This window comes from Amblyraja radiata, chromosome 9 (assembly GCF_010909765.2).
Source record: "Amblyraja radiata isolate CabotCenter1 chromosome 9, sAmbRad1.1.pri, whole genome shotgun sequence".
NCBI lineage: Eukaryota > Metazoa > Chordata > Chondrichthyes > Rajiformes > Rajidae > Amblyraja > Amblyraja radiata.
The window spans coordinates 52,088,279-52,232,457 of NC_045964.1; the positions used below are offsets into that span (position 1 = coordinate 52,088,279).

The following is a 144,179-nucleotide window of genomic DNA, read 5'->3' on the forward strand; positions in this document are numbered from 1 at the left end:
AATAAGCCTTACACATTAGTTGAATACTGAAAGACATCAAATTAGATTTTTTTTTAACAGACTACCCCAACATAAATGTTGCACAGCACAGAGAAAAAAAATGAAATAATAAAAGCCCAAATAAAATGAGATCTACACTTACCTATGTTAATGTGATTTGCCATATTAGTATGCATATTGTGGAAAAAAACTGCAATCTAAACAGAAAATCAAATAGTTTTGCTCCATTGTTTTACATATTTTGGTTTTGCGCAATCATGATTTAGTTTATTTGGAGCAACAAATAATCTCTTGTGTTTTTTTTGGTTGTGGTTGCATCTCGTTGGTCTGTTAAGCTACAGGCAGTAAAATTTTCATTGTTCAAAATCATATCCAGTGCATAGGACAAATAAGCACACTTGACTTGAAAGTCCTCAATAACTCAATTGATGCGAATAATATGCCATTGGTCTGTATAAAGAAACATAGCTGGAAATCAGTAATATACAACTTAATTTCAGCCTTCAATTGCTTTGATCTAAGTTATAGCAGAACAAAGATTCCTGCTGTAAAGTATGTTGATATGCACATTAGATGGTGACATGATTAGTCTTTCCTGTGATGTTAATTAACACATAGAGTGGACTGATGGTCTCAAGAACAATCAATGATTCTTTGAGGGAACCACATGGTCTTGTTATACATGGTATTAATCAAAATCCCGAGAGGATCCACAGTGGGAACATAGTTAAATTTCCACCTCCTTTAGGGTGGGAAAAGATGTTTGGAGGACAAATAAGTATAAAATAAAGAATTGAAGCATTAAAAAATACAATTAAGAATTTAAATACAAAGCTGCAGGCAACAAAGTTCCAATGAAGAACAATTTAATATGGTGAGTGCACAGAGGTAAACACAAGAGGGAGAACATGGGAACACAGAGAAAACGAGTGTGGTACATTTGGCAGGCCCCACAATTTGAAATTTAAATATGCCACTGCCTTCAGTAGTTCAATGGTTCCTTTATTATCACATGCACCAAGGTACAGTGAAATTATTTTTCGCATACAGATCAGAAGATGATTGCCAGAGAAAAGTACAAAAAGTATATAATACGTAGAAACAGCCCACTGAGACTATATGCAATAGTTGTCCATTTTGCACCATTTCACAGACCAAACAGGGTCTGATTAGGAACAGTCAACATGGATTTGTGCCTGGAAGGTCATGTTTGACTAATCTTCTTGAATTTTTTGAAGAGGTTACTCGGGAAATTGATGAGGGTAAAGCAGTGGATGTTGTATATATGGACTTCAGTAAGGCCTTTGACAAGGTTCCTCATGGAAGGTTGGTTAAGAAGGTTCAATTGTTGGGTATTAATGGTGGAGTAGCAAGATGGATTCAACAGTGGCTGAATGGGAGATGCCAGAGAATAATGGCGGATGGCTGTTTGTCAGGTTGGAGGCCAGTGACTAGTGGGGTGCCACAGGGATCTGTGTTAGGTCCACTGTTGTTTGTCATGTACATCAATGATCTGGATGATGGTGTGATGATTGGATTAGTAAGTATGCAGATGATACTAAGATAGGTGGGGTTGTGGATAATGAAGTAGATTTTTCAAAGTCCACAGAGAGATTTAGGCCAGTTGGAAGAGTGGGCTGAAAGATGGCAGATGGAGTTTAATGCTGATAAGTGTGAGGTGCTACATCTTGGCAGGACAAATCAAAATAGGACGTACATGGTAAATGGTAGTGAATTGAGGAATGCAGTTGAACAGAGGGATCTGGGAATAACTGTGCACAGTTCCCTGAAGATGGAATCTCATGTAGATAGGGTGGTAAAGAAAGCTTTTGGTGTGCTGGCCTTTATAAATCAGAGCATTGAGTATAGAAATTGGGATGTAATGTTACAAGGCATTGGTAAGGCCAATTCTGGAGTATGGTGTACAATTTCGGTCGCCTATTTGGAGCGCAGAAGTTTAAGGGGGGACTTGATAGAGGTCTTTAAAATGATGAGAGGGATAGACAGAGTTGACGTGGATAAGCTTTTCCCACTGAGAGTAGGGAAGATTCAAACAAGAGGACATGACTTGAGAATTAAGGGACAGAAGTTTAGGGGAAACATGAGGGGGAACTTCTTTACTCAGAGAGTGGTAGCTGTGTGGAATGAGCTTCCAGTGGAGGTGGTGGAGGCAGGTTCGATTTTATCATTTAAAAATAAATTGGATAGTTATATGGACGGGAAAGGAATGGAGGGTTATGGTCTGAGTGCAGGTAGATGGGACTAGGGGAGGATAAGTGTTCGGCACGGACTAGAAGGGCCGAGATGGCCTGTTTCCGTGCTGTAATTGTTATATGGTTATATGGTTATATGGATAATAAGGGCTTGTTTCAGCTGCCGCCTCCATCCGGTTGTCCTGTGAACCGTTCACCCTCTCCTTGCTGTGCCACCTTCAACCCTCGTGCCCCAGAGGCGCATCCCAAAGCTGACCTGGGGGTGCGGAAGGTAAGATCCTGGATCTTCTTACCTGTCCTTTGTCCAGCATCTGCCTCTGTCGCCGATGTCCTCCACCTCCTCTCCGGTTCATGGTCTTCATGGACAAACAGGGGCCGGGCTCGGAGGCTTCCCTCCTCTGGTTCCGCGGCGTGCGAGCCAAGCCTGCTGCGGGGAATGGCCACAGCTCGCCAGGACCTTTGCCGCTTCTGCCTATATTCCCATATTGATATTCTTTCAAAATGCTCGCTCTAAAATTTATATACATTGTCAATCTAAACCATCTCCTTTGCACAGTCCATTCTGGGCATTCACTGCATCTTGTGTGAGACAATTACATTATATTTTTATGCCCCTGTCCCACTTAGGAAACCTGAACGGAAACCTCTGGAGACTTTGCACCCCACCCATGGTTTCCGTGTGGTTCCCGGAGGTTGCAGGTGGTTGCAGGTAGTGGAAGCAGGTAGGGAGACTGACAAAAACCTCCGGGAGCCTCCTGGAACCGCACGGAAACCTTGGGTGGGGCGCAAAGTCTCCAGAGGTTTCCGTTCAGGTTTCCTAAGTGGGATAGGGGCATTAAGATTCAAATTGTCAAGATTTTATTGTCATATATCCCAGAGAGAACAATGAAGTTCTGACTTGCAGCAGCACAGAGTATGTAAACATAGTAGACTGTAAACAATATAATAAAAGAGAGAAATTGTATCCCAATATTAAATATCCTAATATTACGATACAATTCGATACGATGAAATATGATAAAATTTTATTCATCCCCGGAGGGAAATTGGAATGCCGACAGTCACAACACACAAGGTACACAAAGACTAGAAATTAAAAGTGAAAACAAAAAGAAAAAGACAAACGACTGTTGGCTGGCTGCCGTGTACACAGCGCCTTCACCGGAACTTATCCCCTGGGCAGAGGATTCTAAATTAGAGTGCCCCCACCCCCTCCTGCACCCCGGGACCCCCTTTGTTCTCCCACCATCACTCACGGCGGTCCCCCCATGCCGGGTCCTCATTGTTGTCCCCTCCCCCCTCATGCTCATCGACCGCGAGGCCCCACCCATATTAAATGATATATAAGGGAACCAACATATTAAATTAGAAAAAATTATAATAGGAGTTTGATCTTCGATTAACATTTATTTTACCTTTAACACGGGAATGAAGTGATGATAGGATTGCAGGAGTGAGATATTCTTTGTCCCAGGCTAAAAACAAAAAGATTTGCACCTTTCTTATAAAAATGAACAACATCATGTTAATTTAAAAAAACAATAATCAACAACCTATTGCTTATGAACTCTTCTGTGATATATTGTGCACACAGGGTCTAATTGCTAATTGGCTTAGGTTGATTAATACTGTTGTACTTGCGAAACTGGGTAGACTTAAGGGGGACTGCTGGTGTGTTGGGTATGTCTGAAGGTAAAGGAGAAAGCTTGTTACTTGGATGAAGAGTTTTGCATCCGTGTGTGTCCATTTGTATTGCGATCCTCCATTGTTACTTTGTTGACTGAGGGCGTGTCTTTTTAGAGTCCTAGGCAACTTTATTAATTAAATGTTGCTCACTGTAATGTGGAATAAATAACTACTCTGTGTTTTAGGGTAGGATATAATTTGATTAACATTTCATTGCAATACTGAAAGGATGCTAGATAGATGATCATCACATCTTCTTGTTTAAGAAGGAACTGCAGATGCTGGAAAAATCGGGTAGATACAAAATGCTGGTGAACCTCAGTTTCTCCAGCATTTTAATCCCATTTTCTTGATGATTTATCTGCCACAGAAGGTAGTTGAGGCCAGTTCATTGCCTATATTTAAGAGGGAGTTAGATGTGGCCCTTGTGGCTAAAGGGATCAGGGGGTATGGAGGGAAGGCAGGTACAGGATACTGAGTTGGATGATCAGCCATGATCATATTGAATGGCGGTGCAGGCTCGAAGGGCCGAATGGCCTACCCCTGCACCTATTTTCTATGTTTCTATGTTTCTATGATTTATTAAGGTATCCATAGAAAATGCTTTAGTTTATTTAAGAAAAGATGAGAGTTCTCTAAGTGTCCAGGCGGGAATACATCTCTCTTTCAACAGCATCACGCAGATCAACAAGTTATTCACCTCAATGCCATTTGTGGCACTTTGTTACTTGCATATTGCTTTTGGCCATAAAGAGCCAGTGAGCATCTGAGTGTGGCTTTTGAAACAATTGAGCAGGTAGTAAGACATGCTGGATAGAGCTACAGCAAAGCAGGCCAGGCAGGTTGTGACACATTTTCCAGTTAACCTGCAGAAGCCATGGGCAGTCAACCAGACCAAAACATACACATGGGCAGCTGGCCAATGAGATATTTGGGTATGTGCAGTAAATCATGTAGTGTTGGCAGAGGTGAAGGCACCAAGTTATTTATTTTACTATCTTTTGTTTTTCCAGGTATGAATCTGAATGGTTGAAGACTGGCTTTGTTGACAGATGTACAAGCAAAAGCATTTTGGTAGTTAATGCTATTGTCATCATAATCAGGAGCAATGGTACTATATTAATGTTGCATTTTGGTATTGTGACAGTCCGTGAATCTCAAACTTCTGTCTCTTTTTTTAAATGTCAGACATGGCTCCAGTGCCAACTTTAAATTCGTTGTGGATACAACTGTCTTTGGACGAATAACAAGTAATGATGAGTCAGTGCACAGAAGGGAGATTGATAATTTGCTTCAGTGGTGCCAGGACAAGCAAAACAATCTTGCTTTCACAGTTAGCAAGACCAAAGAGATGATTGTTGACCCCAGGAAGGGAAAGCCATGGGACCATTCACTTGTCCTCATCGGCGGGATGGAGGTGGTGATAGTCAATCACTTCAGGTTCCTGGGCAAACACATCTCTAATGGTCTGTTCTGGGCACAGCAAAATGATACAATTGCAACATAAAACTCACCAGTACCAATACTTCCTCAGAGATTTTGAGGAGATTCAGTGTGCCAACGAATACTTCTGCAAGTATCTGGTGGAGTGCATAGTAACTAGTCGAATCCGTGCTTGTTTTTCGTAATTCAAACACTCCAGAATGAAGGAAGCTGGAGAACATGGTGGACATTGCATGGTCCATCATGGCTATTGACTTCCCCCACCATTGAAAAAAGGTAGGAAGTGTTATAGGAAGTGTTGCCTCAAGGAGACAGATAATATCAACAAAGACCCGAGGGCAGCCCGGTAGTGCAGCAGTATTGCCTTACAGTGCCAGAGACTTAGGTTCAATCCTGACTACGGGTACTGTCTGTACAGAATTTTACGTTCTAACTGTGACCTGTGAGGTTTCTCCGGGGGCTCCAGTTTCCTCCCACACTCCAAAGACAGACAAGTTTCTAGGTTGATTGGTTTTGGTAAAGATTGTAAATCGTACCTAATGTGTAGGATTGTGATAGTGTATGGGGATCGCTGGTTGACGCAGACTCGATGTGCCGAAGGGCTAAATTAAACCAAACTAAACTAAACCCACACCACCCTGGCCACGTTTTCTTTCACTGCTACCATCAGGAAGTAGGTACAGAAACATGAGAACCACCACCAAGTTCAATCAGTCATCAAGCTCTTGAACCATTCTGCACAACTCTACCTTGGCACCAAACCACTTGCACTACCAGATTGCTGAACATACTTGGTTTTTCCACTATCGTGGTCTAGTTTATTTAGCATTGCTGTTAATTTTTTGTATGTTTATTGTTGTTGATGTTGCATCTAATGTTCATGTATAATTGGATCAAGTAGGAATTCCATTGTTCCGGTTCACATCTAGTATATTTAACCATTAAACACTTTCAATTTCGACCTACAGTTTCTAAATACTTCACTTGAGGTATATGTTCTTCTGAGAATATGTTATACTCAGCACAAGCAGATAAAAATATGCAGTCAGCCCATTCGTCTGTTGCTTCTTAGTGATTGCAACAAAGGACAAATATTGTGTAAAGACACTTGATAGTTACACCTCAATCAAAATGTTGAATACATGTGCAATCACCTGTTTATAATCTTCAACTGGTTAAAGGTGTTGTGTGAATGAATCGCTTGCAGAATATTATATATGTTTTAAATACAAAATATTTTGGAAATTTGAAGAAATAGTTTGGCTATTTGTCAAAGTGGGTCTGAGGAGAGAGGTACTTTGCTCACTAAAGAAGCACCAGTCACTATTGGGAAAACCAATGTCCTCCACTATGACAACCAAGTTGATTTTCCATCTTTCCAAATTCTTGCTTCATATCTGTTTAGCAGGATTTCCTGTTGGTTATTGGGAGGCCTATAATATAATCCCATTAGAATGATTGCACCTTTCGTATTTCGAGTTTTGTCCAAATTGCCTGTGGATAAACCCTCCAGTATGTCATAGAAACATAGAGAATAGGTGCAGGAGTAGGCCATTCGGCCCTTCGAGCCTGCACCGCCATTCAATATGATCATGGCTGATCATCCAACTCAGTAACCTGTACCTGCCTTCTCTCCATACCCCCTGATCCCTTTAGCCACAAGGGCCACATCTAACTCCTTCTTAAATATAGCTAATGAACTGGCCTCAACTACCTTCTGTGGCAGAGAATTCCAGAGATTCACCACTCTCTGTCCTCTCCAAGTGTCACTGTGGCATTCTCCCTGACAAATGATGCAACTCATCCACCTATTTTACCTCCCTCTCTATCATATCTGAAACATTGAAACCCTTATTATGTTGAGCTGCTGGTCCTGTCCCTCCCACAACCTCTGTAATGGCCACAATATCATAATTCCAAGCACTGATCGTGGCCCTAATTTCAACTGCTCAAACCACAATACTCCTTTCATTAAACTTCATACTTCAGCCTATCAGTCTCTCCATGTAAATTAACCTTTCCTTGTCTGCTCTTCCTTTCAGACTTATTTGACATAATCTCTACCTTACCTTCAATCCCTCCACTTGCTGACCTGCTGCTCTGGGTCCCACCTCCCTGTTACTCATCTATATCCTCCCAAGTAGTACAAACGAATCTCCCTACAAGGATATTCATTCTACTCCAGTTCAGGTGCAACCTGTCCCTTGTTTACAGATCCCACCTGCCCTGGAAAAAGGCCCAATGATCCATTTAGCTGAAGCCCTCCCTCCTGCTCTAGTTACATAAGCCACTTATTGAACCACACTAACTTTCTATTCCTTGTCTCACTCACACATGGCACAGGTAGTGATCCTGAGTTTACAACCCTGAAGATCGTGTTTTTTAACCTTTCACCTGTCTCCCGAAATCCCCTTTGCAGGACCTCATCTCATGTGTCATTAATATCATTGATACCAATATGAATCACATCTCTGTCTGTTTACCCTCTCCTCTCAGAATGGCCTGTGCTTGCTCCAAGACATCATTGATCCTTGACCAGGTAACACACCTTCCTGATGGCCACAGTAATGCCTATCTGTACCCCTGACTATAGGGTCCTCTATCATTGCTCACTTTGATTTAGCTCTACCCTGCTCTTCAACAAAGTTAGACGTGGCGCTACAGTTCTCTTTGCTGCTGTTATTTGCCCCAGAGAGTACATCTCCCTACTATAGCTTTCAAAACTGTGAACTTGGTTGAGAAGAAGAGAGCCAAATTACACTCCTGCACTCTGTCATGTCATAAGGAATAGGAGAATTAGGCCATTCAGCCCATCAAGTCTACTCCGTCATTCAATCATGGCTGATCTATCTCTTCCTCCTAACCCCATTCTCCTGCCTTCTCCCCATAACTTCTGACACCCATACAAATCATGAGTCTATCTATCTCTGCCTTAAAAATATCCACTATCTTGGCATCCACATCCTTCTGTGACAAATAATTCCACAGATTCGCTACCCTCTGACAAAATAAATTTCTCCTCATCTCCTTCCTAAAATAACGTCCTTTAATTCTAAGACTGACCTCTGGTCCTAGACTCTCCCACTCGTAGAACCATCCTCTCCACACCCAGTCTATCCAAGCCTTTCACTATTCTGTATGTTTCAATGAAGTCCCCCTCAATGCAAGAATCTGTCTGCCCTTCCTGGTGGTTACCCATCAAACTGGCTGGACCTACGCTGTACCGCCTCTCTGAAACTACTATCTATAACCTTCTTGGCCTCCTGTTTGCTCCTCAGTGCATCTAACCGCTGCTCTTGTCAATCCCTGCAGTCTGAGAGGAGCCACAGCAGGATACATTTCCTGCACACATCGTCGTCACGTATGCCTGACAGGTCCCTGATTTCCCACATCTGACAGGAGCATACCATTCCACTGACTGCCACAACTACCCCCTTAATACGAGCTAAAAATAAATTTAGTAGACTCAGGGAGAAGTTAACCTTAAAGATCTTAACCAATACAACGGCACCATGTCTGGCTCTCTTCACCAGTATTCATCAAAGATTAAAAAAATAAATATAAAGTGCTGGCGTTACTTAGCCTGATTGCAGACTGATTGCAGCCCCCCCCCCCCCCCCCCCCCCCAAGGCAGGACAAAGCCTAGCAGGTAATAGGTGAACACAGGTGGGGGGTGGGTATTATGGTAGGTAGTAGGTCGGAGATGAAAAAAGAGAAGGTATGAGACAAAAGGATTAAGGAGGTGTAATCTGCGAAGCTAGAGGAAGGAATGTATGTGGAAGGGGAGAGGAGAAATAAGCCTGAATTCAGGTGGGGCACAGGGGAAAAGGGAGGAAGAAAGGGAGATGTTGGGAAGAAAGGGGTATGGGAGGGAGGTTGTTAGAGCACCTAAAATTTGACCCAATAGTCCCCCAAAACATAACCCATTCCTTCTCTCCAGAAATGCTGCCTGTCTGCTGAGTTACTCCAGCATTTTGTGTCTATCTTCAGTATTCATACAGTTGGGTTGTAAACGACACAAGCAGAATATGAGATGCTGTTCCTCCATTTTGCATGTGCCCTTATCCTGGCAATGGAGGAGGCCCAGAATAGCATGGTCAGGATGGGAATGGGAAGAGGAGTTAGAATGGTTAGCTACTGGGTTGTCCGGATGGCAGCATTTTCATCTCTGGCCTTTGTCCAACCATCTGAAACTGCCTATCAGAAACCTGGCATGCCTGTGTTCACCTATTACCTACCATGCTTTATCCTTCCCCTCCTCTCTTCCAGTTTTTATTCCACTCCCCAACAATCAATCTGAAGAACAGTTTTGACCCATATTATCACTTATCTATGCTCTCCAGAAATGCTGCCTGATCTGCTGAGTTACTCAAGCATTTGGTGTCTTTTTTTTGCATTTTTTGCATCATAGATAGGGTGAATCTTTTTACCTTGGCGTATAGAAGGCGGAGGGGTGACTTGAAAGAGCTATATAAAATTAAGAGGGGCAAAGTAATATGACTAGCCACACGCTTTCCATAGGAAGGGGACTCAAAAAACAGACAGAATAGGTTTGAGGTGAGAGGAGAAAGATTTAAAGGGCAACTTTTTCACAGCGAGGGTGGTGCATACATGGAACAAGCTGCCAGAGGAAGTGGCAGAAGTGGGTATAATTACGACATTTAAAAGGCACTTAGACAGGTACAAAGATAGGAAAGGTTTGGATGGATATGTCCCAAGCACTGGCAAGTGGGATTGGCACAGTTAGGCAATTTGGTCAGCATGAACAATATGTGTCAAATGGCCTGTTCCTATGCTGTATTTTTCTATGATGAGTTGGGCCAAAGGACCTACTTCCATGCTGCACAGCTCCATGGCTCTATAAATCTAAATGCTATGTTAAAATATCTCTGATGATCTTTCTCAGTCTGTGTTTATAAATGTTCATTAACAAGTTAAGATGGACTAATGCATGGATTTTGAAATAGACAATTCTGAAACAATATGTTTCTCCCGGTGGTCACTCGAAACAAGTATGACTGTCCTCTCAAGGAGGACGCCTGTGCATGACTGTTTAACATGAGGAGACTGGTGCACAGACAGCTACCACACGGTTCTTGACAGATCTGGCTCAGGATCCAGTGGCATGGAGTCCAAGACGACTGGTGACCCTTTTCTGCTGCAGACTTCATCCGCCTTCCCAGCCGTTGTGACGCTCCACTAAGGTCAGCCATCATCCTCCACCTGTTCCACCGTTGAGGTCTTGGTTGGATTGCTCTTTGTCAGACACCTCCCCCTCGACCTTACCACCATGGGTGGCCCTACCAGGAGCGTAGCTCCAGACGGCATCGCTCTCAGGATCTCAGGTCCACACAAGCTTCTCCACCACGACAAGGTGACAATCCAAGGAGAAGTCTAGATGAGACCCCTTCACATTGCTGCATAATGACAAAGCCATCAACTGCATACCCCCATAATAAATGCTTTGAATTTTATAATACATCTAATACTTGCTTTTTGCAGGGATTTCATCCACTTCTCCATTTTGTCACTTCAGCTTTATGCAGATTGTATTACACAGCTAAATGTTTCAATTATTAAATATAGGAGGAAGGCCAGTTCACTGTAAATGGATCGGTTGTAATCATATACATTTCCTCTGATTAGTTAGCACGCCACAAAAGCTTTTCACTGTACCTCGGTACACATGACAATTAACTAAACTAAACTAAACTCAGATATGCCCTCTGGATCAACTCAATCAGCGTAGGTTCACGAGATTGATCCCTGGGATGGCGGGACTGTCATATGAGGAAAGATTGAAAAGACTAGGCTTGTATTCACTGGAGTTTAGAAGGATGAGGGGGAATCTTATAGAAACATATAAAATTATAAAAGGACTGGACAAGCTAGATGCAGGAAAAATGTTCCCAATGTTGGGCGAGTCCTGAACCGGGGGCCACAGTCTTAGAATAAAGGGGAGGTCATTTAAGACTGAGGTGAGAAAAAATGTTTTCACCCAGAGAGCTGTGAATTTATGGAATTCCCTGCCACAGAGGGCAGTGGAGGCCAAGTCACTGGATGGATTTAAGAGAGAGTTAGATAGAGCTCTAGGGGCTAGTGGAGTCAAGGGATATGGGGAGAAGGCAGGTACGGGTTATTGATAGGGGACGACCAGCCATGATCACAATGAATGGCGGTGCTGACTCGAAGGGCCGAATAGCCTCCTCCTGCACCTAATTTCTATGTTTTATGTTCTATGTTCTAATAATGGACTTTCAGTACTGAAGTTGAGACTAAGGATGAGGCATTGACTCTTAACTTGAGGCTTTGTTTATTTAAATACTTCCCGCCACCTATGATGCTGTTATCAGCTCTGCTAGCTGCTTCACTGCTGAACTTGAAGAAAAAGAGGTACTTGGCTGAAGAATGTTAAGATGCAGAGCCCTCCCAATGTCTGCACTGAAATAGACTGACTTGAATGTCACCTCACATTACCAAATGTGTAAATGTGCAAATGTGCAAATCCATTCTGTAGATGGATGTCAGATCAATTGACTGTCCAAATGGTGTCAATATTGGTGGCTCAATTTTCCTGCTCACCATTCATTCAAAACCCCCTAAAGAATAAATGGTGGTCTTATTACCTTTTCACCTTTCAGTTTCTTTGTGAATCAAAATAAAATAATCAGCTTTTATTTAAACATTACCTAATTTGATTTTACTATTCAAGAAAGTAAATAGTCAATTTGTTTAAAATGCAAATATGAAGGAGCAGTGTGTATGTATAATCAACATAGTTCACATTCAAGGAAATCAAAAAGGATTTGTCTGTTCTTTTTACACACACACACACACACACACCAACACACAACACATATACACACACACAGAACACACATACACGCAACACATTTCCCTCTCACACACATACATAATACATAAACAAACATGCAAAGCACACAGACAACACTCGCATACAACACACAGACATACACACATGCACAAGATAGACACAAAATGCTGGAGTAACTAAATGGGACAGGCAACATCTCTGGAGAGAAGGAATGGGTGACGTTTTGGTCACACACTTCTTCAGACTGAGAGTCAGGGGAGAGGGAGTCGAGAGAATGTGTGCAAATTACAGTTGAACATCTCAGCTGAGTCCGCCCAGGCCAACACGTCTCCTGGTGGCCAAACACCTCAATTCCCCCTCCCATTCTCATACCGACCCTTCTGTCCTGGGCCCCTCCACTGTCAGAGTTAGGACCGGCGCAAATTGGAGGCACCTTGCTTGGGCAGCATACAACCCAGCGGTATGGACAGTGATCTTTCCAACCTCAAACCACTCACACACACACAAGCACTAATACAGAAATAGTCACAAAAATAGGCAGATGGAAGACCTCTAGTCATGGAAGGCCCTTTAACCCATGTGGACATGATTGATACATAAGAAGTTAATACTTGGAAAAGATTCTAAATAATATCATGAATTATTTTCTCTGACTCCTAACTCAGGTTATCTCCAGGTGAAACACAATCTAAGCGAGACTCTCAATGCAGCCACATGGAATTGATCACTGTTAGTGTTGCATTGCCTCTTATAATATTGCCCTTGTTAAAATTTTAGTTTATCCTTGATATCTCCTCAGACACAGTGGTTTCTCTAAATGGACTGAAGGTCTTATGCCAAAGGGAAATTACTCACAATATCCTGCATTTATAGCTCAGTGATATTATCCTGGGATGCAACTGTGACTGAGGCCAAAATTATCATGCTTTTTTAACTGCATTCATCTTTGATAATCAATAGGTGGAATGAACAAATAGTCTTAGATGAATTGCTTTATTTCTCAGCAAATGAGCATACCATTATGCTTAGGTTTATTTGATACTAGACTAAGGGGACCCATTGGGTCCCATGTTCACATGGGAGGGCTGGTCCTCCAATGCAATATTCCACCTCTCCACCAATTCCAATATTGGTGGCCAGTGGATGGGCTTTCTGCAGCGCTAGAATGGGTGTGGGCCGATGGGACTGGTTTCTAGAGGGCTAGTATGGACATTGTGGGCCGAATGGATTCTTGGGCTGGCAGCTCAGTCACAGGCCTGGTGGGCTAGCAGCTCAGTCACTCAGGCCTGGTGGGCTAGCAGCTCAGTCACTCAGGCCTGGTGGGCTGGCAGCTCAGTCACTCAGGCCTGGTGGGCTGGCAGCTCAGTCACTCAGGTCTTGTGGGCTGGCAGCTCAGTCACTCAGGCCTCGTGGGCTGGCAGCTCAGTCACTCAAGGCTGGTGGGCTGGCAGCTCACTCACTCAGGGCTGGTGGGCTGGCAGTTCAGTCACTCAGGGCTGGTGGGCTGGCAGTTGACTCACTCACAGCTGGTGGACTGGCACTTGACTGACACGGCTGTTGGGCTGGCAGTTGACTCATGGCTAGTGGGCTGGCAGTTGATTGACTCATGGCTGGTGGGCTGGCAGTTGATTGACTCACGGCTGGTGGGCTGGCAGTTCACTCACGGCTATTCCTTGAAATTCAATTTCAAGCATAGTGCAGGCCACCAAATTCAAATGCAATTTCATACCATTTCTAGCCGAGTGCAGGCAACCAAATTCAAATGCAATTTCATACAATTTCAAGCAGAGTGCAGGCCACCAAATTCAAATGCAATTTCATACCATTTCAAGCAGAGTGCAGGCCACCAAATTCAAACACAATTTCATACCATTTCAAGTAGAGTGCAGGCCACCAAATTCAAATGCAATTTCATACCATTTGGGCTTTATACTCCTGGCCCCCCAGAAGGGCCGTTACTTTCATCATGGTGATTGACAGGCGAGAAGAACAATCAGCTGATCTCAAGAATTTTTCATAACGTTTTTATTTTTAATCGATCGGAAAAATCCTCGGGGCTGCCTCAGTGGAGGAGGACTGTGAGTAAGATGGCCAAAAATCATAGCGATATATGGTAGTGTTTTTTCTAAAATCAATATACAGCACAGACAGGAAGTGGTCAAGATGAGACTTTTAGTTATATAGATAAATGGTACAAGTTATGTTTGTGTAGTGACAGAAAAATAACAAACACAAATTTTCCTGCACCACTCAAACTAATCTATTCCATTAAGTACCTTTTGGTGCCTGTCTGTCCCACAGCCTTCTCTTTCCAACAACATGTCTCCTGTTCACAATGGATAGGATTGGTGACTTTGCAATGCAATAAGTATGTAATCTTTCACAATTGATGTAAAACATCTAACATGTTTTTTGTAGATCATGAAATGATTTCAAAACCACCTCAATCTCATTTTTGTACTTGTATTATGCATTTCATTAAAAAAATAATCCTGTGGAAAGTTCATTGTCAAAACCTGAAATGTAATTTGGTACGTCTGGTGTATTGATGTTTTGTCCCAGGCAGGCTAAACTACAGGTGGTGGAGAGAGTTTGGAGCTTCAAATTGCTGGGTGTTTACATCTTGGATGACCTGTCCTGCGCACAGCATATAGATGTAATCATGAGGAAGGTGCACCAGTGCTTCTCCTTTCTTAGAAGTTTAAAGAGATTTGGCAAGTCACTGCAGGTATACTGTAGAAAGTATGCTGATTAGTTGCATCATAGCTTGGTATGGCAATTCTAATGTACAGGAATATAAGAGTCCTCAGAGATGGATAAACTCAGCCCAGTCCATCATCGGCACCGCCCACCCTCCATCAAATGCATCTAGATCAAGGAACTCAACCATGCCCTCTCTTGCTGCTACAATTAGGCAGGAGATGCAGAAGACTGAATTCACACACTATGAGGTTTAGCAACAGCTACTTTCCTACAACTAAAAGGTATTTGAACCAATCCACACAATCCTCAGCTCACCTCAACAACAGAACATTGAGTACCTGTGTGGGTGTGCGGTACGATGGCACAACGGTAGAGATGCTGCCTTACAGTGCCAGAAACACGGGTTCAATCCTGACTACAGGTGTTGTCTGTATGGAGTTTGTACGTTCTCCCCGTGACCTGCATAATTTTCTCCGGTGCTTTGGTTTCCTCCCATAAAGACATACAGGTTTATAAGTTAGCGTATTTGGTAAAATTGTAAATTGTCCCCAGTGTGTGGAGGATAGTGTTAGTGTGCAGGGATTGCTGGTTGGTATCAACTTGGTGGGTCGAAGCGCCTGTTTCCATTCTGTATTTCTAAACTAAACTAAACTAAACTAAACAAACTCTTACACTACCATGGACTTGTTTAGTTTTCCTAATTGTGTTTACTACTATTGTCTTCTTTGTTGCGCAGATCTTTTTTGTTGCTTTTTCAACTGTCATAGAATTTATGTAAAATGTATGTATATATTTCTTTGTGTTTTGTCTGTTTAAGTGTCTGGGAAGCTGTTGTATTGTACCTGTACCTGATTGTACCTGTTCCTCTGACAAATAAACCTCATTTTATGTACTCTCTGCTACCGGTTGGCGCCCGTTATGGCCGCCTCGCCAGCAGTCTGTCTCGTCCCTTCTCTATTTATATTATTTTAAGTATGTCTTGAATGTTTGTTTTAATATCTATTAGCATGTTTTATGTGGGGGGTATGGGGGGGTGAGGGGAAAGTTTTTCCAGTCACTTACCTTGACGGAGATGTGATTTTTCTCCATGTCGCATCTCCGTCCCCCCCCCTGCGGTCCACAACGTGGAGTGAGGGGCCTTTCCTGGAGACCGGCCCGGAGCTTCAAGCCGCGGGAGCGGCACAAACTTACCATCGTGGAGCCTGGGATCTTTTGCCGAGGATCGCCAGTGTAGGAGCTCCGACCGCGGGGCCTGTGAATTTTAACACCGTGAAGCAGCGGTCTCCGGTAAGAAGCGGCCAACTCGGAAGCTCCATGCTGCGGAGGGTTCTGATCCGTCCCAACGTCGGAGTTTCGATCATCACTATGAGAGGGCTTGAACAGCGGACCGTCCGCAAAGCCAAGTGCGGAGGGTTCAGCCCCGTCCACGAGTGAACACTCATGACTTTACAAGATGACTGAACTTTATTCCCTTCCATCACAGTGAGGAATGTTAAATGTGGTTTATTTTATGTGGTTGAATTGTGTATTGTTGCTTTTCTCACTTAATATGACTGTATGGTAACTCAAATTTCACTGTACCTTAATTGGTACATGTGACAATTAAATTGAATCTTAAATCTACTTTCTTAAACGTGATTTTGTCTTGCCACAGATTTTCCCTGTCATCTTACTAGGCTATCTGTAGCGATGTTACAAAACGTACCTTCAGTGGTGTTGCAGTTCTGCCACTGGCCGTGTGCGCGACTTTGGTGCCTTTGAGGGGGGGGGGGGGGGGGGCGGGAGTAAAATGCCGTTTTCTCCTGCCTGTCGGAGGCGGACTTCCTTGGGCTGCTAGCTGCTAAAGAAAAGTCGAGCCTACTTCCGCTCCCGATTTAAAAAAAAAATTAATCGCGAGACAATTTAATCATTTGATTAAAATAAAAAGCTACTTCTAAAGCCCTCAACGCCTACAGCGTGACGGATCGTATGAATGGGACAAAGCAACGGGTAAGTCGTCTATTTTACATATAAACTTGCTTCTTGGGATGGCTTTAATCAAATTTTACGTTGCGAAAATGTGATTCGGGCCCCATACGAACCGGCAGTGTTTTTCCTGCCGATATGGGGTTCAAATTCATCCCAAATGCAACGTTCCAATCGATCGCATTCCAGAAAAACCCACGCAAGATGATTTAAATGCTCTTTTTTTTGGACAATCATGTCATAAAAGCATTTAAATCGTCTATATTTTGTGTTATTGTCTGCCCATAGTCAATATTTTTATACTAAATATCAGTTTTAGTCCCATGTATTGTGCAAAAAAATAAAAATTTTGATTATATCGAGTGGATGTTTCTAGATTAATTTCTGGGAATTAAACATCAAATTCCTTCCATCTGGCATATGAATTCATGACAGTGAGATTTAAAAATCATGTTATATTGTGAATTCTTGTGGGATTAGTTTGTTATTTGGATACTTAGGCTATTAAAAAAATAATAATTTTCTTAAGAAATGGAATCTACAGGACATTCTTAATGGGAAAGTAGTGGGCAGAAAGGCATGTCATGCGCAGTTTGAAAAGCAAAAGCCTGTAGTTCACAATGCCAACATTGAAAAGTTGAGGATAAACAAGGTGTACAGAGTTGCTTATTGGTTACAATCCGAGGAGTATGATGATGCTACTGATTATGATATGCCAATGTACCAGCTAGCAACTGATCTTCTCCATAAAGACTTGGTCTATTGCTAGAAATTGTAATTTATTTACCTATCTGTTACAGACTTACGGCATATAATACAATAATATTAAAGTTCTGATCTTGAGAATATCACATTTTTGAATTTTCAAGGCAGTCTGGATGTTTATTACTATTTCCATCACAACCGTCAATTTTGTAATTGACTACAATCAGGTAATTAACTAATTATCTGCTTTAATTTCAGGCCATCCAAGTAAGATGTGTTATATTTGTTTCAGAATGCTTCAATCTATAATAACTGAAAATTTCATTCAGTTCTCTTAATTTTTAAGAAAGTTATGGGCTTTTGACTGTCCTCGATCACAGCTTTTGTGTTAAGTCAATGCAAAAGCAATAGGGACCAAGATGCTAATTTCAGAGTATGAAAATGGCCATGACTTATTTAATACTGAAGATATGAAAGTGAATTAGGTGTCAAATTAAACTTCTTTTTAGGCTTTATCTGATGAGATAAATTGCAGACTTGATTTTTAAAATCTCAAATTTTTGTAACATTGCTACTATCTGCAATTTATAAAACATTTATAACTCTAACCCAACAAAACCCATGCAACTGTATGTAATTAATGCATATTTTGTTTCATTCACACATTTTCACCCTCTACAATACAAAAAAATATATATACATTTTACATTCTTCAGTTTTTCTTTCTTCTCCTAATTGTTATAAACAACTGAATAGATGTGTTATAAAGTGAGAGAGAAGAACTTTCCGTTACTTTGCAAACAGATTGCAATTGGAAACCAGAAATACACTGATGCTCATTGTAAGATCTGCTTTGAACCAACTTTAAACAAAAAGATGAAGTTCAAATTGAGAATTTAAGAGCATTATGAACTTCAAATAAAAACTTTAATGAACATATTAAGGGATACCCAAAGATATTTGTTTGGTAACTTTATTTATATTTTGTAAATATGCCAACTAGTTTCCCCCCATTGACTTCATCTACATTGTCTCGGGAAAGCAGTCAACATAATCAAGGACCTCTCACATCCATGTAGCGATGTTACAATACTCACCTTCAGCGGCACTGCAGTTCTGCCACTGGCCGGGGGGCGGGATTAAAATGCCGTTTTCTCCTGCTTGCGGAGTCGAACTTTCTCAGGCTGTTCAGCTGCTGCAGAAAAATCGTTCCGACTGCCGTTCTTGGTAAAAAAAAATTAAATCGTGGGACAATTTAATCCCTGGAGTAAAATAAAAAGCTACTTCTAACGCCGTCAACGCCTACAACGGGACGGATCTCATGTAGGGGTCAAAACATAAGGTAAGTCGTTTATTTTACATATAAACTTGCTTCTTAGGATAACTTTAATCCAAATTTCATTGGCGAAAAAATGTTATTTTGGTCCCATACGAACCGGCAGTGTTTTTCTTGCCAATATGGGGTTCAAATTTACTGCAACCGCAACGTTCCAATCGATCGCGTTCGCGTCTTTAGTGGAGCTGAGGATGGCTGGCGGAGGTTTCCAACCGGACTTTCGGAGGGACCCAAAGCAGCCCAGCCTCAAGCAGCGCAGCCCCGCCCCACCACAAGTAGCCCAGCCCCAAGCAGCCCCGCCCCAAGCAGCCCCGCCCTAAGCAGCAGCCCAGCCCCAAGCAGCCCCGCCCCAAGCAGCCCCGCCCCAAGCAGCCCCGCCCCAAGCAGCAGCCCAGCATCAGAGACCCGACCCAGCCCAGCTCAGCATGGGAGACCAACCTGGAGTCAAACGGAAAGCGGAGACTCTTATCCCGGCAGAGGAGAACGACCAGCGCCTGCTGTGAGTCCCCATCGCACCGCCAATTCCAACCACTGGTCCCCCTCGCTGGCTCCTCCACCCCTCCCCCGTGATGCCTCCCCCTCTTCCCCCATCTTTTCTCCAAGCTTACTTCCCCCCCGCCCGCACACCACTCTCCCCCACCCCGCACACAACCCCCCGCCCACACACCCCTCCCCCCACAAGCCCCTCTTCCCACACACCCCTCCGCCCGCACACAATCTCTCTGCCCCCACACACACACCCCCCGCCCACACACACCCTCCGCCCACCCACCCCCACCACTCTCCCACTACCCCCCCCCGCACACCCCTCCGCCCACACACCCCGCCGCCCACAACCCCCCTCCCCCATAGCCCCCCCCAAACCCCCCCTCACCTCCCCACAACCCCATCCGCACCCTAATCCCGCCCACCCCCACAGCCCCATCCAAACCCACAAGCCCTCCAGCACCCATAATCCCCCCCAACCCCCCAATCCCACAGCCCCCCCAACCCCACAACCCCTTCCCGCCCTCACAACCCCACCCTGTCCGCCGCAACCCCCACAATCCCACCTTGCCCCCACATAGTTTGATTGGAGTGTGTTTTAAAAGGGGAAAGATAAAATGATAGAACTTTTTGGGGGCAAATACCAAAGCTTGAAACTAGTAAAATGAATGCATTAATGGCATGGTGAAGTCATCAGAGGAATACTAGAAGGTTGTGGAACCAGTGGGGGTTGCAAAGAATGGGGCAACAAGAGTATGAAAAGATTTGAAAACAAGGATGACATTTCTATAATGAAATTTTGTCAAAGGCAGTAGGTGAACAATGAGTAATGGCAAGAGAACTTGCAGTGAGTTAGATTACAGGCAATATATTCTGGTTCAGGGGAAGATGAGATTATTTTCATTGCCTTAATATAGGTAAAGTGGAAATTTAATAGACATTCTTCACTTCAAAGTGCTTTGGTAACCATTAAATGACATATTAACACGAGGGTATGTAACTAAAGACTACAAATGCAATGTTATTGCTAAAAGACAATTTATTTACACAGCAAGGCAAGTTCTTATAATCTTGAAATGTGGCTGAAGGACTGGTGAAGGTGTAATATACGAGCAGAGTATCGCGAGTGGAACAATTAACCACGGTATGATTCCAGTATTGGATTCACTTCGAATGAAATGGCAATGATTTTCTTCTTGGAAACATAGAAACATCGAAATTAGGTGCAGGAGTAGGCCATTCGGCCCTTCGAGCCTGCACCGCCATTCAATATGATCATGGCTGATCATCCAACTCAGTATCCTGTTCCTGCCTTCTCCCCATACCCCCTGATCCCTTTAGCCACAAGGGCCACATTTAACTCCCTCTTAAATATAGCCAATGAACTGGCCTCAACTACATTCTGTGGCAGAGAATTCCAGAGATTCACCACTCTCTGTGTGAAAAATGTTTTTCTCATCTCAGTCCTAAACGACTTCCCCTTTATCCTTAAACTGTGACCTGGACTTCCCCAACATCGGGAACAATCTTCCTGCATCTAGCCTGTCCAACCTTTAAGAATTTTGTAAGTTTCTATAAGATCCCCCATCAATCTTCCAAATTCTAGTGGGTACAAGCCGAGTCTATCCAGTCTTTCTTCATATGAAAGTCCTGACATCCCAGGAATCAGTCTGGTGAACCTTCTCTGTACTCCCTCTATGGCAAGAATGTCCTTCCTCAGATTAGGAGACCAAAACTGTATGCAATACTCCAGGTGTGGGAAAAATTGATATTATTTTCAATTGCTCCATCAACTGACTTCAGTTGAAATTAATTAATGCGGATATTCATTTTAATGTTTGGAGGCAGTTTCCCAGTAAAATGCTGATAAAGTCAAGGTTGAGAAGGTATATTGTTGACCTATAATTTCAGCATATGTATACAGTTAATACCATATGAAAAATGCAGGTGCATAATATGGAAATAAATAATTCAACATATAACTATCGTAATGGAAATTAAAAAAAAAGTAGATAAGTCAAGCAAATTTTACAATGAGAACAAAATGTAGTCCGAATCAATCCTCGTTCAAGTGGACCTCTTAATCCTTCCATTGTAATAAAATCGATTATAAATTGAACAGCTGCGCCTCACGTGCAAATGTTAGAAAGTAGATTTGAATTGGTTTAATTGAGCATTCAAAACGCCTTGTGGTGCTGGATAATTCTCTCTGTATACAGACAAGGACGCATTCAACAAGATGTTTGTATTTGTTCAGGTGGTGGCGATTGCAAAGTTAGATAAACATGGGCTGAAACAATGGCACGCATATTTAAATTGTATTGGGGAATGGACAAATACAAAATAGTCACGCGTTTATTTTCATCAGGTAATTGTAAACTATATTATCAGCAAACACACGAGACTGCGAGCCAGCAAACATCAGACAATTTGGTGTTCTTCAATCATCCCTCCGCTGTCGCCGGGCCCTTTGTGAAGTGCTGAGAGTTGCAGTCGGAGGCGTTTTGTTGCTGCGCCGTTTCTAAGGGACTGGGAAGGATGGATGATCAGGGCTGTCCTAGGTGTAAAACCACGAAATATCGCAACCCTTCTCTCAAACTGATGGTGAATGTGTGCGGACACACGCTGTGAGTCAAGTATTACAACCGCACGCAATCATATCATGCAAAGGGTGTTTTTAAAACGCGATTTTGAGCTTTTTCTGAGCAGGTTTGGGTGAATGACCTGCCGACGAATTAAGTCTCAGGCTCAATGAGTTTGGTTTATACAGGTGGATTGTAGTTGATTTTTGTAGAAGTTATTCACTTGGGGCTGCATTAAATGTTAAAAAACAATGAAAATAACCAAGTTATGGCGATGAAGTTCTTCAAGGTCTTCAACTTGAAACGTTAACTCCACAGTTTTCTTTCCACAGATGCTGCCTGACCTGTTGACCGTTTCCAGTATTTTCTGTTTTGTTTCAGATTTGTAGCTTTTGCAGTTTTTTTTCTTATTGTCGTGACTAATCTTGAAACAAGTTAACATGGATCATCTTAATTAATATTTGTAGAATACGCGAACTTCCTGTCTACAGTTGATGGCAAACACAGTTCATGCAGGAAATTCATTTACCGGGCCACATTGAATATCTATAAGTGGTGAATGATAGTTTAAGCATTTGCCTCTGTGAAACATAGAAGATTGAACTCTTCCCTATTTGGTTTGTGCTATAGTCTGTTACACTATGGCCTCAAGTGCTTTATGTAATCAATGCATGAGTAGTTCTTTAAAAAATGGAAAAAAATGTTTGGTAACTTACAAATGGATGATCAAAGTTATACATTTGAACTTTGGATAATTTGTAATTGTATGGGTCAATGATCAAGATATTTTGTATTTTTTAGTTTCACTAATTTTGGAATACACATTAAGTACATGTTAAGATTCAGTTTAGTTCTAATGACAACTATTTTCTGAGTCTTTCATGAGATCGTTCTATTACTCCATCATTTGACATTCAGGACTACTTTATTATAATTGCTTGCTTAATTTTTCTTGAGCAATGTATTGTTGATGCACTGCAGGCAGATGTTTTATCACTAAATTCCTCTGCATTTTTTTGGGCATATGTTCATAATGATAGTGGACAAGCTAACAGGAGGGGGGCAATTCCACTATAGTGGGGTGAACTCCAGTGATTGGAAGAGAAGAGACAGAAATGGAGAACACGTTTGGCTGGAATTATCCAGCACCATTAACTTTACCATTGTTTGACTTTTTTTGGGGCACTTCTATAATATCGAATGGCTGGTGTAATGGAGATAGCAAATGAGTTCTGACATCTATCTCTGCACAATGCTAAAGCCATGTTCGTTTCCGGGAAACGGCAGCGCCGGCTGCCTCTAGTCACCGTGGTGACGGGCACGATCCATTGACTGTATGTCTGGGACCGATGCTCGGGGCGGGGCAGAGATCAGCGTTTTGCCCCCCTTTGAACTCGCGTTTGCTTTCGCGGATCATTGGTTCACCCGTCAGCAGCACCAGCTGGTGGCCATTTTGGAGTATACAACGGATGTCTGGCACATTGCCGGGAAATGCAACCTCGTGGCGGATACTTTGTCCCGTCCGGCAATTGCAGCTGTGCTTAACCCGGCCTCGGGAATAGATTACTCCGCCTTGGCGGCGGCCCAGCTGGCGGAAGATAAGATGCCGGCGTACCGCACCGCGATCTCTGGCTTGGTGCTTGAGGACGTGCCATTGGATCCCTCGGGTTCCATCCTCTGTGACATATCTACGGGCCAGCCGAGGCCTATCGTTCCGGCGGCCTGGTGCCGTCGCGTCTTTGAGGTGATCCCTGGGCTGGCCCACCTATCCATTCGGGTCAAGGTCGCTATGGTGGCCGCAAAGTTTATGTGGCACGGACTTCGGAAGCATGTCGCTCGCTGGGCCCGGGCGTGCATCCCGTGCCAGACATCAAAGGTGCATCCACACGTCCGGGTGCCCGTTCAAGACTTCGCAGTGCCACGCCAGCGGTTCGATCACGTACACGTGGACATCATGGGGCCACTGCCTCCGTCGCAGGGTGTTTCATACCCGCCTACGGTGGTCGACCGTTTTACGCGGTGGCCGGAGGCCATCCCGCTCATGGACACTTCAACTCCGTCGTGCCCTCGTGGTAAATTAGATTGCCCGCTTTGGGGTTCCACTTCACATCACGTCTGACCGGGGCACCTAGTTCACGTCTGAACTGTGGTCCGCCATGGCCCGTCTGTTGGGGATGCAGATCCACCACGCGACAGCGTACCATCCCCAGTCAAATGTTTCCACCGCTGTCTGAAGGGCGCCCTGAAGGCTCGTCTCACAGGCCCTGGGTGGATGGACGAGTTGCCATGGGTCGTGTTGGGGATTCGGACGGCTCCCCCCAAGGAGGATCTGTCATCGTCCTCCGTGGAGTTTGTATATGGTGGACCGCTCACCGTCCCCGGCGAGTTTGTCCCTGCCACTGATGGGTCCCAGGAACCCCCGTCATCGGTGCTGATCTGCTTGCGGGAGAGAGTTGGCACCCAGTCTCTCATCCCAACGTCGCGCCATGAAGTAGCCCCTTCCCATGTGCCACTGCCGCTGATGGGCTTCCCCTACGTTTTCTCCGCCGTGACTCCCACAGGTCGCCCTTGCAGCACCTGTATGAAGGTCCCTTTCGCCTGCTGCGACAATGGCCTACTACATTTGATTTAGACAAGGGAGGGTGGCGTGAAACTGTGTCTGTGGCTCGTTTGAAGCCAGCCTACTTGGACCTGAGCGAGCCTGTCCATGTGGTTGAACTGGCCCATCGCAAGCTCCCGGAAATTCTTCTGAACCGAGCAAGCCCCCGGGGCGTGGGATTGTATCTACGCGTTTGGGCCGCATCGTGCAGCGTCCCGTCCGGTTTGGTGCCTCTGGTTCTGGGGGGTTCATGTGGCGGCACCTAGTGGCAATCCATGGGCACAACGAACCATCGGCTCTAGAGGGCAGCGTCTTAGTGTGGGAGGTGCTAGTCACGGGGTCGGTACCCGAGTTGGTATTTAAGGCCGAGCAACGCCCGTGTCCGAGGAGGAAACATAGAAAATAGGTGCAGGAGGAGGCCATTCGGCCCTTCGAGCCAGCACCGTCATTCATTGCGATCATGGCTGATCGTCCCCAATCAATAACCCTTGCCTGCCTTCTCCCCATATCCCTTGATTCCACTAGCCCCTAGAGCTCTATCAAACTCTCTCTTAAATCCATCCAGTGATTTGGCCTCCACTGCCCTCTGTAGCAGGGCATTCCACAAATTCACAACTCTCTGGGTGAAAAACTTTTTTCTCACCTCAGTCTTTTTCTATGACTGTGGCCCCTGGTTTTGGACTCGCTCAACATTGGGAACATTTTTCCTGCATCTAGTTTGTCCAGTCCTTTTATAATTTTATATGTTTCTATAAGAATCCCCCTCATCCTTCTAAACTCCAGTGAATACAAGCCTAGTCTTTTCAATCTTTCCTCATATGACAGCCCCGCCATCCCAGGGATCAATCTCGTGTACCTATGCTGCACTGCCTCAATCACAAGGATGTCCTTCCTCAAATTAGGAGACAAACTGTATGCAATACTCCAGATGTGGTCTTACCAGAGCCCTATATAACTGCAGAAGAACCTCTCTATTCCTATACTGAAATCCTCTTGTTATGAAGGCCAACATTCCATTAGCTTTCTTCACTGCCTGCTGTACCTGCGCACCAACGTTCAGTGACTGGTGTACAAGGACACCCAGGTCTCGCTGCAACCCCCCCCCCCCCCTTACCTAACCTAACCCCATTGAGATAATAATCTGCCCCCTTGTTTTTGCCACCAAAGTGGATAACCTCACATTTATCAATATTATACTGCATCTGCCCACTCGCTCAACCTGCCCAGGTCACCCTGCAACCTCCTAACATCCTCTTCACAGTTCACACTGCCACCCAGCTTTGTGTCATCCGCAAACTTGCTAGTGTTGCTCCTAATTCCCTCTTCCAAATCATTAATATACATGGTAAACAGTTGCGGGCCCCAACACCAAGCCTTGCGGCACTCCACTCGCCACTGCCTGCCATTCTGAAAAGGACCCATTCACTCCTTCTCTTTGCTTCCTGTCTGCCAACCAATTTTCTATCCACGGCAACACCCTACCCCCAATACCATGCGCTCTCATTTTAGTCACCAGACTCCCGTGCGGGACCTTATCAAAGGCTTTCTGAAAGTTTAGATACACTACATCCACTGGCTCCCCTTCATCCATTTTACTTGTCACATCCTCAAAAAATTCCAGAAGATTAGTCAAGCATGATTTCCCTTTCATAAATCCATGCTGACTTGGATTAATCCTTTTACTGCTATCCAAATGCCCCATTATTACCTCTTTAATAATTGACTCCAGCATCTTTTCCACCACCGAAGTCAGGCTAACTGGTCTGTAATTCCCTGTTTTTTCTCTCGCACCTTTCTTGAAAAGTAGGATAACATTAGCTATCCTCCAATCCACAGGAACTGATCCTGAATCTATTGAGCATTGGAAAATGATCACCAATGCGTCCACTATTCCTAGAGCCACCTCCCTGAGGACCCTGGGATGCAGACCATCAGGTCCAGGGGATTTATCATCCTTCAGTCCCATTAGCCTACGCAATACTATTTTTCGCCTAATGAAAATTTATTTCAGTTCCTCGACCCCCTTAGATCCTCTGTCCTCCAGTACATCTGGGAGATTGTTTGTGTCTTCCTTAGTGAAGACAGATCCGAAATACCTGTTCAACTCTTCTGCCATTTCCTTGTTCCCCATAATAATTTCACCCGTGTCTGCCTTCAAGGGACCCACATTTGACTTTGCTACTCTTTTTCCCTTAACATATCTAAAGAAGCTTTTACTGTCCTTCTTTATATTCCTGGCCAGCTTCCCTTCGTACTTCATCTTTTCAGCCCGTATTGCCCGTTTTGTTTCCTTTTGTTGTCCTATGAAAGTTTCCCAATCCTCTAGCTTCCGGCTACTTTTTGGTGTGTTATACATCTTTTTTTCTTGTTATATTCTATCCCTAACTTCTCTTGTCAGCCACAGTTGCCTCCTACTCCCCTTAGAATCTTTCTTCCTTTTTGGAATGAAATGATCCTGTGTCTTCTGGATTATGCCCAGAAATTCCTGCCATTGCTGTTCCACCGTCATTCCTGCTGGTATCCCTTTCCAGTCTACCTTGGCCAGCTCCTCTCTCATGCCTTCATAATCCCCTTTGTTCAGCTGCATCACTGTCACTTCCGATTTAACCTTCTCCTTCTCAAATTGCAAATTAAAACTAATCATATTATGATCACTACCTCCAAGCGGTTCCTTTACCTCGAGTTCTCTTATCAAATTTGGTTCATTAGACAACACTAAATCCAGAATTGCCTTTCTCTGGTCGGCTCCATTATAAGCTGCTCTAAGAATCCATCTCGGAGGCACTCTACAAACTCTTTCTTGGGGTCCTGAACCAACCTGATTGATGAGAATCTTATAACTATTTCCCCCAACATCACCTTTTCTGGTAATAACAGCGTAAAAAAAGTTGGAAAACTCAATGCCAGGCACCATTTGTGGAAGGAGAAACAGTTAAAAGTCCAGGCCCTTTCTGAGAACTGAGAAAGATAGGTTAGTAATAGGTAATAGGTTAGTTGAGATAACAGGTGAAGGTGGAACAAACATAATTTCCCTGATAGTGTAAAATAATGTGCCATTAAGCAGCAGTTAAAATCAGATTAAGCTGCTTTATCCATGTAATGTGTTGCTTAAGTTGTATAGTATGGCCAACTCGAACATACCAGCAGGCTAAACCATACAAAAAAAAGAAAAAGTATATCTTCAATCTCTCACCACTATGGTCCAAGGTCCCTACCTGCTTTATAAGGACACCCATAATAGCAGTGCCAAGATGAGCAATGTGACATGCCTTTAAAATCACTGACCAGTGGCACTAATGTCCATTGTGATGAGTGCTTTGAGAGGTTGATTGTTAACTCCTGCCTTTGTAATGACCGTGCCAATTTTATTTCACCTACTGCCACAACTGTTTGACAGCAGATGCAACCACCTTGAATTTGGTGGTACATGCTTTCAAGCTTTTGTATCTTCTGCCTAATGGAAGGGGGAGAAGAGGTGATGGCCAGGTGTGAGAGATCCTAGATTATGTTGTCTGCTTTCCAGAAGCAGTGTGAAGTGTGGTTAGAGTTATTGAAGAGAAGGGGGAGGCTGATTTAAGTGATGTGCTGGGCTGTTAGGATGTGTTCCATGTTGCATCTATGTGTGTCATTGGAGGCATTCCAAATTTTCTTGGTCTTCTGAGGAAGTCGAGGTGTTGGTGTGTTTTCTTGGCTATCACATTATTGTGTTTGAACCAGGACAAATTGTTGGTGATATTTACACCTAGGAACTTGAGCTCTTAACTATCTCCATTTCTGCACCTTTGATGTAGACTGGCATGTACTCCACCCACTTCCTGAGGTGGATAACGAGCTATTTTGTGTGGATGACATTGAAGAGCTATTGTCTTGACATCTGTAAGCTCTCTATCTCCTTTGTGTTCTTTGTCTCATCATTGTTCGAAATCTGGCCCACGATGGTGGTGTTATAAGCAAATTTGTAAATCGATCTGAAGCAGAATTTTGCTGCACAGTTGTGAGTGTATAGGGGGTATAGTAAGAGGCTGAGAATGCAGCCTTGCAAGAATTGCTGTTGAGAACATGTTGTCGCCTGTCCTTGATCATTTCCGTCTGCATGTATGGAATTCAGTTGCGAAGGGGTGGGGGTGCATGGTCAGTGCCGAGTGAGTTGGAGTTTGATTTGTATCGTGCAGAGGGATGCGGTTATGACTGCTGGAAATAAATCCAGGGACATTGCTGCATGAGTTCCTTGGGTTAGTGTCCCAGGCACAACCATTTTCAGTTGCTTTGTCAGTGAGTTTCTTTTCATCTTAAATGCAGAACTGAGATGTTTGCCGATAACTGCACAATGTTAAATTTCATTTGTAACGTGTTGCAGTTAAGAAGGATAGGGGCAACCGCCACATGGGACTACCACCACCGGACATTCTCATCACACTTGCACACTACCCTTACTTGGAAATGCATCGCTTTCCCTTATCACTGAATCTTGCCACTGAAATGTAATGCACAACAATTTTGTAGTAACAGATTCACTGCATGGTGCAGTGGTTCAAGAAGGTATAGAAGTTGGGAGGTTATGCTACAGTTGTATAAGACATTGGTGAGACTATTTTTGGAGTTTTGTGTTCAGTTTTGATCCCTATATTATTGGAAAGATGTTATCAACCTGGAAGGACTGCAGCAAAGATTTATCAAGATGTTGCCAGGACTCGAGGGCCTGAGGTGTAGGGAGAGGTTAAGCAGGTTAGGGCTTTATTCCTCGGGAGTGCAGGAGGATGAGGGGTATACGATCATGAGAGAAATAGATTGGGTAACTGCACAGAACCTTTTGCCCAGAGTGGGGTAATTGAGAACCAGAAGACATAGGTTTAAGGTGAGGGAGGAAAACTTTAATAGGAACCTGAAGGCTAACCTTTTTACACAAAGTTCAGTTCAGTATAGTTTATTGTCACGTGTACTGAGGTACATTGAAAAGCTTTTTTTGCATGCTAACCAGTCAGCAGAAAGACGATAATGATTACAATCGATCCATTTACAGTGTATAGATACATGATAGTAGGTATATGGAACAAACTGCCAGAGGTGGTAGTTGAGGCAGGTACTATCATAATATATAACATTTAGACAGGTACATGGATAGGATAGGATTAGAGGGTTATGGGCCAAGTGTGGGCTGGTGGGATTAGTTTAGATGAGGCATGTTGGTGGTCTTGGGCAAGTTGGGCCGAAGGGCCTGATTCCACGTTGTATGACTCGATAAGGTGACTAGACACTATAGAGTCATGCAACATGGAGACAGGCCTTCGGTCCACTGAGCGTTTGCCACCCATCATGTACGTCCTTTCATTTGCCCCACTGCCCCTCTCCTCATTCTACCTCTCATCTACACAATGGGCAATTTATTGCGGCCAATTAACCTACTAACCCACACAATTCACATGTAGAATGTGCAAATTCCACTCTGGAATTCTCCGGAGGCTAAGGTTGAACCTAGGGTTACTGGAGCTGTGAGGTAGCAGTTCTGCAAGATGGGCTGCTGTATTGTCCCACTACCACCATAGGAAAGAGGCCGACGTCAGGCAACACCGTGGTAGTTGGAGACTCCATTGTGAGAGGTACGGGCAGGGGTTTCTGCGGCAACAGACGGGATTCAAGGATGGTGTGCTGCCTCCCTGGTGCCATGATCCAGGATGTCAAGGACAGAGTGCAGAAAATCCTCAAGGGCGAAGGTGAACAGCCGGAAGTTGTAGTGCATGTTGGCACAAACGATGTCGGAAAGAAGGGGATGAATATTCTGAAGCGTGACTTTAGAGCGCTCGGAAAAATGCTGACAATCAGGACCTCCAGGGTTGTTATCTCCGGTTTACTTCCAGTTCCTCGTGCTGGCAAGAGCAGGAACAGGGAGATACAGGACCTGAATGTGTGGTTGGGGAACTGGGGGCAGGGATTTAGATTCTTAGACCACTGGGATCTATTTTGGACTAAGGGGGAACTGTACAAAAGGGACGGATTGCACCTTAACAGGTGGGGGACCGGCATTCTGGCAGGCAGGTTTGCCACTGCGACACAGGTGGTTTTAAACTAAATAGGAGGGTGGGGGGTGTCAAATGGGATAGTCAAGGACGGAGTTAAAGGGAAAGGGAGTAAAGGGATAGTTAATAACTCCAGAATTAACGGGAAAGAAAGCTCACAAAGGGATAGGAGAGTATGGCCAAGTGTAATAGGGATCGATGTGAAAGGTGAGATGCGTAAGGAATTCAAAGTACTGTATTTGAATGCGCGAAGTATAAGAAGTAAAGTAGATGAGCTTGAGGCTCAGATAGAGGTTGGTAGATATCACATTGTGGGGATTACCGAGACGTGCCCGCGGGAGGATCGGATCTGGGAACTTAATATTCAGGGTTATACATCCTAGAGAAAGGACAAGCAGGTGGGCAGAGGAGGGGGGGGGGGGGGTGGGGGGTGGGGGGTGGGGGTAGCTCTGCTGGTGAGGGATGGAATTCAGTCCCTTGCGAAGGAAGACATAGGGACTGACGAGGTAGAGTCACTGGATTGAGTTGAGGAATTGTAAAGGCAAGAAGACACTAATTGGTGTTATCTACAGACCCCCAAATAGAAGCCCTGGATGTAGGGTGTAAGTTGCAGCAGGAGTTAAGACTGGCATGTACCAAAGGTAATGCCACTGTGGTGATGGGGGATTTCATTATGCCGGTAGACTGGGAAAATCAGGTTGGTTCAGGACCTCAAGAAAGAGAGTTTGTAGAGTGCCTCCGAAATGGATTCTTAGAGCAGCTTGTAATGGTGCCGACCAGAGAAAAGGCAATTCTGGATTTAATGTTGTCCAATGAACCATATTTGATAAGAGAACTCGAGGTAAAGGAAACGTTTGGAGGTAGTGATCATAATATGATTAGTTTTAATCTGCAATTTGAGAAGGAGAAGGTTAAATTGGAAGTGTCAGTGATGCAGTTGAACAAAGGGGACTATGAAGGCATGAGAGAGGAGCTGGCCATGGTGGACTGGAAAGGAATCCTAGCAGGAATGACGGTGGAACAGCAATGGCAGGAATTTCTGGGCATAATCCGGAAGACACAGGATCATTTCATTCCAAAAAGGAAGAAATATTCTAAGGGGAGTAGGAGGCAACTGTGGCTGACAAGAGAAGTTAGGGATAGAATAAAACTAAAAGAAAAGATGTATAACACAGCAAAGAGTAGCCGGAACACAGAGGATTGAGAAACTTTCATAGGACAACAGAAGGAAACAAAACAGGCTATACGGGCTGAAAAGATGAAGTATGAAGGGAAGCTGGCCAGGAATATAAAGAATGATAGTAAAAGCTTCTTTAGATATGTTAAGGGAAAAAGAGTAGCAAAGTCAAATGTGGGCCCCTTGAAGGCAGACACGGGTGAAATTATTATGGGTATCAAGGAAATGGCAGAAGAGTTGAACAGGTACTTCGGATCTGTCTTCACTAAGGAAGACACAAACAATCTCCCAGATGTACTGGAGGACAGAGGATCTAAGGGGGCAGAGTAACTGAAAGAAATTTTCATTAGGCGAGAAATAGTATTGGGTAGGCTAATGGGACTGAAGGATGATAAATCCCCTGGGCCTGATGGTCTGCATCCCAGGGTCTTCAGGGAGGTGGCTCAAGAAATGGATGAATTGGTGATCATTTTCCAATGTTCAATAGATTCAGAATCAGTTCCTGTGGATTGGAGGATAGCTAATGTTATCCTACTTTTCAAGAAAGGAGTGGGAGTGAAAACGGGGAATTACAGACCAGTTAGTCTGACTTCGGTGGTGGGAAAGATGCTGTTCAATTATTAAAGAGGTAATAATGGGGCATTTGGATAGCAATAAAAGGATTAGTCCAAGTCAGCATGGATTTATGAAAGGAAAATCATGCTTGACTAATCTTCTGGAATTTTTTGAGGATGTGACAAGTAAAATCGATGAAGGAGAGCCAGTGGATGTAGTGTATCTAAACTTTCAGAAAGCCTTTGATAAGGTCCCGCACGGGAGACTGGTGACCAAAATTAGAGCACATGGTATTGGGGGCAGGGTGTTGACGTGGATGGAAAATTGGTTGGCAGACAGGAAGCAAAGAGTAGGAGTGTATGGGTCCTTTTCAGAATGGCAGGCAGTGGCGAGTGGAGTGCCGCAAGGCTTGGTGTTGGGGCCCGCAACTGTTTACCATATATATTAATGATTTGGAAGAGGGAATTAGGAGCAACACTAGCAAGTTTGTGGATGACACAAAGCTGGGTGGCAGTGTGAACTGTGAAGAGGATGTTAGGAGGTTGCAGGGTGACCTGGACAGGTTGAGTGAGTGGGTGGATGCATGGCAGATGCAATATAATATAGATAAATGTGAGGTTATCCACTTTGGTGGCAAAAACAAGGGGGCAGATTATTATCTCAATGGGGTTAGGTTAGGTAAGGGGGAGGTACAGCGAGACCTGGGTGTCCTTGTACGCAAGTCACTGAAAGTTGGCGTGCAGGTACAGCAGGCAGTGAAGAAAGCTAATGTAATGTTGGCCTTCATAACAAGAGGATTTCAGTATAGGAGTAGAGAGGTTCTTCTGCAGTTGTATAGGGCTCTGGTAAGACCACATCTGGAGTATTGCGTATAGTTTTGGTCTCTTAATTTGAGGAAGGACATCCTTGTGATTGAGGCAGTGCAACGTAGGTTCACGAGATTGATCCCTGGGATGGCGGGACTGTCATATGAGGAAAGATTGAAAAGACTAGGCTTGTATTCACTGGAGTTTAGAAGGATGAGGGGGATCTTATAGAAACATATAAAATTATAAAAGGACTGGTCAAGCTAGATGCAGGAAAAATGTTCCCAATGTTGCGGGAGTCCAGAACCAGGGGCCACAGTCTTAGAATAAAGGGGAGGTCATTTAAGACTGAGGTGAGAAAAAACATTTACCCCGAGGGTTGTGAATTTGTGGAATTCCCTGCCACAAAGGGCAGTGGAGGCCAAATCACTGGATGGATTTAAGAGCGAGTTAGATAGAGCTCTTGGGACTAGTGGAGTCAAGGGATATGGGGAGAAGGCCGGCAAGGGTTATTGATTGGGGACGATCAGCCATGATCACAATGAATGACGGTGCTGACTCGAAGGGCTGAATGGCCTCCTCCTGCACTATTTTCAATGTTTCTATGATATTTAGGAATAGGTAATAATTCTGACTTGGCAAACAAAGCCGACATCCCAAAATTGAGTGAATAGTTTTTACAGTTCTAATACATGTTCCCAAGACTTGAACTTTTGTCTTTTTAATTCTGGTTCAGTTTGGGAGAGTATTTTCAATAAAGTCATACAGCACGTGAACAAGCACTTCTGCCGAACTTGTCTATATTGACCAGGTTTTATAACTGAGCTATTCCCATTTGCCTGTGTTTGGACTACATCCCTCTTAATCTCTTATGCATGTACCTTTCTAAATGTCTCTTAAATGCCACCATTGTATCTAACTCTGAGGCTTCCTCTGGCAGTTCATTCCATATACATATGACCTTCTGCATGAAGAAATTGCCCTTAGGATCTCTTTTAAATCTTTCCTCTCTCATCTTAAACCGATGCTCTCTAGTCTGGACTCTTCTACCCTGGGGAAAAAGACTCTGATAATTCCCCTTACATGATTTTGTATACCTTTCAGCTTCCAGGAGAAAAGGTCCCAGCCTATCCATGTTTCCTTATAACTCAAGCCTTTGAGACCTTGTACCATCCTGTTGAATCTTTTCTGACTATTCTTCCTATAGCAGAACTGCACACAACATTTCAATTTTAGCTGCAGTACTCTAGTATTTATCTAAAAAAAAATTTGATCTTTATGATATGCATCTAAATATAAGCATTGGCTCTCCATAATTATCACTTCAACATAATCATTGTCATTCAGGTAGTTGCAAACACTTTGTATTTCACCCCATTTGTTAGAATACTCCTGCTCTTACAGCGAATTTCACCATTATCACAGTGTACACCTGACCATGTTATTTTGCTTTAATACTTCCAAGAAATACAGTTAATTTCAGCCTGATAAGTTAACATGTCATCTGTTCCATTGACTGCAAACATGCCCCAACTTTTACTTTACATAAACATCCAACTGGTTTTGGATGGTAATTTAGCTGCTTTTAGAAACTGGTTCTAGCAAGCCAGGGACCTCCTGCACAGTGGTGTCACATGACTTATATTTATGTAGTTAGTGGGATGTAATACAGGTGTGTTTAATCTTTTTCTTTGAATGTTGGCAAACAGAAGGGGAGTTTATAGACAATTAGCAATGGCTTATGTGCTCTGCCGAGGGTTATTCTGACTTGTTTAATTCTGCAAATAAGATCAAGGTGAGGCAGGAATGCTCTAAGCTCAGAATTGTTTAATGTTGAGTTTGCACATAATTTGAATATTAGCAAGCATTATTTAAATTTCATTTGTGTTGGGTGTAGGATGTTGAACTCAAAGAGTTTTTTTTAAAGATGTCTGTGTGAATTACATTTTTTATTCTAATATTGATGCAGGAAATGTGAGATTATTTTCAGTCTTTGCTGAGTGCCAATGAATTCTTCTCAGAATTGCAAATTATGATTCCCTAGTTATAATTTTTTTAAAGATTTGGATTAATCTTGGATCTTGCCAGACTCCTGGAGAGGATGCCCCCTTTTCTGCAACCCTGTTCACCTAATTTGTTTATACATTAATATGCAGGCACACGTTCAAAGCTAAAGGCAGCACATGTATCTGAATAATCAGAATGAAAAGGTAGAAGCCATGATGTTGACCAGAAGCTACCAATGTGTTGGACTAACCATATCGGTCATTAATGTCTTCCCGGGAAGGGAATCTTCCATTCCTACCTGGCCTTCCCTCAATATGGCTCCAAACACATGTGAATGACCTTTAACTGCCCTCTCAAATGGCTTGGTAATCCACTCGGTTTAAAGGCAATTAGGGATGGACAATAAATTCTCAGCCTGGGCAATGATCAGAGTTGAAACTGAATAATACTTTATTTGCCAAGTATGTTTTGCAACATACGTGGAATTTCATTTGCCAAGTCAGTCATACAAATAAAAGCAATGCATCACCCTAAACACATTTTAACATGAACATCCACCACAGTGACTCCTACACATTCCTCGGTGTGATGGAAGGCAAAATAAAGTTCAAGTGTCTTCCCTTTGTTCTCCTGCGGCCGGGGGCCTCGAGCCCTCCGTTGATGGGACCATCTTGACTCCCGTAGCCGGCGGCGTTTGGGCCCTCCGCGTCGAGGCAATCGGCTCCTGAATCGGGGGGATGTCAGCTCCCCCGCGCTGGATGATCGAACCTCGAATCGGGGCCGGTCGAACCTTTCTCGATGTTGGAGCTCCCGACTCGGCCTCTCCCGAGACTGCGAGCTCTTGATGGTAAGTCAGCAGGCCGCAGTTGGAGTGATCCCAGGCAAGGGATCAGCTCCGATGTTAAGTCCGCTCCCCTCGGTTGGGCTCACGACAGTCCGAGGAGGCTTCCAGCTCCATCGATGGAAGGCCGCAGAGCGCCCGGAGAATGCGATGCGAAAATCAATCGCATCTACGCAAGGTGAGAACCTGAAAAAAAGTTTCCCCCGACCCCCTCCCTCTCCCCCCACATAAGACAAACCGAAGAACATTAAAACAAACTTTTAACAAACACCAAAAATAAAAAAAAGATGAAAAAACGAACAGACTGCCGGCAGAGCTGCCATCGTACGGCGCCCCTGGTGGTAATGATGTTTGGATCCTGTGAGTTAATCTGAAATAGAAGTTTTGTTCAGTGAGTGCCAAGAAGACGTCCTTTTGCTGCTGCACTAATTTTCTTTGGAGAAATAGAACGTTAAAATTTATGCTGTCCCATAGTGTTTGATTGATTTAATTAATAATACTGAATAAATCACATCAAAAATCATTGTACCTTTTTAACATCTGTTATTTGCCTAATATTTATTACCATCACTGTACTCTGATCTAACAAAATGAAAATGTTCCTCACTATTTTATACTTGGTATTAGAAAAGAGCCGTTTCATTCTAAATGTCATTTTTTATTTTTTGAATGTCAAAGTGTATTTTATATGAGTTTGAGCAAAAGATTATGGAATAGTACAACCAGAACTGACACTCTGGATTTTTTGATCTAGCCTTGAAATTTCATGTCATATCTTGCGTATTCAATGCTCTCGTAATTTAGTGTGGCAAAATAATGAAAATTCAAATCCTCCAGACAATCTAATATATCTCAGTGGAGATATACTAGATATGCCTAGTATATCTCCACTTAAGACACTCATGGGTAGTGAATTTATATATGTGTAACTTTGTGATAAGTAGCACACTTAAATGAATTACAAAACAGCAATTTAACAAAACATAAATTGAACATGGTATTTAGGGATTTGAAAGCATTTGTTTTATGATTAAATTGCAACTGTCTATTATTTTATATTCAAGTAATAACCATTTTTGAGGATTTTTTTTCTTTCAGACTCCAGCATTGTAATTAATTTTACAAGATCTGGATAATTTCATGAAGTATAATTGGACATGTTAAGTACTCGTTACAAAATCACGGGTGTGTTCTGAAACTAAGATGAAAAGTGAATTGGCACATTATGATTTTTTTTTTGTTCTTTCCTCTGGGAATCATAATCCATTTTTAGCAGAACGCAGGAATATTTTAACCATTCCAACAGGACTCCATATGCGCAGCTTCTCTTTATCATTGTAAATAGTTTCTCCTTTGGTCTTGCAAGGAAACTTGATGTCTGAAATCAGAATTAATTTGGGAAACATTTGAAATTGGGGTATTATAGAAATCCTGCACAAATTGATGAAATTACCAAAGGGAATTTAAAATTATGCTGTTATTGCATATTTTACTCCATCACCCTGAGGCAGGTGGAGGCAGGTTCTCAGGATGCTTTCAAGACGGAGCTAGATAGGGCTCTTAAAAATAGCGGAGCCAGGGGATATGGGGAGAAGGCAGGAAGGGGGATGATCAGCCATGATCACATTGAATGGCAATGCTGGATCGAAGGGCCGAATGGCATACTCCTGCACCTATTGTCTGTTGTCTATTATCTATTGTCTATTAAATATGTGTTATTCATTAATTTGAGAAATGTGTGCAATTTTAGTTGATAAAGAAATTAGTGTAGGCATGGTGAGGCTGGCAATATTCGCTGTTTTGAAGTTACCCCAAAATGTCTTATGTTCACTTGAATATTTGTTGAATGGCTGTTCACTTGAATATTTGTGTAGTTGTGTTCCCATACCAGCTCGCAACCCAAATAAAGCTTCAAAGATTCAATGAATTGATTGGTTGGAAATTATAAATATTGTTCTTGGCATTACTTGGATATACTTTGATTGTTTTCACTATAGGCTGAGGTGACGTGGCAGAAGTATATAAACGTATGAGAGGACTACATGGGTTAGATTGTCAGCTTTTTTACCAGTGTGGAAATGTCAACCGCATAGCTTTAAGGTGAGAGGCAGGTAATTTCAGGGAACATGCAAGGTAGGTTTTTCCACACAGAGTGGTGGTGTGGTATTCTCTCCTTGTTCAGGCCTTGAGTGCATTCAAGATAATATTTAGAAATTTCAGTCAAAAATATACAGATACTGGATATACTAAATAAACCAAATTCTCGAAACACTCTGCCACACTGGGCAGAGTTCACATTTCAGTCTGAAGATTCTTTGTTGGAACTGCGAAAGAAAGATAAAGGTTGTTTTAAGTTCTAGAAAACATGGCAGGAAAGACGGATAGGACAAAGGGAAGATTTGTAACAGGAAAGGCCAGGATTGTCATGGTTAGTATGGTCAGATAGGTTAATGCGACAATCATATTGGGGCTTCTTCATCTGTCTAATGTGTTGCTAATACAATAGAACTCTGATAATCTGGTCTGCAAAGCTCTTTGGTGCTGGACTAACAAATGTTCTGGATCAGGTAGACACAAAATGCTGGAGTAACTCAGCGGAAGAAAGAATGGGTGACGTTTCTGGTCGAGACCCTTTTTCAGACAAGACTGAATTGTTCTGGACTATTGGTTGTTATCCTTGTTAATACAATATATTTTTGTAATTTTTGTTTAGAAATTACATGGTATCATGATAGAATTTCCATGGAACAGGTAAATTTAAATGGAGTGCAGAAAATGGGGCCCTGGGTTGTAAAGGGAACACGGCCAACATCACCTGGTGATCAGATGTTGAATTGTTGGAATTTCAGAATGATTGGATCATAGATTTTAGTTTTGGAGATGCAGCCTGGAAATGGGCCCCTCAATATTCTAAATTCTAGCGAGTACAAGCCAGGGTCGCTCTTATGCCCCTTAAGAAACCTGAACGGAAACCTCTGGTGACCTTGCGCCCCAACCAAGGAGTCGCCAGAGGTTTTGGTCACTCGCCTGGAAATCCTCGACCGAAGCGTGAGCTGCATCTACTGACCAAAGATCCTACAGGATCCTACAGGGGGGAGAAGGAATGGAGACAGTTTTAAGAAGTTTAATAAAGTTACAGGGCATTTTACCTTCCGGCGGATCTTCTAGGTCCTGAAAACCAAAGATCCTATAGGATCTTTGCTGAAAACTCCAATGAGCCAATCAAAATGGCTGGTCAGCAAAGGATATTGTCTTCGACTGCCTGTAAGTAAATAGCGACCCCACTCCACTTGCTTCCACCAAACAGCAACCTATTTTTAGTCGAGGTCGGTTTTGATTTTGTTGAAATAATCACAGGAACATAGAAGAAGCCTCGACTATGCGGAAATCACTTTCGATCATTAGGGAGAGTGACCAAAACCTCCGGGAACCTCACGGAAACCTTGGGTGGGGCGCAAGGTCACCAGAGGTTTCCGTTCAGGTTTCCTAAGTGGGACGGGCATTACAGACCGAGTGCAGATGCCACACAAAGTGATCACCCAACTGCATTTAGTGTCTTCATCGTAAAGGAGTCCATATTATGAGCACTGAAAGCACACACTTGACTAGAAGAAGAGCATGTGAATTGCTGCTTCACCTGGAAAAACTGCTTGGGTCTCTGGGAAGGGAAGAAGTGAAAGGGCAGTTGTATCGCATGTGTTTGTATGGGAACATGCCATGCCTCTAGTTTCCCTCCCCCCTGACTCTCAGTCTGAAGAAGGGTTTCGACCAAAAATGTCACCTAGTCCTTTTCTATTCATTCAGATGTTGTCTGATGCACTGAGTTGCTCCTGCATTTTGTCTCTATCTTCAGTGCAAACCAGCATCTGCAGTTCCTTCCCGTACATAAAATGGGGAGTGGTTGGTGGCGACAGACCAGGGAATTGCAATCTAGTTAAACAAACAAAAATTCTCTTTTTGAGTGTTGTATATACGATACAATTCATCAGCTTAGAATTGTATTCAAATTGTAACTGAATAGTGTGTTCCTATACATTGGATTTTCACATTAAGTAGGTTTGAGGTTGTGCTGAGTTGCCAAATCTTTCATTTCGTTATACACTTTTAGCTACTGAGTTATTCCAACGTATTAAAATGTTTAGGGTAGACACCAAATGCTGGAGTAACTCAGCAGGACAGGCAGCATCTCTGGAGAGAAGGAATGCGTGATGTTTTGGGTCGAGACCCTTTATGTTTAGTTACATGCCATTGGACATGCATTACATACTTGGTCCGATCATTCATCGTGAATGATAGGGCCCAGGGGAATGTTGTGGAGCAGAACGACCCAGGAGTACAGGCACATAGTTCCCTAAAAGTGGCGTCTTGGGTAGATAGAGTGCAAAAATAGGCTTTTGGCCTTCACCAGTCTGGGTATTGAGTGTGAAAGTTGGGACAACGTGTTACACTTGTACAAGGTGTTGGCGGGGCCGCATTTCAAGTATTGTGTTATGTATTTGCCACCCTGCCATAGGATAAATGTCATTAGGCTGGAAAGAGTGCAGAGAGGATTTACAAGGATGTTACCAGGACTCGTATTTTCCTAGAATCATTTATGAGCAGCAATCTGCAGCGGCTAGTTTATGCCTCCTTTAAAAGCTGTCATTGATTTTTAAATGTCTCCAATGGATGGAAGGAAGTGATCAAAAAATAGAAATGATAAGATCATAAAAAAAATCAAACCACACAAACATTGAAATGAAACAAAATAAAAAAAGTAATTTGCTTTTTCCTATTGCCTCCTAAATCCTTTCCCTGCAATCTTCAGTATAGTTGATGTGTTCTGTGATTCTGTACCATGTCAGACTTGGCACAGGATCTGAGAGGCAATTTCCTGCTGTAATGTTGGGGAATCCCATTAAGATTGGGCTCTGTCACTGGACTTCACGTGGAATCCAGCTATGGGGTAAACTGATGAATTGATCCTTCCAAATCTGTTAATAAGTCTTAGAGTACAATATTTTTCAATGCACGTGTGAAAGGCTGGGACTTTAGATTCAACAGCTGATGGCCAGGATTTCCATTTGGAAATATTCGTAAAAGCCTGCACAATCTGGCCCATTGTTTCATTTTGTCACAACAAATGCTTCCTCATTGGCAATTAACATATTTAGGCAAGTATTAATTATATAGATCTAAAATATCTTAAAATGTTCAATACTAAGTTCCAATTGTCTTTTTCTTGTAGAATTCTTGTGATATTCTTGTAGAAAACATAATATTAAAAAAAACCTGAAAACTCCACGTTAGCTTTCTCCGGGTGCACCGGTCTCCTCCTACATTCCAAAGATGTGCAGGTTTGTAGGTTAATTGGCTTTTGTAACTAGTCCCCAGTGTGTAGGATAGAACTAGTGTACCATTGATTACTGGTTGGCGTGGATTTGCTGGGCCGAAGGGCCTGTTTCAACGCTGTATATAAACTAAACTCAACCAAAAAATAAGTACTTGTAATAGCTTTCCAACCACCTTATGATTACAGGATTGTAAGGGATGCAAACATTTTATCATAGTCTGAGTGAGTACATTATGCTGTCTTTACTGTTATTCTTTTCTAACGACTTTGATTCAATCATCAAACATTCCCAGTGTTATTGTACATGAGGCAAATGCTGTTATTTTTTCTATTGGGAATTTTGAAAACTTAAAATAAATTAACTCCTTTTTTAACAGGTGCGAGAGCTGTGTGGAACTGTTGTTTGTCAGAGGTTCTGGAAGCTGTCAGGAATGTGGCACAGCACTCCGAAAGAACAACTTCAGAGTGCAACTCTTTGAAGATCCAACAGTGGATAAGGAGGTAGAGATTCGAAAGAAAGTATTAAAAATGTAAGAACATTTTACTTCTGCTGTTGGGTGGAATTTGTGAAAGTGGAAAGTGATAATTAATAGAATGTACATCAGACTAACAAGCTAGTCACAAGAGACTGCAGGTGCTGGAATCTTGAGCAAAAAACAAAGTGCTGAAGATGGGTCTAGACTTGAAACGTCTGTCCATTCCCTCTACAGGCTGCGTGACCCGCTGAACTGTTAGACAATGATTCGAGTCGGGTCCCTTCTTCAGACTGATTGAATGGTGGGGAGAAAGCTGGAAAAGAGGTGGAGTTGGGGCAAAGCTTGGCAAGTGATAGATTGATACAGTTGAGGATTTTCAGATGGATGGAATTAGTAAAAAAGGCTGGAGGTAAGGAGAAAAAAAGGATGTCAGAGATGGAAAGCGGAGGTGTAGGAGTGAAATATAAAGTCGGAAGTAGGGATATGGGTGGATGTGAAATGTAAAGTCAGGCTTTACCAAGTTCCAATTGTCTTTTTCTTATAGAATTCTTGTGATATTCTTGTAGAAAACATTATTTTTAAAAAAGCCTGAAAACCCTTTTTTTATTGTCAATATAGTATCCTAGTCCCAGACGATTTTTATTTTCTTGCAGGTTACTGATCCTAACTATCATTGATCTTATACAGCACTATGAAGTTCACTTCCATAATCTTATGTTCCCCGAGTCTATAACCATATAACAATTACAGCACGGAAACAGGCCATCTCGGTCCTTACTCTCACCTAGTTCCATCTACCTGCACTCAGACCATAACCCTCCATTCCTTTCCCGTCCATATACCTATCCAATTTATTTTTTAATTATAAAATCGAACCTGCCTCCACCACTTCCACTGGAAGCTCATTCCACACAGCTACCACTCTCTGAGTAAAGAAGTTCCCCCTCATGTTACCCCTAAACTTCTGTCCCTTAATTCTAAAATCATGTCCTCTTGTTTGACTCTTCCCTACTCTCAATGGAAAAAGCTTAGCCATGCCAACTCTGTCTATCCTTCTTATCATTTTAAAGACCTCTATCAAGTCCCGCCTTAACCTTCTGCGCTCCAAAGAATAAAGACCCAACTTGTTCAACCTTTCTCTGTAACTATAACCTTAGTTCCAACCCAGAAACATTGTCTCTCCATTCCCTCTGCAAATATTGCCTGACCTGCTGAGTTCTTCCAGTATTTTATTTTTTGCTGAACAAGTTAGCAGGGCCTCTGGTGGAGATATTTGGGCCATCCATTGTCATGGGTGATTCTCTCATTCAATCCTTGATGGGCAATTTTTCTTCTTTCTATTTCTGCATCCTTATTCCTGGCCAAAAAATAGTTTAAATCTTTTCTTTCCAAGAAAGGTATTACAGAATGAATGATATGCGTTCCTTCTCTGAAGATGTTGACACCAAGGTCTTCAGTTCCCGAGTTTGAATCAATTTACATTATATGTTTGAAAGCACTGCCATTTTCAGCAGTCTGGGAAACTTCCCTTAATTCCTTTCATATATTTTATGGTCATTTTTCAATCTATTATATTGCCTGGCTCCAGACTCTACAATCTTTGACCTTGCCATGAGTTTCTGAGTGACTCTTTGTTCAAGGCCTTCTGAAATGCAAGCACTGTTCATCCACTGCATTGGCCAGATCCTACTTAAAAGAAAATCCAATAATATTCATCATCATCATCATCATCATTGAAAACATTAGCGACACAGTGGTGCTGGTTTCCGACAGTGACGGACGCACCAGACATCTCTGTTCTCCAGTTCCTGCGGACTTCCGCCGCTGGAAGTATAGGAATTTATCATCATTCCTTACAGTGATCGCAATTTCTACTGAAGTGTGGATGGCCGCTAGCTCGCTAGAAGCTCATCTGCCATTTGGCAGGTATTGTTTTTGGTCCTGTTGGGGGTCCACAACCCCCTCCTCACCTGGCAAACTAGGTGGGGGAGATGGTTTTGTCGCCAACTATCCAACCATGGAGCAGGTAGCATGGGATTATATGGTACCTGTGGCAGGGTGTCTCCCCCCTACCTGATCAATAACATTGGTTAAATATAAACCTCGTTGAAAAATACATGCTGACAACTCCTTTTACTACATTTGGCTGTTAACCATTTCATCTTTTAGCAAAGTACTTGGTACTTCTGTTACCACCTGATGTCAAGCCATCTGATCTGTAATTCTGAATTGATAGCTTCTCCCCATTTGAAGATGAAAATGTTGTTTACTGTCTGCCAATTTCTTGATAAGGGGTCCACATAAGAAACTTTAATTTAACTGATCTCTACAGGGTGTGTTAAAAATGGTTTCCTTTAGAGCCTTTGGAAAGTTGCTGGGACAAACATGGTGCCAAATTATTGCATCAGTATGGTGGCATTGTGGTGCAGCGGTAGAGTTGCTACTTTACAGTGCTTGCAGCGCCAGAGATTCGGGTTCGATCCCAACTACGGGCGCTGTCTGTACGGAGTTTGTACGTTCTCCCCGTGACCGCATGTGTTTTCTCCGAGATCTTTGGTTCTTCCCACACTCCAAAGATGAACAGGTTTGTAGGTTAGTTGGCTTCGTATAAATGTAAATTGTCCCTAGTGTGTGTAGGATAGTGTTAATGCGCGGTGCGGACTTGGTGGGTCGTAGGGCCTGTTTCCGCGCTGTGTCCCTGAACTAAACTAAACTAAAAGTATGGATTTCAAGGCATGATTTAGTATAAATTGAAATAATGGCAATTATTATTTCTCTGCTTTGCTTCTACTGGCCAAAGAATTATGCAGGGAAAGATTTTGAGGCTCATGTGAAAGTGAACATCACAATGCTGTGTAAAATAGTGGTAAATAAAATCAGTAAGCTGTCAGACAAGATATCTGTATATCTAATATGTTGAACCAGCTTCAAATTGCTGAAAAAATGTAATGTTCACTTTTTAACTTGAGTATTGCCTAATAGTTTCTGTAATTATGATTTTAGAATCATGTTATTTAATTGCAAGTTTTTTTCAATATCTTTGTTTGCTCCCTTTTTGATGTGAAGATACAACAAAAGAGAAGAAGACTTCCATAGTCTAAATGAATATAATGACTTTCTTGAAGAGATTGAAGACATTGGTAAATCTATTTGAATAATCTCATTTTTTATTTGTTCACAAAATATAGATGACTTGACAATATTGCCATTTATTGTCCATACTGATTTACCCCAAAACTTAGAAAACAGTTAGAGTCAACTACATGGACAGTAAATATAAATTACTTTCTTTATTGCTCTTTATCTCTCTAACGTTTTAACCAAAATATATCTGTTGAAATAGAATCTCTGGTTTTGCAATTCTTAGTCAATATTTCAACACAGGCAGAATCTGTGGTGGTTGATGGGAATGTGCTAAGAATGAAATGAGATTAGTGTAGGATTGGTGTAAATGTTTTGCAGTTGATGTTTTACCTGGATTGGTAGGCCGAAGGTAAAGCTCAGGGGCGACCGCGCCTTTGCGGTTGCAGCCCCTAGACTGTGGAACAGCATCCCCGTCCGACACAGGCTTCTACCTGCGAGGCCCCGGCCAGGATGCAACACGGCGATCCAGGAGGCATTGAGACCGTGGCGGTGAGGCCTCACGACCATATAACCATATAACAATTACAGCACGGCAACAGGCCATCTCGACCCTTCTAGTCCGTGCCGAACACGTATTCTCCCCTAGTCCCATATACCTGCGCTCAGACCATAACCCTCCATTCCTTACCCGTCCATATAACTATCCAATTTATTTTTAAATGATAAAAACGAACCTGCCTCCACCACCTTCACTGGAAGCTCATTCCACACAGCCACCACTCTCTGAGTAAAGAAGTTCCCCCTCATGTTACCCCTAAACATCTGTCCCTTAATTCTCAAGTCATGTCCCCTTGTTTGAATCTTCCCTACTCTCAGTGGGAAAAGCTTATCCACGTCAACTCTGTCTATCCCTCTCATCATTTTAAAGACCTCTATCAAGTCCCCCCCTTAACCTTCTGCGCTCCAAAGAATAAAGCCCTAACTTGTTCAACCTTTCTCTGTAACTTAATTGCTGAAACCCAGGCAACATTCTAGTAAATCTCCTCTGTACTCTCTCTATTTTGTTGACATCCTTCCTATAATTAGGCGACCAAAATTGTACACCATACTGCAGAATTGGCCTCACCAATGCCTTGTACAATTTTAACATTACATCCCAACTTCTATATTCAATGCTCTGATTTATAAAGGCCAGCACACCAAAAGCTTTCTTTACCACCCTATCTACATGAGATTCCACTTTCAGGGAACTGTGCACAGTTATTCCCAGATCCCTCTGTTCACCTGCATTCTTCAATTCCCTACCATTTACCATGTACGTCCTATTTTGATTTGTCCTGCCAAGATGTAGCACCTCACACTTATCAGCATTAAACTCCATCTGCCATCTTTCAGCCCACTCTTCCAACTGGCATAAATCTCTCTCTAGACTTTGAAAATCTACTTCATTATCCACAACCCCACCTATCTTAGTATCATCTGCATACTTACTAATCCAATTTACCACACCATCATCCAGATCATTGATGTACATGATAAACAACAGTGGACCCAACACAGATCCCTGTGGCACCCCACTAGTCACTGGCCTTCAACCTGACAAACAACCATCCACCATTACTCTCTGGCATCTCCCATTCAGCCACTGTTGAATCCATCTTGCTACTCCACCATTAATACCCAACAATTGAACCTTCTTAACCAACCTTCCGTGAGGAACCTTGTCAAAGGCCTTACTGAAGTCCATATATACAACATCCACTGCTTTACCCTCATCAATTTCCCGAGTAACCTCTTCAAAAAATTCAAGAAGATTAGTCAAACATGACCTTCCAGGCACAAATCCATGTTGACTGTTCTTAATCAGACCCTGTTTATCCAGATGCTTATATATATTATCTCTAAGTATCCTTTCCATTAATTTGCCCACCACTGACGTCAAACTAACAGGTCTATAATTGCTAGGTTTACTCTTAGACCCCTTTTTAAACAATGGAACAACATGCGCAGTACGCCAATCCTCCGGCACTATTCGTGTTTCTAATGACATTTGAAATATTTCTGTCATAGCCCCTGCTATTTCTACACTAACTTCCCCCAATGTCCTAGGGAATATCCTGTCCGGACCTGGAGACTTATCCACTTTTATATTTCTCAAAAGTGTCAGTACTTCCTCTTCTTTGAATCTCATAGTTTCCATAGCTACTCTACTTGTTTCCCTTACCTCACATAATTCAATATCCTTCTCCTTGGTGAATACCGAAGAAAAGAAATTGTTCAATATCTCCACCATCTCTTTTGGCTCTGCAGATAGCTGTCCACTCTGACTCTCTAATGGACCAATTTTATCCCTCGTTATCCTTTTGCTATTAATATAGCTGTAGAAACCCTTTGGATTTACTTTCACCTTACTTGCCAAAGCAACCTCATAACTTCTTTTAGCTTTTCTAATTTCTTTCTTTTAAGATTCTTTTTACATTCTTTATACTCCTCAAGCACCTCATTTACTCCATGCTGCCTATAATTATTGTAGATCTCTCTTTTTCCGAACCAAGTGTCCAATTTCCCTTGAAAACCATGGCTCTTTCCAATTTTTACTATTTCCTTTCAACCGAACAGGGACATAAAGATTCTGTACTTTTAAAATTTCACCTTTAAATGTCCTCCATTTCTCTTCCACATCTTTCCCATAAAACAAACTGTCCCAATTTACTCCTTTTAAATCCTTTCGCATCTCCTCAAAGTTAGCCTTTCTCCAATCAAAAATCTCAACCCTAGGTCCAGTTCTGATCCTCTCCATAATTATATTGAAACTAATGGCATTGTGATCACTGGTCCCGAACTGTTGCCCAACGCATACCTCTGCCACCTGGCCCGTCTCATTTCCTAACAGGAGGTCCAGCACCGCCCCTTCTCTAGTAGGTACTTCTATGTATTGCTGCAAAAAACTATCCTGCACACATTTTACAAACTCTAACCCATCCAGCCCATTTACAGAATGTGTTTCCCAGTCTATGTGTGGAAAATTGAAATCTCCCACAATCACTACCTTGTGCTTACTACTAATATCTGCAATCTCCTTGCATATTTGCTCTTCCAATTCTCGCTCCCCATTTGGCGGTCTATAATACACCCCTATAAGTGTTGCTACCCCTTTCCCATTTCTCAGTTCCACCCAAATAGCCTCCCTAGACGAGCCCTCTAATCTATCCTGCCAAAGCACTGCTGTAATATCTTCCCTGATAAGCAATGCAACACCTCAACCTCGTGCCCCTCCAATTCTATCACACCTGAAGCAACAAAATCCTGGAATATTTAGTTTCCAATCACAGCCCTCCTGCAACCATGTTTCACTGATCGCCACAACACCATACTTCCAGGTGTCAATCCAGGCTCTAAGTTCATCCACCTTTCTTACAATGCTCCTAGCATTAAAATATACACATTTAAGAAACCAACCCTCTCTTATTCTCTGTTTATTGTCTTTTTCTTCTCTCTCCCCTACATTTTGGGTCAGAGTGCTACTATTCTCTGCCTCCTGCCTCACACACTGACTGCTAGCTTTCCCAATTTGAGTCCCTCCCCCCAACCATACTAGTTTAAAGTCTCCCCAGTAGCCTTTGCAAATCTCCCCACCAGGATATTGGACCCCCTCGAGTTCAAGTGCAACCCGTCCTTTCTGTACAGGTCGCACCTTCCCCAAAAGAGGTCCCCAATGATCCAGAAACTTGAAACCATACCCACTGCACCAGTCCCTCATCCACTCATTTATCCTCCACCTCGCTCCATTCCTACTCTCACTGTCGCGTGGCACAGGCAGTAATCCTGAGATTGTTACCTTTGCAGTCCTTCTCCTTAACTCTCTACCTAACTCCCTAAATTCTTCTTTCAGGACCTCTTCTTTTTTTTAACCTATGTCGTTGGTACCTATATGTACCACAACCTCAGGCTCCTCTCCCTCCCATTTCAGGATTTCTTGGACACGTTCAGACACATCCCTGACCCTGGCACCAGGGAGGCAAACTACCATCCGGGTCTCCTGTCTGCGTCCACAGAATCGCCTATCCGACCCCCTGACTATAGAGTCCCCTATTACAAACGACGATGGGGCCAAGGCAGCGGTGAGGCCTCGCAGCAATGGAGCCGCAGTGGCAGTAGTGTGGCCTCGTGGCGGCAATGGGGCCTTGCCGAATTTCAAAACCCGCGGATCAGTGGAGAAATCTATCTCTTCCTCTTTTTTCTGTTGTTTCCTGTCTCATGTCTGACTAATCAAGAATCGATCTCTGCTTTAAAAATATCAATTGACTTGGCCTCCACAGTCTTCTGTGGCAAAGAATTCCACAGTTTCACCACCCTCTGACTAAAGAAATTCCTCATCATCATCTTCTTTAGTTCTGAGGCTATGACCTCTAGTTCTAGACTCTCCCACTTGTGGATACATCCCCACCACATCGACTCTATTCAAGCCTTTCATTATTTGCTATGTTTCATTCTCCCCCTCATTCTTCTAAACTCCAGCGAGTACAGGCCCAGTGCCGTCAAAAGCTGTCAAAAGTTAAGCCACTCAGTCCGAGGCCATCCCGAGACATGGGTATCTTCCATTCCTTGGAAGTGGTGTAGGAAAGTCATCCAAAGAAGTGATGACAATTCTGTTAAGTCAGCCATTTCTCTTGAAAAATGTTTAAAGGTAATTTAGTTTAACAACTTACGTGGCAGAAATTGGATTGACTTGTAGGCAGTTCAAAGCTACATTTTGTTTTGCAGTTAATAATTTGACAAACAATCTAGATGTGGAAAACACCAGAAGAAAAATGGAGCAATATCAGAAGGATAACAAGGATATTATTCACAAAAACAAGATAAAACTGGTCAGTTGATTTTCTTTAGATACTTACTTAAGTGAACTAATAAGCATGTATTTAGTCTTAGGTAGATTTCTTAATGGTTTTTTCTCACAATCTATTTCTTATGTTTTGGCCAACATTTGATGATTTTTACATATTTTTCCAATTTTCTTGCCTACCCCCACTGTTTGCAATATTATACCTTTATTTCCATTTTAATACCATTCTTATGTTAGCCAAGGATATTCTAGAATCTTTATTTCTCAATGGAATATGTCTGTTGTTGAGAATTATTTAATAATTGCGTCTGCCATTGTTTACCTACCAATTTATCCTGGGGCTCTCCGGCATACTTCCATGTCACAAAAACCATTCCCCTCGAACTGTAATTTCTTGGTAAAATGCATATTAAACTTGACATTTATCTTCTTGGATTGTAGTTTCTGAATTACACAGTAATTAATCTGTTCTGTTGATGAAAAATTCATATATGCAGCAACTCCAGTGCTATCTTCCTCAGTTTTACCCTGTCCGTAATCTTACAAAATGTGCTCCTTTTTGTGTTTAAAAAAAATCTGAACATAAATTATTTTCTTTGGGAATTAATTTTGACCTTGAATGGTCTCTGATTGCTTTACTGCTTGTTGAGTATGTTGTGAGTAGGATTGTATTTTACTCCTTTTTAAATAGGGGTGCATTCCTCTATCTGATACTATTCTAAAATCCAGAGAGAAATGAAGGATTGGGATATTAGTTTTTCCATCTTAACCTTTTGACTGCCTCTGCAACATAGCATGCCTTTAATTTGAACTGGGTGACGTTAATTTTGAACCAACACCATCTTATTTACCACTCCTTTAATCCCATTGAATAATTCTATTCCATGATTATCAGCAGCAAAATTAGCTTTACCTTTTTTTATTGTTAACAGTGATATTTGATGTGGAAAAATCAACATTTATTTTCCCTCAACAGTCATTGTATAGTATTGAGACCACAGTGCTCTTGTTATTATTGTTGTGGCTTGATTAAGATTTTATGGAATTAGATTTCAACAATAATGTTTTGTACATTTTGTAGTGGTTATTGCAGTGGATATTGATTTAAAATCAGTTTGGATGCAAGTAATGAAGAACAGGGGAAAGAAGACTTGGGTTAGAGTCATCTATAGGCCTCCTGAAATGTTACCTTTCTATTTACTCCTATATTTTGGGTGTTGCCCAAAGTTTAGATATGATTGTCTGTGGTACTATAATATTATTCATTGAAGCACATAATGAATAGAAGTGACTATGGGTCAGAATCCTGTTGAATTCCATTTTATTACTCTGATAACCCATCCTAACTCATAGATGCAAAGTTATTGAATTGACCTGAAGTGTCACCTATCTATGTTATCCAGGGATGCTGCCTGACCTACTGAGTTATTATGTGTCATCCTAACTCATAATTTGTTTCTTAAGAGTGTAACAAGTTAACCAGTTAAACTTCCATTTAGTGGATATCAAATCAAAGAATTAAATCTTATTCGCTCTTTCATTTAAAGCTATGTCAGTCTTTCAGTCATTATTTTTCTTGAATGAGACCCTGATTATGTACAGTACGCTAGAAAAAGTATAAAGCAGTATTTTTGCTTTTTCTTCCTGGTTGTTTTGGCTAGACGCTGTTGAAATTGTAGCAGGTAATGATCATTTTCAGCTTTCCTTAAACAATATGTAAATCATACAAGACTCATTAACAATTCAAATCACTTTGTGACTATTTCTGATGTCGTGGTGAGACGTTACCACAAATGTTATGCCATGTTACTTTAGCTGCTATTTTGTCCCCATTCTTGCATTGTTCAAGATTGTGCATGCAAGGTGGTGTAGTACACGCCACAGGGTATTTCACTTATCTCCATATCCTATTTGGAATCCACCATTTAAATCACCCTTTGTTTTCAGTTTTATAAGCAACTTGCTAATTCCTCTTGCTAATTATTTTCCTAGCAATGGATCAATTTCTTTCCTTCTTTGCTGTCCATCTCTTATCACAAGTCTTTTGGGAATTGAAATAAATTGTTTACTTGATCCTTTTAGTGATTTTGATGAAATGAAAGGATCTGATTTGTATTGTTGGTCTTTTTTTATTGTTTGTCTCTTGAAAGTGAACTTTCAGCCCGGAATTTGGTTTCCATTAACTTTTGTAAGACATAAATTAGTCCAAAAGAGTAACCAGACATTCAATCTGGCCTATTACAATAATGAGAGTCCCTCATAATTATTTTTTCATTATCTCAATGTACTTCAGTTCCTAATATACAATTGAAAGTATTACTCTAGCTTGAATCTAAGTGCAATCTACCCCTAAGCATGAAATTAAATTTGGCCCCACCTTTTTAAATGGCCTTGAGTTTGTTTAAATTAGATAGAGATTTTTCCTCCTTTTCACTGAATAGAACTAACAATTGAATACATTATCAGATTCATAGAATGTTCCCAAGCTCTATAATTAATAGTCTTTATTTTTAAATGCATTCCCTTTTTTGCTGACTAAATGTAGACGCATTCTGGTTAAATAAAAATAGTCTGAATGAAAGTCCATTAAACTTTTTATTGAATTGGTTTAAAAGTTTTTCATTTTTTAAATTGAGTCTTAAATGGAGGGTTATGGTATGAGTGCAGGCAGGTGGGACTAAGGGAAAATAATTGTTCGGCACGGACTTGTAGGGCCGAGATGGCCTGTTTCCGTGCTGTAATTGTTATATGGTTATATAGTTATAAATAAGGCTTCCAGTATTATGCACAAGGCAAAAAGAAACATTTTTTGGGGTGCATTGTGTTGAATGAAGTAATCAGTTCATTTGTAAATATAATTAATTATCTGTTAAGTAAGAAAGCAGTTTATATCAAAGATGGGCACAAAATGCTGAAGTAACTCCGTGATTCAAGCAGCATCTCTGGAGAAAATGATTGGTGACATTTCGGGTCAGGAGCCACCTTCAGACTGATGGTAATGGTAGGGGGAGGGGTATAACTGAAAGCAAGAAAAGACAAGGGCAAATCGGAGTCAGCAACAGATGACTACAGGCAGGATGGTTCCCTGATAGGCCAATTGTTGATTAGGGCTGGTGTGGGTGGTGGTGAGTGTATCTAAAGTTATCTGAAATTAGATAATTCAACGTTCATATTGCTGTGTTGTAAGATACCCAAGTTAAATATGATTAAGAAAGAACTGCAGATGCTGGAAAAATCGAAGGTTGACAAAAATGCTGGAGAAACTCAGTGGGTGAGGCAGCATCTAAATATGAGGTATGTTTTGGATGTAGCTTTATAAAACAACTAGAAAAAAGAAGCTAAGAAAATTATTTTACAGGACTTGATTGTTTATACTATTCTTATAACAAATGTAAAGCACTTTGGCCAACGAGAGTTGTTTTTTAAATGTGCTATATAAATAAATGTGACTTGACTTGATGAAATAAGTGACAAACAAGAATAAAGGGTAAAAGTCAATAATGATCTCATCTTTGCATATTATTTCTTTATCCAATTGTTAAACCTGAAGAGATCATTTTTATTTTCAGTGATGTTGTAAAATATGCCATCATTGAAATCAGTCATTAATCTTTCATTATATTTGTTTTTCTCTCCACCAAATAATTTGTTGGCAAGGTCCGTAGTGGAATGATGGAGCTGATATGATCAGATTTATACTACCTTAGTTAATTCTTTGTGATAGTAATCAATCATTTTGACCTTTAGTAGTACTCTTTTTTTTCTATATATTATAAAAGGATATCCATGTGTTTTATCAGTGCATTTTCCTCAACAATGATTTCCTCAACAACTCTTTCTTGCAATACATTTGAACAATGGTGAATAGGGGATTTAAGCATGCTTTTTATTCGACGCCACACACTTCAGTGATAATAATGGAAACTATATTCTAAAATAAAAATGACAGTCTGTATTTAGAGAGTCCTTAAAGAAGCAAGGTGTTGGAACTGAACAAGAAGAGGTTAAGGGTACTGCTTTTATGTAGGTTTCTGAAGGCAGAAATGCTAGATGTAAAAAAGATCAGAGAGGGTAAGATGATTGAAGGCTTTTGAAATATGAAGAAGTGGAAAGAGACAGGACTTTGTAGTAAATTGAAGGTGGAAGAGACAAGGCTACATGTAAGAAGGTTGTTAGAAGGTGTTTCTAAAGTAGGAAAGTTATATAGGTTTTTAAATTGAAAATATGCACAGGTAAACTTTAATGAGGAGAAGGAGCATATAAAGAGATACAAATTTTTGGGATGTGAGGGGGAGAGATACAAGTGTCTGGCATCCCTAAGTTGGGTAGTTTGTAAAATAGAGTTTGGAAGGCACAATGAGTTTTATAAGTAATCACAGATGCGAGTTAGGGTTTCAGTTCTGAAACCTACAGTGTAGAAGATGGATATTCCATGGCAATCATAGAATTTCCTGGATAACTTTGGCAATAGTGATTTGTGTATTTAGGATGGGTCAGGAATTGTCTTGAAGAGATTTGTACGGTTCACTTTCTCTTAAATTGCCTGCAACTGCCTGTAGTTATTGGAACTCCAATCAGTTTTGTGTTTCTCGATATGAGGATTGACCGAGCACCTCCCATATATTTTTTTTAACATATTGACATTTTGCGATCACACACCACTCCATGAATTTGGCTTTGCCTGTTAAACTTTCCCAAGAAATGCCAGTGCTCATTAATGTTAAGTTTCTGTAACATGGCCATTTGATTTGGAAGCCAATGTCATACCTTAAAAACACCCAGACACTATAATTAGGGATGCATGAGCGATGCATCTGGTAGTCTTCAGTAAAATCAAATCTCTGTGTTTCAGCAAATACAACTGTTTTCTATTTTAGAACCGGGAGCAAGAAGACTTGGAGGAGACTTTAGAATTTGAAAAGCAAGAGAATGATCGAAGACGAATGCTTTTATTGCAGGAAGAGCAAATGCAGCAGTTAGCAAAAAAAAAGAATAAACAAGCCCTCATTGATGATCTGGTAAGTGTGGATCTGAACTCTAAACTTAGAAGATAATAGAGGACTCAAAAAATAGAAAGTTGCAAAAGAGCTGAACATTTACGGTTGGTAATTCTCCTTGTATATTCAAAGACAAATTTTTGTGTTATTCCTCTAAACTCATCAGTCTGTAAATATCTTTGACACGGTTTGTACAGCAGGTTGGACATCAGTCCTGCACTTCTTTGATTATTCTCTCACATGTCCTAAACATGTTCCTGGAGGTTTTAATTGGTTACTGTAAATCACCCCTTACTGTAGATTAATGTAAAAAAGAATCAGAAAGTTGATAGATTTTCATGCGAGAGAATAAGTTGGAAAGCGTATGAGAACTTAAGGAGAGGGGGAATAATGCTATTGCTCCTCTGCAAGATGGCATGAGTTGAATGATCATAAGTTTAAGTTGCAAGATATTATTAAAAAGCACAGAATAAATATATTCTTTATAATTAAATATATTGAATATAAAATTAAAAGGACAGTGATAGGAAAAAATGGAGGATGTTAGACCTCTAAAAAGCAGACAACAATGTGAAAATGAAAAAGATACATCAGTAAATATCTATTAAACATCCTTTTATAAACTTGACTGAAATAGATCTCTCTAAAATAACATTAATCACATACAGAGAACTGAAAACTGTGCACCTCTTGTCTCCTCTTGAAATGCTCATAAGGAAAATAATTAAAGAGATATTTCTTGTCTAAATGAGAAAACACATTAAACCATGTAATACTGAATGAAATTAATATTATGCTCAATCTGTGACCCATGCAGTTTCGTTGACTTTGATCGGTCAAAAATTGAGTTTATGAAAAAAATAAGCTTTCAGGATTCTTGAATACTAGGCTTTAAGGGTTGAAGAGACTAATCTGTCATTAATGTTTGTGGTAGGAGAGTTCCCAGCTGCCCGCCAGTATGCTCTTGGCTCAGCACAAGGACCGGGTTGTGCAATTGGAAACGCAATTAGAAACACAACGGAAAGTTAAATCTGTCACATTCTCAACTGGCATCAAAATGGTAAGAGATTATATACTTTGGATATAGTATGCTGTATATAAATACAATGCAACTAATGGCTTTTCAAAATGTTATATGGGACTTGGCTTATGAATCCTAACTTGTCTTGATTTTCTGCTTTGAGGCGACAAAACGTACAGCTGAATAGAATTAATTTTAAACTTCAAAAGTAAAGCATTACATTAATGGCAACTTGATATGTGCACAGTATTTAAACTGGTTCAGTCAGGAAGTAGGACATGTGTTTTTTCCACACTATGATTTCTGTTTCCACTTCTATAAAATGGAAAATATGGTAATATTGGAGAATTGTGCATAGGAATCCTTATTGATGTGGTTTGCTGTTCAGGGATTTTTTTTTGCTCTAATGTCAAACCATCATATCTAACGTTGGAATTAAGTGTATCTTTAAATATTGTGTCTTAGTTGGTCACTTGCTACCAAGTTAGACATATTGATGTAGACATCAGTAAAAATTTAGCTTTATTTCCCTTCCCTGTTGTCCTTTTAGTTGTGATTTGTCAAGCTCTTTCAGGATAATGAAGCTACTAAATAGGGAATAAAGGAGGATTATTATTTTTCTTCCAGGTAAAGTATGTTTCATGATTTTCATAGCTGTTGTTACAATCTGGCAGCGGATTCCTGAAAGAGTTACAGTATGTAGTTGTAATGCAGTTACTATAACCATAACATATAATCTCTTTTTTGTTAAAGGGAAAAACATATTTGACATTATCAAAAGTTTGGAGATTGTGGTTCTTCAAATTGATAATCTGTGGTTATTCTATTCATGTGAAATGAACCTCATAGATTAGAATTTTACATGATAGCTAGATCCTTATTTTACAATTTAACAGTTTGAGTTGTTCAGGGTTCCATCTTTAAGCAATTACATTTATTGTTGAAGGGCCTGCAGAATACTTGAGGCCAGTGGAACCTCCGTTGAAACGGTGTCCATCTGGTTGAGTCAGTTTGAGGTCAGTGGAGACATTTTAAAATGTCGAAACACATGGTTTCAGTCTTTGAGTAGAGATCTTCTGAGCCATTGAACAGAGATGCATGATTATACATGGATTTAATATTTTGTGATTGTCAAATTGTGGACTCATAATTTTAAAGGAAAAGTGGGAAGCGATAATGGAATAGATCAATTTCATTTCAGTTGCTCAGTTTCACTATCTCCATGCACAACCAATTGCATATTCAGACATCTACTTATCTGCTTTACATATCTGACTATACCCCATTTTGTGCAGCTGTCATTTTCTAGTCCCTTGAGTCTAATTTCCAAATTATGAGTTCTCTACTTGTTGCCAATATAGGCTAAAATTTTGAGATACAATAACCCTCTACATCCTTAACAATGCCAAATAACTGTTTCTGCCCTTTTAACTCACAATTGGATGTGATATTGGCCGTCTAAATTGATATTCTACATGATACTATATATCAGATTCATCCATTCTTAATTTTTTAAATAATTTAAAGCTTCTGTTTTTGCATTTGCAATTAAACGAGTGATTATTGGACATCAATTTTAATCTATTTACCTATTAGATAGAATGGTTTTGATATTTTCATTGATTTTTTAGAAAATAAGTTATGATTGTTATCAACAGAAAATGGTCATGCTGCGAATTGCCCCAACTGAATGGAGCCATCTGGGAGCCACAGTGAAATTCACAGTATGAGCATTTTCTAAATTGATGACAATGCTACCAGATTGCTGAATAGTCCTCCCAAAGTCCCAATCTTCTAACCTTAAACTTCTTTATAATTGTAATGGTATAATTGCTCGAACACTATATTCAGCACTCTTGTAGTTTTCTCTTGCACTGGGAGATGCTAAATGCATTTCGTTGTCTCTGTACTGTACACTGACAATGACAATTAAAATTGAATCTGAATCTGAATCTGACTGTTGTGTTTGTGTATGGCTTAATTGTACTCGTGTTTAGAACAATATGACTGGATAGCACACAAACAGAGCATTTCACTGTATCTTGGTACACGTGACAGTAATAAACTGTTCCAATTTACTGTTAAAGCTTCTGTTTCCAGCAGGCCATTCTGAGATAAACAGGGACCATGACATCAGTGCTATTGTTTAACAGTGATGGAAAACACTTTGAAGCATGCTGGTAAAGTTGCTTGACATTCTCCATGTTAAAAGACCGAGTCTATCCAGCCTCTCCTTATAAATGCAACCCTTCATATCCATCAACATCCTTCTAAATCTTTTTTGCACTCTTAATGTTTAATGACATCCTTCCAATAGCTGAACAACCGTATCTGTGCACAGTATCCCAAAGGTGGCCTCCACAATTCCTGTATCTAATACAGGCACTCCTCGAATTACATAGTAGGTGACTTACATAAACTTGGACTTACCTAAACAATTCACACTAGGTGGTCCCTTTTACAAAATGACATATTACTGCAAGGAGGGGATGGCTTTTCTTCCATTTCATAGATATAAAAGCATTGCTCTTCCAATTTCGGCCACTATCAGTGCAACATTGGGAAGGCGAGGGAGAATGAAGAAAGTGGTGGAGAGCAACTCCTGGCCTACATCTTCAGAAGGTGCACCAGCTGCTGAAGAAGGGCTCACTGGTGCATTCCTGCACCATCGACGTGGAGTTTTAAGGTGAAATGACACAAGGTGCTGGAGTAACTCAGCGGGTCAGGCAGCATCTCTGGAGTGCACGGATGTTTTGGGTCAGGACCCTTCTTTAGACTGATTGCTGAGTGACTCCAGCACTTTGTGTCCTTTGCTTATTAACCAGCATCTACAGTTCTTTGTTTCTACCTAGTTTTAAGGTGATTCTGACGTGTAAAACCTGACTTGCGTAAGGGTTTACAGAATCTAATCTTTATGTAAGTTGGGGAGTGTCTGTACTCTGACCAATGATGGCTAGCACCCTATTACCATTTTCATGCAACTATATACCTGCACCCGAAGTCCCTCTGTTCTGCAACACTCCCCAGGACCTACCATTTACTGTGGATGCTCTGCCTGGGTTTGTCTTACCAAAATACATTATTGTATTATTCATACATAATAATACATAATTGTATTATTTTTAATGGAACTTCATCTGACATTCCTCTACCCATTGGCCTAGGCCCTAGTTGATCAAAATCCCTTGTAATTTTGGATAATCTTCTTCATTGTTATCAACAAACATTAATTACTCTGTACATCCTCTTCCAAATTGTTAACATAATTAATAAGCAAAGTGGATCCAGCACCAATCCCTGTGGCACACCACTTGGTACAGGTCTCCAATCTCAAAACTAACCCTCTACTACCACCCCTATCTCCTACTATGAAGCCAATTTTGTATCCAAATGGCTAGCTCACCTTGGATCACATGTGATCTAACCATCCAGGCCAGCCTACCGGGGTACCTTGTCAAAGGCCTTGCTAAAGCCCATGTTGACACTGCATTACCTTCACTAAGCTTCTTCGTGACCTCTCAAAAAAAAAAAAACTCAATCAAATTCATGAGACATGATTAGTCACTAATCAGTCCTTGCCTTTCCAAATGCATTTAGATCCTTTCTGGTACCTCACTTGTGGTTATCGATGAAACTATCTCAACTGGGGCTGCACAATTTGATTCCTAGCTCCCCACAATGTCTGCCAATACATTTGATCAGGTCCTAATATCTTTAATAGATCTTGACATGCATGAAAGATCAATCAAATAATAGAAACTAAGAGCGCATTACAAGATTTGACATCGACATGGGTTATGATTTGGAATGACATTATACTTAAAAACATTAAATATTTCACAACAAGCTAAGAAGGTCATGAAAAACAATTTACCATTCTACAGTATTGCTTTCCAGTTTGTCAAGTTCATATCTTGAAAATATAGTAAAGCTGTAGCGTCTCTGCTCCACATTGTATAGGCACCACTTTTGATTTGTCCCTATTTGGTAAGATGTAATGTGGGAGTGGGAACAATGGATATTTAATACTTGGCCCCTGATATGCTCAACATTGAAATATCATTTTAAAATGGACGTGTTAAATGTACAGGCACCTCTCATTTTACGAATGTTTGATTTATGCATTTTTGAAATAATGCACTTGTGTAATTAATACCAAAACCAAATTTATGTGCTCTATTATTGAAATAATGCACTCAAATATATACCAAAACTTGGCTGCGTATGTAATGATATTATTTATTTATTTAGAATTGTTTTAGAATTATGTGCTGCTTTTCAAGAACTTAACCCCGGCGTAAAACGTGCGGTACTTGTATTTGATTGTGACTTATGATCCTGTAAAAGTGCTTGGGCTTAGGTTGATCAATAATTTTAAAACTCTGGAGAAGTTAATTCAAGAAAAACACTGGTAGGTTAAACATCTGCGGAGAAGTTGCAGTACTGGTCAGAAATGGATAATCTTTATCAGTTACTTGTGCAACAAAGCAGATTCACAAGCAAATCATGAATATTATCGTCAATAATTAGTCTAATTTGTGCTTAACTTTTCTACAGATATTTGGTTGGCAAGTCATTCTTGGTGCTGCTTCATTCTCTGACAGCGTTGATCTGTACTGGTGCAATGTGAGGAATTCACCAGACTGATTCCTGGGATGGCAGGACTTTCATATGAAGAAAGACTGGATAGACTCGGCTTGTACTCGCTAGTATTTAGAAGATTGAGTGGGGATCTTATAGAAACTTACAAAATTCTTAAGGGGTTGGACAGGCTAGATGCAGGAAGATTGTTCCCGATGTTGGGGAAGTCCAGAACTAGGGGTCACAGTTTAAGGATAAGAGGGAAGTATTTTAGGACCGAGATGAGAAAATCATTTTTTACGCAGAGAGTGGTGAATCTGTGGAATTCTCTGCCACAGAAGGTAGTTGAGGCCAGTTCATTGGCTATATTTAAGAGGGAGTTAGATGTGGCCCTTGTGGCTAAAGGGATCAGGGGGTATGGAGAGAAGGCAGGTACAGGATACTGAGTTGGATGATCAGCCATGATCATATTGAATGGCGGTGCAGGCCGAATGGCCTGCTCCTGCACCTATTTTCTATGTTTCTATGTTTTCAAACATGGGAAGTCACCAAATGAAGGACAGGCAGTTCTTTACAGAAAAACTGTGGAAGGGGAAATGGTATTTTCAGTTGAGATGTGGCTATGTATCTCCATGTAATATAGAGGAAGACTCATAGGTCCCCACACAACGAGCTGAACTGAATAGGTTAGTTCAGGATGTAGTAAGGAAGCAAGAGAGTGAGATGACAATTTTTCTTCCCCACACCTTCTTTTAGTGTATCGTAAGATTTTACTTTAATGCTCCCCTTTCTCTTATTTTTTATAACCAGTCCATTATTTCCCATTCTATTTTTCAATCCCTCTATTCTCTCCTTCTACTTCCTCTCATTCCCTTATCCCTCTGATGACCCTTCCTCTCCCTCCCCCATACCGCATTCATCTTTCCTACCGTTTGTCTGTCAATCACCAGTTCAGCTGAGTTGCAATGTTTTGTTGCTCTGATAGAGAAATGGTTCTGGGATTGGACCAGGTCAGACACATTCCTTGCCTTCAGTGGACAAACAAGATTCCCAAGACGGGGGTAGGGTGTGGAGGGGATTATGAGAATCACTGAATTCCATCTGTCAGGTAGATAAGCCATGTTTATAATATTTACATCCTATACTTTTGGTTAAACTTTATTTGTTAAGCTTTTAAAAAAAAAAAAAAAAAAAGAAAGAGTTATAAGCAGAATATTGTGCATGCTAGAAATCTGAATTGATAGCATAAAATGCTGAAAATAATGAACAGGTCAAGCAACATCTTTGAGGAGAACATGAAATTATCATGTCTTTTATGTCACCCAACAAGATTATCCCTCAGCATCACTTTCCTGCAATAGCCCAATATCCCTGAGTGATGGGAAGAGATGGGACCCCATTGATAAGTTATTTAGCAGACATGTTAACTTTATTTTGCATATCAGAGATGCTACATCGGCATTTTTCAAGTGAGGGTGAGTTGGATTGGCATTATTACTTTGAGGTTTATGTTCTTGACAAACTCTGACAATATGAACTGACAATAAAATTCTGCCAGGTTAACTGCCCCACTAATCCAATGCCGAGAAACAGCTTTCAAAATTAAATGAAAATAAGAAAGCATTTAATCTTGCTTAGAAATTAAAACTTACTTAGAAATTAAAAGGAATTTTACAAAAGTTTTTAAAACACTAAAAGTTCAGTTCTCATTTTATTTCCACTGTTTAAACTTCCAGTCAAAATGACAAGATGGCATTGACTGAGTTGAAATTTGCCACTCTGCATTAGCCAACAAATACCATGGTTAAGTAATGGGATAGGTTATTTTCTTTCCCCTGTACTGTTGAGCAGCTAGCAGTTAAATTCAACTTGGGTTCTCTCAATGGGGGAAAAAACAGTAAATGTTCAGGTTGAAATTGCTAAGCGGTGAGCACTTCTGTACATACTTCCTAGTCTTAAAGAATATTTTGCAGGATAAAGCCGTCCTGAAGTTAGGAACATGAAATGTACGATACATGTGATAAAACTTTATTCATCCAAGGAGGGGAATTAGTCTGGCAATAGTCACAACACGTAACAAGGCACAAAAAAAACTTGAAATTAAAAGTGAAAACAAAAAGAAAAAGACAAGCGACTGTTGGCTGTTGGCTGGCTGCTGTGTGCACAGCGCCTTCACCGGAACAAATGAACAAACAAACAAATGAACCCAGACTTATCCCTTGGGAAGAGGATTCTAGAGTGCCCTCCCCTACACCGGGTCCCCCTTTGTTCTCCCAATGTCTCTCACGGCGGTCCCCCTCATGCTGGGTCCTCCATTGTTCTTTATGGCGGTCCCCCCACGCTGGGTCCTCATTGTCTTCCACTCCCCCCCCCCCTCCCCCCTCCTCACGCTTATCGATTGTCGATCGCGAGGCCCCACCGCCACCGAGGTTCTCGCCGCCACTGAGGCCCCCGATGCTCCCGTTGCCTCCGAGGTCCCCGCTGCCGAGGCTCCCGTTGCCGCTGAGGCCCCACTACTGCCGGCGCGCATGTTGCCGTCGAGGTTTGCGCTACTGCCGAGGCACCCGCCGCCGAGGCTCCCATTGTCGCCTCCATTGAGGCTCCTTCGGGACAGGCAGGCCTCGCTGCCCGGCTTCTCCGCAGGGAGGCCTGTGAGGTGAGTCGGTCCTACTTGGGCGCGTACATAGTTTATGTGTACTTGTACTTCATTTAAAACAAAAAATTGAAAAGGCATGGCTGTCTAATTATCAGCATTTGTTGAGCAATAAAGAAAAATATTGTAGATAATAGTTATTTTTTTGGAATAGGAATTTGCTCCAAGATCAATGAATACTCTGGAAAAAGTTAAATTTAGTGCACCGGTGCATAATTTTAATTGGGTAGCTATTCAGTCAATGATAAATCATTCTTCAATTTTATTGTATTCTCATAAAACCTGTTTCAATATATATGACAAAAATTGAAAAAAAAGAAAGTTTAAACACCCAGCGGTTAATTAGATTCAAGTAATTTGTATTTATTTGTTAAATTGTTTCTTTGGATTCAGAAAGCTGTGCAATTAATAATTTGTTTTTTTTAAAGTGTGAAGTGTGCTACATGGTGAATGATATGTGCTGTGTAAATGTGGCCCCTTCTTGCCCTCCTCCATAAATGTGAGTAGATTTTACAGCTAGAGGGCTTTGTGCCAAGCAGAACAGGTTTTACTTGTCTGTGAAGATTTATACCACTGTGCAATGCATGACTGTCTTTGCATAGGTCATTTCGGAGGTCAATGGAATGAATGTACACGACAAGCCTTGAGCCATTACTATCTTGTCTGCGAGGTAAAAAAAGTAGTTGGCTGACATAAGGATAAAACATTACTAGAAAATCAACTACAGTGTAGGTCATTGACCATACTACTTTTTAAATTTTGAATGAATACGGAAAGATATTGAATTTATTTGAAAAAGATTGACTTACTGGCAAACTGCCAGTTTTGTGAAGGGAGGGACAGGGTGCAATGATTAATTGGGTTTTGCGAAGTGTTGCTGCAAATGTCTGATTGGCACCAACATGTGCAATGGCAACTGGTAGAATACAGTCCTAACAAACCTCCCAGTATATAATTGTACATTTTATACATTTTTCCACAATAACAACTATTTTAACCCATTCATTATTAAAGCTGTCGCTTTTCATCAGCCACTTGGCACTTCCGTGCATACCAAATCATTGTTGATGGTTAGCATTTATGAGAAGAGTTAAACCGATTGAATTGAGCAGTTATTTCACATTTAGTATTTGTATAAAATGTAAATTAAATTTATTTAAGTTACAATTAATTAATGGGGATGATCAGCCATGATCACATTGAATGGCGGTTCTGGCTCGAAGGGCCGAATGGCCTACTCCTGCACCTATTGTCTATTGTCTAATTTCAGTAAAGGGCTTTCTGCATTCCACCATTATCTGGGTAGGAAATAGGCATAATTTTCACATGAGTTGTCACACTTTCAGCTATTTGGTGTTTTCTCTGGGTTTTGAAATTCTTCTGGGACACTGAGTAAGTGGAAAAAATGCCGTCAGAATTCATGAAGTTTGTGCTAATGATAAGTTAAACACAATGTGGCTTATTTTCTGCTTAGTCTATTGAGAGTTTGTTAAATAAATAGAAACATAGAATGTCAATTTTTATTTTTGAAGTTCCCTTCAAGTTTACTCATTCTCCATATGAGGTTCAATGCTTTATAATGAATGAAATTGGTAATTCTGGATAGCCAGTAACACATTTTCACTCATAACTGGAGGTGTACAGGCTCAGTGAGAAACACTTCATTTGCTACTTTAATAAGAATATAAACCAGAATTGTAATGTCTGTTACATTGGTTAGCACTTGTTCTTAAATTTGTCACATGAAATTAGTTTATATCGGGATACATTTCATATGTATTAGTCCTAAGGAGCAGTCAATTAATATGCAGTGAGATGGTGTTGAATTTCATCAGCAATGTCTGTCTTTACTGAGAAATGTGAGAAATATTCCATGTCTTCCAGATTTGAATGTTATTGCTCGGTAGGTGATAGGGCTAGGGTGTTAAGAACATAGGTAGAGACATGACCATTTAGTTTAAGGCCCCTTCTTGCATATGCTTCAGTGAACGTCAACAAAAACTTGGAGTTCGGTCTTTAAGTGTGCATGTTCACAAGCCCTGTCTACATGCTGCAGCTCATTGACTGCTGTGGCTGGAATGACCTTGGTTTTGGAGGTTAACAAAGCTAAGTTTATTGAAGGGGAGATGCAATATTGTGGCGTGAAAGAATGAGATTTGCTTGACCCCAATGTTTGCAGGTATTGAGTGTGTAGTTAAAAGAATGCTTGTATATCATTTATTAATTTGTTAATAAATTAATTGGTTGGCATTTTAGTATATGATTACTTCATTGACTTTTTAACAATTATATTTACCTGTATGTATCACGCATACAGGCATATTAAGCTGCAGATGCTGCTCAACCTGCCAAGTTTTTTAGGCCATGGGCCGAGGTGCCAAAAGGGCTCTAGATTTTAACTTTTGTGACGCATGTCTGGTATCTACTTGAAATTTGGCACTGATTTAGATAAAACATCATTGATAAGGAATTCATAACTCATCAGTGCAAAAAGTTGCACACTAATTAATTAAGCTAATTAGAAAAAGTAACAGTGCCCTCTTGTGCTCAATAATATATAGCTGTATATGGGGACATTGAATACGGAACTGCTGCAGAGGTCCCGGGTTTCACCGGCTCCTGACCCCGCCTAAATAATGGGAGAGGGCAGATCCTGTGCGTTCCCCAGTTTAATGAACTACACTGACTGCCAGTGTGCAGAGTGGGGGTCATGGCCATTGGGGGACTGGGGCAGTGCCAGGCTGGGGGCAGGCTAAGGCATCTTCCACTGAGAGGAAAATGCCTAACCCTAACCCTAACTCGTCCCCCTTCCAGAGCTGCCCACGGCTGGAGCCACTTTGGGACCTGCTGCGGGCTCCGTACGTGTGGCCGCTCAGCACGTCCACCTCGACCAGCATGCTCTTCTAGATCATTAGCGACGTCAGGATTACACCGAATATCAACATGGTGGGGAGCAGCACTGCCCTGCACGCCGTCCAGGCCGCCTTCAGCACATCCATAGTGCCGGCTCCGTCAGTCCGCCAGCTCGCTCACTGCAACACCAGCCGGCTATCAGCCCAACCGAACCCTCACTGCACCCACCTGCCGGCCGACAGTCCAACCGACCCCTCACTGCATCCACCGCCCGGCCATCAGCCCGACCGACCCCTCACTGCATCCACCGCCCGGCCATCAGCCCGACCGACCCCTCACAGCATCCACTGGCCGGCCGACAGCCCAACCGACTGACTGACCCCCTCTCTTCCCCCCCCCCCCCCCCCAACTGCTGCTCAGCTCGACCCAGGGCCGCCTTCAGCACCCCAATAGCGTCAGCTCCGTCACGGAAGTACTCCGAAAAAAAAAACGCTTGCGGGCTGGATTTTTTCGGGTCACAGGCAGGATCTGGCCCGTTGGCCGTAGGTTGTCGACCCCTGCCCTCTTCCACTGAGACGAAAATGCCTGACCCTAACCCTGACACTAACCCTGACCCTGATCCTAACCCTAATCCTAACCCTAGCTCTACATTTACTACAACTACATCTACTACAAACCCACTGACTCCCATGGCTATCTGGACTACACTTCTTTCCACCCTGCTTTCTGTCAGGACTCTATCCCCTACTCCCAATTCCTCCGTTTGCACCCAGGATGAGGTGTTCCAAACCAGGGCATCAGAGATGTCCTCATTCTTTAGGGAACGGGGGTTCCCCTCTTCGACTATAGATGAGGCTCTCACCAGGGTCTTCTCTATATCCCGTAGCTCCGCTCTCCATCCCCATCCCCCTACTCGTAACAAGGACATCCCCCCTTGTCCCTACCTTCCATCCCAATAGCCATCACATACAGCAGATAATCCTCCAACATTTTCACCACCTCCAACGGGATCCCACCACTGGCCACATCTTCCCATCTCCTCCCCTTTCGGCTTTCCGCAGAGACCGCACCCTCCGTAACTCCCTGGTCAATTCCTCCCTTCCCACCCAAACCACCCCCTCACCTGGTACTTTCCCTTGCAACCGCAGGAAATGCTACACTTGTCGCTTTACCTCCCCCCTTGACTCCAAGGACCCAAGCCATCTTTCCAGGTGAGGCAGAGGTTCACCTGCACCTCCTCGAACCTCATCTATTGCATCTGCAGCTCCAGGTGGCAACTGTTCTACATCGGTGAGACCAAGTGTAGGCTTTGCGATTGCTTCGCCCAACACCTCCGCTCGGTTCGCAATAACCAACCTGATCTCCCGGTGGCTCAGCACTTCAACTCCTACTCCCATTCCGAATCCGACCTTTCTGTCCTGGGCCTCCTCCGTGGCCAGAGTGAGGCCCACCATAAATTGGAGGAGCAGCACCTCATATTTCGCTTAGGCAGTTTACACCCCAGCGGTATGAACATTGACCTCCAATTTCAGGTAGTCCTTGCTTTCTCCCTCCTTCCCCTCCCCTTCCCAGCTCTCCCACAGCCTACTGTTTCTGCCTCTTCCTGGCACCCCTCCCCCCCCCCCCACCTCCACATCAGTCTGAAGAAGGATCTCGACCCGAAACGTTACCTATTCCTTCGCTCCATAGATGCTGCCTCACCCGCTGAGTCTCTCCAGCATTTTTGTCAACCTTCTACATTTTTATTTATCATTTTCAGTTCGCAGTTCACAACATCATAACTTTATAAAAGTAAATCAGTTGTCAAACAAAATTATCAGTAAGTGGTTAGCTTTACCTTTATTCCTTCGAAACCTTGCTATTGTTGTGATGTTATTAGGAGGTAGCCATGATCCCAGTGTGTTCGCTGCCTAGCTAGCATGAAACAAAGCGTGTGATTGGTCAATTGGCGTCCATCTCAATGTTAAACGTGCTTTGATTGGACAATTACTACTCGGAAAATTAGAGTTTTTTCTCATATTTTAAAAATATATGCAGGTTTTGTTCGTGACTAGTTTCAGCTATGATTTCTATAATATTTTTACACAATATGTTATAAATACAGGTAGATGTGATTTGGGTCACAAAATGAAACGAAAAAGCACCTCGGTCCACAGTCTATCTCCAGAAGTTTGCTTTTGCGCTCCAGTTTCTTGTGTCTCCTTCTGTTTTGGTGATGTGCAAGGAAAAGGAAATGTTAGGATGCTGGAGATAACTTGCAGTTCTTTTTTGAAATAATACTATGACATTGTTTATATCCAACTGAGAGGAAAGGTGGGGCAACTGTATCTTGTCTCATCCTTAAGAACTTCATTCTCTCAGCGCTGTGCTTATGTGATAGCCGAGATCCTTATGGTGAGAACTCTGAAATGTGAAGAAACCACAATCTTCTGAAAAGAGGTTAGACTCCACCAATTGACCCATGCCTGATGAGTACATACAATGCAGTAAGAGCCTACTGTCAGTATACACATTTAATCTACTTAGAACTACATTTGGTGTAATTATTAAGAAAGTTAAACTAACTCTTCGATTGCTAACAGCATTTCTACTGGTGTCTTCATTTAAATGTGACTCTTTTGTTTCTGAAAGCATTTTGCTGAACCCACATTGTTATTGCAGCTGCTGCATGTGTTTGCTGTCAGCTGAAAGTCATCTCAGAAAGATTTCTCCCTGCCCCCACCCATCTAAGTCCATTTCAATTTGTGCAAATTCCTTGAACATTGCAGACACACCTTTGGAATAAGATATTTTACTTCCCTAAACACACAAAAAGCACTTGAAAAACACAGTTGGAGGTTTTTTGCCCCTTTACAAAATTCTTGTTACCTTTCAGTAAGTGAAGATATAGTTTGTAAATAGGTTAGTAGCAGTGTCTTTTTGTGATGGTATGTGTACCTGTACCTCTAAAAATTTAAAAACTTGATTGATGCACAGCAGCCAATATCGGCACGTGAACTGTTATATGTGTACTGGCATCTTTTTGTCTACCAAAAAAGTAATGGTTAGTGTGAGCTGGCAAGAACCAGAGATATTGGTAAATTTTAATCTAATTTGCAAAATAACAATTATCTTCACATAATGAAAGTTATCATTAGATTCTGAGCAAATGTCAGTTTTAAATTGAAGACACAAGAGACTGCAGACACTGGAATCTGTATCAAAAATGAGTATCTAGAAGGAACTGAACTAGTCAGGCAGCATTTGTAGAAGGAAATGAAGAGTTAACGTTTCGGATCGAGTCCAATTCTTCACCAGATTACAGAATCTGCAGTTTTTTGTTCTCCACTCATCACCTACTTCCCCTACTACTACTCTTTCCGTCTCAGTGAAGTGTCTCACCCGGAAACATTGACTGTCCACTTCCTTCCACACCTGCTCTGTTGTTTAATTGTGTAAACCATGAATTTATTTATCCAAAACCGAATTTTATACTGCACCCTGAATTTTAAAACGTGTAAAATTTATAAAATAATATTTCAGTCTCACTTTCATGGAGCCATACAGCTTGGAGACGGGTCCTTTGGTCCAACTAATCCAGGCTGACCAGTATGCTCCATCCAAGCTAGTGCAATACTTATAAACCTCTCTTGTACACAAATCATTAATAATTTAAAAATATAGTATATTTGGGCTGACTTTCACAACTCAAAATAATTCCTGTAACTACTTTCATTTTATTTTTGAAAACTGTTTGAAGTCTTTGGGGGGGGGGGGGGGGGGGGGTGTGTTAACATCTAATTAGAACTGCAAATGAACAAAAACATTATTATCCTCCAACATCACCTCATGTGCCTGTGGAATTATTGACTGCAAGATAGAGATAATTTAGACTCTTACGTCTAAATTAAAGAGGTGTGCTACAATATGCACTTCATCTTTGTCACATATTGTCATGCTTGAACGCAAGTATTTAAACAAGTTGCCTTCATGTTCGTGACTAATACTGCAGGAGATCAATTGCTTTGTCAAAGACCAACTTTGTTAACAAACAAAGTTATGAGCATCACAAAAAGACTTAAATAATTAGTTACACGGATTATTCCTAAAATGTTGTCAAGTGTTAGCTAAGGGTTAAATTTACATTAATTCATCTTTATTCAAATGTATATATTTGGTCTGCACAAGAAGGTCTTTTAAACTCGGGCTCAGTCTTTATGCCACTACCTCTTGGATGATTATATTTTTACATTGTCTGACACTTTTGTTTCAGTTCATCCAAAAAAAATAACATGGGCCCTAGCATTTTTGTGAAATGTGGAACACTTGCTGTTCCATGGTGGTTACCTCTTTTATCGTTTAGTTTTTTTTTGTCTGGATCCATGGGACATTACTGCAAGCGAAATGTTTAATTGTAACTGTACCTCACTTTACCTTGCATGTAAAAATGTAAACTCAGCTTGATTTGCATCCATGTTTCTTGTTCAACGCCCGAAATTGGGAAATGTAATTGATCTGCTTCCAATTTCCACCTTTCTCATTCTTTCATGTGGTTCGTCTTTGACCGTTCTCTTCCCTTGAACAAAAAACAAACTTCTGGAGGAGCTCAGTGGGCTAGGTGGTATCTGTGGAGAAAAAGGACTAACAGTGTGTCAGGTTGCAATACAAAACCGTGCCTGTCCATTTTTCTCCTTATATACTGACAATAGATAATAGGTGCAGGAGTAGGCCATTCAACCCTTCAAGCCAGCACCGCCATTTAATGTGATCATGGTTGATCATTCACAATCGGTACCCCGTTCCTGCCTTCTGCCCATATCCCCTGACTCCGCTATCTTCAAGAGCCCTATCTTCAAGAGTCTCTTTCTTGAAAGTATCCAGAGAACTGTCCTCCACTGCCCTCTTAGGCAGAGAATTCCACACACTCACAACTCTGTGTGTGAAAAATTGCTTCCTCATCCCCGTTCTAAATGGCTACCCCCTTATTCTTAAACTGTGGCCCCTGGTTCTGGACTCCCCCAACATCGGGAACATGTTTCCTGCCTCTAGCGTGTCCAAACCCTTAATAATCTTATACTGCATTTTGTTGTCTCTGTACTGTACACTGACAATGACAATTAAAGTTGAATCGGAATGTTTCAATAAGATCCCCTCTCATCGTTCCAGAGTATACAAGCCCAGCCGCTCCATTCTCTCAGCATATTACAGTTTTGCCATCCCGGGAATTAACCTTGTGAGCCTACGCTGCACTCCCTCAATAGCAAGAATGTCCTTCCTCAAATTAGGGGACCAAAACTGCACACAATACTCCAGGTGTGGTCTCACTAGGGCCCTGTATAACCGCTTGGCTCACTGAGTTCCTCTAGTAGTTTGAATAAGCTGGAATCTTGAGAAAAACTGTCTTGTGTATCTAATTCTCTTCCCTCCTTTCACTTGTTTTTCTGGGCATAAAATTCGTACTTGGCTTTTAACTTGGGATATTTTATTCTCTGCTGATGATATAATTGTCTTTACATTGATGTAATCAATTACAGGATTGGTGGCTGCTTTGTCGATCACTACTTTCAGTCTGCAAGCAGCACAGTTTCCAGTCACTTCTGGCTGTTGATCTCTACCTGACTTGCACACTGCTCTCCCTGCTGCTGGCTTTTTACAGTTTCACTGGAACTCAATTAAATCTGAAGGAACACCACATTATCCTTTGTTATGCTATAGAGGACAGTAAATATTTTGTACATATTATATTCAACATTGCAGTTAAACTCCAATAATCCACTGTCTGATTATTCAGTTGCCAAGACTTGAGGGCCTGAGCAAAAGAGAGAGGTTTGGCAGGTTAGGACTTTATTCCTTGGAGCACAGGAGGATGAGGGGTGATTTTAAATAGGTGTATAAGATCATGAGGTGAAAAAGAGAGGGTGAATGCAGAGTTTTTACCCAGAGTAGGGGAATCAAGAACCAGAGGACATAGGTTTAAGGTGAGAGGGGAAAGATTTACACACAGGGTGGTGGATATAAGGAACGAATGGCCAGAGGAGGTAGTTGAGGCAGATACTATAACATTTTTGGACAGCTATACGGACAAAGTATTTAGAGGGTTTCGAGCCAAACACAAGCAGGTGCATCTTGGTCAGTGTGGTCAAGTTGGGCTGAAGGGCCTGTTTCCGTGCTGTATGGCACGATGACTATTTAGAATTCCTGTTATTTGGCACCTATCCGACCAGGTGTTGTTTGCTATGCTCCCTACCAGATTGCTAGGGCTCCAATTCTGGTGCTTCCTTCCAACACACTGGGGTCCTGGTTCACACATTCTCTATGTACATCCCTGCATCCTGAAATGACTTATTTATTCCAACTCTTTGTCTGTGACAGCCAGTTTCAATCTGTGTTAACATGCAACCTCCTATACGTTGGTGTCTTAATTTATGCACCAGTATCTTGTGTCGCACTTTGTGAAATGCCTTTTGGAAATCTATCTTCATGACATCTCCAGATTCTTCTCTCGCTCCTTGACATTCCTCAAATAATTTGAGAACATTTGTCAAACATGATTCATCTTTCATAAAACCAAGCTGAATCTGTTTCATTATATTTTGCCTTCCCAAATTAGATTGACTCCAGCATCTTCCCAACAATATATAAATTAAACTAACTTGCTGATAGTTCCCTGCCCTCTGTCTTCCTCCCATTTTATACAAGGAAATCACATTGCTGTTTTTCAGTCTTTTGGTATCTTTCTGGAATTTAGTGAGTTTTGCAAATTTTCAACCAATGGGTTGTGGTGGGAGGGGGAATACTTTTGATGGAAAATCTAGGTTACTCTGTAAATGTCTTTAAAATGAATCTTACAACTTTGATTTGACTATTTCCTTAAAGCAGACGGTAGCTATACTTTTTCAATTGTAATAGTTTGACACATGGCACATGCTTTTAAGTATGAAATTTGTATCTATTTGAGGATGAGTACACCTAATGTGCAAAATATTTTGTAAACAGGGTCAGCAAATATCCTTGCAGCCTGTGCCAAAGATTGAAGAGGCCTTGTATATGTACCAACCATTACAGATGGAGATGTTTGGACCTGATGTTCCAGAATATGAGCTGCTTGGAACACAAGGGTAAGGATTAAATTCAAATTTGCACAATAATTACCTGTCTGGTTCTTTTAAGGATTGAGTGGAAACATAAAAACAGGACTCATTTTTTTCTCTGTTTCCAGCCAGGCAACCAAGGCAGCTTTTAGGATGCCAAATGACAGTTTAGGTGGTCATTTAAGATGGCTTGCATGACGCGTGTGATAATGTGCTCGGACGAAGTGCGTAGTTACCAGTCGGAATTATGCTCATTGAAGCATTCACATATTATTTCTGCTTCAAATAAAGTCACAAACTAAACATATTCACCCATCAAGACATGATATATTATAATACAGTATCTCAACTCTTTTTACACATTGCAATGAATGCAATTTCTATTATCTCTTTCCATTTCCAAACAAAAATGTGGTTGGATAATTCAGTGTATGATCAACCTCGGTGAGACCAAGCGCAGACTTGCCGATCGCTTCACACAACACCTCCACTCTGTTCGCAATAACCAATCTGATCTCCCGGTGGCTCAGCACTTCAACTCCCCCTCCCATTCCGAATCCGACCTTTCTGTCCTGGGCCTCCTCCACGGCCAGAGTGAGGCCCACCGCAAATTGGAGGACAGCACCTCATATTTCGCTTGGATTGTTTACATCCCAGCGGTATGAACAATTTCAGGTAGTCCTTGCTTTCTCCCTCCTTCCCCTCCCATTCCCAGCTCTCCCACAGCCTGCTGTCTCCTTCTCTTCCTTTCTTTTTCCTGCCCCCAACCCCCCCCCGATGTCAGTCTGAAGGAGGGTCTCGACCCGAGACATCGCCTATTCCTTTGCTCCATAGATGCTGCCTCACCCGCTGAGTTTCTCCAGCATTTTTGTCTACCCATTCACACCAGTTCTGTTATCCCACTTTCCTCACCCACTCCCTACACATTGGGGGCAATTTTATAGAGACTAGTTAACCTACAAAGCCAATGTGCCTTTGGGATGTGGGAGGAAACCCACATGCTTGCAGAGAGAATGTGCAAATTCACACAGACAGTGCCTGAGGACAGGATCGAACACAGATCTCTGGCGTGTGAGGCAGCAAGTCCACCAGCTGTGCCACTATATTTTGTTTTCTAACGCACAAAAAAATTATACCTTGATAACTTTGGTTGCTAAAAAAAAGAAATTATCCATTTTCAGTCTTCAATCTCTAAGTGACGCTATGTCCCCCTTTACAGCTGCTGTATATTTTAATTCAGTTCAAGACTATGGGGCAGTACATTGGCCATAAAGCTGCTGCCTAAAAGTGCCAGAAACCTGGAATTGATCCTCAAATGGGTTCAGTCTGTATGAAGTTTGCTCCTTTTCCCTTTGATCGCATGGGTTTTCTCCGGGTGCTCTTGTTTCCTTCCACATTCCAAAGGTGTGCAGGAACCGATTTCAGGCCCAACCCAAAACGTAATATTTTCCTTTTGTCCAGAGATTCTGTCTGTCCTGTTGAGTTACTCCAGCTTTTTGTGTCTATCTGCAGTTCCTTCTTACACACACGATACTATACAATAGAACTGTCATAGCTCAGAAACTCAGACGGCCACCATGCCATCAATTTTGCCATGTAGCTAAAACAGGTGATGTAAAATGTGGAAAAGGAATGCCTTCTTCATGGATTGAGCTTCGCCATCAATAGCGAGCTTGTACGACAATACAGTGATTTTCCATAAGGAATTAATAAATTTTGTATGAAATTTGGAATCGGCATCTGTGGTCATCAGAGTAAAATTCCCCAAACCGGAGCTTCAGATAATGCTGTGTGTTACAAAGATGTACTGTGGATCTTGAAAAGATCCTGGACTATAGGGCCAAACTGATCCTCCTGAGTAACTTCCATGTCAAGATAGTTTTATTTTTATACTGTCCCTGACTTCCCTTGTCAGCCACGGTTGCCCCTTACTCCCCTTGGAATCTTTCTTTCTCTTTGGAATGAACCGATCCTGCACCTTCTGTAATATTCCCAGAAATACATGCCATTGTTGTCCCACTGTCATCCCTGCTAGAGTATCTTTCCAATCAACTTTGGCCAGCTCCTCCCTCATGGCTCCATAGTCCCCTTTGATCAACTGTTAATACTGACACCTGTGATTTACCCTTCTCCCTCTCAAATAGTGTGGTGGTGGTGTGGTTGCATTTGGGGTGAGGAGTGTAAAAAGAAACTTTGCCAGCAGTTATTGTAGTCCTGTTGGAATTAATTGTTAATTTCATGGTTTTGCACCTATATTTATACTGCGCTTTTTCTAGTAGTGATTTACAGCTTTCTTTTCTGAGCAATGAAATGGTATTGCTTCTGTAATTTTACAAATTAATTTTGTTTCATTCTCTAAGAAACATTTTTAAATGTTCTGCAAAAGTAAGTATTTATAAATTGCTAAAGGCAATATGTGTTGACAGATTTACACTGTTTAAAATTATAACCATTCATTAAGTTAAACATTCTTTTGGAAGTAATATAAATCATTTTATGTGGGATATTTTTTTAATCCTACGGTTTCTAATTTGCTAGATTTTCCAAAAGATATTGAGTTAGGCCTAGATTTTTAAATTGCAAATTAAATCAAACAGATTGCAGAAGAAATGCTATGTAAACTGTCAATTTAATCCTCTGCTTTTAAATTAAAAGTGAGTATAGAAAAGGACCCTTCACAATAGGTCATACTTCTGAGCTTGGTGCGTTTCTGTGAAATGTCAAACTCAGGTTTTGCTTAATAGATATTTTTAGTGATGTAATGGTACATTTTGGCAGTCTGTCAGGACAAAATCGAACATGATTAATGCTTTAATAAGTAGTGTTATACCACTTTATGATGTGGATCTGGTTTGGTTTCCTGCACAGAGACAGAGCAGCAGGTGTGCAGATGTAATTTTTCTTAAGAAGTACAATTCCGCTTTTCAAGATGGGGTTCCTTAATCTTTGTGGTCTTGGCAATTTTTTATACATATTATTTCAAGAATATCCTTTCAATGTTCTTTCAGAAATTAATAATAGACAGTATATAGTTTATTGCCACACAAAGGAAAACATTCTGTTCTGCACACCTCTGATGGTCAGTTTGGGTGTATTTCAATTTAGAGGAGAACCTTTTTATCCGCTCATATAAATGCAGTAGTCCATAACGTACCAGTTGTAAATCAACACCTGAAAATTTTCAAATTTACTCTGCAGACTTTCAGTTATTTCCTGCATGACCATTTAGTAGACCTTTAATGTTGTCTGCTCAGTGACTAACAAGCTTTCCATTTTTAACAGACTTCTTGATTTCCGTCTCTTTGCCATTATATACTATAATGACCAAGAAGTGTTTCATTTTGTGGATTTCAGAATTTTGCAATTCCCTACATTCTTAAAGTATATGCGTTCAAAATAGCTTTTCTCAGTTAAGGATTTATCTTTGTGAGAAATTGTACGAATTGAAACAATTTTACATGAAATACTCTTAACAATTTTTAACCATTGAATCTATTTGATGCAATTAATAAACATTGAATTCTTGTATTTTATTGGAATTTGCATGTTTCAATATAACTGAAAATGGGGGACGGGAGAAGAGAGAGGAGGGGAGGAAGCGGAGGAGAGTTGGTAGAGTGTGGGGTGAGGGAGGATATGGAGGATGGGAATAGGGGACTGAAGAGATGCGTTCACATGTTTGGGCTGGCAGCTTAGTCACTCAGGGCTGGTGGGCTGGCAGCTTAGTTACTCGGGGCTGGTGGGCTGGCAGATCAGTCACTCGGGCGCTGGCAGTTCACTCACGGCTATTCCTTGAAATTCCATTTCAAGCAGAGTGCAGGCCACCAAATTCAATTTCATAGCATTTCAAGCAGAGTGCAGGCCACCAAATTCAATTTCATAGCATTTCAAGCAGAGTGCAGGCCACCAAATTCCATTTCATAGCATTTCAAGCAGAGTGCAGACCACCAATTTGCCAAACAACTCATTGCATTGTCATTAAGGGCTAACAAATCATTTATTGCAAGTACATTGTAGACTCACAGTTCAGTTGATTCACAGCTTAGAATCACAGTTGTGGACTCTCCCTCGCGATCTTCAAGAGTGACTGACTCGCGTCCAGGCATCCAGGGTTTTATAGTCCTGCCCCCCCCCCCCCCCAACCCCCCGAAGGGGCGTTACCTTCATTGTGGTGATTGACAGGTGAGAGGACCAATCAGCTGATCTCAAGATTTTTTTAACCACTCATAACTTTTTTATTTTTCATCGATCGGAAAAATCCTCAGGGCCGCCTCTGCGCAGGAGGATTGTGAGTAAGATGGCCAAATATCATAGCGATATATAGCGACGTGGATAAGCTTTTCCCATTGAGAGTAGGGAAGATTCAAACAAGAGGACATGACTTGAGAATTAAGGGACAGAAGTTCAGGGCTAACATGAGGTGGAACTTCTTTACTCAGAGAGTGGTAGCTGTGTGGAATGAGCTTCCAGTGGAAGCGGTGGAGGCAGGTTCGATGTTATCATTTAAAAATAAATTGGATAGGTACACGGACGGGAAAGGAATGGAGGGTTGTGGTCTGAGTGCAGGTAGATGGGACTAGGGGAAAATAAGTGTTCGGCACAGATTTGAAGGGCCGAGATGGCCTGTTTCCGTGCTGTAATTGTTATATGGTTATATGGTAGCGTTTTTTCTAAAATTAATATACAGCGCAGACAGGAAGTGGTCAAGATGAGACATTTAGTTATTTAGATGAAGGGCATAGATAGGGTGAATAGCCACAGTATTTTCAAAGAGGTGAGTTTAAAACTAGAGAACATTGAAGGTGAGAGGGGAAAGATTTACGAGGAACCAGAGAAATAACTCTTTTACAAATGGGGTTATGCATATAAGGAACAAGTTAACAGAGGAGATGGCAGAGACAGGTATAAGTACAACATTTGAAAGAGTCTTAGAGAGGTATATGGATTGGAAAGGTTTTGATGGATATTGGCCAGGTACAGGCTAACTTGGTTAGGCAACTTGGTCAGCATGGATGAGTTGGGCCAAAGGGACTGTTTCCATTCTCTATAGCTCTGAGTTACTTCAGGTGAACAATTCAAACTTAATTAATTAGAATATAGCAGTTTCATTAATACAATGGAGGTTTAGGGGAGATTTAAATGAATAATATAATAATAATATAATAATAATAATAATAATAATAATATATCTTTTATTGTCATTGCACGTCAGTGCAACGAGATTTAGTGTGCAGCTCCACTGATGTACAAGAAAGGTAAATAAATACAATACATAAATAAACAAGCTGAATTGATTGACGTGACCATCTGAGGGAGACTGTCCAAAGGGGGTGGGTGGGGGGCACTCATTAGGGCCGGTTCAGAGCCGCTATAGCTCTTGGGATAAAACTGTTCCTGAGTCTGGAGGTTCGGGCGTAGAAGGCCTTGTAACGTCTGCCGGAGGGAAGTAGTTGAAACAGACCGTGGCAGGGGTGTGATGAGTCCTTATGGATGCTGAGGGCCTTCCTGAGGCACCGCGTGTGGTAGATGCCCTCCAAGGCTGGTAGCTCTTGGTGAATAAAATCAAGACATTTCAAAAGTTGAGGCTAAGATAGCTTTATATTGCATAGAAAATGAGTTCAGTCATGAGGGTAAGTGGATTTAAATAGCATTGAAGATCTGAAATCACCACCGAAAGGATGGTGGAAGCAGAAACACTCAACTGATTTTAAAAATGTATTTGAAAATCAAATTGTGCTGAAATCTCCAATTCAACAGATCAGGGAATGGGATGTGTGACTGAACTATGTAGAACGTTCTCCATCATGATGGGTGAAAAGGCCTTTTGCGATTCACCTTTCTACAATTCTCTGACGATGTTTGGTTGTTTCCAGCAATTTAAGTTGTTTCAAGGCTTATGATTTCCTGGTGACCAAGTTTAACTTTTACTTTGCAGAACTTAATAAACAGCAACCATAAGCATTCCAGGAGTTGACCTGTTAGCCTCTGTCCGTCTGTTTTTCTCAGACATTCTCAACAAATCTTTTTCTTCATAAATGCCTGACTATATGTGGAGAAGTGCAACTTCTCCATAGTTTAAAAAAGAATGAAATGACCATTTTGTGGCGGTCCCTGGGGGGTAGGCCACTCCTTGGATCATCCCCCTCGCCGATTGAGGGACAGGGACGTTGGTCTGCCACGGGGTTTCCTGACGACACTTCCTAGGGGTTCTGACAAGGGTGTCGTGGTGTGTACTCTGACTGTTGGAATTAAAAAGCTTCTTTTGAATCCGCCTGGCGTCTGGTCTTTTCCTGACCTTGACCAGGCCACTACACTGGTGACCCCACGTCGTTCATCATGCATCGTGAGGGATAATAACGCTGTTGCGCTGAAGCTCCCAACTCTGTGGACCGAAGAACCCGAAACCTGGTTCCAGCAGGCAGAGGCACAGTTTGCTGTGAGAGGTATCACGCAGGATGAGACTAAGTACTATTACTTGGTTGGTTCGCTTGACCAACTAACTGCGAGGCGAGTTAAGCCGTGGCACACACAGTCCATAAGCTGCTGAAAGGCCTGCGCGGCGTTCTTCAACCCAAACGGCATCTGCACAAATTCGAATAGACCAAATGGTGTAATAATGGCCGTCTTCGGGATATCGTCGGGGCGGACCGGAATTTGATTGTACCCTCGCACGAGGTCCATCTTGGAAAACACGGATGCTCTGGCCCTGATGGCCCCCTGTCATCCGTGGATGCGACTTTCACGCGCATCCTGGCAGATTTTCCCGGCATTCTCGAACCCCACTTCTGCTCCTCCACCCCCAAGCACGGGGTGGAGCACCATATCCCCACTACTGGCCCGCCTGTGCATGCCCGGGCACGTCGTCTCGCCCCAGACAAGCTCCGTCTAGCTCGGGAGGAGTTCCGCCAGATGGAGGCGATGGGCATCGTGCGTCCCTCCGATACCCCATGGGCGTCACTGCTCCACATGGTCCCTAAGAAGAACGGGGGCTGGCGCCCGTGTGGGGATTACCGTCGCCTGAATGATGCGACCGTCGCCGACAGGTATCCGGTCCCGCACATTCAGGACTTCAATGCTCATCTGGCCGGAGCATCCGTATTTTCCAAGGTGGACCTCGTGCGAGGGTACAATCAATTTCCGGTCCGCCCTGACGATATCCCGAAGACGGCCATTATTACACCATTTGGTCTATTCAAATTTGTGCGGATGCCGTTTGGGTTGAAGAACGCCGCGCAGGCATTTCAGCGGCTTATGGACTGCATGTGCCGCGGATTGGACTTTGTCTTTGTGTACCTGGACGACATTCTGGTGGCCAGTCGCTCGCGACAGGAGCACTGCATCCACCTCCGTCAACTGTGTCAGCGCCTCAGCGATTTCGCTTTGGCTATCAACGCGTCCAAGTGCCGTTTCGGGGTGACTGCTATCGACTTCCTCGGCCACCGCGTGACTGCACAAGGGGTGGTGCCTCTGCCGACCAGGGTGGACGCTATCCGCAGGTTCCCCCGTCCGACCACAGTTAGGGGCCTGCAGGAATTCGTGGGGATGGTCACATTGTATCACCGCTTCCTGCCGTCAGCAGCCGCAGTCATGCGTCCGCTTTTCCACCTGATTGCTGGTCATCGCAGGGAGGTTGATTGGTCCGTGGAAGCAACAGCGGCATTCGAGAGGGCTAAACAGGCACTGGCTGATGCCACAATGCTCGTCCACCCACGAGAGGACGCCACGACCGCCTTGACGGTGGATGCTTCTGAGGTTGCGGTTGGGGCAGTGTTAGAGCAGCTCGTTGAGGGTTGCTGGCGGCCACTTGCCTTCTTCAGCAGGCATCTCAGTGGTCCTCAGCGTCGTTACAGCGCCTTCGACCGTGAGCTCCTTGCCCTGTATCTCGCCGTACGTAATTTCCGCTATTTTCTGGAGGGAAGACCATTTACTGCATTCACGGACCACAAGCCGCTAACCTTCGCGATCGCCAAGGTATCAGACCCGTGGTCTGCCCGGCAGCAGAGGCAGTTGGCGTATGTGTCCGAGTACACCACCTCCATCCGGTTCGTTGAGGGCAAATTTAACAGGGTGGCCGATGCCTTATCAAGACCTGCAGTCCACACGGTTCTCCAAGTCGGTGAGGGGATCAACTATTCCGCCCTGGCAGCCGCTCAGCTTGTCGACGAGGAGATGGCCGCCTATCGTACGGCGGTTTCAGGTCTGCAGTTGGAGGATGTTGTCTGTGGTCCTGGGGGTACCACGCTGCTGTGCGATGTCTCCTCTGGAGTTCCGCGACCCATCGTCCCCATTGCCTGGCGGTGCAGGGTGTTTGAGGTGCTCCATGGACTTGCGCATCCCTCCATCAGGGCGACAACAGCCCTGGTAGCCTCCCGCTTTATGTGGCACGGGCTGCGGAAGGAGGTTGGACATTGGGCGCGCACTTGCATCCCGTGCCAGACCGCCAAGGTGCAACGACACGTGCACGCGCCGTTGCAGGAGTTCCCCATTCCTCAGAAACGTTTCAACCACATTCACGTGGACATCGTGGGGCCGCTGCCGTTGTCCCAGGGCATGACGCATCTATTCACCGTTGTGGACCGCTTCACGCGGTGGCCTGAAGCCATTCCGCTACAGAATTCCGCAACAACCACCTGTGCTTGAGCATTGTTGGCGCACTGGACCGCCCGGTTCGGTGTTCCACTGGACATAACTTCCGACCGGGGTCTCGGTTCACGTCAGAGCTGTGGTCGGACATGGCACGCCTCCTGGGTGTTCGTCTGCGCCACACGACGGCGTACCACCTGCAGTCGAACGGCCTAGTGGAGCGGTTTCACCGACAGCTTAAGGGTGCCCTGAGGGCGCGGCTCACTGACCCAGACTGGGTAGACGCTCTACCGTGGGTTTTGCTGGGGATACGCACCGCACCCAAGGAGGACTTGGCCTCCTCCTCCGCCGAGTTGGTGTATGGGTCTCCGTTAACGGTGCCTGGGGAGTTCATCCCGCCGGCACGTGGCCAGGTGGAGCAGCCTTCGGACGCTCTGTAACGTCTTCGACAGACGGTGGGCAAGCTGGCGCCGGTGCCCACTTCTTGTCATGGGTCCTTCCGTCCTGCTCTGGAGGACTGCCAGTTTGTTTTTCTGTGCAGGGATGCACATCGGACACCTCTACAGCGGCCGTACGAAGGTCCCTTCCGGGTCTTGGAACATGGCTCGTCGACTTTCGTCCTGGACATGGGGGGTCCTGTGAAGCCAGCACATATTGATATCGATCGGCCGGCGCTGGTAGCGCTGCCCCATAAGCGAGGGCGGCCTCTGTCTAGGGTACCTCCTCCTCTGGCTACTTCGTCCCCCGCACTTGTTGATCAGTCGCCTGTTCCGGGGCCGAGCGTTGTGTGCACCCGGGCTGGCCGCCGTGTACGCCCTCCTGTCCGTTTCGTACCTCGGGTACTTGGGGGGTCCTGTGGCGGTCCCTGGGGGGTAGGCCACTCCTTGGATCATCCCCCTCGCCGATTGAGGGACGGGCGTTGGCCTGCCACGGGGTTTCCTGACGACACTTCCTAGGGGTTCTGACAAGGGTGTCGTGGTGTGTACTCTGACTGTTGGAATTAAAAAGCTTCTTTTGAATCCGCCTGGCATCTGGTCTTTTCCTGACCTTGACCAGGCCACTACAATTTCATGATTTTAATAATTGATTTAATTTTTTTTGAAACTGAACTAATATAAATTTCCTTTTTCCTCCATGATTTGTGTTCCCAAAATACCTCTGAAAGCTTTGACAACTGGCAAAGCCCTTCTGCAGTTTAAAATAATATTAAATATTTTAAAATGTATTGCAATTGAAATTAAAGCCAACTAAATTCACATACTTAATTAGAATCCTTCCCAGTCTAACCTGGTTCAGAATCAGAGGCATATTTTCTCTATCCCCTACCCCAATACGCATGCACAGACCTAAGGCTGCATAACACTCCATACTGAAACTCGGAAAAGAGGACATTTTATAAAGGAACAATAAAAAAAAAAAAGAATCTATTGCACGTACTTGTATATGAACTGGACTTTTCACATGCTCCACAACAGGAACGTGTAAGAGATTCTCGGGGGGCAAGAGGAGAACCTTTTCCTCCCAGTGAGTGATGAGTACCTGGAGTGCATTGCTGGAGAGATTGATGGAATCTGAGGAAAGACATTCTTGCCATAGAGGGAGTACAGAGAAGGTTCACCAGACTGATTCCTGGGATGGCAGGACTTTCATATGAAGAAAGACTGGATAGACTCGGCTTGTACACGCTAGAATTTAGAAGATTGAGGGGGGATCTTATAGAAACTTACAAAATTCTTAAGGGGTTGGACAGGCTAGATGCAGGAAGATTATTCCCGATGTTGGGGAAGTCCAGAACTAGGGGTCACAGTTTAAGGATAAGAGGGAAGTATTTTAGGACCGAGATGAGAAAATCATTTTTTACGCAGAGAGTGGTGAATCTGTGGAATTCTCTGCCACATAAGGTAGTTGAGGCCAGTTCATTGGCTATATTTAAGAGGGAGTTAGATGTGGCCTTTGTGGCTAAAGGGATCAAGGGGTATGGAGAGAAGGCAGGGATGGGATACTGAGTTGGATGATCAGCCATGATCATATTGAATGGCGGTGCAGGCTCGAAGGGCCGAATGGCCTACTCCACCTATTTTCTATGTTTCTATGAAATAGTGTCGCTAATAGCATAAGAAGAATCTAGATGAGTATTGAATCAGCTGAGCATGGAAGGCTGTGGGCCAAGTGGTGGAAAATGTGTAATAAGAAAGGATGTCCATTGGTCAACATTGACACGGTGGGCTGCATAGCCAGTTCCTTTGCAGTATGACTCTGACAAAGACCACCTACTTCTGCTAGAGTACACAGCCTAACGTTGTCCCTACCTCACTCAATTTGCCATTGAAATCCTTATCCTTGGTTTTGACTTAACTCAACTTTTTATAACAAATTACTTATTATTTCCCTCGCGCCCATCCACAGTCAATAAATTCCATTCATCCAAGTTTCTGCTGTGTGTTTCCTATGTTTGCCAAGCCCCATTCATCCACCAACCCTAATTGTGGCTCGTGCTTCAGGGGTGTCATATTTAAAGTTCATCATGTTTATAACTGTATGGTTCTTTTCAGTGTATTTTCTCTAACGAGCCTTGTATATAGCACTCTTGTATATAGCCTCACTGTTGACTGCCATGGTTTTAGTCACTTGAACACCACATGTTAGAATTTTGCAGTCCCCCTCCTCCGCCATACATTCTACATTTTAATTTTATTTTGCTCCTTTTAAGATGCCATAAATCTACATCATTGGCCAAGATAATTTTTCTTTGATTATACGTTCATTTTCTTGCTTTTATGTCTATGCGTGTAGTTCCACAATAATGGTGGAAGTGGGTGGAAAGCCAATACAAGATTTTGTATTTGCCTAATAGCTGGATTAGTAGAACGTCAATTTAATGATGACATTTTGTGGTTTTTTTTTGCTCGACTGTGATAAGGTGAATGGAGGGAATGTGGATGTCATGGCAACTGTTTGGAAATCAATTTTTAGACATTAAATTTGTTAAGCCTTAATGAATTACTTCATTGTGATTATAATTTATAAACTGAAAACGCCAGCTGAAAATTTGGATATTATTGTTAGGTGATGACCAAAATAATGTAATTAACTTCTGCTGATTTTGCATTTAATACAGGTTCCAAAAGTATCTATAAGTATATTTACGCTGTAAACTTTTCAGAGTGTTGTCGTCCTTGTACAAATAAAGTTGGTATTTGTAGAAATCCTGGCTTCATCTGCAAGGTGGTGTAGGCTTTCAATGACCGTGGATTTTGAAAAGTGGACAAAACTAAATAAATACTGACAATAAGGTTTGGATATTCTCAGCAACGTGTGCAAATCATGTAAAGTATAAAGTTATTAATTTTTTTTGAGTTGGTATAATTAAATAACTGCACAAATTTAATAAAATCATGAATAACAACAAGCATTACTTGAGGGGTTTTTAATATTAAAATAAATAAAATATTATTTAATATTAAAAGAAAGACAAACATACTACATATTCTTTGGTCCTTGGTATATGTCTGACAGTGACATCACTGCATTTATGAGCTCATCCCTTTTTCCTTATGGATGATGTGTTGTGCATCTTATTCTTACAGGGAAATACTGACAATATAGATTTTCAGTACCACTTTCTCCTGCTTTTAATCTTGTTCAATATACTTCGCCATTGAATCTGGTGGCATTCCTTGATGCAGGAAACTGCGGGTTGATGCCAAAGCACTTTACAAAGTATGCATGATGAAATGTAATCAGCACAATTCATTTAAGATCACCAATTTTAGAAAACAAATATGAAGTAGTCCAGAAACGGTACTCTTGACCATTCCGTAATTAGCATTTTGTTTGTTAACCAGTGATCATGGAATTTAGTATCTAATACTATATATTATTTAAAGATATTGCAACTGTCCTTGGGAAAATATGCTATTTTTTTAGTAGTCATTTAAATATTGTTCCAGCAATGTTAATCTAATTTGTGTAAATAATAGTCCTTGAGCTTTGAAACATCCCCACTTTATTTATTTCCAAGATATATTAAGAAAGATAGGAATATTCTACTTTTGGAAATTATTGGGAGACATTTACATTTTCCAAATCTACTCGAGAGGAAACTGGAGGAAGGGGGAAAGAACTCAAATGATGCTGACCTCAATTTGCCATCTTTGAAACAACTTGACAGCTTTATGGTTGAGTGAAGCTATGAAATTTGAGAAACAACTGCTTTGAAAGCTTGCTGGGCTCCAGATTTATTAGTGCAGTATTTATGGGGTACATTTAAACATACAATAAACACTGCTGCAATGGTGTGAAAGAAATTTGTGACGGCTAGTATGCTCTCAAATGCAATTATTGGTGGAGTTCATGTAAACAGTTGGTCATCTACATTTATGTAATCAGTTATGCTATATTAGAATAGAACAATGCTCTCCTGCATTACTATGGTTGTCATTTTTATTAACTTTGTTTTCTGACTGATAAGCAATACTTTTGTCATCTGACGTATCAAAAAACAATGGCTAATGCAATTTTTAGTAAAATGCTTAGGATTGCCCTGTAAAAATGTGAATGCTCAATCTGAAATGTATACAGTGGCATTTGGGTTAGAGTTATAGAGATCAATTTACCGGCAATTAAATAAACTTCCCTTTCTGAATGTTAGAGGATTCTTATTATAACAAATTTCACTTTCAATGCACATTTTTTTCCTTGAGCTCCCAGTATAGTCCATGATCCCATATAGTTTATAATTTATATAGTTTATACTTTATATAGCCTTGATTATAATTGGGTGTTAATATAATGCAAAAAATAAAGTAATTGGAAATAATAAGCATGCCACATATATTCCTAGAAGTTTTAATATTTACAGTTGATGACTTTTCATCAAAACAGTAATGCAACATCTTTATTTTTTGCAATTAATAAAAGGTGTAACTCGGAACTCTTAAAACCTTTGTGGATTTTATAGTTCTTGGGTTAACCCAAATTTTCCATGTAACTCCATACATTTTTAGATATTTTATTCTACTAACATTTAATTCTGTTGAATATGTTATAATTTGTGAGCTTGCTTTCATTGGTTTCAGAATCATTAAGGAATCTAATGATGTGGGTAACCAACTGTTTTCTGATCCCTAGAATATGGTTCCTTGCTGAACTTATTACATTTCTTATCAATATCTTTTCAGAATTCCACATAGCATTAATTAATTGTGGCTCAGTTACTGGTAACATTTTCTTTTCTTTTTTTTTAACTGAATATGAAGGTTCTAGGTTTAAGTCCAGTCAAGAGGCTTGAGGACAAAATCTACCCAATCACTATGTTGTTGGTTAAAAATTCATAGTGAGATTCAGGAAATTGAAATTCATTTTGCAGAAATTGGAAACATTGATGATGAATTTTACCATTGCCATCAATGTACCAATGCAGACTTTGCATGACTGAAAATTAAGCCCTCAGACCTGGCAGAAATACCATGGTCTGTTGGACATACCATCTTGTATACTCAAGTGACCTGAACTATGTGCAAAGTGTGGCTGAAATGGTTTGGGATTTTTGTGAGACCACATTTTTTATTTCAGTTCCAAAATAATTACATGCTTACTTAGAGCCAATAGGAACAAAAGTTCCCTGGAAAGACTTTTGAATTCACAGGGCTGTCCAATGAGAAGAGAAGAGATTGAGCAACGTGGGGCTTCTTAAAGATATAAAATCACCAGAGCACTTTACAAAAGTGGATGCTGCGATGTTATTCCTCTAACTGGGACTATGGAACTAAAGTCTTGCAATCAAGAAAAGCCTATGTAAGACTTCAGGTGAAGAACAAATCCTTAATTCATTGGGTAGGGAATATTTAAACTTATTTATTGGGCTGTAGAGTACATTCAGAAAGTATTCAGACCCCTTCACTTTTTCCACATTTTGTTACGTTACAGCCTTATTCTAAAATGGATTAAACAAATTTTTTTATCATCAATCTACACACAATACCCCACAATAAAAAAGCGAAAACAGGTGTTTAGAAATTTTTGCAAAGTAATTAAAAAGAAATAAATGAAATATCACATTTACATAAGTATTCAGACCCTTTACTCAGTACTTCGTTGAGGCACCTTTGGCAGTGAGTACAGCCTCAAGTCTTCTTGGGTATGATGCTACAAGCTTGGCACACCTGTATTTGGGTAATCTCTCCCATTCTTCTCTGCAGATCCTCTCAAGCTCTGTCAGGTTGGATGGGGAGCGTCGATGCACAGCTATTTCAGTGTTCAATCGGGATCAAGTCCGGGCACTGGCTGGGCTACTGAAGGACATTCATAGACTTGTCACGAAGCCACTCCTGCATTGTCTTGGCTGTGTGTTTAGGGTCGTTGTTCTGTTGGTAGGTGAACCTCCGCCCCAGTCTGAGGTCCTGAACGCTTTGGAGCAGGTTTTCATCAAGGCTCTCTCTGTACTTTGCTCCGTTCATCTTTCCCTTGATCCAGACTAGTCTCCCAGTTCCTGCCGCTGATAAACATCCCCACAGCATGATGCTGCCACCACCATGCTTCACCGTAGGTATGTATTGGTCAGGGGATGAGTGGTGCCTGGTTTCCTCCAGACGTGACACTTAGCATTCAGGCCAAAATGTTCAATCTTGGTTTCACTAGACCAGAGAATCTTGTTTCGTATGCCTTTTGGCAAATTCTAAGTGGGCTGTCATGTGCCTTTTACTGTGTAGTGGCTTCCGGCTGGCCACTAAAAATAAAGGCCTGATTGGTGGAGTGCTGCAGATATAGTTTTCCTTCTGGAAGTTTCTCCCATCACCACCAAGGAACTCTGGAGCTCTGTCAGAGTGCCTATTGGGTTCTTGGTCACCTCCCTGACCAAGGCCCTCTCCCCCAATTGCTCAGTTTGGCCAGGCGGCCAGCTCTATGAAGAGTCCTGGTGATTCCAAAGTTCTTTGATTTTTAGATGACGGTGCCCATTGTGCTCTTCGGGACCTGCGACGCTGCAGAAATTGGTTTATACCCTTCCCCAGATCTGTGTCTCGACACAATCCTTTCTCGGAGGTCTATGGACAATTCCTTTGTCTTCATGGATTGGTTTTTGCTCTGACATGCACTGTCAACTGTGGGACCTTATATAGACAGGTGTGTGCCTTTCCAAAACATGCCCAATCAATTTAATTTACTATTGGTGGACTCCAAGTTGTAGAAACATCTCAAGGATAATCAATGGAAACAGGATGAATATAAGCTCAATTTTGAATGTCATAGCAAAGGGTCTGAATAGTTATGTAAATGTGATATTTCAGTTATTTATTTCTAAACACCTGTTTTCACTTCTTCATTATGGGGTATTGTGTGTAGATTGATCATTAAACAAATGAATGTAATCTATTTTAAAATAAGGCTGTAACATAAAATGTGAAGGGGTCTGAATACTTTTTGAATGCCCTGGAGATGCTCAGTCTGTAATGTTTACACAGTGATTTTAGGCTTGCAGGAAATCAAGAGTTATGGAGATCAAGCTGAAAAATAGAGGTTGAAAATAATAAGCTTAGGCCATTTGGCCCATCAAGTCTACTCTGCCATTCAACCATGGCTGGTCCATCACTCCCTCCTAACCTCATTCTCCTGCCTTCTCCCCGTAACTTCTGACACCTATAGTAATCAAATCAGCTCTAATCCAACTGAATAGTGAGGGAACCCTGAATAGTGAGTCAGATGGCCTATTCTAGCTTCTGTTTCTTGCATTCTTAAAATAATGCAGCCATTAGGAATATCATCTTATTATATATTTGTAATGGCACAAGAGGTGGCTATTCAACCCATACTGTAGGATTAATTCAAGATATCGAGATAATTCCCATTAGTCCCATTTTCTAATTGGATTTCTGAGATCGCAATGTATTTTCAGTTGAACCTCCTCATAACCTCCCCTTTTTTAATTTTTCCATTAACCTATGATAAGGGATAATTTGCAGCAGCCATTTAACCTACTGACATGCCATTGGAATTTGGGAGGAAACCAGAACACCAGGAGGAAATCCATACTGCCATGGAGAGACAAGGAACTATAGATGCTGGTTTACAAAAAAAGTAATGCCATGGAGTAGATGTGCGAACTCCACACAGACAGTACCTGAGGTTTATTAGAGTTGTGAGTCAACAGCACTGATTGTGCCACCGTGCATCCCAATCGGATGGTTTGTGGGCAATCCACAAAGTAATTGAGAGATTTTTTTCAGAATTCATTGTGCATTGTAGGCTGCCATATATCCTGGATAGTTATAAATTAAACCACATGTTTTAACGCTAAAATATTCAGAGCAGTATAAACAATTTAGAGTAGCAAGGTTTTTCAAATTAGTAAGTTGGTATAAAAGTGGCAATCTGATTTCATTGAGTGTGATAGGCCTGTCCCACTTGGCGATTTTTTTAGGCAACTGCCGGCGACTGGCATAGTCGTAGCAGGTCGCTGAAAAACCGGCGACAACCTACGTTATCCTACGACAGCACCTACGTTGGGAGAATCAAGCTACTCTCTTTGGCGTCATACCCATTGTCGCCAAAATGTTTCAATATGTTGAAAATTTAGCGGCGACCAGAAAGACGCTACAAATGTCTGCGCGACTGAGGAAACTACTCCCGGCAACCACTGGCGAATGTGTGGCGACAAACTAATCATCTGTAGTTGTCTAAAAAATTGCCTAAGTGGGACAGGCCCATTAGGCATTGCAATTGGAGAGGACATAGAAAACAAGTGAGTGCACAAAAAAAAATCCCTAATGAGCGTACAAGAACAGAAGGATCTGTTGTGAGCTGATAGGGTTCTGTATCATGATGGACTTCATCCTTGGATGTTAAAAGAAGTGGCTGGTGAAATTATTCACGTATTGGTTTTAGATTCCCTAGATGTGAGGAAGGATCTACTTAATAGGAAAATAGAAAATATAATTTAATTAAAAAAAAAGAATGAAACTGAAAGCAGGTACCCACGTGCTAATTATCTAAATGTTTGAAATTAGGAATATCCTGCAAGCTATAAATAATGATATTACTATAGGTACTTGGATGCAGGAAGATTGTTCCCGGTGTTGGGGAAGTCCAGGACAAGGGGTCACAGTTTAAGGATAAAGGGGAAATCCTTTAGGACCGAGATGAGAAAAACATTTTTCACACAGAGAGTGGTGAGTCTCTGGAACTCTCTGACACAGAAGGTAGTTGAGGCCAGTTCATTAGCTATATTTAAGAGGGAGTTAGACGTGGCCCTTGTGGCTAAAGGGATCAGGGGGTATGGAAAGAAGGGAGGTACAGGATACTGAGTTGGATGATCAGCCATGATCATATTGAATGGCGGTGCAGGCTCGAAGGGCCGAATGGCCTACTCCTGCACCTATTTTCTATGTTTGAGGTATAAATTTGAATTAATCGGGCAAAGTCAAAGGGATTTCTGAAAGGGAAATCGATTTAAATTAATGCAAAAAATAGGAAGGTGATGCATCAGTTATTTAGGGCGTAGGGGAGTCGGTACTGGCCTCTTTATTTAAGGAAAGACTTTGATGTGTTGGACAATTTATAAATAGTTGGGTAGCTTTTTTTCGTAACTACTGCTCACTAATTGTTCAGTGGAATATTGAGAATTGGAAGGAATATTGAGAATTACCAGGTTCTACCTACAAATCAAAACACATTGGTTTTTCTGTAAATACCACATCAGACAAATAAATTATGTAAACGTATATAAACCTTTTTAAGAGTGTCATATGAATTAGTAACACAGAAACAGAGCCAGCTGTATAAGAAAAATGATTTTGTGCAAATGACTAATGATTTGCCCAAGTTTAATCCAGCAGTGTGAAATTATATATTTTATTATAATTCATTTGGTGAAAACTCTGAAAGAAAATAATTTTCATAATTTCTTAATTATGGACTTCTTCCTGAAAGAAATTAACACTTATTCGATTTTATTTGAACAAGATTATTTTTTTTCTGTTTGCATTACTCACCTGTGGAGCAAGTTGTGCCTTGGGTTGAATGAGTAATTTCACATTTCTTGAATTGTTTTTCTCCATGTTTTGTGTTTCTAAAGCAACCTAGATTTTTGGTTTCTTCTTGTCTCAAAGGAAGAGCTTTAAACAGGCAGGTTAAGCAAATGTATTGGATGTTTGGTTTTATAATTAAGTACATGAAATATGAATGAAAACAATGAGTCTTCCAACAAGTCCTTGGTTAGGCCTCAGCTGGAATATTGCACATGAATCCACTAGACAATTGAAAGGAAGTCAAAGCCATGGAGTGGTTTCATTGCAAACCATAATGATACAAAGGACCACTGGAAGCCTGAACTGGATTATCTGGTTAACAGAGAAGATTAAAAGGAGACCTTATAGAAATACCCAAAACATCAGAACCCCTTATAATTCTAAGTGTAGAGGAAGTATTTTGTGTGGCAACAGGAAAGTAACCAATGATTATAAACTTAAAGGAAAGGCAAAGGTAACTGAAATGAAATTTCTCCAAAGATTATCTAGATCTAGAACACACTCATGAAAAGTTAGTAGAAGTTGATTCCACAGTGACATGAAAAGGCAGTTGGGTGTAAAAGAAAACTGGGAAAGTTTTCTTTAAGTTGGATAGCTATTTCAAAGATCTGGCACAGCCACAACAAGCTGAATCGTTGTCCTCTGTACTAGGCAATGCTTTAATTCTAAAAAAGATTGCTTGTTTATATATTAGTAATAAGAGTGATTGGAAAGATTCATATTTTTCTTTTCCAAAGAAGAAGCATAGATCTTGGGTAAAAGGTCATGATGGAGACTGCTTGAACTGTAATGTTGTGACTTTTCATTGTGACCCACAGCTGCCCTGTTACGTGATATCTTCAGTTTCTATATATAATTATATAAAACACGAAGAGTCTGGTCTCATTTACTGCAGTTTCATTGTATCACTGATGCAAATATATTTGTGGTTTGCAGCTGCCATTGAAATTCCAATCTTGCTACTATTGAAATAAGCTGAAGTTAACATTTTATACTATTTTACATTCAAATTTTCAACATTTTGCAATTAGTTTGGCAGATGTTTTTAAATATATAATTGTGGAGTTTCAACAGTGAATGAGTTTAATGTTGGGAAATTGACTGTAAATCCCACTCGTTTGCTCAGGATAACTACCTGCTTTTGTTCCACGGGAGTGTTCTATTTTATCCAATGCAAATTGTGACAATCTTTAACTTGCTTTAACCTTTGTTTATTAAAGCAGTTTTTACCAAAAAGACTAAAACCATCAAAAGCAATCCATTTTATATCTAGTCATGGGCAGATCAAACTAGTGAATGTGGAATGAAATGTGGCTTATTGCTAACGAGTAAACTAACTTGGACATTTATTTGTGTAATTATATTTCTTTTTGTTGGCAATTTTTTAAAAGTGGCTTTTCATTATAAATGTGTTATTTGTCTTGCATTGACTTAAGAGGCTTTGAAGAGAGTTGTAAAATTAAATCTGTTTGCTCCAAAAATGTATTGTTTGCGATCAAGAGAGATAAAGGGTAGAAGGATGACCAGCATTTGCATTTTCCATTTAAGCAGCACCTCAGAATCCAGGATGAGTTGCATCCATTCCCATTTTGAATTGCCGAATGAGACAAATTTGTGAATCACTGACTCGTTCACAGAGTGACAGGTGGTGGCCCACAGAGCAGATGGATAGTTAGTTTATGAGGTGGTCCTTTATTTTTGCACTTGTGTGCTCTCAGAACGTGGCCTTGTGATTCATAGTAGCATCCCAAATGCTCCTTCTCCACTTCAGTCATGGGCAGTGATTGCCAGGAGTCAGATGGGGATATTACATATCTTCAAGGAGGTTTAGATCACATTGTTTTTTCCCCTATGTTCGCTTGAAAGAGCTTTGTTTGGTGTGTCTATTTTGAAGCTTGTTATTACGCCTGAAAATGATGTGGCCAACAAACAATACAGCCTGCCCAATGTAATTGATTTGATTGCAACAAGGGAGTGAGTATTGAGGATGTGGCCTCGAAAGGACTCTGACATTGACCTACTGGTCCTTCCATAGAAACATAGAAACATAGAAAGTAGGTGCGAGAGTAGACCACCAGGTCCGTCGAGCCCGCACCACCATTCGCTCATGGCTGAACACTAAACAGACACACTTACCCACAAACAGTAGACACAAGACACAGAACACAAGACACTACCCTCCCCTTTATACCACTATCATCCCTCTCCACCCCAAAAACCTCGTGATCTCCTGGGGGAGGCAAAAAAACGGATAAAAACCCAGGTCCAATTCGGGAAAAAAATCCGGGAAATTCCTCTCCGACCCCAATCCAGGCGATCGACACTTGTCCAGGAGATCACTCAGGTCTTACTATACTAACCATACCTAGGTCCATATCCCTGCCCTCTCCCCGTAGCCCCTTATCCCCTTGGCAGCTAAAAAACCATCTATTTTAGTCTTAAATATATTTAAAGTTTCTGCTTCCACTGCTCCCTGGGGCAGTGAATTCCATAAATTAACCACCCTCTGGGTGAAGAAGTTCTTCCTCATCTCAGTTTTAAAAGAGCCCCCCCTTATTCTGCAACTATGTCCCCTAGTTCTAGTTTCCCCGATCATTGGGAACATCCTCGGTGCATCCACCCGATCAAGGCCCCTCACGATCTTATATGTTTCAATGAGATCGCCTCTCATTCTTCTAAACTCCAAAGAGTAGAGTTCCAGCCTACTTAACCTTTCCTCATATGTCAATCCCCTCATTGCAGGAATTAATCTTGTAAACCTTCGCTGCACTGCCTCCAGGGCTAGTACATCCTTTCTTAAGTATGGACCCCAGAACTGTACACAGTATTCCAAATGTGGTCTCACTAATACTGTGTACAGCTGCAGCAAGACCTCCGTGTTTTTATACTCAATCCCCCTAGCAATAAAGGCCAAAACTCCATTGGCCTTCCTGATTGCTTGCTGCACCTGCATACTAACTTTTAGTGATTCATGTACTAATACCCCTAGATCCCTTTGCGTTGCATTACAACGCAGCTCCTCCTCATTTAGAAAATAACTTGCCCTATCATTTTTTTCCCCAAAGTGAATGACTTCACATTTATTAGTATTAAACTTCATCTGCCAAGTTGTTGCCCACTCACCTAGCTTATCTATATCCTTTTGCAGACTCTTCCTATCCTCCTCATCCCCTACTTTTCCTCCCATTTTTGTATCGTCCGCAAATTTTGATATATTACACTTGGTTCCCTCCTCCAAATCATTTATATAAATTGTGAACAACTGGGGTCCCAGCACCGACCCTTGCGGAACCCCGCTAGTTACCGGTTGCCATCCCGAGTATGAACCATTTATCCCCACTCTCTGCTTCCTATTTGTTAGCCAATCCTCTACCCATGCTAATATATTACCCCCAATCCCATAATTTTTTATTTTTAGCAATAGTCTCTTATGTGGCACCTTGTCAAAAGCCTTTTGGAAGTCCAAGTATACCACATCCACCGGTTCCCCTTTATCCACCCGGGTTGTTACTTCCTCAAAGAATTCGAGCAGATTCGTTAAACAGGACTTCCCCTTCACAAAACCATGCTGGTTCTGTCCGATGAAGTCATGTTTATCCAAGTGCCCCGTTAGTGTTTCTTTAATAATTGTCTCTAACATTTTACCCACCACCGATGTTAGACTAACCGGTCTATAGTTACCCGCCTTCTGTTTACTTCCTTTTTTAAATATAGGTGTTACATTGGCCATTTTCCAATCCACTGGGACCGTTCCTGCCTCCAGGGAGTTTTGGAAAATTATCACCAATGCATCCACAATCCCCACCGCTATCTCCCTCAAGACCCTTGGACGTAATCCATCAGGCCCAGGGGATTTATCCTCCTTCAGTCTCATTAATTTCCCTAATACCACCTCCTTGGTGATCTTAATAGTATTTAGCTCCTCCATTCCTACCGCCCCCTGTTTATCCAGCGTTGGAATATTTTTTGTGTCTTCTATGGTGAAGACTGATACAAAATACTCGTTTAATGCCTTTGCCATTTCCATGTTCCCCACCAACAACTCTCCAGTCTCTCCCTCCAATGGACCAACGTTCACCTTAGCCACCCTTTTTCTTTTTATATAGCTATAAAAACTCTTACTATTAGTTTTTATGTTGTTTGCTAAATTCCTTTCATAGTCTATTTTCCCCGTCTTAATTAATCTCTTAGTTATTTTTTGCTGACCTTTAAATGCTTCCCAATCCTCTACCCTCCCACTATCTCTGGCTACCTTATATGCTCTTGCCTTCAGCCGAATACTATCCTTTATAGTTTTACTGAGCCATGGCTGACTGTTCTTACCCTTACCCCTTTTTTTCTTCATAGGAATAAATTTTTCTTGAAGGTTATACAGTAGACCCTTAAACGTACACCACTGCTCATGTACCGTCTTATTCTTGAGTCTGCTATCCCAGTCAACTTTGATCAGCTCAGTCCTCATACCTTCATAATCCCCCTTATTTAGACTAAGCACCCTAGCCTGAGTTTCAACCTGCTCCCCTTCTATTTGAATATGGAATTCGACCATATTGTGGTCACTTGTTCCCAACGAGTCCCTAACTATGACATTTTTAATTAATCCTGCTTCATTACACAGGACCAGATCCAAGATTGCCTCCCCCCTTGTCGGTTCTGTGACATACTGTTCTAGGAACCCGTCTCTAATACATTCTATAAACTCTTCCTCTAGTCTACCCTGCCCAGTTTGGTTTGCCCAATTAATATGAAAATTGAAGTCCCCCATGATTACAGCAGTTCCCTTTTTACATGCGTCAACTATTTGCAGATTTATGTTCTGACTAACAGCGTCACAGCTATTTGGAGGTCTATAAATTACACCCACTAGTGTTTTTTTCCCCTTGTTATTCTCTATCTGTACCCAAGCTGTTTCACTATCCTGATCCTTCAACGCAATATCCTTCCTCTCTATTGCCGTTATTCCCTCCCTTATTAAAAGGGCCACCCCTCCTCCCTTTCTTTCCTGTCTATCTTTCCTAATTGTCGAGTACCCCTCTATATTTAACTCCCAGTCCTGATCCCCTTGCAGCCATGTCTCCGTAATGGCCACGATATCATAACTATATATACTTAATTGCACCGTTAATTCATTTATCTTATTACGAATACTCCGTGCATTTAGATAAAGCACTTTCAGATGATTTTTACTACCCTTCCTTTCCGTTTTTGCCCCTTTTACATCTAGAGCTTTATCTTCACACATTCTGTCTCCTGTCACATTTTGACTTTCCGCTTCCCCACTGATACCCTGCTCTATTTCCTCTACCCCTGCCGTTATTACCCCCCTTGATACCTCCCCCCCGCTACTTAGTTTAAAGACCTCTCTACTGCCCTAGTTATATGATTTGCCAGGACCCCAGTCCCAGCACCGTTCAGGTGAAGTCCGTCCTTACAGAACAGATCCCCCCTGTCCCAGTACTGGTGCCAGTGGCCCAAGAAACCAAACCCATTATTCCCACACCAGTCTTTGAGCCACGCATTCAGCTTTTTAATTTTACGTACCCTCGCCGATTTGGCCCGTGGCTCAGGTAGCAATCCGGAGATCAGTACCCTCGAGGTTCTGCTTTTTAATTTATTCCCTAACTGCTCAAACTCCTTCAGCAGATCCTCCTTCCTCGTCCTTCCTATGTCATTGGTCCCCACATGGACCACGACCACTGGATCCTCCCCCTCCCACTGCAAATTTCTCTCCAGCATCGCAGAGATATCCTTAACCCTAGCACCGGGTAGGCAACACAGCCTTCGGGACATGTTCTGCTGGCCGCAGAGAACCTTATCTACCCCCCGAATAATACTATCCCCTATCACTACGGCATTTCTTCTAACTCCCCCCTCTTGAATGGCCTCCTGATCCACGGTGCTGCAGCCAGGTTGCTCATCCCTCCCACAGCCCCTGATCCCGTCCTTACATTGAGTAAGAGCCTCGGTCATGCTCGTCAGGGACAAGGGCTGTGGCTCCTGCCGCATCTCCTCCTGGTTCCCCCTACCTGCCTCGCTTATGGCTACACCTTCCTTTCCTTGCTCACTGCCTACTGAATTAGTTAAACTGGTCGGTGTGACCATCCCCTGGCACAAAACATCCAGGTAATACTCCCCCTCCCTGATGTACCGCAGCGTATGAAGTTGGGTCTCCAGCTCATCAATGCGGAGCTGGAGTTCCTCTAGCCTCAAACACTTACTGCAGCTGTAGGGATCTTCTACATCAATGGTGTCGACAAATTCCCACATCTCGCAGTATTGGCACATCTCCTGACTGCCCATCTTATATAAGTAATTAACTGGTCCTATTTAAGAATCCCCTACTGTATTGATACACCCCTTATTTATATAATCCTACCTCCTATAAATGGGAAAGTACTCACCCCAGCCGTAAATTACCTACTGGTTTGGCTGTCTAGTGGTAATTCCGTCCGCTCTTCCTGTCTGGTCCACTGCTCCCTTGCAGTGCGTGGCAAACCTCTTTGCCTCTGTTAGTCTCTCGAGCCGCGGCTCCGTCCGTCCTCCCTCGGCGACAGCACCTGTGGCACCGCGGTCGTGACGTCCCTTCCGTTCCTGCAGAGCCTTCCTGTCCTGGGCGGAGTCTGCAGCTAACTGTGTGCTCACGTCCGGTAGGTCAGCCTCACGCCTTCCAGTGAGTGTGAACGATCTTGTGAAGGCAACAATAGTGCTATTTTTCCAGCGCCTTGAGGTGCCTGCATGGGTAGTCCAGGACTCCGAAATGTATAGGACAGCAAGCATCATCGTTGCTTAGTAGATCATGCAATTTGTGCTAAATCACAGGTCTTCATTTCCAAGCCAAGCCAGAGACAATTTTGATGACTTCCATAATGCTTGCTAAAATTATACATTACTGCCAGCTGCTGTTCCTGTAATTGTAATGAGTGACAAAACAACTATCATTGCTTAGTTTTTATATCATATGGACAGGCAGAACCCAACACAAGTGTACTCAATGCATGGTTGATGTATTGTGCATTGGGCTTTGCAAAAAGATTATTAGGTGACTTGAGATGCCTGCTGTCGGTAGTCCAGGTGTCAGAAACATATAGGAGAGCAGGGAGCATTGTTGCCCAGCAGACCATAAGCTGTAGAGAGTATGTCAGAGAATTTTGCCCACTCTGTCTAATGCTTTACATTCTCTCTCAATTGCACGGGTGTTAGAAATTAGGGTCTGTCTCACGGTGTGTGCAATTAATATTAGGTTTTGGTGTCTGCAACACAAATGAGGTAATCAGTTTGTCTCATAATACAGCTGTGTTTTGTTTTATAAAAATTACTTGGAAGTTTTGGAAGTCAGCTGTGTTTTTTTTAATGAAAATTTAAGCAATATTAAATGAAGAAAACCACCTTTTTTGTCTTGCTCTTTGACCTCAGGTAGTCTTGCATGTTTCTCCTTCACTCTCACACACCTCAAGTTTATCGGGAATGGTGGTGGGCCTGCAGTCCGTTTGTTTTTACTTTTTTGTGTTGTTTTTTTTCGTTTTGTCTAGTTGTGTTTTTGGTTTTTAGGTTGTGTTTATGTGGGTGGGGGTTTGAAACGGGGCTTGCTGTCTGTCCCTTGGGGGGAATACGACTTTTTCGTCGTATCCCCCTCTCTGCCTCCGTCTGCGCTGAGGCCTAATGGCGGAGCTGGCGACCTCGGGACTCCGGAGGCAGCCTGTCAGGACTTGCCCTGGGCTCGCTCCCGTGAGGGCGGCCCAGCTCGGGACTGGAACTGCGCTCCCGTGAGGACGGCCTGGCGAGGGGCCGAGACTCTCCCGTGAGGGGCTGTGGCACTCCCGTCGGAGTGGCCCAGCTCGAGGTGGAACGGCACTCCCGTCGGAGTGGCCCAGCCCGAGGGAGGAACGGCACTCCCGTCGGAGTGGCCCAGCCCGAGGTGGAACGGCACTCCCGTCGGAGTGGCCCAGCCCGAGGTGGAACGGCACTCACGTGAGGGCGATCCGGCTCGGGGCTGGAACGGTGCTCCGGTGACTGGGACGGCGTTCTGGCGGCGGTGACCTGAGTCCTGGGTTCAGCCGCGGGCCAGTGGCTGCGTCCGCTGGACTGGAGGGCGGCAGCTTCGACCACCCCGGGCCGCGGTGTTTGAGCCGGCCCGTTGCGTGGTTCGGTGAGCCACGGGACTGATTTACCATCGCCCGGTGGGGAATCGCCTCAGCGCAGAGGGAGAAGAGGAGGGAAGAGACTGCAGCCCTAAGATTTTTGCCTCCACCACAGTGAGGTGCTTGGAGGACTCACTGTGGTGGTGTTAATTTGTGTTTATTGTTGTTATTATTGTATGATTGTATGTATGACTGCAGGCACGAAATTTCGTTCAGACCGTAAGGTCTGAATGACAATAAAGGCATTCAATTCAAATTCAATTCAATTCAAAAACACTGCAAATAGTGTATGATTGGAGTACTTGTTTGTCCTTGAACACCTTAGAAAAAAAAAAAAAAAAAAAAAAAAAAATGTTTTAATGGATATTGTCCCAGTTAAAGCTTTTGACGTGCTTGATCCTGTTAAAATAATTTGAAGGAAGAATACATAAAATAAATCTTATTGCACAGGAGGAGTCCATTCTGCCCATTAAATCTATGGAAGCTTTCTGTAGAGAAAAGTAATCAGCTCCATTCTCATGCTCTATCTCGAGAGGCCTGCACGTTTATTTCCCTTATCCAATTTGCTTCCAGTCGTTGTTTGTATCCGTTTCCACCATCCTTTTTGACACTGGGTTCCAGTTGATTTTATGTTGCTGAGATGAAAAAAAAAGTTTTACAGTCAGCTGGTGAGAACAGCTTTTCTCTTTCTACTGTACCAGAGCTTGTTATAGATTTGTGCACTGCAATCAAATCACCCTGGAACTTCTTTTGTTCCAAAGATACCCCAACTTCTTCTAAATAACCCTCTAGTTAAAATTTATTATCCCGTGTAGCATTGTTTTAATCTCCATGGCATCCTCTCGAGGATCATGACATCCTTCCTGTTTATGATGCCCAAGATCTTGTACGCTTTGATAACTATGCTCTCAATCCCTTTCGCCACCTTCAAAGATGCACATAACTTCTTCTTAAGGATAGATATTAGGAGAAGTGATTCAAAAGCATGTAAATATTGTTGAGGTATAGCATGGGGATGGAAATGAACATAAGTTTTGAGGGATTCACCTAGTCCTGTATTTAGGATTGCAGTGTCTGATATTGAAAAGATTTTGCATCCTAGTAACGCAAAGCCTTTCTTGTGGTAAGTCTGATTTGCAGCACTGGCAAACTTACCTGTTATGTTTATGAAGAAAAAAGATTTAACATTGTAGTCAAGACAAATTCACATCTGGCGTACTTGTTTTATTTAATTAAGAGCCCTCAAGTACAGATACTTCCTGTGTAAAATGGGCATGTTGCAGCTTGGCTGGTTCTGGTCTGCTTTGAATAAGCGAGTTCGGTATTCCGACTGCGCACGCCCAGGTCATAGGTCACTCGCTATAAACATTCTCAGTGGCTGTGGTGCTGCGTTGTGTACAGGCCTGCATTTTATGCGTGGTCGGGGTCAGGCCTGGATCTCCGGAGCTGTGGGCGCTGTTGAGTTGTTGCTGGACCGTCCCTGTCCCCTCCTGGGTGTCCCGTCCCTGTCCGGGGTGGCCCTGAGCATGCAACCCGCGCGAGGGGAGGAGCTGCCTCCAGCTCGGCTCTGCCTGTCCAACCGGGTTGGCCGGCAGCCAGGGCGCGCGCCTGGAGCAATGGCGGCCCCGGACTTGTAGCTGGTGCGGGGCGGAGGCTCCAGCCTGGCTCTGCCTGTCCAGTCGGGTTGACCGGCAGCCGGGGCGCAGGCCTGGAGCGGTGGAGATGGACTTGCGGTCGGCGCTGGGAAGGTTGGCCAGTGGGCACTGGGTGGTGCGGCTGGCGGTCCCTGGCCCGTCGCGGAGCGGGTTCCTCAGTAGTTGGAGTGAGGTTGGGCTGGAGTTGGCGCTTCTTCTCCGTGCTGGCTGTGGGCCTCTGTTCCGGGCCGCTGTCCCGTCCGTCCTGAGCTGTCGGTTGGCCCGGCGGGGCAGGCGGTGTTGAGCTGGGGTTGGCGCTTCTCCGCGCTGGCTGTGGGCCTGGGGACCGATGCTCTGGGCTGTTGTCCTGTCGGTCTGGACGTCTCCGCCCCCCCCCCCCCCCCCCAGGCGGGATGGGACACTCGGGGGAGGGGGACGGACGGTCCAGTGGTGGATCGGCAGTGCTTGCGGCACCGGGAACCCAGGTTAGATCCTGGCTGCGGATGAGGCGCGGATCTGTGTGCGTGCAGCTGCCGAGAATGTCTCTCCGCCCGTCCAGTCTCCCTGTGACGCAGCCTGTTTTGTAAGAAGAAAGAGGGTAAACATGCTTTATAAATTTTGTATTACATTTCTTTGAGTGCCAGAGAGAAAAGTTGTGGTGTTTTGTTGATGCGGAGTAATATTTATGTGGAAGATCTCGCTACATAGAACTTGGTGATCTCATCACCTGAACCCTCCACCACATGCTTGTACCAATGGTAATCGTGATCAGAATTTAAAAATGATTGTATATACAGTAGTATGCAAATTTGTAGTATATTCCAGATGCATTTGTTTGTTTTAAACAGTTCCCAATGCATTCCTTCCAGAAAAACCTGTGCCCACTCATTCCTCTTACTGGAACAACAAGATTTCTGGTGCTGTCATGAAGAATAAATGGATAAAGTTACTTTGCAAAATTTGCATACACTAGGATTGTGTGATCAGAAAGTCCAATAAATAAAATGTTAAGACATGTTTCCTAATGGAATGCAATTGACCTTGCTTTGATCTGTTGTTTTTTGCCCCAGAAACTTGTCCCTTGAATATAGTGAATTGACAATTAAATCATGTAAAATGATTTGCAGAGCCCCTGTTTCAAAACGTTTTGAAATTTGATGTATTAAAATCATGTTTTAGAGCATTGTAAAAGTATGATTTCAATGTTTTTTGTTTGAAGTATTTTTAAGATAATGTAGGGCCTACATGAGAGATAGGTGCAGGTGATTATTATTTTTATTATTGCTCGACCTCCAAAAACTGGGGGATAATAATACAGGCCATCCCCACCTCAAAGTGGGGGACTATATCCCCCATCTCTCCCCACCCCCCCCCCCCCCCCATGCCCCGGGGATCGACGACAGTGCCTTCCACGGTACAGAAAATTTGACAGAAAAACGTTTAATTGTGTTATAATTCCAAGTACTATTTTTTTTTTTTAGTTTGTAGTTGGAAAAAGGGACAAGAAATAATCATAACATTTCCTAATTTTGCGAAGTCATACAAATTATGTTTTGCTCGAGGAAAAAGTCAGAGTATTTTGAAAGTATGCGTTCTCCTTTTACGTGTATTTCAATTTGATTTGAATTTAGAATCATCAAACCATGACATTAATAAAGGGGGTATATGTTTGTGGAAACGTTACTTTTTTTTAAAGTAAGACTTTCGAGAAATCTAATATGCATTAGAAATTACATTTCAACGCACTGTCTCTTGCCCAGTGTAGGTGAATCGAGGACCAGAGGACAGATTTAAAGTGAAAGGGAAATGATTTCATAGGAATCTGAGGGGTAACTTTTCCACACAAAGGGTGGTGGATGTATGGAACAAGCTGGCAGATGAGTTAGTTGAGGCAGGAACTATCACAGGAACTAGTTAGACTAATACATGGATAGGACAGGTTAGGAGGGATATGGACCAAAAGAAGGTAGTGTATCTGGGACATGTTGGCGGCTGTGGGCAAGTTGGGCCGAAGGGCCTGTTTCATCCTGTATCACTCTATGACTACATTATACCTCCACCATGCATGAAAGCTTCAAAATCAAGAGGAGATTTATTGCCATATATATTCAAGCATGAGCAAGTTACATAGAAACATAGAAAATAGGTGCAGGAGCAGGCCATTCGGCCCTTCGAGCCAGCACCGCCATTCAATATGATCGTGGCTGATTATCTAAAATCAGTACCCCTTTCCAGTTTTTTCCCCATATCCCTTGATTTTTGCTAGTCCCAAGAGCTAAATGTAACATTCTCTTGAAAACATCCAGTGAATTGGCCTCCACTGCCTTCCGTGGCAGCGAATTCCACAGATTCACAACTCTCTGGGTGAAGAAAGTTTGTCCTCATCTCAGTCCTAAATGGCCTACCCCTTGTTCTTAAACTGTGACCCCTAATTCTGGACTCCCCCAACATGGGGAACATTTTTCCTGTAGTTACAGTAAGTGTGAAAATCTAGCAGGCAAGCAGGATGCTTTCTCCAACCACCCCCATTTGAAGACCACTAACTTCCACCACTTCTACCCAGTGCTTGGTACCTACTTCCAGCAGACACTGGTTGAACTCCAGGATGCACTGACCCGCAGCCTGGTCCATGCCGGTCACCAGGGCAAATTTGGCTCTCACGGCAGCAACGCAACGCTTCCTCCTCACCTTCAACCCGAGGCCCGGCCGCCTCCGATGGCCTGGGACTCTTGCACTGAGGCTGCTCCATGGGCGGAGCTGCAGCAAGCGGCTTGCCAGCCCTGCAAACACTCGCCAACCCAGGCTCTCCATCCACCCCCGCCACTGCTTCTGCTTCCATCCCACCCTCCGCCCCGGCTCTCCAACACCCACGACCAGGTTGCTCCGAGCACAGCAGCGCCTCGTCCAAAGCCTGAGACACTGAAACATGTCCAGACAAAAAAGTGGGGGGGGCTGCAGTCCCCCCCCCCCCCCCCCCATCCCGGTTCTGCGGCCAATGCAATATTCTATAATAGGAATGGTGTTCCGTAACTGATTTTGAACCAAGTATCTAGTTCTAGATTTGTTGCCTGATGTCTTGCGTTGAATCTGTTGCTCTGTTTGTGAATTGCTTTTGTTAATGATAAGCATTTCTAAGAATGGCACAGGCTATATTGTATAGTATTATAGAATAATAATTATTGAGGTTATAAAATAAATCATATTTGAAATGTGGCCCTATTCCTTGAATGAGGAAAATGTATCTGTTCTGTGTGGTTTTTGTCAACCAAACTGAGAGGAATTTTCATAATTTTTCAACTTCTGTCCAGGAGAAGTTATACTTCACCCTCGTTACATCACATTTGGACTACGCAGTTGCAGCATGAGATCCATACACAAACAGAAAAATTTCTTCCATCGAACATGTCCAAAGACGGGCAGCTCGATTTGTTACAAATACCTATGAGAGAGTGAATATTACCAAAATTCGGAATTCACTTGGGTGGAACCCTCTCCAAGACAGATGTAAAGCTCACCGTTTGACCTGTTTTTACAAAATGTTAAATGGTCAGCTCGACATAGATTATCAAACCTACACCAAATCCAAACCTATTAGGAGCAGACGAGGGCATTCGATCCAATTTGAGATACCAGCTACCAAGACAGATGTGTACGGCAATTCATTCTTCCCCCATACAATTAAAGCATGGAATAGTCTTCACCCTACTATAGTTACTCAACCAGACACAACTAAATTTAAGGTAGCTCTTCTTCTCCAAGAATCCTTTTTTGCTTCAGTCCACCCCTCGCCACCTCCAGTTTAAATTCCATTTGGAATATTTTGGCGGACCAAGAACCAAGAAGAAGAATTGTTTATAAAAGTAAGCACGAAAAAAAAAATCATGTTGCAGACATTTTGGATGAGTTGGGAGATTTCAGATATGAAACTGAAATGCAGGTTGCCCATTCTCCAGCTCTGCTGTACATGGATTAACATGACCAGAGATCAAGGGTAGATTTTACATTTTTAATGTTATCTATTTTGTCCTTCCTCAAATTAGGGGACCAAAACTGCACACAATACTCCAGGTGTGGTCTCACTTGGGCTCTGTACAACTGCTCCTATATTCGATTCCTCATGTTATAAAGGCCAACATGCCATTCGCTTTCTTCACAACCTGCTGTACCTGCATGCTTACTTTCATATGATGTACAAGGACCCCCAGATCTTGTTGTACTTCCCCTTTTCCCAACTTGACGCCATTTAGTAATCTGCCTTCCTGTTTTTGCTACCAAAGTGGAGTACTTCACATTTATCCGCCTTAAATTTCATCTGCCATGCATCTGCCCACTCCCCCAACCTGTCCAAGTCACCATGCATTCTCATGGCATCCTCCTCACAGTTCACACTGCCACTCAGCTTTGTTTCATCTGCAAATTTGCTAATGATACTTTGAATCCCTTCATCCAAATCATTGATGTATATTGTAAATAGCTGTGGTCCCAGCATCGAGCCTTGCGGTACCCCACTAGTCACCGCCTGCCACCGCCTGCCAAAGAGTAGGGACCCGTTAATCCCTACTCTTTGTTTCCTGTCTGTCAACCACTTCTCTATCCATGTCAGCACTCTACCCCCAATACCATGTGCCCTAATTTTGCCCACTAATCTCCTATGTGGGACCTTATCAAATGCTCTCTGAAGGTCCAGGCACATTACATCCATTGACTCTCCCTTGTCCATTTTCCTAGTTACATCTTCAGTGGACATCTGAACAATATAACTGAACATCTGAACAATATAATTTGAAACCGCAAACAGGGTATTTTAGTGCAAAAAAATCACATATATATTACCAGAGGTAGTGTGGGTTTCCTCCACATTCCAAAGGCGTGCAGATTTTTAGGTTCATTGGCTTCTGTATGACAATAAACTCTCTTGACTCTTGTAAATTGTCCCTAATGTGTAAAATTGAACGAGTATGGGTGATTGCCAGTCGGCACTGATTCAGTTGGCCAAAGAGCCTGTTTTCACGCAATATCTCTAAAATTAAAACTAATTGGTTAGGTAGACATGAGGAATTGCAGGTGCTGGAATCTTGAGCATAAAAACACAGTGTGTTGGAGTAACTCAGTGGGTCAGGCAGCATCTGTAGGTGATGTTTCAGGTCGGGACCCTTCTTCAGTCTGGGTCAAGCAGCATTTCTGGAGGACATGGATAGGAGCCTTTTTGGGTTGGGACCCTTCTTCGGCACTTTGTGTTGTTTTGGACAGGTACATGGATAGAGGAATATAAGCAAATTACAGACAAAGGTGACTAGCTCAGGAAGGTACCTTGGTTGGCATGGACAAGTTGGGCCAAAAGGCCTGTTTTTGTGCTGTATACGTTTAGGACTCTGACTGAGGTACAATAGTTAATTATATGGAAAATGTAACTGGGCTGTTAGATATCACTTATTAGAGCCAGTCAAATATCAAAAAAAGTTATGAGTTGTTGGGCTTTAATCCTCCCAATAATTCTTCATCTCCATTACTTCTGTATGGGCAAATTAAGTAAAAATGTCTAGGAAGCTTTGAAAATAGAAAGCAATTGAAATCTTCTACCTGCTTTCATTAAGTATTGCAGCAATTAAGTTTATTTTCTAATCATCCAATTGTATCCAGTCATTTCTAAAGTTATTTTATTTGGTACCTCAACAAATTGTCAAATATTTCACATTTGTACTGCTTCACCTAATTAACTTCTCTCCTGCCATTTTTTTTTTCCTTTTCCTTGTATTTTTACTTCACAAATAGGAAAAAAAACTCTTGCCTGTGTGATCTATTCAATTTCACGCATCTAAATAAGAATACAACAGATAAGCCATGTTTTAGTTGGCCAGGTGGGCTCATTGAATATATTTAATGAACTCCTGCTTATACTGAGATGTGCATTTTATAATTCAAACAAGACGTGAAGTTTTCAAAGCAGCATAAAAATGGTTATGCAATTGCTCTCATAACAGAGTGCAGGGGTTATTTTAGTTAGTTAATTCAGTTTTTTTCTTTTCATGGATGATCATGTGGCTGCTAAGGGAATATTTGTACAGCTTGCAATTTTCTACAGAGTGTGGTTGAAGGGTTGACAGCTGTTAGAACTAAGGGTAAGCATTATTATGCCCTTATAGGGAGGCAAAATAGTCTTTAAAATTCACCGATAATAGCTGAATAATGTAGCCTTCGACCTAATTACATTTTTGACACATTCTTGCTTGTTGAGCAACATTTGTTTAAATGGTGGTGTAACTCCATAAAATATAATTTAAAGTATATGTCAAGTATTTTCACAATTTGCTGAATTTTGGATCACTTCATTGTTGAAACAATAAGCTAGGTGTTCATATGGCAGTAATTTAACAAAGTCTGAAAGCTTTTCAATGACACTACAAAGAATACCTATACTTCAAATGGTGCTCTGATTCAAATAGCATGTATATGAATCAGTAAGCCACAACTAAAACAATCTTAAACGCATTGTATTCATGTTACAATAAGTAATAATTCCTATTGTCGAGCTTCAGACATACTGACCTTGAGACAAATAAAGATTTGTGAGGTGGGATTGGGAATCATTTTATGAAATATTGTTTTTTTTTAATTTGTTCTAACCATTATGCTGTAATATTTGTAAACTATAATTTTATACCATATTCAATGTATGTGCAACAACAAAGAGAGAAAAAAAAATGTATGTAATTCAATACTGAAATAAATAAGTGTTTTGAAATGCTTACCCTTAGCTATGCTGGTAACACGAATCTACACATATACTGAATGTCACCAAAAAAAGTAAAATATAAGGTGAAAAGTGACTTAAAAACAGTTCAAATAGTTTATAGTTTTGGAGATATTTTTCCCCAGCCTGACAGAGCTAGTGTGATTACTGGTTATAATGGTCCTGGGGGCTTTAATAAATGACAAGTGTTTTTGGTAGGGATTTATTCAAGAAAAGTTGGAAGTCACTTGTTTTTTGAGGGGGGGGGGGGGGGAGAGAAAGTGGGTGATGCACGTTTTCAGCTTGAATAGTTTTGTACTCTTGCCAGTGGTTACTGTAGATACCGCTGTTGTTAGACAAATATGAGCAATGGTGAGTCTGAGTATAGCAGGGAGATTGAACATTGGATTGACTGGTGCAACAATGTCTCTGCATGCATGTCTCTGAAGATCTGTCCTGGGCCCAGCATTTTGATGTAATCACAAAGGAAGCTCATCAATACCTCTACTTCCTTAGAATATTGAGGAGATTTGTTATGTCGATGAATACGCCTGAAATTCTACGGGTGTACAGAATATATCATACTGAGCGGTTGCGTCACAACCTGATTTGGAAACTCAGATATCCAGGAATGAAGGAGTTTACAGAGAGTGATAGACACAGCCCGGTCCATCACAGATACTGACCTCCCCACCATAGGAGGAGCTGGCTCAAAAAGTTCAAGTTCAAGTGAGTTTATTGTCATGTGTCCCTGATAGGACAATGAAATTCTTGCTTTGCTTCAGCACAGAACATAGTAGGCATTGACTGCAAAACAGATCAGTGTGTCCATATACCATAATATAAATATATGCACACATGAATAAAAAAACTGATAAAGTGCAAATAACAGATAATGGGTTATTAATAATCAGAGTTTTTTCTGAGCCAGGTTTAATAGCCTAATGGCTGTGGGGAAGTAGCTATTCCTGAACCTGGTTGTTGCAGTCTTCAGGCTCCTGTACCTTCTACCTGAAGGTAGCAGAGAAATGAGTGTGTGGCCAGGATGGTGTGGGTCTTTGATGATACTGCCAGCCTTTTTGAGGCAGCGACTGCGATAAATCCCTTCGATGGAAGGAAGGTCAGAGCCGATGATGGACTGGGCAGTGTTCTACTTTTTGTAGTCTTTTCCTCTACAGGGCGCTCAAGTTGCCGAATCAAGCCACGATGCAACTGGTCAGCATGCTCTCTACTGTGCACCGGTAGAAGTTAGCCAAAAGGCAGCCAATTACAGCAAAGACAAACACCACCTCATTTTCATGCTCTCACATTTACCCACACGCTCTTACTTTGCTCCTACTGTCAGGAAGAAGGTGCGTGGGTCTGTAAACTGTGACAACCAGGTTTCAAGAAAAGCTTCTCACCAACCACTGGGCTCTTGAACACTACACAACATTACTCTCAGCAACTATGAACTTCTATTGTTCATCTTTAGTTGCACTAAGAACGACGGTTTTTGCACCAGTATTATGAGAGGAGGAAGTGTAGAATCCCTTCTCCTCTGGGCCTAAAGATCTCAATGCTGTAGGATTTACATTGGGAACTATAAATATTCATGAACAAATATTTGAAAACCTCATGAGGAAAAGCTAAAAGTATGAATAAACATTCACTGCTGCTACTGTTTGCAAATTCATATGGTTAGGTCACTTAGTTAAAGAATGGACAAAAGCTGTTGCACTAAAAAATACAATTTTTGCTCCAGTATTATGGTTTATTAATTTATGAATTAAAAAATATATATATCTGTGTACATTGTGTTTACGGGCATGTTAAGATGCAACAAGTAAGAATTTCATGGTCCATTTGTGGTGCATATGAAAATTAAATACTCTTGACTAGGTAGGTAGTTAGACCTACTTCAACTTCATTGAGGGTCCATTCTGTTTGTAGTTTTATGTACATGGTACAATTTTACTCTAGCAATATCACTAGGCCGGTGTGGTGTTTGATGTCATTGTGCCTGCCCAGCAGCCTTAGTTAACAAGTGTTATGTTAGAAGTGGGAGGAAACTAGAGTAGTCGATGGAAACTGATATGTGAACTCCACACAGCTAGCACAAAGGTCAACATTGAACTCTCGTTGCTTGAGCAGTAAGACAGCAGCTGATGTGCCACAGTGTCTTCTTCCACAAGGTTTTCTCAACTGAGGACAAAGTGTCCTGTATACCATAGTATACATATGAGACATTTAGCACGTTTTGTGGTCATATGATGCCCTGAGAGATTGACATCAAAGTACTTCTGAAATACTGTCAGTTTTGTTATGACTTTTGAAATTATGTCATTATTATAATGTCGGTAAATATGAGTTTGTTTTATTTAAACAGTAATTATCTCTGACCAGATTACTTGCTCTTTACTGAAATTTGTCAAAGGCTACATTTCTATAAATACATTACAAGAACTTCATCTGAATTGTCAGCTTGTTCCTTGGTTGAATCTTTCAACCAAAAACGGCATCTAAAGACGGCATCTTAAAAAACGTCACCCATTCCTTCTCTCCAGAGATGCTGCCTGACCCGCTGAGTTACTCCAGCTTTTTGTGTCTATCTTCGGTTTAAACCAGCATCTGCAGTGCCTTCCTACAGATCTACAACTGCGTAGCATTCCCACAATTTTGCATGAGAACATCAGGTTGGGCTAAAGATAGACACACAGTGCTGGAGTAATTCAGCAGGTCAGGCAGCATCTCTGGAGAAAAAGGATAGATGACGTTTTAGGTTAGGACCCTTCTTCGGACTGAAAATAGGGGGTAGCAGGTGGGAGGGAAGGTGAAACCGTCCAGTGGAGTTCAATGCGCTGAGGTCTCTTTGGTGCTTGTGTCCATACTATTGTGATACCACTTCTATTTAGTCTAGCCTGGAATGTCAACAGGCAAAGTTAACGTCTATCGTTTGTAAAATTGAAACTTGGTGCCTCCCTGCTGAGCCTACCAGCGCTGGTTCATTAAGCTGAGTAGAAGTGTTGATTCATACGGTAATTATCTGATTTTAGGAAAATCAAAATTGTACAAATCTTTAACTGGGTCAAATTATGTTTCCTTGGGCATTGTAGCAATTTTAGTTTAGAAATATATTTCATGGTATTCAAATGATTTAAATCATGAGTGCATTAAGCAGTCATCTGAACCTTGAAATCTAATTACACTATTAACTAGCCACATGAAGCCTGCTGTTGTTTATAATATGGACCATTCAATGTATGTTACTTGCTAATCAGCACAAATTAGCTGGGTCATTTAAACTGCTGATTATGGGACCTTTCTGTACTTCAATTCGCATGTTTGTCAAAAAAAAGCAATAATTAAACTTCAAAATCAATGTATTAGCTTGAAGTGGTTTAGAAGAACCAGGAGGATTGCTGAGTGGTTATGTTAATGTTATAGCTAGATTTTCCTTCTGTTTGAACTTGTTTCTCTGTTTTGATGGTGACGCTATCATCTAGGTTCTTGTTGCCTTTCATAATTGATGAAAATATAAAATTGCAGCATGTTTAATATTTGACCATTCCTGCAGTACATTGGTATTGAAACTTGCAGTCGTAAACAATTAAGTAAATATGAAATCCTCTTTTTTTAAAAAAACTAAATATTTGAAAAAGTGACAGCATTGGAAAAAATATAAAATGAAAGTACTCGTACAGACATGAAAGATGTGTAGCAGGTGGGGAATTAATTTCACATTTTTGAATTGGTGCCTGCAAACTGACTCAAAAGATAGAATGATACCTTCATGCTCAAAAAATGTTGCTTCCAAATTATCTGAACCACCATAATCAGTGATGACAGATATTCTAAAATAGTTGCTAAAAACATTTCTATATTCTCCAATTCCCTCTCTTCCATCCCTCCTTTATCCTCTTCCTTTGAGGAGGAGGAACTGTGGAACCCCTTCCCTTCTAGGCCTAATGATCTAAATATTGTAGGATTTCCATTTGGAAGAACCATTAATATTCTTGAAAAAATATTTTAAAACATCATGAGGAAAATCTAAAAGTATGAATAAACATTCACGATTGCTACTGTTTGCAAATTCTTATGGTCAGGTCAGATAGTTAAGGAATGGACAAAAACTGTTTGATTTTGATATTTAGTCCAAAGAGCATAGACAGGAGGTTTTGGCTTTGGGAGGCATTGTTGGCGAGTGGTGCTTCCTGTTATTTGTTGGCAAATCGTACTTCCTGTGGTCATGTGCACCATAGTAATAAAAGTCCATGTAGGAAGATATATTTTATCCTGAAAAACCCCTGAAGGACTCAACGTGACATCTGTTTTCATTAAAGGGCAATCTTAAAGATGTATCAAAGTATTGTAATATGCGTTCAAGAATTCTGACCTTTGTAGGATCAAACTGAAGTATTTATAGAGTCCTAGATCAAGTGGGACCCGTTGTGTCTCGCCTCACAGCGCGGGGAGGGGGGGGCGTTACATGGGAGGGCTGGTCCCCGAACGCAATATTCCACCACTCATCCATATCTCCCAACTGCACAGGCGCGGCTGACGGGTTCCCATTGTGACATAGAAGATGGAGGCATTACTGTGCAGGCTAAGTGCAGACTTGTTGGGTCTGCTCCCCAACGTAAGATTCCACCACTCACCCGTTCCCCCAACGCAAGCCATTCCCCAAAGCAATATTGCACCACTCACACATAGCCCCCAACTGCGCAGGCGCGGCTCATTTCCCCATATCCCCCAGCACTCCCTCCTCCTCCTAGAGAGGGAGGGGTAGTAGAGAGGGGGTGGGGGGGTTGAGAGGGAGAGGGGGTTTGAGAGGGAGGGGGGGTTGAGAGGCGGCAGAAGGGGAGGCAGAGAGGGAGGGAGGGTGGAGGGGGAGGGGGGTAGAGAGGGAGTGTAGAGGGGGTAGAGAGGGAGTGTAGAGGGGGTAGAGGGAGGGGGACAGAGAAGGAGGGGGGTAGAGGGAGAGAGAGGGGGGTAGAATCGAGGGGAGGGACGTTGGAGGGAGGGGGTAGGGAGGGAGGGAGGGGGTAGTGCGGGGGAGAGGGAAGGGGTAGAGAGGGTTGGATTGAGGGTAGATAGGGAGGGGGCATCTCCCTCCTCCACCCCCATCTCCCTCCATCACCCTCTTCCAGCCCCCCATCTCCCTCTTCCACCCATCTCCCTCCACCCCCCCCCCCCCCCACCGTCTCCCTCCTCCACCCCACTCCCCACCCCATCTCCCTCCTCATTTCCCTTATCCTCCTCCCCTCACTCCCATTCCCTGCCCCAGAACCTACCCAGGTTGCAGAGCAATGCCAGGGCCTGAAACTCGGCCTGGTTCTTGTACTCGCACTCGGCCCTGGACCCAGACCCCCTTAGTTCCAGCAGCGGCTTTTTATTCGGCCCGGGCTCAGCTCTCGCTCCAGCTCCAGCACCACCCTCCTTCCCCGTCAGGCGCCGGCTGCGGCCGCCACGCGAGTGCGCTGGAGTACTCCACCTTCCCGGAGTGTCTCGTCCTGCCTTGCGAGTCCATTGTGACGTTACTCGGGTTTTTTTTACGAAATGGGCGAGTTTTCTGGCATTTTTTTAAACTACAAAAGATTACAAAGTGCTGAAATATAGGAGGGAATGCGACGGGAAGATGTTTATTGCCTCGTCAGGAAAAATGTGAGTAGAATGTGTGAAAATGGGAAGGCTGTGACCTAGCATTTGGAAGAAAATAGGAAAATAGAAATTGGCACACAGCCACAAACAAGATGAATTTTAGTAATAGTATAGATAGAATATGTAAAGGTTGTTGTCATAGTCATACAGTGTGACAACAGGCCCTTCACCCCTACTTGCCCATGCTGACCAATTTGTCCCATCTACACTAGTCCCACCTGCCTGCTTTTGGCCCATATCCCTCTAAACTTACCCTCTCAACGTACCTGTCTAAATGTTTCTTAAACATTACGATAGTGCCTCCCTCAACTGCCTCAAGTACCTGCCTCATCTGCCTCAAGTACCTGCCTCATCTTGTTCCACCACCACAACCCTTTGTGGGGGTGGAAGATTGCAACCTTCACGTGGTCCGCGCTGTTTTGACTAATGCAATCAACTCGACGTGCACAAACAGAAGATCAAATAGAACAAGTTGTCCAACAACTTTAGGCTGTGCACGCCACACAAAAGAAGAAGAATCCTTTGTGAAGGGACTTTCCCCTGCAGCTCCAGGAGATGTAACTCCTGTTCCTTTACCTCCTCTCTCACTTTCATCCAGGGAGTCCAGCAGTCCTTTGTGGTAAAACCAAGCATAGAGAATGAGACCAATTTGCCAAACACGTACACTGTCCGTTAAGGCCTGCTGGACCTCCCATTTGCTAATTATTTTACATCCCTTTTCATTCACATAATGATCTTTCTGTCCATGGCCTCCTCCGTTTCCAGAGTGAGGCCACATGCAGACTGGAAGAACAGCACCTCATTCCACTTTGGTAGCTTACAACTCAACATGCAGACATTCTGCACAGAAATTGATCCCTCAGCCCCAAATACCCTTGCTAACCAATAGTAGGGTGCCCTAAACTGACCACAATACTCCAAATGTGGTTTTACCAATGATTTGTATAACTGTAACATAATATTCCAACTTTTATATTCAATACGCTGACTGATGTACTGAAAATCTCCTTGACAACCTACAATGCATATTTGAATAGTCCAATTTTAAGTAATCAAGTTCCCACCACCCCCTCTTTTCCATTGCCACCACCCTAGTCTCCCTACTCCTTTCCCATCCTCTGTACACTCGTCTTCCATACTTGAGTCTCATATTTCCTTTTGCCTCCTCCTTCACCTCTGCCCCATTCCACCCATATCTCTCCCACCACCTTTATGTCACATCACTTTTCACTCCCTCTGTTTCTTTTTCACGTCTAGTAATTTACTCCGCCCATCTGCCAATCACCCCCCTCAACCATATCCATTTATCACTTGCCTGGCTTTACCCCATCCCTATCTTTATTTTCCAGCTTTCTGTTCCCCACTCCATTAGTCTAAAGAAGGTTCCCAATCCAAAACGTCATCTGTCCATTCCCTCCACAAATACAGGTGACTGACCTGCTGAATTTTATTTTTTACCCAAGATTTCAGATTCTGCTGTTTCTTTTGCCAGTATAATTCTACTCCTGGTTTATTGAAAATTGACTTAAAAGGCAGCTCTCGCTGAGCTAAAGATAATAGCCTCCTTTGCTAAATAAGTTTGAACTTTAACCTGGTATGTCTCTGCATTGGATAGAGTGAAGGATACAAAAACATTCTTCTGATCTCTCCCTCATGTGCACATGTAGAGAATTGGACTGTTGCATTATCAATCACATCTCACCTAAACCACTGATTTTGACTTTTCATGGTTCAATTGAACCCCCTGCCGGGCTCACTGAATAGAAACCATTCTGCTGCAATGTGTTTATTGGTTAGAGCTAAACCTAACATTGCATTGGTATGAAAGCTAAAATATTTAAAAGTAAGCACTTTGACAGTCCCGCCTTTATTCAAAATAGCTCTCAGAGCTCCTCTAGTTTCCCGTGACCAACTCGCATGTCATTGCTTAGGTTTTCAATGTTTATTGATATGTTTTAACTGCAAGTTAACTCTTTTAAACTGAATTCACAACATAACATAATATTATGCAGTCCAGATTGCTAGTCAGCTTCCTTATGTTTCTATGTAGTTGAGGCCAGTTCATTGGCTATATTTAAGAGGGAGTTAAATGTGGCCCTTGTGGCTAAAGGGATCAGGGGGTATGGAGAGAAGGCAGGTACGGGATACTGAGTTGGATGATCAGCCATGATCATATTGAATGGCGGTGCAGGCTCGAAGGGCCGAATGGCCTACTCCTGCACCTATTTTCTATGTTTCTATGTTTAAGGCTTATCTATTGCTCAGTGTTCTTCAAGAAATGTTATTTGGATATTTTACTTGAAGAAATGATTTTTGGATATTTTACTATGCTAATAATGTTTGGATTGCTGCTAAGATGAAAGAAAATAGTGTTTTCCTATTAGTAGTGGTTTTGAAATTTGTTATTTAATCAGTAATTGTGCCATTTATATCTTGAGTATGTAATCGACAGGAGATAATTTGAAAATGCTTTATGTGGTGACTCACCATTAACTGGAAATATATCCCTATATTTATCCCCAAAATATTTTCCTCCTCAAGACCTTTTGATTATTGACCTTGGCTCTTCCAAAGATATTGTTTCAGGTATAATTAGCCTTCATTGGTTTTTTTTTACCTCGAAGAATAACACAAAGTGGTTCTCTGCAGCATCATTTACCAGCTTCAATAACCTCAATCATAAGTTTACAACGCAGGAGGTAATTAAGATCATCATATCCATACAGCTTATTTCTCGAAAAGATCTACTTCTTTCCTTAGATTGCGTGACTCTGAATTTGGCATTGGTCGCAAATTTTAATTACTATCCATGAAGTCTATACATACCCATATCACCATCTATTTTTACCTGTCGTTCACAAATCCATGAGTCTGATTAACTCAAGGCTTTCTAAATGTTCAATTTATTCATGTCCTGTTAAGGTCTTCAGGAGCTTGCCAACAGGGAGATACAACTCGGGACATTCCTGGTATATACTTGAATGGTTGCAATTCTTTGCCAAAACTCCCATTTCCAAAGATTTTGTTGGCTGCTGTTCTAAATACCCTTTTGATCTTATGATGGAGTTATGTATATAGCATATTTTTATTGTGCCTATACCTCACCATACTCGTGTATGACGATAAAATCAACGTATATGAATTCACCAAATTTGCTTTGTATATGTGCAGAAGGTGATGTATGTCTAGAATTTTCTACCCTGGAGGGTGGAGTTGAAAGATCACTTGGGGTATCTAAAGAAGAAGTAGATAATTTTTTGAAAGTTGACAAAATTGAGGGCTATGGAGAATTGCCACGGAAGAAATGAGGCCTGTGGCAGATCAATCATGGTTTATACTGAACCGCAGGGCAGGCTCGAGACGTTGCGTATCCTACATTTGCTGCCATTTTATTATGTTATGGGCAATGCCTGCAGTGTCGAAGCAACCTTGTAATGTTGGCATTGCTCCAAGTGTACATGTTCATAGCAGCTCTGTTCATTCAGTGATGGAATTATGGTAGAGTGCAATTATAGATTGGCAAACTTTAAACAGCAGCTGACCTTTTTCATGAGGTGAGTTGCTGCATCTCTCTGTTATAATTGTTTTTAAATTGGTTTTGGTAACATATGTTCCATTGAAGTGGAGCAGTATTAATAATGGATGTTCTGTATTTCCAAACTACCAGCTGTCCAGAAATCAATGTGTATGCAGCACTAGATTAGAGCAACTTCTATCGTTGTGTTTTTGCATTTATTTTCTATGTGATGGAAAGTGTGTTAATTCATTTGTTAAGAGCTCTGTGCACTTTTGTTTTAAAGGTACCTGAACCATGTGCGTACAGCCACACCCCAGGACCTTGCTGGCGGCTACACCTCTTCCCTTGCATGTTACCGTGCTCTACAAGATGCTTTTAATGGTCTTTTCTGGCAGTCCAGCTAGTCTGGTAGATGTGAAATTTCAAAGATAGCCATTGGATTGCTACCAGGAATTTCAACTGCCTGACTTCCGTTAAAAGCCCACGATCAGCCATACCACAGCTGAATGGAAAATTGGCATGCGGCCAAATAAGTTGAACTTGGACAGCTGTTTGGAGACAGCAGGTGATAAACTCGAAGAGATTAGCATTTTCTATTTCCAAGGAGTGTGTGCAGAGATCCTCTTACAGGAAGAAGGAGATGCAGGCTAAATACAGGTGGTTACAGATGTGTAGGAACCATTTGACAAAAAGGATATAACTACTGGTAACTAAAGATTGAAGAACTATTAGTATTTCTCAAACAGCTATTTTTGAAGCACAGTGAATAAATTTGTATTGTGTAAAACTGAATCTAAATGTGTCCAGGCAAATGTGAAAGTTTTCATTTATTTTGAATAAAATTTATTGGTACCATTAATTATTTTTTTCTCTAGAATATTAATGCATATTTCAGATGATAGGTGAATATATATGGATAGTTATTTGCATTATTAACAATAGTTATTTTATGTTGATGCATTTGTTGTAAATACACAAGGAAAACGTAGAAATCTATAAATAACTGTTCCCTCATGCTGCAATTTGAGATGTTGCTTTTCACTGGGAGATATTCTAATATAACTTCCTAAAATTTTAACCAAGAAATTGAACAGCATTATTTTGTTTAGATTTTTATCAGATCATTTATATACGTGTATTGAATTGGATCAGAGTGTAGCTTAATTTCTCTCACCAGATCAAAAATCAATTGTTACTGTTTGGTGATTTCCCCAAGCAAAGTGCTGCCCAAAACTCTGTGTTGCAGATGTGTATGTTTTGCAGTCCAGTTACTGAACGCTTTGTGCAATTGTTGTATGGGCAAAACCAAAAGTAATTGCAAACTTGAGACACTGTCTTTATTTAAGAAGAAAATCCACATTTGTCCTAACAGACTTCTGCAGCCCCAACTTCGAGATTATTCCTTTCACCATTAAAGTGACATTTTCCACATTTGATCGGATTTTAAGGATGTTGACAATTGGAAATGTGGGAAAACAAATGGGCAAGAATAGTTCTGACACAATAAAAATGATTGAACCTATCTTTTCCATATCACTTGTATAATAATCCTGTCAGTTCCTTGCTCTTTTGTTTCCCTGCCTTGGGCCTCATGTACCTCCACAATTCTTTTTGAAGTCCTAATTCAGGGGTGGGGAACCTGCGGCCTTAAGGCCCCATGCGGCCTTCTACGCCATTAAGTGCGGCCTTTTGAATGAATCCAAATTTTGTTGAACAAATCCTTTTATTTTTATTTTATTAATATGTTTTTGTTCGTCTTTATTATTCTTATTTTAATATTAAAATTAACGTATTTAAAACACCAAAGAGTAAAAGATTCACCAAAATAATCCTCCCCGACTGACGGCCACAATTAAACATTAGCAAGTCATGAGGGTTATTTTAACACCTGTATGCTCATGATTTAGTTCTAATGCGACTCTAGAATGTACATTAACCTCCCACAAAAAGCAGTCGCAACAAAGTAATTAAAAGGTTAGTTAACTTTAAATGTAACTTTTTTTTATTTTCTTGAAGTTAGTACATAGTAGTTAGATTTTTACAAAATAATGTACATTTTGAAGTATATCTAATTGAAGTTTCTTAGATGCGGCCTTATTAGATTACAGCTAACTTAATGCGGCATTCCAACATGAAAAGGTTCCCCACCCCTGTCCTAATTGATTCCATTGTCTAAAGTCCAGAAAATTCCATTCTCTCCTATTTAACCTTGTAGCTGAAATTCCTGAGTTTAGTTTTATTTAGAGATATAGCATGGAAACGGGCCCATTGACATACAAGTCCGTGCCGACCAACAATCACCCGTATGCTAGTTCCATCCTACACACAAGGATCAATTTTATAGAAGCCAATTAACTTACAAACCTGTACATCTTTGGAATGTGGGAGGAAATCGGAGCACCCGGAGAAAACCCATGTTGTCACATGGAGAATGTACAAACAGCACCCATAGTCAGGAATGAACCTGGGTCTCTGGCGCTGTAAGGCAAAAACTCTATCACTGCGCTACTATGCTGCTTCCTGTGAAGCATCTCTCCATTCTGTACAGCACCTTTACATTTCTCCTAGAGTCCTGCCCATACATCTCACCAATTCTATATCCTGGATACTTGAGATTAAAACAGGAAATAAAGCTTTGGGAGGAAAGTAAATGAAGACTAGTAGTATTGAAAAGGCTAATGCCATTGGAATATATCTTGTACAGCATTCAAAGAATGGAAGCTGGATAACTGAACCAGACAGAAAGAATGGAGTTGCAAGAAATAATGAACACCCACTTTGTTTGGAGACCGCACAAGTGACCATGGACAACTCCAAGATCCCAGTTACAGCTATTCAGTGCCAGAAACACGACCTCAATAGATATAAACACTCAGATATTGAGACATTTGCCCAAAACATACACATAGTCATAAGGAATAACATAGCTTTATACTATATAGACGTGTTTTTCCCTCCTGCATTGTAATTAACATTTGTAATAATTGTCTGAGATGATATATTTTAGTTGTATATTTGTAGAAAATAATGCAAGGCATGATAAGGGCGTTTAATGGGAGCATACTTTATTGAATGAAACATGCTTTGCCTGTGGACAGCCCAATGGGAGTGTGAGCCAACCCGTCTTACATGACATCTGTCTTTAACAAGGTGCTAATCACCACAGCTTTCATACTCATCACACTCAGTACTAAGAAGTTTTAAGTCAATTTGTAATGGATAAATTATGGAAACGTTCAAAGACCACACAACTTTGAAAATCCATGAATGTCAATTCTTGGGCGCTTCCCTTATCCAAGCATAGGAAATGTGGATTATATTTTGATAGCTAGCTCCTCTATCATGGGCTTGAGGTGTAAACATGATCGTTCCAAACAATAACTGTAGAAAGTAGACAAAAAATGCTGGAGAAACTCAGTGGGTGAGGCAGCATCTATAGAGAGAAGGAATAGGCGACGTTTCAGTCTGAAGAAGGGACTCGACCCGAAACGTCGCCGATTCCTTCTCTCCATAGATGCTGCCTCACCCCCCGAGTTTCTCCAGCAATTTTTGTCTACTTTTGATTTTTCCAGCATCTGCAGTTCCTTCTTAAACAAACTGGTATTAAAGACTAAAAAGATTGATCCAAATATGATAATGCTCATGCTGAAATTTGTAGATAAAATTGGATACTGTTATAACCATAGACAGACTTAACTGACAAAATAATCAATGCTGAACTCTCATCATCCTTGTCACTTAACTCCAGCAAGAGGAATGGTTCATGTTGCCCTGAGAAACGAAGCACCCAAAGTTGACTCCAGCCAGTAGAGCAGCTTTCTCCAATGGTGGACAAAGTCCACAACTTAGCAGGAAATCCAATTATTTCCCCTCTGCTTATTTGAAGGTAATAGAACCGCCACCATCTATAAGAATATTTATATGGAAAGTGTTTAAGGCTGATGGTAGGCATCAGATTTAGCAATGAGGAAAAAGTAAAATGTGTGGGCCTTTAGGGACATGCTTGAACATTAGAATATTTGTCTCCTGGGGCAGTTACAGGAGTACCAGAGACATTAACATAAGTCTAGATGTCTGGATAATGCAGGAGCATTGGTAACTCTGAATGATGGTGCAGTGATGCTGAAGCTCAAGGAAGAAATTTGAGATGTCAGAGTGGGGTTACTTGAAGATATAAATATATTCGGAGGGGAAAGGAGAGCACTTTTTTGAGGATGGTGGTGGGTGGGGTGATTGGTTCCAACAGTTAGATGGGTCACTGATGAAATGTAAAACAAATAAACAATGTATTCTATTCAATATTTTGCAAAAAGTCCAAGATGACAGTTTGCCTAAACTAACAATCCGTGCTGTCAAGAGTGTTCTCTGTGTTCCCGATGAGACCAAGCATTGACTAAGCGATCGGTTTGTCAAACACAAGCGCTTGGCTCGCCAACACCTGCTGGATCTCCTGGTTGCTAACCTTTTTAACTCCCCTTCCCATACCAACATTTCTGTCCTGGGCTGCCTCTTCTGCCAGAGTGAGGCTAAATGTGCCTCGTATTCCACTTAGGTAGCTTATAACCCAACAAAAAGAACACTGAATTCTCAATTTTAGTTAACTTACCAAAAATAACCCTTTCCTCTTCCTCCATCCTCTTCCACTATATCTCATCCCTGGGATTCACATTTTGTGCCTCTTCTCTACATATCTCTGGCCTTTGTCCACCCATCTGCCAATTCCATTTTAAGCAGCACTATGTGGGACAATTGGTGGAGCTGCTGCCTCAGTGCCAGGGACCGACCAAAGTTCAACTTTGACCTCAGTTGCTGTCTGTGTGGAGTTTGCATGTTCTTGTGGGTTGCCCTTCAGGGTGCTTTGGTTTCCTCTCACGAACATACAGGGTTGTGTGTTAATTGGTCTCTATAAATTATATCTAATGCGCAGGGAGTGGATGAGAAAGTGGGATAACATTGGATGCTGGTTGCTGTACTTAGTAGGCCAAAGAGCCTATTTTTGTGCTGTATCTCTAAATTAAATTAAAATCACTCTCACTTGTATCTACCAAGCACTTGCCAGGCTTTGTACTATCCCCACATCTTTCTCCTCCCTACTACAATTAGTCTGAAGGCTGCTGATCCGAAAGGTCATCTATCCAAGTTCTCCAGCAATGCCGCTTGACCCACTCAGATTAACACTCTGTGTCTTTTTGTGTAAACCAGCATCTACAGTTCCTTGTGTCCATCAGAGGCTTGACTGATAGATATCTTGGCAATGTTACCATTTTATGCACTTTTGCAGTGGAGGTGAACTTGGTTCTTGGTTTCTTGGTCCTCCAAAATATTCCAAATGGAATTTAAACTGGAGGTGGCGGAGGGAGGACTTTTTTTTTTTTTTTTCTCCCTGAAAAGGAATGGAATTGAATCCTTTATTTGTCATTCAGACCTTTCGGTCTGAACGAAATGTTGTTGCCTGCAGCCATACATGTAATAATAACAACACACAATAAACACAAATTAACATCCACCACAGTGAGTTCACCAAGCACCTCCTCACTGTGATGGAGGCAAAAGTCTTAGAGTTACTGTCTCTTCCCTCCTCTTCTCCCTCTGCGCCGAGGCGATACCCCACCGGGCGATGGTAAGTCAGTCCCGCGGTTCAAGCTCCGCGGCCCGGGGGTGGTCGAAGCTGCCGCCCTCCAGTCCAGCGGACGCAGCTGTTGCCACGGGAGCTCCGGAAAACAGGCACCAGCCTGTGACCTGCGAGCTCCCGACAATGTCGTCCACTGGCCCGCGGCCAAGCCCCGGATTCAGGTCGCCGCCGCCTCAGCCACCGGAGCACTGTCTCCGCCCCGCACCGGGCCGCCCACACGAGAGCTTCTCAGCCCCGCACCGCGCCGCCCACACGGGAGCGCATTCCAGCCGAGAGCCGGGCCGCCCACACGGGAGCGCCTTCCAGCCGGGACCCAGGCCGCCCACACGGGAGCGCCTTCCAGCCGGTAGCCGAGCCGCCCACACAGGAGTGTCTCAGCCCCGCGCCGTCCACCCTCACTGGAGGGCCGAGTCGTGCCGCTGCCCGAACGTCGCTGCAGCTCGAAGACGGCCAGCCTCGCGTTGGTAAGTCCTGGCTGGCTCTACCTCCGGAGCCTCGAGGTCGGTCGCTCCGCCATTAGGCCTCAGCTCAGGCGGGGGAAGAGAAGGGGGATACGACAAAAAAGTCGCATTCCCCCGAAGGGAGAGACAGAAAGCCCTGTTTCAGCCCCCCCCCCCCCCCACACACATAACACAACCTAATAACCAAAAGTTTAACTGAACTAGACAAAAAAAAACAACACAAAAAAAGTAAAAACAGACAGACTGCAGGCGAGCCGCAGCCGTTTCACAGCGCCGCCACTTAAGCCAGAAAGGGTTATTGGGAAGAAAGAGCTACTTTAAATTTAGTTGCATCTGGTTGGGTAACTATAGTTGGGTGGAGATTATTCCATGCTTTAATTGTGCGGGGGAAGAACGAATTGTTGTATACATCTGTCTTTGTAGCTGGGATCACAAATTGGATCGAATGCCCTCGTCTGCTCCTAATTGGTTTGGGTTTGGTGTAGGTCTTGGAATCTATGTCGAGCTGACTATTTAACATTTTGTAAAAACAGGTCAAACGGTGAGCTTCACGTCTGTCTTGGAGAGGGTTCCACCCCAGAGAATTCAGAAGTTTGGTGACACTCGCTTCTCTCTCATAGGTGTTAGTAACAAATCGAGCTGCCTGTCTTTGGACACGTTCGATGGAAGAATTTTTTTTATTTGTGTATGGGTCCCATGCTGCAACTGCCTAGTCCAAATTAGGTCTAACGAGGGTGAAGTATAGCTTCTCCTTGACAGAAGTTGAACAATGATGAAAGTTGCGCCTCAGAAAGTTTAGGACACCTGTTGCTTTCACCGTTGCATGATGAGTCTGACCATTCCACAAGAACAAGAAGCAAATGACATTCACAATGCTTTTCTCTTGAGTTCCAGGAAACCAATAATTCTGGACTTCTTTACTATTGCGGTTTGGTAACCATGACATAAACACCAATATAGTCTTCCCACTTTTCACCCTGCCTCAGTGCTGCATGGTCTTATAAGGTGCAAAACATTATGTCCTTTAATGTTGATAATGTTTTAAAGGTAATGCATACAAATCTTTCAATGAAGTGTTTCCGTTTGAGGTCAACAAGAAATGTCTATTGTTGCACAAACACTATGCGATTTGTCCAGAAATTAAGAAACTGCAAATTTCCTGACTTTGTTCTGTAAAGTTCCTTTAAAAATACTAATTTTTCATTGAAGCACATTAGAGATATGACCATATCTTAAAGAGAGGCATCACAAAGTTCTCCACTGGTCAAGTGAATGCTCAAATTAGCATCAAAAGTATGATAGCAGGTATTATGCCTACAAAAGCGTCTGCATTAGAGTGAATGAAACATGTTGTAGGACTTTGTCAGAACAATACATCCAGATTGTACTCCAAGCAAAAGAAACTTAACATGTTTGGCAATCTTTGGTATTTTTCACAATGATGTTAGACACCAGCTACAAAATGTGTTCATTCCTAAATTCCATTATTGCTTAGTACTGGGTACTACACACAAGTTACACCTGTCTAATTGAACACATATCACTCAAGAATTAATGTCCAAATGCAATTCAAATTTTTGAAAACATAAATGAATCACTTCAGGGGAAAAAGGTGATGAGCATACTTGTTGCCCGTAAGACAGCAAAACCCCAAGGATGGTCTTGGCACAAAATATCGACCACCCCTTTGCCTCCACAGATGCTGCTTGACCAGTTGAGTTGCCCAAGTAATTTGTTTTGCTTGTCATCATCAAGGCAGATTTATTATTATATTGTTTAATTGTACATTTTTAACTTCTATGATTTTCCATGATGTGAAATAACCATCTGGCATATTTCCATTGCCATGGATCCTTGATCAACATCAAAATCTTATCACGGCTGAGGGAATTTTGACTATAACATTCCAACAACAGTAAAACTAATTTGTGTCAAATGCATAAAATTAGCTAAAGGATTTATACTCTCCACTGTTAATAATCTAAGTATATTTTCATTCATAATTTAACATTAAAAAAACATTTGTGAGTACTTTATTCCTTCAATGGAATACAAATTACTCCATCACTACTGCAGATTGAAACCTTAATCTTTAGATACCAGAGCTGCGGAAAATATGTTTTGATAAATGCAAATGATTTTACTGCATTTGGACTGAAGCCATGTATTCTTAAACCTCCTGAAATTTGCTCTACTCTCTGGAATTTCTCTCAGTTTGTTTAAACATTCTGAAACAGTTCCAAGAACCAAAATGATTGATGAATACTGAATGCAATTTTGTGAAAGTTTTATTTGCAGTTCTAATGGTGCTGTTTGAGTCAAGATTTTCCATTGGTTACTTATTAATATGACAGAATTCAATATTCACAGTGGAAAAACCATCATAGCGAGCAAGTAAAGTGAGCCCTTGAGAGGACTCCAATCCCCATTATAACAAATCACTGGCTGTTTATAGAAGCAAGTCACGACCAGAAGGGAGACCAGGAAATGATGCAAACATTCTTAGATTCCTTTCACTGACTGGCAATTAAATTGCACTGTATTCAGTTTCTTAACAGCTAAAAATGAAGCTGCTCGTTTATCACAAGTCACTGTAGTCCACTGCAACAGTAGCGTCTTCAGACCGAAGGCGTTTTGGAGCTGGCTCCTCAGTATTGTCTGGGAAGTTGAAAAGAAAATTGCACATTAATGACAGAATTACTAAGCTGTAGCCAAAATAAAACTTACAAGAGTAATCAAAAAAAAACATTCATTTTGATCTGCAATCTCTTGAATATTTTTAATAATCTCTCACGTTCTTCTGCTGCATTATAACACACTTGAATTTAAATCTGCTTTAATTGTGGCTAGGCAACAATTGCTCGCAGCAAAATATTAGCTTGATAGTGGGAATCTTGAACCTAACATCCTCAATGTACACGTTAATAAATAATACATTTTCATCTGTTTTCACCAAAGGGAAGGAAAGGAAGACAGTGAGATAAATGTGGAGAACAATAATATGCAAGGGCAGTTTGAGATAAAGAAGTTGGAGTTGTTGGGGCTCCTGAAGAGCATTAAGATGGATATATCCCAGGCTATCAAGAGAGGCAAGAGAGGAGATTGCACGAGCCTTGAGAAAGATCTTTGTCTTTGCCGGTCATTGACAAGGTTCCAGAGGACTGTAGAGTAACTGATATTGTTCCTTTAATATAAAAAGGGAAGGAGAGAGAAGCCAGGGAATTATGGGCCGGTAAACCTCACGTCCGTGGTAGGGAAGTATTTACAAGGATTCTTCGGCATAGGATTTACTCCCATTTAGAGGATAATGGTTAATTAAGGACAATCAAGGCTCAATTAGGCCAATAAGCCCAATTATCATTCATAAGTTCTCAAGTTATAGGAGCAGAATTAAGCCGTCTGACTCATCAAGTCCATGCCATTCAATCCCAGCGGATCTATTTTTCTCTCTCAACCCCATTCTCCACCATTTACTTCATAACCTGACACCCTTACTAATCAAGTCTTAAAAATATCCATTGACTAGGCCTCCATAACTGTCTGTAGCAATGAATTCAACAAATTCATCACTCTCTGGCTAAAGACTTATCTCCTTTCTAAAAGGTATTTCCTTTTATTCCACATTCACTCTACCCTGTCCTTTCACTATTCGGTAAGTTTCAATGAGGATCCCCATCATCCTTCAAAACTGCAGCGAGTACCTGCCCAATGCCTTCAAACATGTCATATGTTAACCCAATCACTCCTGGGATCGTTCTCATAAACTTCCTTTGGACCCTCTCCAATGCCAGCACACCCTTCCTCAGATATGGGCCCAAAACTGTTCACAATACACCAAATGTGGTCTGACTAGTGCCTTATAAAGCCTCAGTTTTACACCCCTGTTTTTGTATTCTAGCCCTCTCGAAATAAATGCTAACATTGCATTTGCCATTAGGGCTTTGTCCAGGGTTACTCACTTAATAGAGTTTTTTGAGGAAATGACAAAGGTAATCGATGAGGGCAGAGCAGTGGATGTTGTCTACATTGATTTTAGTGAGGCATTTAAAGTCCATCATCGTACACTGATTCAGAAGTTTAAAATACACAGGATTAACGGTGATTTTGTTGTATGGATTCAGAATTGGCCCAATCAAAGAGGACACAGGGTTGTGGCGGAAGGACAATATTTAGGCTGGAGATTGAGAGGTAGACAGGTTGATAAGTAATACGTTTGCGCATAACACCAAGATTTCTGAAATCTGGGACTGTAAGGAAGACTGTCGAGGTATACCTTGGGATATAGATCAGCTACAGAAAAGAGCGGAGAAATGAAGTTTAATCTGAGAAAGTGCGAGATGTTGCACTTTGCGGGGATGTCAAATGTAAGGGGAAATATACAATTAATGGCATGACACAACAGCATAGATGTATAGAGGGTCGCTGAAAGTGGCAACACAAGTAGACAGAATGGTAAAGGAGGCGTATGGTGTGGTATGGCTTTAACAGGTCAGGGCATTGTGCATAAGAGTCAGGAAATCATGATGCAGCTTTATAAGACTGGTTAGGCAACATTTGGAGCATTGCGTGCAATTCTGGTCACCCCATTACAGGAAGGTTGTGTTGGTTTTGGAAAGGGTGCAGAGGAGGTTTACCAGAATGATGCCTGGAGCAGTGGGTAGGTTGGACATATTTGAATTTTTACCTGTGGAACATCGGAGATTATGAGTGAATAGAAGTATTAAAAAAATAATGAGGGGCATAGATTGGGTAGACACATCAGGACCTTTTTCTCAAGATGGAAAAAAAAATCAAATACTAGAGAGCATGGCTTTAAGGTGAGAAGACCAATGTTTTAAAGGAGATGTGAGGTAAGTTTTGTATTTACATGCAGAAGGTGGTAAATGCTGCTGTGTTTGGTAGCTGAGGCAGATATGGTAGTGGCATGTAAGAGACTTTTGGATATGAAAATGGAGGGATATGGATTATGATGCACTGATAGATAAGAGATGGTCTTGGCATCATGTTCGGCACAGACATTGTGGGCCAAAAAGTCTGTTCTTGTGCTGTACTGTTCTATATTCTAATAATTTTCTGCAGAAGAAATAAAATATAGCAAATTTTCTTCCAAATTTTTTTTCTGCTCCTGACAGGTCATTGCAGTAGATCCAAAGTGGGAATAAAATAAAAAGGAAATATCCATATCCATTCAAAGCTTCACTTATAGAAATCAAATCTAGTACAGTAAAATATATATATTTTTTTGATTATGTGGCTACCGCAACATTTAAAATATGGAACTAATTTATAACAAGAGAATAAATACATTTTGTATTAAAAGGTCATGAAATTAAAGGTTAAATTAATCACATCTTTAACTTTTGGTTAGTATGAGAACAAATGCAAGTCCTTGGGGCATTTACAGAAATGTTTAGCAGCATTCTTTCTAAAACCAGCCCCAGAATTTGTAGAAATAATTTTTTGCAGTGGTATAGGAGAATAAAGTACTTTTCTGATTCCCATATAAATGTTCAACTATTGACAGTTCAACTTATTATGCAATGATAAATCTGATCATAAATTTGGAAACTGTAAAATTAGAATAGATAGTGCCATGGAGTTACTGACCTTTTACCATAAGATTTCTGCATAATACTTTAACAGGGATCTTAAAACTGATACACATCATTTCCTTGTTTGGGGCCACATTACGAACTAAATGGACAGAGAAATGTTCTTCTAAGGAGGTTTTTAAGAAATGTTCCGCACTTCTCTGAACATCTTTGGCAGGTTCATCACACTTGGAGAAACTGTAGCAATGGACAGTGGGTAATGCATTAGCTGTGCACGGCTCCTCCAATAGTTGTCTGAAGGCATCCAGGAACTCAATAGCCATACCAGGCAGATTCATAATGATATGAATAGATGTTCTGTTCAAAGCAATTGCTTCAGTTTGTTTTGCTAAATCATCTTTCAGCGGGCCCATGATAAAGTCCCTGCCATCCAGATTAAATGTCTGTACTTTTTCATTTACTTTGTTCACCTTGCAGTTATGGACCAACCATTTATAAGACTCTGGGTTAAGATCATTTGCCATTACTTTGCAATTCTTCTTTGCTGCTGGAATAGCAAAAGGTCCAACGCCAGCAAAAACATCATACACTACATCTCCAGCTTTTAGAAGATCAACTATTCGACCATGTTCAGTGCTGAGCCGAGGATTCCAATACACTTTGGAAAAATCAAATTCATACATTATGTTGTTCTCCTTGACCTATGAACAGACAAATTATATTCAATACTTTGTGCTGGTACAAGGTAAACTAAGTTATTATAATGTACTATTAAAACAGTTCCAAAAATAATCCTTTCTATAATTCTAACCGTAATTTACCTACAGTGCCCAACATAATGTTTGGGACAAAGACCTATCATTTATTTATTTGCTTCAGCACCCCACAATTTGAGATTTGTAATAGAAAAAAATCACACGTGGTTAAAGTGCACATTGTCAGATTTAAAAAAAGGCAATTTTTATACATTTTGTATTCACCATGTAGAAATTGCAGCTGTGTTTCTACATAGTCCCCCCCCCCCCCCCCCCCCCCCCCCCTCATTTCAGGGCACCATAATGTTTGGGACACATGGATTCACAGATGTTTGTAATTGCTCAGGTGCGTAATAATTGTCTCCTTAATGCAGTTATAAGAGAGCTCACAGCACCTAGTCTTTCCTCCAGTCTTTCCATCACATTTGGAAACTTTTATTACTGTTTATCAACATGAGGACCAAAGTTGTGCTAATGAAAATCAAAGAAGCCATTATGAGACTGAGAAACAAGAATAAAACTGTTGGAGACATCAGCCAAACCTTAGGCTTATCAAAATCAACTGTTTGGAACATCATTAAGAAGAAAGAGAGCACTGGTGAGCTTACTAATCGCAAAAGGATTGGCAGGCCAAGGAAGACCAAGGAAGACCTCCAAAGCTGATGACAGAAGAATTCTCTCTATAATAAAGAAAAATCCCTAAACAGCTGTCTGACAGATCAGAAATTCTCTTCAAGTGTGGATTTGTCAACACCCAGCAACTGGTGATGTCCATGAATTGCAGACTTCAAGCATTCATTGCATGCAAAGAATATGCAACAAAATACTAAACATGACTACTTTAATTTACATGACATTGTTGAAGGGCCGAATGGCCTATACTTGTATCTATTGTCAATGGCCACTGTCTGCAGAAGACTTCAGGAACAGAAATACAGAGGCTATAATGCAAGATGCAAACCACTGGTTAGCTACAAAAATAGGATGGCCAGCTTAGTTTGCCAAGAAATACTTAAAAGAGCAACCACAGTTCTGGAAAAAGGTCTTGTGGGCAGATGGGATGAAGATTAACTTATATCAGAGTGATGGCAAGAGCAAAGTATGGAGGAGAGAAGGAACTGCCCAAGATCCAAAGCATACCACTTCATCTGTGAAACACAGTGGTGGGGGTGTAATGGGCTGGGCATGTATGGCTGCTGAACGTACTGGCTCACTTATCTTCATTCATGATAAAACTGCTGATGCTAGTAGCATAATGAATTCTGAAGTGTATAGACACATCCTATCTGCTCATGTTCAAATAAATGCCTCAAAACTCATTGGCCGGCGGTTCATTCTACAGTGACAATTATCCCAAATATACTGTTAAAGTAACAAAAGATTTCTTTAAAGATAAAAAATGGTCAATTCTTGAGTGGCCAAGTCTTCTTCTTTTCATGTCCATCTTGTTGCAAATGTTGCCCTCGCTGTCATCGTCCGTCCTGAAAAGGATGCAAGCTTCCGGCGACAATCAGTAGAGGCCATCACTTGTCGCAATAGATCAAGTCAAGTCAAGTCAATTTTATTTCTATAGCACATTTAAACACAACTCTCATTGACCAAAGTGCTTTACATTGGTGCAGGTACTAACGTGCTACAAACAGTGGTACATAGATCAACAATACATACATAGATACATACAGCGCTCCCTCAGAGGACCTCAAGAAAGGCTTGAGAGTAGAAATAAGTTTTAAGTCTAGACTTAAAAGAGTCGATGGAGGGGGCAGTTCTGATGGGAAGAGGGATGCTGTTCGATAGTCTAGGAGATGCAACCGCTAAAAGCGCGGTCGCCCCTGAGCTTATACCTAGATTGCGGGATGGTCAGTAACCCCAAGTCGGCCGATCTGAGTGACCTGGAGGTGGTATGGTGGGTAAGCAGATTTTTGATGTAGGTGTGGGCGAGCCCGTTAAAGAAATTGATTCGGAACCGCATAGGGAGCCAGTGGAGAGAGGCCAGAATCGGGGTGATGTGGTCCCTTTTTCGGGTGCCCGTCAGGAGTCTTGTTGCGGCGTTTTGGACCAATTGCAGGTGGGACAGGGATGATTGGCTAATGCCAGTGTAAAGGGAATTGCAGTAATCAAGGCGGGAGGAGATCAATGAGTGGATGATCTTTTCGAGGCCGTCAAATTGGAGGAATTGTTTTATTTTATCTATCGTCCGAAGCTGGAAGAAGCTAGCTTTTACCACGGCATTGACTTGTTTGTCAAATTTCATTGCAGAGTCAAATATCACGCCAAGGTTTTTGACGTGAGGTTTGAGTAATGGGGTAAGGCTACCTAGGCTGCCTGCTATCGTTTTGATTGAGTCAGAGGGGCCGAGTAGGATGACCTCAGACTTTCGTTTAGTTGGAGGAAGTTCTGGGCCATCCAACACTTTATATCCTCGAGGCAGTGGATAAGGCTGAGTAGATTAGATCGGTTGTTGGGCTTCAAGGGGAGATAGAGTTGTGTATCGTCTGCATAGCAGTGGAAGGAAATGCCGTGCCTTTGAATGACTTGGCCTAAGGGGAGCATATACAGAGAAAAGAGAATGGGGCCTAGGATGGAGCCTTGTGGAACCCCGCAGCAAAGTCTAGCTGGGGAGGAGAAAGAGTTGCATATGTTTGTAGAGAAACTCCTATCTTTGAGGTAGGAGACGAACCAGCTCAGGGCAGTGCCATCAATACCAACCCCGTACCGGAGACGGTCAATTAGGATGGTGTAGTCCACTGTATCAAATGCTGCGCTGAGGTCAAGAAGGAGCAGGATTGCACAGTCGCCGGAGTCAATGGTAAGAAGTAGGTCGTTACGTACCTTCAACAAGGCAGACTCTGTGCTGTGGTGGGCCCTGAAACCTGATTGGAAAGTTTCATGGATAGTATTTTGGTAAAGGAAAGCCATAAGTTGACTCAAAATTACCTTTTCAAGGACTTTTGAAAGGAAAGGCAGTTTGGAAATAGGTCTGTAGTTGCTAGGTATGGTGGGGTCTAGGTTAGGTTTTTTCAGGAGGGGCTGGACCACCGCGTGCTTGAGGCAGGTTGGAACAGTGCCAGTTACCAGAGAACTGTTGATGATAGAGAGGATGCTGGGACCGGCTATTGCAATGACATCCTTCAGAAGGGCAGAGGGGACAACGTCAAGGGGGCAGGTCGCAGGTTTCATGGTGGTGACCAGCTTTACAAGGGAGGGTAGAGTAACAGGTTGGAAACAGTCTAGTTTAGAAGAACAGACCAATGAGACAGCTAGGTCACGGATGGGAGGGAAAATATTCGATCTGATGTTCTTAACTTTGCTGGTGAAAAATGTAATAAATTCTTCACACTTAGCAGGGGACCCAGCTAAGCTGGTACTGGGGGCAGGACATATGACAGATGTAATTGTACTAAAAAGGACCTTGGTGTTATGGGCGTTTTTGGAAATGAGGTCGGAAAAGTATTTTGTTCTTGCAGACTTTACTGCCTCCTGGTATTTGAGAAGATTGTTTCTCAGAAGTTCAAAGGGAATTTGAAGCATCAGATTTGTACTTCCATTCTGAATTTCTGCACTCTCTTCTTAGGGCTCTGGTGGTGTCATTGAGCCAGGGCCAGCCTTTAAACTTAGGCTATTTCATTTTAAGAGGAGCAACAGAATCCAGGATAGAAGAGCAAGTGGTATTGAATAAAGAAATGAGGTAGTTAGTGCTGAGATGGAGGGGAGACGCCTCGATGGTGCAGATGTCGGGGACGGCTATGAGAGCCTCAGAGAACTTACTGGCAGTTGAAGAGTTTACGTAGTGGGAGTAGCGAGCAGGAAGATGGGATTTTGAGGGAGAGAAAGGCAGAGATGCATCGAATATAATTGTACTATGATCAGATAGACAGGCATCAATAATTTCTGTATTACAAATTGGGAGACCAGACGATAGCACCAGGTCGAGTGTATGGCCAAGCTTGTGCGTGGGTCCAGTGGTGAGTAGAGTCAGATTGAAGGACTCAACCAGGTTCATAAATTCACTCACAAGAGGCTTAGTGGGATAGCAGATATGAATGTTAAAGTCACCAAGAATCAGGACCCAGTCAAATTTGGGCAACAAGCTGGCGATATGATCAGCAAATTGTGAGATAAAGTCTTTATGCATTTTTGGTGGGCGATACACAAGAACTATTAAAAGTGGCCAGATTAGATCAACTATGATTAGTTGATGTTCAAAACTGGAGAAATGATCAGCGTTCAGGAGGCGGCAGTTGAAATGTTTCTTAAACACAGAGTTCCACGAGTGGAGCAAGCTCACCAGGATTAAGCCAGGTTTCTGTGATCAGTAGGAAGTCCAATCCACGTGCGGTGAAGAAGTCATTGAGGATGAAGGTTTTGTTCAGCAAGGATCTCGCGTTGATCAGGGCCACTTTAGCAGGGACTGCAGGTGAGTTGTGGTCCGGTAGCGGCTCCCCACGCCAGTGGGCGGAGGTTCAGGGAGACCACGCCCCTGCGTTTCACACATGGCCTGGCTGGGGGCCAGACAGACCGGGGACCGGGAAGATCGACCAGAGAGAGGCATTCCTGGGCTTGAGGGGCCGCCGATGGATGGAGCGGGAGGGCCGACCAGATCTGTCTTCACAGCGCTGGGTGAGGTAAGCTGATATCGAACGGGCGTGGGCGAGAGTCTTCAACCTTTCCAGGGCGCCCGCGCGTTTACTCCGCCTCCTGGCTTGGCGTGAGCGGCGGTGGCCGCAAGGCTGAGCCCGTACACCCACCGGGAGGCGAGCGAGGAGCGAGCGGTAGAGGAAGCTTTGTCCAGGGCTCAGTCCGGAGCTCTGTCCAGGGCTTTGTCTGGGGCCTTGGATGAAGACCTCGACGACTGAGGCTCGGATGTCGAGAAGTGTTTGCCGTTCGTAGACCAGCATTGACTGCAGGTCATACGAACGGTTGAGGTTTCCTTGTTCGGGGCTTTGTCCAGACGGGAGACGACGGGCAGCCAAACACAACGTCGCGGCCATCTTGAATGATCAATCATAGTGGTGGTGGTAGCACAATTAGCTCAGGATACTTCCAGTTTCCAGCCATCTTGAATAATCAATCATAGATGATGGTGGTAGCAGAATTAGCTCAGGATGCTTCCAGTTTCCAGCCATCTTGAATAATCAATCATAGATGATGGTGGTAGCAGAATTAGCTCAGGATGCTTCCAGTTTCCAGCCCGCGACGTGGACGTTTCTGCTATGGGGCCAGTGGCTAAGTCAATCACCCAATTGAGCATGCCATTTATATGCTGAAGAGAAAGCTGAAGGGGACTAGCCCCCAAATCCTGCATAAGCTAAAGATGGCTGCAATACAGGTCTGGCGTTGCATCACCAGAGAAGACACCCACCAACTGGTGAGGTCCATGAATCGCAGACTTCAAACAGTCATTGTATGCAAAGAATATGCAACAAAATACTAAACATGACTACTTTCATTCACATGACATTGCTGTGTCCCAAACATTATGGTGCCCTGAAATGGGTGGACTATGTATAAACACTGCTGTAATTTCAACATGGTGAAACCAAAATGTATAAACAATTGGCTTTATTAAAATCTGACAATGTGCACTTTAACCACATGTGATTTTTTTTCTATTACAAATATCAACTTGTGGAATACAGAGGGAAATAAATAAATGACGGGTCTTTGTCCCAAACATTATGGAGGGCACTGTACTTACTGTTTGAAAATGATTGTTCCTATTTGATATTCTCCACTGGCCAAGCAATACATTGTGAAAGTGCTCCTCCAGTAGCTTCTCAGGATATGGTAGGAAACTGTTATCTTAACTATATTTCATCAAATGTTCTGCATCTTACAGTAAATTATGGATTCTTCATATCTATCATATCTTCAAAATGTTACCTACAATTGTCAGGCTGGACAGTCAGATATTGTTCTATTTTTCAAATTGCCAACCTGTATCAAGTTTCTATATAAATTGTATACAATTTCATTCCAAATTAAGCTAATTCAGAATGAAATGCAAAATAAGAAATTCAGATTTTAACTAAACATTTACTTCAAGTTGTACTGCAACCTGAATATGAGCTTCAGTATATTGTTTTTTTTCCAGATGTACTGCATCATTCTATTCCCAAGTTGGAAATAAGATGAATGTTAATTCAACGGATAATGTAGGTTTTACTGTTGCTCCCCGACAATCAAAACCAGGGGCCGCAGTTTAAGAATAAGAGGTAAGCCATTAGGAACGGAGACGAGGAAACACTTTTCCTCACAGAGAGTTGTGAGTCTGTGGAATTCTCTGCCTCAGTGGAGGCCAGTTCTTTGGATACTTTCAAGAGGGAGCTAGATAGGGCTCTTAAAGATAGCAGAGTCGGGGATATGGGGAGAAGGCAGGAACAGGGTACTGATTGGGGATGATCAGCCATGATCACATCGAATGGCTCATTCCTGCTCCTATTGTCTATTGTCTAAAACGGCCTTGCATAAACAACCAACCACATATGTGCATAAGTAATAATTAAACATTACTATCTGTACAATCATACAGAATGAGAATGTTCATTTGTAGTGGATAGAGTAATTTGAATGATAAAATGTTGGTCATCTCTTCCTCTCACACATTTTAATTGGAGACCTTATTGCTTTGGATACTGAAGTGACTTTCCTCTTGGGCAATGCGATGATTATTCAATGCTGAACTTTTTTTTGTTTAAATTAATTTAATACATGTCAAAGAACCTACAGCACACCACCTGCACACGAGCTTTATAATTTACATTTCTCTGAAAATACTGGCCATCACCTTTTTCAAGATGCTTTAATTGCACCTGTTAAAAATTCCCATCCCCCCAAAATTTGAAGAAAAAGTGCAATTTTAAACAAACATTACTGGGAAACAACTAAAATGAAATTTAATATTCTTACCGTTGCTATCATATTGTCTTCCCCAGCTAGTATTTCCATCTGGAAATTACGGTAAGTGTTGTCAATAATATTAAGTTTATTAACTACTGAAGTTATTCCAGGATTCTTATCCATTATAACTTGACCTAAGAAACAAAATTGTTGGCAATTTAGTTAAGGATGGTATGTACTTCAATCCAGGCTTTTTGATAACTCTGCATCTATTTTTAATATAGGAAAACCTAAAGCGTGTTACTTACAAACATAAACTTCAAAACATAATTAACAAGAATAATGTAAATATTTTTAAGAAATACTAATAATCAATAGATGTAGAAACTTGTATTACTCATTTTCTACAGAAGGATTTTATGTTATCCATACAGCAATGTTTCCTTTAAATAGAACTTTTCTTACAAAAAAATTATTTCATTTTATTTTTCTTCCAAAAACAAATAAATTTAGATCCTACCAATCAAATGCTTGTATGGAAGCTGATGATCTCGAAGATTCATGTGGGCAATGTGGCCGATTCTGCTAAATCCAGTGGTTACGTCTTGTCCGACCGGCAAAACTGCCTTCAGAATCTCTTCAGATTTGAAATGTTCGTATGTCATTATTAAATTGTGCTTGCGAACCTGAAGATCGACATTATATTCCTTTAAAACAGCTCTCTCCGAAGCTCCAAAAGATTCCAAGCAAGATATTTTGTCTGGGTCCAACAAAATTAGTCTGTAAATTTCATCTTCTGAATCTTCAATTACACGCTTCAGTCCCGGTCTTTTTATTGCTACATTTCTCAATGGTTTCATGACTTTGTTTATTAATTCCTTTCTTACTTTAAGAGCTGGAAGTGCAACAGTTTTCTGAAACAAGTCCCTGTTTAGCTGAGTCATGCCACGGACTGCTGCAGGAGGCAAGTCAAGATCAATGACCTCTTCAGGGTTCTGGACTGACATCATGCCTAATTCAGGGATATTGTCCGTGGAAACCCACTGTCCAGGAAAGTGCTGAGATTTTACTGGAGTAAAACTATACCACTCCCTCCGTGTCAATTTTTTAGCTGGTGTACTTAAAACAGCATTTGCCCATGTCTTGTTAAAGCGAACAAGAAACCTAAATTGAAAAAAGATTGAACATCAGTCACAGCACAGTAATGATCTGGGCCCAGTTAACTTTGGTACTGACTTTGAAAATAAACCTCCAGAGTTAGATAGAGCTTTAGGGGCTAGGGGAATCAAGGGATATGGGGAGAAGGCAGGCATGGGTTACTGATTGTGGATGATCAGCTATGATCACAATGAATGGCGGTGCTGGCTCGAAGGGCCAAATGGCCTCCTCTTGCATCTATTTTCTATGTTTCTATCCTGCATCACCAGCTCAATGGCCAGACTTTTGTCAAATTGAATGCAAAGGAATACATTGACTAAACTGAAATATCCCTTGGCAGAATGTTATATTTATGAAATAGGTTCTCTAAAAAGCCATGGAAGACTTTCAGGTTTATGCTCCATTGCTCGCTAAAGACATTTCAAATGATTTTGCTTTGAGAATCCAAGAGTCATCTAGAATGGGTGGGGCATTCTTTGTTCCCAATAATCCGGCATGCTGATTTTCTATCAGTATTCCTTCTTGTTCTTGTCCAAACAAAGTCTATCAACTTTGCTTGCAGTTTTTCTCTCATTCAGATGACTCGTATCTAATATGCAATGTCTATTCAGGGGATTGGCTGTCAACTAGCATCAAATTTAAGCCTGCTCACTTCAACAGCCAACTTTCTGGAAAGACTCATTTTTTACTCCAATGTTCCCACCACATTGGTCAAGGAATTCTATTTCCTATAACTATGCAATTAATCTATCCTTTGGCTTCAGCTGAAGATTTACCCACACTTTAAGGACAGTCCAACTAAACACATTGAGTTCTTTCCTTCTGCTTTCATAATTTCCTTTCCTCGTTTCTACTCTGCTAACTTGCTATGGCTTTGACTCTGAGTTTTCTGGGAACAAGGGTTGTCTAATACACCAGTTCAGTAGTAAGAGGGTCCTGTACTGTTAGGTGGGAGCACCTTTCAGATGGGGCATTAGTCCTGTTCTTCAGGTGGACATAAGACATCTCATGATATGATTTCAGCTGGACATATTTATATATGTAAAAAGGAAAAGATTAGTGAAGACAAATTTAGGTCCCTTACAATCAGAGACAGGTGAATTTATAATAGGAAACAAAGAAATGGCAAAACAGTTAAACATATACTTTGGTTCTGTCTTCACAAAGGAAGACGCAAACAATCTACCAGAAATACTAGGGGACCAAGGATCTAGTGGGAGGGAATCCACATTAGTCAGGAAATGGTGTTTGATAAACGATTGGGACTGGAGGCAGATAAATTCCCAGGACCTGATGGTCTGCATCCCAGAGTACTCAAGGAGGTGGCCCTAGAAATCGTGGATGCATCGGTGATCATTTTCCAATGTTCTCCCAATTCTGGATTAGTTCTTGTGGACTGGAGGGTAGCCGATGTAACTCCACTTTTAAAGAAAAGAGGGAGAGAGAAAACGTGGATTTATAGACCAGTTAGCCTTACATCGATAGTGGGGAAGATGCTTGAGTCGATTATTAAAGATGTTATAGCAGCGCATTTGGAAAGCAGTAACTGGATCGGTCAAAGTCACCATGAATTTATGAAGGGGAAATCATGCTTGACTAATCTTCTGGAATTTTTTTGAGGATGTAACAAGTAGAATGGATAAGGGAGAGCCAGAGGATGTGGTGTATCTGGACTTGGACAAGGTACCACACAAGAGATTAGTGTGCAAAATTAGAGCACATGGAATTGGGGGTAGGGTATTGACATTGATAGAGAACTAGTTGGCAGACAGGAAGCAAAAAGTAGGAATTAACGGGTCCTTTTCAGAATGCAGGCAGTGACTGGTGGGGTGCCGCAAGGCTCGGTGCTGGGACCCCATTTATTTATAATATATATTAACGTTTTAGATGAGGGAATTAAATGGGACATCTCCAAGTTTGCGGATGACAAAGCTGGGTGTCAGTGTGAGCTGGGATGAGGATACTATGAGGCTGCAGGTTGACTTGGATAGGTTGGGTGAGTGGGCAGATGCATGGCAGATGCAGTATAATGCGGATAAATGTGAGTTTATCCACTTTGGTGGAAAGAACAGGAAGGCAAGATTATTATCTGAATGGTGTCAGATTAGGAAAAGGAGAGGTACAACGAGACCTGTGTGTGCATGTACATCAGTCACTGAAAGTAAGCATGCAGGTACAGCAGGCAGTGAAGAAAGCTAATGGCATGTTGGCCTTCATTGCAAGAGGATTTGAGTTTAGGAGAAAGGAGGTCCTACTGAAGTTCTGGTGAGAGTGCACATGGAGTATTGTGTGCAATTTGGTCTCCTAATTTGAGGAAGGACATTCTTGCTATTGAGGTGGTGCAGCGTGGGTTCACCAGGTTAATTCCCGGGATGGCGGGACTGACATATGATGAAAGAATGGGCTTGTATTCGCTGGAAAACCCTCTTCACCCAGAGTTGTGAATCTGTGGAATTCTCTGCCACAGAAGGCAGTGGAGGCCAATTCACTGGATGTTTTCAAGAGAGTTAGATTTAGCTCTTAGGGCTAAAGGAATCAAGGGATATGGCGAAAAAATGGGGAGTACTGATTTTAGATGATCAGCCATTATCATATTGAATGATAGGCTCAAAGGGCCGAATGGCCTACTCCTGCACCTATTTTTCAGTTTCTAAGATTGTGAAGAAGACAGGGAAGTTATCCTGAATGTTTTAGTGCCAATATTCATTGTTTAAAACTGATTACCTGATTTTTATCACGTTATTGTCTGAGTTCTTTTTGTTCACAAATTGAATGCAAGACCGTAATTGAAAAGTACTGCCATGGTTACAAGACGCTTAATAACATTATGAAAGGGATGTGAAAAACGCTATAAATTGTAAGCTTTTTCTTTTCCCCCTGCCAACCCCACAACGGTCAATGGACCCAAAATGATGGCAATGCCGAACACAGGTTCCCAATCTTATACTGCCCACTGCAGGGGCCACTTGCCTACACTTTGTAGTTTATTCTTCCCCACACCCACTTTCCTTCTAAATAGCACCTTCTTTTTCTGCATGTCCTCCTTTGTTGCCTTATTTCCGTTCAGGATCCCATACACCTCTGTGTGATGAACCCCATACACTCAGGACCCCATACACTCTCTGTGTCTCAGATCATCACCAATGCTTCCAATAGTTCAAGTATGCATTCATTTCCTTACTCTATTAAAATGGTTTAAATCTGGATGCATTCATCTTGCAAAGAACACAAAGAATGGCTTGACAAAACATGCATGTAAACTTGTGGGGGGGAAAATGTGGGGGGGGAAAAAAGTCAACATTTCATATCTGAAGCGATGTTCTGCCAAGTAAAGATGAATCCTGATGAAGGGTCTCAGACCCAAAACATTGACTACTTCCTTTACCATATATGCTGCCTGAACTGCTGAGTTTTTGCAACATTTTCTGTTTTCAATTCAAATTTCCAGCATTTGCAGCTTTGTTTTTCATGCTATGTAAACTAACCTTTTGGGGAACTGCTATTTAAGAAACAATAAACAAAATAGACACTATTATGGTTTGGCTAACAGTATTAATGATCATTAATTTTGTTTTATTATTGATTATTGTGATTATTAGCCATTATGTTCCTGCGTTAATGGGTATGTAAAGCTTTAACAAGCAAGGATTTAATTGTTCAATTCTCAGTGCATGACAATTAAACACTTTTGAGCCTTATCTAGATCAATCATATCAACACCGTGGCTACATTGCTTTGGAACACATGGCTCTTGGTGTTTCATTTCTTCACCATCTGTAAGAAGTCAAGAGTCTGGATTGGTGCAGCTTTAAGACCAAAATAAAAACTATCAAGATCTTTATTAGTATTTGTGCTACTTAGCTCCATATAGACCCCCGCAAAGCTTGTATATCGTACAATGTATATTATAGGACGACAGCAACTCACTAAGTATATTAATGCATCCTCCTCCTCCAAAACCTCTAAAAATCTCACCAAATCCAATTGTTTGGAACTTCTAGCCTGGAATCACCTTAGAGGCACATGAATAAAGCCACCCACCAAATACTCTGGGTGACAACAGATGGGCATTAATTACCGTATCATTCGCACATTTACAGTAATGTTCACAACAGATGGTGGGAAAAGTCTATGTCTGAGTGTTGCATAGGCAATGAGCGATTAACGTCCTAAAACCACTTTCCTCTCCGTGGAGACACAAGAGACTGCAGATGCTGGAATCTGAAACAATAAAACAACTGTTGAAGGGACTCGTGTAGGAATGAACTGCAGATGCCGGTTTAAACCGAAGATAAACACAGAACGCTGGAGTAACTCAGCGGGCCAGGCAGCAACTCTGGGTCTGATTGATCACTGGAGAGAATGAATGGGTGACGTTTCGTGTCGAGACCCAATAACTCAGTGGGTAAGGCGGCGTCTGTGGGAAGGAACTGGACAGACGAGCTTGAGTAGATCCAAGGGACTGTCCGCCTCCCTCCACGGATGCTGCCTGACACGTTAATATGAACTCGCCGCACTTGGAACCGAATCAAGCCCGTCCCGGTACAGCCTGGGGTCTGATCCCCGCTCCTCAAGGGCGGGGGTGGAAGGTTCAGCTGGAGCGCACTCCAAGGGAAGTTTCGAGACGACCCTGACCCTTCCCCTTCATCCAGCGAGCGCTATGAGGGACGGTTTCCAGACGACCCTTCCCCTTCATCTAGCGAGCGCTATGAGGGACGGTTTCCAGACGACCCTTCCCCAAGGCAGTGGGGTCCAGCTCGCCCCCAAGACCGGTTGCCAGGCGACCCTTCCCCAAGGCAGTGGGGTCCAGCTCGCCCCCAAGACCGGTTGCCAGGCGACCCTTCCCCAAGGCAGTGGGGTCCAGCTCGCCCCCAGGACCGGTTGCCAGGCGACCCTTCCCCAAGGCAGTGGGGTCCAGTTCGCCCCCAGGACCGGTTGCCAGGCGACCCTTCCTCAAGGCAGTGGGGTCCAGCTCGCCCCCAGGACCGGTTGCCAGGCGACCCTTCCCCAAGGCAGTGGGGTCCAGCTCGCCCCCAGGACCGGTTGCCAGGCGACCCTTCCCCAAGGCAGTGGGGTCCAGCTCGCCCCCAGGACCGGTTGCCAGGCGACCACCACACGAGCCCTCACTCACCTCATGCCGACCTCCCGCAGCAGCACGAGCCTTCGCAGCGGAAGCGTCATCAAGAGGCGCGCGGCGCCGCCGGTCAGCTGACGGTCTGTCACGTGACCGTGCCCCTTTGGTGCGGAGACTCCAGGTCGGGCGAGTAGTCGGTGCGATGGGGAGCGAGTTACACGATAGTGCGTTGGAGGAGCAGTTACTCCCGAGAGATGTAAGTGTGTTCAACATGAAACGACAGACTTGACGTTGTGCCGTCTCTCTCTGGAGAGACATGTGTGTCGGAAGGAACTGCAGATGCTGGTTTACACTGAGGATAGACACAAAATGCTGGTGTAGCTCAGCGGGACAGGCAGCGTCTCTGGAGAGAAGGAATGGGTGAAGTTTCGGCTCATTCTCTGCAGAGACCTGCTGATTTAAATCCAGACTTTGTACAGCCGATTAAACACCTATCAACTTGCAGCAATAATGTAACGAAATAGTTATTTTGAAAAACAATTTTCTGATCCTTATTGCACATGTGAGAAGTAGCATTATAACTAAGATCTGGGATTAATTCCTTTGCCGCTCTTTTAATCTGTACTCTAGTGTCTTTTCCACAAAGTGCTTGAGGATCTCAGCGGGTCAGGCGGCAACTATGATGGAAATAGACAGACGACGTTCCGGGTGGGGAGCCTTCTTCAGCCGACCAACGCGAAATGGCGTTTGTCCATTCCCCTCACAGCTGCTGCCCGACCCGCTGAGTTCATCCAGCACTTGGTGTGTTGCTCAAGATTCCAGCATCTGCAGTTTATTTTCCACCCAAGTAATTGACTTCTGTTTTTATCAGAACTTGTCAGTTCTTTCTGCAAGGTCATCAGCCTTTATCATTAACTCAGCACTACTCAGATTTGTAGTGCTATTTTGTGAATCTTTGAATTCTAATTTCAAGTCCCACTTGAAGGCCTTGAGCAAAAACCAATTTGAGGTTCCAGAGGTTCCGGGGGGGGGGGGGGGGGGGGGGGGGGGGGGGGGGGGGTAGATACAATACAATACAATTTATGTTGTATTCTGTTTCCACAGCCATACAAACAAAGACAATTTCCTAGACATACACACAATTTAATTCACACAAACATCCATCACAGTGGACTCACTGTGATGGAAGGCAAAGTCTTTTATCTCCCCTGTTCTCCATGTCTCTCCCGATTTGGCTGGATCGTCTGCAGATGCTGGAATCTTGAGCAAAAAAAAACGTTAAGGGAACTCAGTGGATCGGGCAGTTTCTTTGGAGGGAAATGGACAGAAGACATTTGGGATTGGGACCCTTCTTTAGATTGATTGTAGTAGGGGGAAAAAGATGGAAAAGAGAGCTGGAGATGGGACAAAGCCTGACAAGTGATAGATGAGTCGCGAGTCATATGTTTAATTGTCATAGGTACTGAAATGGAACAATGACATTCATAGTTACAGCAACATAACAGGTCTGTAAACATAGCACTCGATAGATAATATAATAAAAAATAAACAAGAAAAATAAGTTCAATTTAAAAACAAAA

General features: G+C 42.1%; 3 protein-coding genes across 5 annotated transcripts in view; 2 read left to right on the forward strand and 1 right to left on the reverse strand.

The window, feature by feature from the left end:
• Window positions 1–21,858: 21,858 nt before the first annotated feature.
• On the forward strand, window positions 21,859–117,986 carry mnat1 (MNAT1 component of CDK activating kinase). The gene is made up of 8 exons (XM_033027426.1): window positions 21,859–21,999; window positions 41,663–41,815; window positions 44,828–44,901; window positions 49,610–49,713; window positions 54,566–54,706; window positions 55,620–55,745; window positions 72,769–72,890; window positions 117,411–117,986. Exons 1-8 carry the CDS (start codon window positions 21,911–21,913, stop codon window positions 117,529–117,531), a joined length of 930 nt encoding a protein of 309 aa, XP_032883317.1. The 5' UTR covers window positions 21,859–21,910; the 3' UTR covers window positions 117,532–117,986.
• A 7,504-nt stretch (window positions 117,987–125,490) lies between these two features.
• On the reverse strand, window positions 125,491–142,739 carry trmt5 (tRNA methyltransferase 5). 3 transcript variants are annotated; one of them, XM_033027425.1, is made up of 6 exons: window positions 142,657–142,700; window positions 141,604–141,746; window positions 136,888–137,531; window positions 136,437–136,561; window positions 128,828–129,473; window positions 125,491–125,878 (listed from the first exon to the last, which is right to left on the reverse strand). In XM_033027425.1, exons 2-6 carry the CDS (start codon window positions 141,609–141,611, stop codon window positions 125,802–125,804), a joined length of 1,500 nt encoding a protein of 499 aa, XP_032883316.1. In that variant the 5' UTR covers window positions 141,612–141,746; window positions 142,657–142,700; the 3' UTR covers window positions 125,491–125,801. The 3 variants fall into 3 exon arrangements, with proteins under 3 accessions (XP_032883316.1, XP_032883313.1, XP_032883314.1); XM_033027422.1 differs by lacking the exon at window positions 141,604–141,746 and having other exon boundaries at window positions 142,657–142,739; XM_033027423.1 differs by lacking the exon at window positions 142,657–142,700 and having other exon boundaries at window positions 141,604–141,820.
• The window catches only part of slc38a6 (solute carrier family 38 member 6), an 11,397-nt gene continuing 9,956 nt past the window's right edge, over window positions 142,739–144,179 (forward strand). The window contains exon 1 of the mRNA XM_033026451.1: window positions 142,739–142,855. Coding sequence (XP_032882342.1) covers window positions 142,802–142,855 — 54 coding nt within the window. The 5' untranslated portion in view covers window positions 142,739–142,801. The remainder of the gene's footprint in view (window positions 142,856–144,179) is intronic.

Coding starts and splice junctions, on each gene's coding strand:
- mnat1 (XM_033027426.1), top strand. CDS start 21,911: ATGGATGATCAGGGCTGTCCTAGGTGTAAAACCACGAAATATCGCAAC. Junction 22,000..41,662: donor AATGTGTGCGGACACACGCT/GTGAGTCAAGTA, acceptor CTTTTTTAACAG/GTGCGAGAGCTGTGTGGAAC. Junction 49,714..54,565: donor ACAAAAACAAGATAAAACTG/GTCAGTTGATTT, acceptor TTTCTATTTTAG/AACCGGGAGCAAGAAGACTT.
- trmt5 (XM_033027422.1), bottom strand. CDS start 142,706: ATGACGCTTCCGCTGCGAAGGCTCGTGCTGCTGCGGGAGGTCGGCATG. Junction 136,562..136,887: donor TCCATACAAGCATTTGATTG/GTAGGATCTAAA, acceptor TTTGTTTCTTAG/GTCAAGTTATAATGGATAAG. Junction 129,474..136,436: donor AAGACAATATGATAGCAACG/GTAAGAATATTA, acceptor GTCTGTTCATAG/GTCAAGGAGAACAACATAAT.